The sequence below is a fragment of the Orcinus orca genome, chromosome 15, assembly GCF_937001465.1.
Source record: "Orcinus orca chromosome 15, mOrcOrc1.1, whole genome shotgun sequence".
Lineage (NCBI taxonomy): Eukaryota > Metazoa > Chordata > Mammalia > Artiodactyla > Delphinidae > Orcinus > Orcinus orca.
The window spans coordinates 80,955,794-81,082,927 of NC_064573.1; the positions used below are offsets into that span (position 1 = coordinate 80,955,794).

Genomic DNA, 127,134 nt, shown 5'->3' on the forward strand with positions numbered 1-127,134 from the left:
CCTGTCTCCTCTCCTTTCCGAAAAGGTGCAAAGGATCTTTGAGAAAGGATTCTGTTCACATTGTGCTCTGAAGAGCAACTCATTTGCAGAAAACTCATTTGCAGGAAACTCAAGGCACTCGTATCATTTAACTGTAAAAACAGTCACCCCAACAGAGCAGAGGTTACCAGCGTCAGAGTCACATCTTATGTTGCTGCTCATCTCATCCAACCGGTTCTTGTGAGTGACATGGAAATCAGGTAATATATGCCCTGAAAATGAAAGGTAGGAGCAGTCTAATTGAGGCAAGGAACAGGGGTTGACGTGCTATTTTAAAAAGTTTGTCCTTGGGGTAGAATTACCTGACATCCTGGCTGGGATTTGGTAGTGGTGTGTGCTTAAAAGAACAACCTTTAGCACAGCTGGCACAGACATAAATGCCAAGCAGAGGATCCACAAAGCTCCACCCCCTCATTCTGGGCGCTCTCCAATTCTTGTGGGCCATAAAAAATAGCAAGGTGTAACTGCATTCCTAGGATCGCTATATCTTTTAACCAGTAAATGAACTTTTTTTTGTCTACACCTTTGACAAAATGCCACTCATTATGTGAAGTGGTTTGTTCAGTCCAATTTTGGTGAAAACCCTTAAGGACAGAAACATATAGAGTACTTAGCACACTGTGAATCACAAAAGTGTTTAATGATGACAGTAATTGGGATAACGGAATGTGCTTTGAGTGGATGGTTTACAGGTCTTTAGATGAATTTAAAAAGGTATAAAAGAGATTCATTTATAGAATGAGATGGGAATCCCCAGAGGAACTACAGTTCTATCAAAAGTGAACTAGAAAAGGACCAGTGCTTCTCGGTGATATACATTTATGTTTCAATAAAACCAAAAAGTATTCCAAATTAGATCACTTGCCTCAAATCTCAGTTTTCTTTTATTCCTGAATCCATTCATTCAGTCATTCCTTTATTCAACAAATACTATTTTTATATTATTTATGCTTCCTATTCAATTATCCCTTCTTTTATTCAACATTTACACATTGCCCGTTAGTTGTAATAATACAATGGCAAATGATCCTTGCCTTTGGGGTGCTTAGGATATAGTGAAATATTCATTCATTCTTTCATTTATTTATTTATTTATTTATTTTTGCGGTACGCGGGCCTCTCACTGCTGTGCCCTCTCCCGTTGCGGAGCACAGGCTCCGGACGCGCAGGCTCAGCGGCCATGGCTCACGGGCCCAGCCGCTCCGCGGCATGTGGGATCTTCCCGGACCGGGGCACGAACCCGCGTCCCCTGCATCGGCAGGCGGACTCTCAACCACTGCGCCACCAGGGAAGCCCCATTCTTTCATTTATTTACTAAAGTATTTACTGTGTGCCCATATGTTCTGGGGATACAGTAAGAAAGAGGATAGGACCCTCAGGTAATGGAATTACATTCTAGTGGGTGGAAGGAAGAGCAAAAGCAAAGGCCCTGAGGCAGCTGTGAGCATGACTAGAGCCCAGTTAGTGAAGGGGGCACAGGACCAAATGCGGTGGAGAGGTATGCAGGGGCTAGATTATGTACAGTCCCACCAGCATGGTATGTAATTTGAATGTACATTCATACACACATACAAACATATTACACACGTTTGGTGAGCTAATCTTCACATTACATTACAAACTCCCCATTAAATTTAGTTATTTTTCAACCTAAATATTTTCAGAAGAAGGTTGCTTAGTCAAAATCTGGAGAAGGCTACTGTGATGTCTTTGTTAAGGGTGGGCTAAGAGCTTAAAAAAAAAAGTAGGGGAGCTGACTTTTTTTTTTTTTTTTTTGCCTTTCTTGCTAAGAGTTGTCCTTCTGATGAGAAGAGGTGGCAGCTGTGGGAGTAGAGAGGCAGGGCCCTCATCTTTACAAGTCTTTGGCACTGCATGACCTCTCTGAGCACCCAAGTTAGAGGTGGGAAGAAGACCTGTTTAGCTAGGTGGACCTTCAAGAAAATTAAGATTTGAGACAAAGAAATTTGGGGCCTAGAATTTTTTATTCCCCACTTGGCAGAACCGTCTGAAAGTCTGAAACACTTCTGTATGACATGGCTGCAGTGGCCGTGCCTGAATCTCCATCACTAACCCTACATCCTCACCCAACCGTCTAATAGGAACATATAGTATTTTCTCGAATTTTCCTAAACATTATGCAAAACGGCTCTTCTTTCCAAACAGATTGCCTCCCCTAAACCCTTCCAATATATAAGTTCTGGAGGTGTCACTAGATTAGTGTACTTCAGTTTCTTAATATATATACTACAGAATAATGATATGTGACCCGATACTTTCTTCCAGGTTTTTCTTTAAAGGAATAGTGGCGTTATTTAAAACAGTAGCTTTTAAAAGATATGGTTAAAGCAGGGGAGAAAACAGCCCACCTGTAATTCTCGGTATTTTAACTTAGGTCCCGCGTCTGGGGAATCCTCCTAGGTCCTTGAAGCTAGGCAGTGAAGTAAAAAAGCGACTACAACTCTTGGACTACAACTCCCAAGAGACATTGTGTCCACATCCTCTGCGCACGCTCGACCTCTGTGGCTGCGTAGGGCACCGAGCCGAGGAGGCGGGGCTTGGGCCTAAGCAGCGGCCGTGGGCGGGGCTAGAGGCGTGGCCACAAAGGGGGCGGTGCTGCCGGCGAGGCCCGGAACACGCTAGCGGAGTGGAAGATGGCGGCGGCAGCGGTGGCTGCAGCCGGGACCCCAGTCGGGCTGAGGCGGAGGAGCCGCCGGTTCTGACCTCGCTCTGGCTCCAGTGCGCGCGGCGGAGCGTGTGCGAGGCCCCGCGCGTCGGGAAGGGACGGCGGCGACTGCGCGCCGCCTTGAGGAGCGTCTCGGCGGCGGCGCGGCTGCGGCTGAGGAGAGAGCCGGCTCCGGGCCTCCGCGTCCTTCTGCTCCCCGGGCCCCCCGCCTCCCCGGGGGGGCGGCGGCGGCGATGTTCTCGGTCCTCTCGTACGGGCGACTGGTGGCCCGCGCCGTGCTCGGCGGCCTCTCGCAGACCGACCCCAGGGCCGGCGGCAGCGGCGGCGGCGACTACGGGCTCGTGACGGCCGGCTGCGGCTTCGGCAAGGACTTCCGTAAGGGCCTCCTTAAGAAGGGCGCGTGCTACGGAGACGATGCGTGCTTCGTAGCCCGGCACCGCTCGGCAGACGTGCTCGGTGAGTGCCCGGCCAGGTCCCCCCTTCCCAGCCCGGGATCCGCCTCCTGGGGACTCCCCTGCTCGGGGCTTTCCTCGCTCCTCCGGGCGGTAAGAGGAGCCCGAGAGCCAGTAGTAGCTCATTTGTACGGAGCGCTTACTATGTGCCAGGCGCCTTGCCAAGCGATCCAAGGTGCGTTTTCCGCTTGAACAACCCCCATTTTAGAGATGAGGAAATTGAGGCGCAAAGCGGGCGAGCCACACGCTCAAGGTCACACAGCCTGAGAATGTGACCAGTTTGCCCGAGTCCGGAACCGCACTGTTAGTCACTTGGTAGTGCCAGCCCCGGACGATCTCGTCCCCTCCCCCGGCGACACCTGCAGTCTCCGAACCTCGCTCTGGCTCCCGCCCTCTCTCCTCTCTCCTCCCTCTGCGTGCCCCGGGGATCCCTGCTTCTTCACGCTCCTGACGCCACAGTCCGGCCGCGGGCAGCGGGATCCCGAGCCGACTGGCTGTCGTGAGCCCCACACAGCCCAGCCGCATTCTTTCGTCGTCTCGATCGAGACCAGATCTACATCCTTTTGGAAGTCTCGCAGCGGAGGCCGCTGGCCTGGTGAAAAATCACTCGCAGTGCATTCTTCCAAACTGATCTTGCCACTTGAGGTCACTTGGGGTGTAAGAGAGTCTCCTTGACCCAAAATAGAATGGTCAAACCCTCTTCTAGACTGCGGCCAAGAAAGCCTTGAGAATTGGTTAAAGCCTTTAAAGGCCACAGGTGCTTCCAATGGCCCATTCCAGTTACACCTTAGGGTTTGGGAGTCTAGAGTTAGAGCTTGCAGAAATGGCTAAATATAATTCACAAGCGATCAGAAACTTTACCATATTGTATGTCTTTGGAGGCAGTGCGTATGCCATAGAATCCTACGCCGTTAAGTCTCTTTTAATAAATAAAGCACTTCCTTTGTAATTGAAGGACATGTTGTCATTGAACTTAGGTTCAAATGTCGCTTTGGTTTCACTTCTCAGGTGAGATTATTTTGATTACTTTAAATTTCATATTCTGAGGCAAAGTTAGGCATTGGAACAAATGGACCTGTAACTTTATGACCATAATTATTTTTTAATTTGGTCTTAGAATAACTGCTTATTATCTTTGCTTCTACTCATGTACTCTTTGTGAACATAGAACTAGAAAAGTGGTTATCAGTTTAATTCATGAAAGTCTCCATTACCTGTGTTGAAAAAAATCAGTTGGTATTTAGGCAACACTTAAGACTCCTCAGAAGGGAACTTGCAAATTTTTTTTTTAATTTTTATTGGAGTATAGTTGATTGACAGTGTTGCGTTAGTGTCTGCTCTACAGCAAAGTGAATCAGTTATACATATACCCATTCTTTTTTAGATTCTTTTCCCATATAGGTCATTACAGAGTATTGAGTAAAGTTCCCTGTGGGAACTTGCAAACTGAAGTCCTACAAATCCACTCTAAAGTCAGCTTGACCCTGACTCGGTATCTTTTTTAAAGGTCTGTCAGTGGCTGTCGCTTTTCATTACAGTTGAGGCACTTCACAATTAGAAGCTTGTGACCTGTGCTGCTTTTTCAAGTCGCACTTATAGTGCAGCAGGATAGGGGATATTGAGCCACTAAGGTTCTGCCTTATAAATCTGTTATGTGCTGGCTTATTTGAAAGATTTGTGATTTGATTTATGATTTGGATATTTTAATGTGTCAAATTTCTAGGCTGAAGCTTGATTTAAAATTTTTTGAAGGCTACCTTCTTAATGGAGTGGGGTATTCATAAGGAAAATTTTGGTCAAAACCATTCTGAAAAAAGTATAAACATACCATCCTGGCAGAAACCTGGCCTGGTTTGGTGCTCAGCTTTGCCACTCTGTGATCTGTGGTTTTGGATAAGAGCCTCTCAGCTCATTTTCCTCATCTAGACTAGAGGATGAAGGGAGTGGAATACCTGACCCTCAAGAACTTCCGACCATCATATCATATTTTCTTTTTGTTTTGAAAAGACAGCACCCTTTGTTATTTTGCATCTCAAATAATGGGCATTACTTCCTGTCTTATTTACATGGGCACCGTCAGGAGATTTGTTCTGTTTTACATCTGTCTCTAAACCACCAGTAGTTCTTAACTTTCCTTGGTTCACAGCCTCTTGGTTTACTGCCCAAGGGCTCTTTTGCCCCCAAAATGTGCAGAGAGACAAAAGTTTGCATAGGTCCTTGGGGACTTCACTGACCCCGTGAAGTCCATCCATGTGCCACCTAGAGGTCCATGAAGGGGTACTAGATTAAGAACTACAGCTCTGTACCCCTCTTGAAAGGAATGTTGCTAGGCATAACCAGACAGATGATTGCTTATGTGGTCTGTGGCCATATTTGACAAAGAGCCGTTTTAAGAGAGAGAGTTGCATGCAAATCAGGGAACACAGGTTCTCTAGCTAGGACTGTTTTGGAGGAGTTATTCCAGAAAGCCTTCTTGGGAGCCACCTGATACAACTTCTGAGTTGGCCTCATTTGATCTTTGGTTTCCACAATCCAGTCCGTATGATGGTGACTTCTGTTTTATTGACACCATCCCATCCCAGGCAGGTCTGATTATCTCTTGCCGTGAAAGAGGTGATGAGTCTCAGTGAGTTTTTTTTTTTTTTTTTTTTTTGCGGTATGAGGGCCTCTCACTGTTGTGGCCTCTCCCGTTGCGGAGCACAGGCTCTGGACGCGCAGGCTCAGCGGCCATGGCTCACGGGTCCAGCCGCTCCGCGGCATGTGGGATCTTCCCGGACCGGGACACGAACCCGTGTCCCCTGTATCGGCAGGCGGACTCTCAACCACTGTGCCACCAGGGAAGCCCTCAGTGAGTTTTTAATACTGCTTTTTACTCTGGAAGTTGGAGTGGTAAACTGAATTTCATTAAAGGGCTATGTGGAGGGAGTTCCCTGGTGGCCTAGTGGTTAGGATTTGGTGCTGTCACTGCCGTGACCTGTGTTCCATCACTGGTCGGGGAACTGCGATCACACAAGCTGTGCGGAGGAGCCAAAAAAAAAAAAAGGCTATGTCGAATAATAATGTTATGTTGAACCTCAGTGCTTTGAACCTTCTAGTTCTGTAGATAATTCATTTTCTTTGGGTTGACACTGTGTTTATTGCTAAGTTATCTGTGCAACTCACTGTGGTCATCTAGGACTCTTTGTTTGGAATGAAAGCTGTTTATTTCTTTTGTATTAGAAAGAGAAAGCTGATTTATTTCTTTAATTTAGAATTGGTCTGTTGTATTAGTCATGCAGTGACTAAAAGTACTTGGTGCTTTACAACATTTTTGTAGAGTCCCACTGGATTTCTTTTAGGAAAAACCAACTATGGTGGGTGTGGTGAGACATAAGAACTACTCCTATCCCCTGGAAAATTGGCAAAGGTGCTTTCTCTTTATTAGGTCCAACAGGAGTAAACCAGTGCCAGCAGGAGCTATGCACACTTTTTCCTTCTTCCCTGTGACTAATACTGAGTTCTCTTATTACTCTATATGGCATGGTTGCCTAAGTACGTAAAAATATGAGAACTGCCTAGCGTGTAACTGCTGGGCCTCCCACAGCCCTATGCCAATTAACAATAGAATCAAAGACTGTTGAGAGTTGTAAGACTTAGGAACCTTGCAATCCAATTCTTTCATTTTACTGAAGACACAACAGAGGGTCAAATCACTCTGCTAAGGTTACTCCACTAGTTAAGGGCAGAATTAGGACTAGCACCAAGATTCCCCATTCCAGTCCTCTTTCCGTTACACCACCGGTTACGTTTTCTTGACAAGATAGGTGAATTCAAAACCCATCTGTCTTCTGGTACTGTTAAAGCGTTCTGGTAATGCTTTTCTTGCTCAAGGGTATGGGGATGTGTGTGTGTGCACAACTTCTTTATTCACTCTATGACTCACTACAGTGCAAAAAAACTCCTCTGCATACTAAACAACAGTTTATTGGAAAAAAGACAGCATGGTGTATGCCATGTAAGTTCTGACTTCTGAATACTGACTTGTAAAGTAATTCTTTTAAAACTGCACAGTGTTTATTTAAGCTTGATTAAATTGAAACCTTAAAAAGAAATGAAAAATTCTAGCCTTTAGATATAATTTTGATTGTGGCCAGGAATTTGAAGTGTATTTGTGAGTAATACAGTCTTAAAAGTAGTTGTCTTGGGAATTCCCTGGCGGTCTAGTGTTTAAGACTCCGTGCTTCCACTGCTAGGGGTACAGGTTCAATCCCTGGTCAGGGAACTAAGATCCTGCAAGCCATGAGGCATGGCCAAAAGAAAAGAAAAAAGTAGTTGTCTTAAGGTATGAGGATTACACAAACAATATAAAGATAAAAATTTTATTTAGGAAGTGAATTGATTAGGCAGAATTTGATGTTTTCCAACAGTCATGGTAATTTTAATGTATTTGGTAGAACCTCTATATCTGAAAGTGAGTTGTCCTTTTAACAAAGTACTAGTCACCTTGGGAGAGTGTGTGTGCGTGCTAATTTCAACCTTTCAAGAAGCCCTCTTTCGAATTTTCCTCATCTAGATTTCAAGCTGTGTCAGGAAACTAGTCTCATTATATAGTCATAATTTTCTGAAGGTCAAAATTCAGTCTGATCCACCTGTTGACAGCAGACATAACCCTGACTGAATTTTTTTCACCTGCCATAACATTTACCTTTTAAAGTGAAAAATTCAGTAGCACAACATTCACAAGGTTGTGCAGCCACCACCACTAACTAGTTCCAGAACGTATTCATCACCCCAAAAGAAAACTCCTACCTGTTAGCAGTCACTTCCCAACTCCCCTCCCTCAATCCCTGGCAACAGAAAGTAGATTCTGACTCTACAGATTGCCTATTCTGGACATTTCATATAAATGGAAACATATAATATGCTGTCTTTTGTGTCTGGCTTTTTTCACTTAGCATAAGATTTTCAAGATTTACCCACATTGTAGCATGTATCAGTACTTCATTCCTTTTTATGGCTGAATAATATTCCATTGTATGGGTATACCACGTTAAAAAAAATTGATCTAGGGGCTTCCCTGGTGGCGCAGTGGTTGAGAGTCTGCCTGCCAATGCAGGGGACACGGGTTCGGGCCCTGGTCTGGGAGGATCCCACGTGCCGCGGAGCGGCTAGCCCCGTGAGCCACAATTACTGAGCCTGCGCGTCTGGAGCCTGTGCTCCGCGACAAGAGAGGCCGCGATAGTGAGAGGCCTGCGCACCGCGATGAAGAGTGGCCCCCACTTGCCACAGCTAGAGAAAGCCCTCACACAGAAACGAAGAGCCAACACAGCCATAAATAAATAAATAAATAAATAAATAAAATTAAAAAATTTAAAAAAAAAATTGATCTATTAATGGACATTGGGTTGTTTCCACTTTTTTGGCTGTTGTGAATAGTGCTGCTGTGACACATTTATGTGTAGGCTTTTTTGTGAACATATGTATTCTCTTGGGTATATACCTAGAAATGGAATCATTGGGTCATATTGTAACTTTGCAACTTTATGAGCAATATAGTTGTTTTTTATATATTTTATATCATTAATATATAATGTTTATATATCATTAATATAATTAATAGAGGGGGAAATCTTTTTTAAATGTCAGCAATCAGATATGTAAGTTCTGAGATCAATCAGTACTTTAAATATGCTGGATTTCATAATTGTGTGCTTTCAAGAGAAAATTGTGGAATGTTAAGGAAGTGTGAGAGTTGTGGGTTCAGTAGAAGAGCCTTCTAGGACTCAGAAACATCAGGGTTTAAGAAGCTACTGACAAAAAAATAGCCACTGACTAGTCCTCTGACTCTTCTGAGTATTCTGTCATTCTGTAATAAATAGATTATAGGGTTGATGGATAGAGGAATTTTGCTGTTTGTTTCTTAAACTCCTGCTCCCCGATATTTTTCTCATTTTGCTATATATTGTACTTTTCATAAGGTTCTTATAAGGCACATTATTTTTAAAGTCATTTCCTCATTTGTTATACTGTCAGAACTACTTTTCCTTTGTTCAGTCTTTAATCTAGAAATTCTTGAGCTTAGTTTTAAATTTTCCTAACTTCCAGCTTCTCTCTCAATTTGTTAATAATCTCCTAAAGGAATCTGGATAAATCTTTTTTTTATAGAGCAAGTAATTGCATTTTAAAAGCATGACTGTTTATACTTTTTTAGAAAATATACTTTTGTTAAAAGATTTTAAATTGTAGCAGAAGATAAGATGTAGATGTTAACTGGTTGTGCTGTGGGGTTTTTTTTGGGGGGGCAGGGTGTTGAGGGAGTTGGGGGAACCTGGATTGGAGGAGGCTGTTCCTGAACTTTAGCACTGCTTTCTGGAACTGGGCAATACATAACCTGAATGGTTGCAACAGTATCCAAATGGAGTTTGTACTTGTGTGTGACTCAAGAAGTACTACACCAGGTCAGAGTATTTGACCTACAACCATGTCCTTTGAATAAATGCCTATGTCAGGTTTGAATAAACGTTTATGTCAACTTCAAACTAAATGGCAAATTCATTTTATATAGGTCCCCGTGCCTTTTAGAGAGGCCTTACCTGGGGCTTTAGGTTCAGAATTTTTAGGGAAATGCTTTGGAAAGGTAAGTTGACAGTTTCTTTCTAAAGAAATTTTACTTTTCTAGTCAGTTGAAAAATGGTGTGCCTTGTGGGTTTGCCTTTCAAAATTAGTGATAACTTTTGGTCTCATTTTAAGAACTGGTTACCTAGATCCTAATTTTTATCATTAGTAATAAAATTCAGTGATCTATCTTGTTTGAGAGTTGTCAAATATTTTAAAAATCTGATAGTTTTCTATCTCTCTGAGGTCTAAAATCATTTGTTTCCTGTTACTAAACAATTCACAGTTTACAGAATTACATCATAAATCAAAACTTTTTTGCAAAAGCTGACCAACTGCAGGAGGCATTGGGCTGATAACACACTTACTCATTTAAACTTAAGTTGACAAGTGGCACGGATCTTTCAGTTTAAAATTTTAAAGAAGAAAAGATGCTAAATACTTTTGAATGGGATCCCAAACAGGATTTCGGTGGATGGGGTGGGGATGAGGGAGCAGAACCTTTTCTTTAAAGAGTGGGAAATACTTCACTCTGTTTTCTCCTAAACATTTATTCAATATCTGACACAAAAATGGTTCAACTTACCAGTGTTTTATACATATACAGTGCTTTAGATTTTACTTATTTTTTTTGGCTGCGTTGGGTCTTCGTTGCTGCGCGAGGGCTCTTCTCTAGTTGCAGACAGCGGGGGCTACTCTTCGTTGCTGTGGGCGGGCTTCTCATTGCGGTGGCTTCTCTTGTTGCGGAGCATGGGCTCTAGGCTTGCGGGCTTTAGTAGTTGTGGCTCTTGGGCTTAGTTGCTCCGTGGCATGTGGAATCTTCCGGGATCAGGGCTCGAACCTGTGTCCCCTGCGTTGGCAGGTGGATTCTTAACCACTGCACCACCAGGGAAGTCCCTAGATTTTACAGTGTATTTTTATATTTTACCTTATTTAATCTTTTAACTATGAAATAGTTGCTCTTATTTCTGCTTAATCTGCATCTATTTCCTCATCTATGAGGCTGACTCATCAGTAAGGTTAGTATCAAAGCTGGAACTTGAACCTAAGTTTTCTCTTGCGCATCTAGTGCTTTTAAATAAATGGTTTTGTTTTGCGCTTATAAAAGTAATATATGGGGCTTCCCTGGTGGCGCAGTGGTTAAGAATCCGCCTGCCAATGCAGGGGACACGGGTTCGAGCCCTGGTCCGGGAAGATCCCACATGCCACGGAGCAACTAAGCCCGTGCGCCACTACTAATGAGCCTGTGCTCTAGAGCCCACGAGCCACAACTACTGAGCCCGTGTGCCGCAACTACTGAAGCCTGCGTGCCTAGAGCCCGTGCTCTGCAACAAGAGAAGCCACTGCAATGAGAAGCCCACGCACCAGAACAAAGAGCAACCCCCGCTCAACACAACTAGAGAAAGCCCACGCGCAGCAACGAAGCCCCAACGGAGCCAAAAATAAATAAATAAATAATAATTAAAAAAAAAAGTAATACATGTTCACAAAAGCACAGTGTAAAATACCTGTAACTCATAACTCAATTATAGTCAGTATGGTTTCTTCTAGCCTTTGTGTATATACAATTGTATGTATACATATTAGTAAATAAGATTGGGTTAGTGTGTATTCTGCTCTGTAATGTTATTGTTATGTAATGTAGCTTGAGCATACTTCCGTAATAAGCATAGCTATCATATTTTACTGTGTATATAGTACATGAAGCCCTCTATTTTTATTTATTTAGATTATTTCCAATTTTCTGTTACAAGTAACACTAGAGTGAATACCTCTACATGTAAGTATTTCCTTAGGATAAATTCCTTGAAGAGGAGATCCTGAGTCAAAGGCTGTGAACTTTTGAAAGGTTTCTGATTTAAATATTAGTGTAGCTCCCTCCAGAAAGGTTATACTAATTTATACGTTTCCATTTGCTATGAAATTACTCTCATCAGTAAGCTTATTGTTGATCTTGAGTCTGTCACATTTAACAATTTATAAGTTTACTAGGTTCTTAAACAGTTGTTTTTGAGGTAAGTTTGTAGCTGGTGAATAGTTCTAGGACGGATTGAATTGTTGGTATGAATCCCAAGGGTTACAAAATGACTGCAAAAACTTTGCCAGAGACTGCAAAAGTGACTTACTACAAAGAGTGCTTTCTGTTGAGGGACCGAGTACTATTTTGACTCAAGCCAGTTCCAACACATTTTTGCACTGATTTTTCTTTTACTCATTTCTTTTTACTCATTCCCTCATGAAGAGGAAACTTCTTTCTTTTTGTACTACTGTGACTGTACATTTCGATCTTTCAAGGATGCCATCTCCAGTAGGTTTTTTGACTTATCAAAATTTGTCTGTGCTGTCATTTGAGGTAGATGCAAAAGGTTAGCTGTGCTGAATGAAGCCAACAAAAAATGCTTCTGTTTTCACATCAATGTTTGGATAGCAGTTTTGAATAAGAAAATAGATTTGAGCTATTTACATTAGAGCTGGAAAACTGTTCCTGGCCTCTAGTTTGAATACTAATTGGTAATATGGTCATCAGTGTTTCTATGAAATGAGAAAGTCTAAACAGAGGTGTCATTTATGCATGTATTGTTTTTAAAAATTCACTTCTCTTGGTTCTTGAGCTGCAACGCTGATCTTATTTTCTTGTTCATGTACCCTGAATTCACTGAACAATCAGTGGTCTTTGGTGTGTTTTGTGAATACATTCTATACATACATATTAAATAATTTACAGATCGTCTGAATTCAGTGAAGCCAATTAATCTATAACTATCTTTTATTCTTTCATCAGAATTTCAAATTGAGAAATGGTTGGCCTGCCTTTTTGTCAGTGGCCTGAAGGAGAAAAAAACTTTTCCAACATTCTAGTCTGGTGGTTAAAACTGAAGTAAAAGGGCATGGGGCAGTGTTTTTACCCTCTGGATCATTATCAAAACTTCTCTGAAAACATACATAAGGTGGTGTACTAAGGGGAAAGGATAAATTGAGAAGCCTGAAATGGAGCCTTTGTTTCAAAACTAGTTCATGCAGTAAATGCACTGTTGTATATGAAAAGTAAAATATAGCTGTATCTGTTAGCTTTTATTTTATAAAGAGTTTCTAAAACAGGCTCCCTTTTCTTGCAATGTGACTTAGAATCCCAGAATCTTATATCTTAGAAAAAGGAACTCTCGAGAGAATTTGTCCTCCTGCCCTTTCTTTCACAGATGAGAAAACTAAAGTTTAGAGAAGTTATTTGGCCAGTGTCCTACAGCCAGTTAGTGGCAAAGAAAGCTGGGAGCTGTGTCATCTCCAAGACTCCTTTTCAAGGCTCTTTCCATCCAGCCTTATTTTAACAGTCTGTGAGAAGAGGGCACAACACCTTGTGCAACTCTAGGATGAGATAATGGTTCATTCTCTCTCTCTCTCTCTTTTTTTTTTTTTAATTTTTATTGGGGTATAGTTGATTTACAATGTTATGTTAGTTTCAGGTATACAGCAAAGTGAATGTTATACATGTATCCACTCTTGGTTTAGATTCCTTTCCCGTATAGGCCATTACAGAGTGTTGAGTAGAGTTCCCTGTGCTACGCAGTAGGTTCTTAATAGTTAATCTGTTTTATATATAGTAATGTATATATGTCAATCCCAATCTCCCAGTTTATCCCTGCCCCCCCCCACCTTTATCCCCAGTGGGTTCATTCTCTTTTTGTAGTTCTCAGATGAAAGTTGCTTTATCAGAATGTTGGTATTCTAACTTATCAGTACAGTCAACTGAATTCATTGTTTACTGGTTGTTTCCTGTTAGTCCTTGACAGGTGCTGGGGAAAAGACCACGAACAAAATAGACTTTAGCCTTGCAGTTTCACGGTCTGGGGGAGAAGGTACACATATGCACAGGAACAGAAACGTTAGATATTGTGGAAGCATGGAGTCAGGCCCCGAGAGATGGGTTTTTCAATAAACTGAGGCAAGTGAGGAGAAGATTGGCAAGGCTCTCCAGATTGAGGGATCAGCAAATGCACAGTAGAAGACTTCCCAAACTACAGCTGTTTTGTAGCTAGAGCGTAGTTTGGGCTGGCGGGGTGGCATTGGGAGGATGGTTGAGAATTGATGTTAGAAAACAGGTTATGACCAGATTGTCAAAGGTCACAGTTGCCATATTGGGTGTTGTTCCGTTTTTTGGTTTTGGTAGAAGCTATAGGAGGTGTTTTTGCTTTTGTTGTTTTGGGTTTAGTTTGTTTTTTTGTGAAGAAGCAGCACATTTAGATGGTACAAAATTGAAAAGGTATTCAAAATTCAAAAGGGTGCATAAAGTCTCCCTCTCACCCATGTCTCCTAGCTGCAAAAGTTCCTCTCCCAAAAGAAACCAGTGTTACCAGTTTCTTGTATATTCTTCTAGAGAATGTTCTTAGAAATACAAGTAAATAAGTGTATATACATGGAAGGTATTTGACTAGAAGTGTAATATGGACATAGCAATCTTGTTTAAAAAAAAGATAAAGAGGGTGTAATGGGAGAACAGGAGGCAAAAGATCAATTAGGAAGCTACTGAAATAGTCTGAGCTAGAATGGGCTTTAACTTAGGGTACTGGAAAGTAATTGGGCTTAAGGCACATTGCAGACAAAGAATCAACAGGACTTAGTGATAACTGGACGAAGAGGGTGAAGGAGAAAGAGAAATTGGAGTTGATTTTGAGGTTTTGCTTCTGGAAGCTTCTTTAAGGTTTCTAGCCTGGAAATGTGGGGTGGTTTGGGCTGCCATTAATCAGGTTAGGAAATGCAAGAGAAGAATCAAAAGTTTGGGAATTGAAAACAGGGTAGCAGAGACATTTCAGAGGTAGAATTATCTGGTTCGTGGCATGCTTGGATCCAGCTGGTCTTTATTGAGTCCTTAGTGCTCTGACAGTGAGTCTCATTAGAATCACCTGTATAGTTTGGATTTGTATGCTTTGTTACAAGGCCCAGGCCTACCCTGGGCACACTGGCTCAGGAGGTAGGGCTTGGGTTCCACAGGTAATCTCAATGTGCAGCAAGAATTGAGAACTGTTGTGCCAGGAACCAGACTAACACTCCAGAATGAAAGACGTTACCAGCATGAAAAAGATTCAGCCCTGAAGGGGATCACATTACGGAGTGGGAGAAAGGAGACAGGAAAGTCATGATACAGGCGCTGCTGTTATTGTAGTGACCTAGGGAGAGGGTTAGGCCCACTAGCATTTCTGTGTTGGTTGTCATTATAAGATTTCCCATTTAAAATGAGAAATTTCTAAGTCTGAACCCTGGCACACAGTAGGCAGCAGGCACTTAAGAGGTATTTGTTAAATAAGGTTACTTCAGTCAGTTCTGGAAAATAATTTATTTTTTCAAGGTGTAGATGAATCTTTTTTTCTTCGTTTATTTTTTTGGAGACAAATATAGATTTGTCCCTTAGTGCTTGAAAATGTTGCTGTTTAAATGTTTAATGGAATATTGAATGGTGGTGGATGTGTGACCAGAAAAGCTGAGTGGACCACTCATCTTTTTTTTTTTTTTTGTACGTGGGCCTCTCACTGTTGCGGCCTCTCCCGTTGCGGAGCGCAGACTCTGGACGCGCAGGCTCAGCGGCCATGGCTCACGTGCCCAGCCGCTCCGCGGCATGTGGGATCTTCCCGGACCGGGGCACGAACCCGTGACCCCTGCATTGGCAGGCAGACTCTCAACCACTGCGCCACCAGGGAAGCCCTCATCTTTTAAACATTATATATGAGTGGGAATTGTCTTTTGATTGTGACCGTAGACCAGTGTTTGTAGAGCTTGCAGCCAACACTGATCAAAGACTTTTTTTCTGATTGCTACAGGGCAGACCGGTCTATATACTGTTATTTGGCCTTTTTTTTTTTTAATTTATCTTTGGCTGCATTGGGTCTTCGTTGCTGCGTGCAGGCTTTCTCTAGTTGCGGCAGGCGGGGTCTACTCTTCATTGCAGTGCAGGGGCTTATTGTGGTGGCTTCTCTCGTTGCAGCGCATGGGCTCTAGGCACACAGGCTTCAGTAATTGTGGCACGTGGGCTCAGTAGTTGTGGCACACAAGCTTAGTTGCTCCATGGCATGTGGGATCTTCCCAGACCACGGCTCGAACCAGTGTCCCTTGCATTGGCAGGTAGATTCTTAACCACTGTGCCACCAGGGAAGCCCTGGCCTTAAGAGAGACATAACTCTCATTTATTGCATGTTGGCCGTGAGCTGAGCACTGTGACGAGGCACTCTTTAACACCATTATCCGTGTTCCTCACACCAGCACTGTGATGTTCATGATTTTATTCCCATTTACAGGTGAACATAATGAGGCTCAGAGAGCTACCCAAGACACCTTTAGTACACCTCATCCTAATCCTGGAGCTGGAATTTGAACCCAGATCTGACTCCAAAGCCTTGCCCAGTGTGTGTACACTGCCTTTTAAGTCAGAAATGATCATTTAAAACTTCGTTTTACTGGGTCTTTGCTGGGTCTGAGTACTATTTAGTTATAACTATTCCTAGGCTAATAATTGAGCAAAGCCCCTTAATTAAAGCAGTATTAGCGAGCCTGTTGAACTAGTCAGTAGGCCACAGGAACTTTGGTGGCCTCAGGCCAGCCCTTTGCTTCTGGGGGACCTCCTAAATACCTTAACTCCTGCAGTGCATTGTTTTGGCTAATTGCTGGTGAGTGGTTTGTGGCAGGGGTGTGATAGGCATTTACCTAGAGGTGAGGTTTCTCTGCTCTTAGAGCTGTAACCTCCGCCTTTATTACTTGTACTTTATCCATATTAGTCGAAATCGCAGGGAACTGCCCCAAATGCCTCTCTCCTCAGCCTCCTCCTCCCCCACAACTCGGTATTTTCATCCTTCCAGGCTCAAATCAGACACTTCTCCATGAATGCTTTTCTAATTCCTTTAGCTAGATGTAATCTGATCTTCCTTGCTTTTGGCTTTAGTGGTACATGTTTATTTTGTTTTATTATAGCCATTTATCTTAAGCTGCTCCAATTCCCTGCACTACCACTTGATTTTAAGTTCCTCTGGGCTGGAAATCTTTTATTGTATGTAAATCCCTTTGGCTCCCTTTCACCACATGTCTTGCATATAGGAGATGTTCAATAAAATGTGTTGACTAACTTTAATATTGAATGTAAGTGTAAAATGCAATTCTTAACTGAATTCATATAGTTTATCATCTCTCCCATAAAGGCAACATGTACTCATTACTGGAAAAATGGGGAAGTATGGAAAATAAAAAGAAGAAAAGGACTTCCCTGGTGGCGCAGTGGTTAAGAATACGCCTGCCAACGCAGGCGACCCGGGTTTGAGACCTGGTCCGGGAAGATCCCACATGCCGCGAAGAAACTAAGCCTGTGGGCCACAACTACTGAGCCTGTGCTCTAGGGCCCGCAAGCCACAACTACTGAGCCTGCATGCCACAACTGCTGAAGCCGGCGCGCCTAGAACCCGTGCTCCGCAACAAGAGAAGCCACCGCAATGAGAAGCCCACGCACCACAACGAAGAGTAGCCCCCATTGCCGCATCTAGAGAAAGCCGGCACACAGCAACAAAGACCCAACTCAGCCAAATAAATAAATAAATCTTAAAAAAAAAAAAAGATGATTACTCGTTCTACCCCCTCAAAGGTCATTACTTAGTTGAACAATATATAGGGGAAATATAATTAATTTTCAGAAATTAAGGGTCAGTTCTTGGCAAGCTTTTTTATTTTTAAAATTTATTTATTTTTGGCTGTGTTGGGTCTTCATTGCTGCACGCGGGCTTTCTCTAGTTGCAGTGAGTGGGGGCTACTCTTCGTTGCGGCGCGCGGGCTTCTCATTGCGGTGGCTTCTCGTTGCGGAGCACAGGCTCTAGGCGCGTGGGCTCAGTAGTGTGGCTCACAGGCTCTAGAGCACAGGATCAGTAGTTGTGGCGCACGGGCTTAGTTGCTCCGTGGCATGTGGGATCTTCCCGGACCAGGGATAGAACCCATGTCCCCTGCATTGGCAGGCGGATTCTCAACCACTGTGCCACCAGGGAAGACCTTAACTTGGCAGGCTTATTGAAAAGAATTATGTTCTCACTTTTTTTAAAAAAGCGTTTGTGCCAGGGTTGCATGTGACTCGACCTCTCCCAGAGGGTGGTGTTTTAGTAAAAAGCAGCTCTTATTTTTATAGAGGGCTGGAGAAAGCAGGGGGTAAAATAGTATCCTCTTTAGGGTTAGGTCAGGGTATATGGCTTAATTGTTGTAAATATTAGATTAACCTTTAAGACCGAAATTCTAGATCTAATCTTATAAATAGAAGGAAAAATTTTCTCTTAGCCTACAGGGCCAGTACAAGTAGACACACATCAGATAGCTGGACTTTAATTGCTGTTACTTTCTTATTTAAACGTTAAATTATTAGGCATTGTGTAACATTTTCTAATATCTAAAAACTAACAGAAGCCTCAGATTTAATAGAAGGCCTTAATTCTGTAACACACTAAGGTCCCTGTCTCTACTGTTCATATCTTAAAATAAGTGTGAGCCCCCCAGATGATTTGTCTGTTGCTTCCTCCTGTCTAGAAAGCATTGCTGACAGCATTTAGCATTTGAGGAAGATACTGTTGCAGCTCAGAAAGGAGTGAAGTGACCTTTATCTGTGACTTAACCTTCAACTTTATAAGATACCCAAGGTCCTCAGCCACAGTTAAGTCAAAACATATCATTCCACATTAAATATTTGGTATTTAAACAGAAGAGCTAGAGGAAGTTAGAGGAAGACCATTTTTCTTTTAAAAAGGTTGACTTTGAGTTTCTTTGCCTTCACACTATCATTTCCTAATCGTCTTCTACCACCCAGAGTAGTCTGGAGATTACCGTCTCTAATTAATGAAATATTCTGGACAATGGGTTTAAATGTGTATATGTATGTGTGTGCATTTTAATTTGATTAATTATTAAGTAGTTTCAGGTTTACTAAGCTAGAAAGGAATAGTTATTTTGTTTAGAATTCTAAAACATAAAATAGAACATTTATTCCTGCTTTGAGTCCGTATTTGAGTTTTATTAACTGTCCTGGACAGTACTATTTCTTTTATTTATTTATTTTTGGATGCGTTGAGTCTTCGTTGCTGCACGCCGGCTTTCTGTAGTTGCGGTGAGCGGGGGCTGCTCTTCGTTTTGGCTCATGGGCTTCTCATTGCAGTGGCTTCTCTTGTTGCGGAGCACGGGCTCTAGGCGCATGGGCTTTGGTAGTTGCAGCACGTGGGCTCAGTAGTTGTGGCGTGTGGGCTCTAGAGCGCAGGCTCAGTAGTTGTGGCTCACGGGCTTAGTTGCTCTGCGGCATGTGGGATCTTCCCGGGCCAGGGCTTGAACCCATGTCCCCTGTATTGGCAGGCGGATTCTTAACCACTGCACCACCAGGGAAGCCCTGGACAGTACTATTTCTTGAGCAGGATTTGAGTTTTGCTTATAAGTGTCCCTTTTTATACATTTTGTCATAGGGTTGAACCTTTCTTCCTTCCATCCTTTCAGCTTTATTGCCTCAGCTTTGAGTTAGCTGTTCTGCTTAGAGATCTTGAGTTCTTTTTTTAATGTTTATTTTATTTATTTATTTTTGGCTGCATTGTGTCTTTGTTGCTGTGCACGGGCTTTCCCTAGTTGCGGTGAGTGGGGACTACTCTTCATTGCGGTGGGTGGGCTTCTCATTGCGGTGGCTTCTCTTGTTGCAGAGCACGGGCTCTAGGCACGCAGGCTTCAGTAGTTGTGGCTCACAGGCTCTAGAGCGCAGGCTCAGCAGTTGTGGCGCATGGGCTTTGTTGCTCTGTGGCATGTGGGATCTTCCTGGACCAGGGCTCGAACCCATGTCCCCCGCATCGGCAGGCGGATTCCGAACCACTGCACCACCAGGGAAGCCCAAGATCTTGAGTTCTTGACGTAGACTTGGTATCTGGAGAATTAGAAGATGCAGGTTTCATTGGGACTAATGCGTAGTGGTTATTTTGGGGAAACTTCTTGCAAAGGGAATATATCACTTGTTAAAGCAGGAAGAACGTGATAATCTATATAATTTCACCTCTAGAGAACTGAAAGGAGTGTTAATCAAAGCAAATTGTACTTTTCTGAATAAATCAACTTTTGAATACATTTTTCCAGTAATCCTTCTTTTTGTTCCCTTTGGGATAATTGTTTGCAGAAGGATTTCACAGTCCTGAATCACAGGGGAGTGTTTTTAATGCCCAAATAGTTGAGGCTTCAGAATTGTTGATACAAGTGTGATCTGTTCCATTTGATAGAAATTGAGTTTATACTCTGATCTCATTTTTCTCTAGTTATAATGCTTCATGTTGTGATGCCCCTAGACAAATAAGGTTGGCTTTGAGACCACTAGGCTATAGTATTTGAAGAAGAGCCTTGGCATCTGAAAAGAAGCCGGCTGTAGCACTGCAATAGATACTGCCTAACCAGTTCCCTGTCAGATGAGTGCTCGCTGCAGAAAGTGTAAAACCAGATATCCTTATCCCTTGAGTACAGAGGGTCTCCTGCTGCTTTTATTATTCAACTCTTGTGATCCAGCCAGATTCTTACTCAATTTCTCCTCTGGAGTTTCAGTTCACTATCAGGTACCCATCCTAGTAGATAGGAGATGTGTTTCACTGATGGAAAAACAATCCCTGTAGAACCATCTTACTTCATTAGGGAGAGTACGAGGCTCAATGTAAAATGCCTCGAGATCATCAAAGATGCAAGGAATAAAGCTCTATATTACCTTTGGGTACTACTTAGTATTTGAAATTCTGCCAGAGCTATTGGATAAAATCAAATTACCTATTTTTCTTCACTGATGCTTATATTAAAATTGAAATTTAGTATTTATTTTTTGGGTATCACTTTCTTCTGGAAAATGTCTTGTAACTAATTGCATGTCAATCTGAAGATGAGTGTAGTAAGAAGAGTTTAAGAAGAACGGCAGCCTCATGCTGATGGCTGATAATGGATAATGATGGAGAGACTCAGGCTGATGATCGCTTAGTTCAAAATCTTTTTCAAGGTGAGCCTTTTGCCAGCTACACAGTTAGGTGGCCAAATGCAGTTGGAAGGAGGATTTTTAAGCTTCCACAATTTCAGCTTACTTACCAAATCTTTTTTCCTTGAATTTTCTGGTTAGAATAAAGCTGTTAAGTAAAATTCTGCATTAATAACAAGCTAAGTGATTTTTTTCAAGTACATCAAAGTTTTGTTTTTATATGATTATAACTAAGGCAAAGACAAAAAAGTATTAATCAGAAAAATGAAAATTGTTACTTTAAGAATTTTCTTCCTATAAAAAAATATATTTAAATGATGGGAGATAACACCAGAATTACTCTTTCTCCTTCTCTCTTTACTTTAGAAAAGCAATCTACAGAAAACCTAGCAAAATATTTTATAAAAATCATAAATATAAATATTTTCTAGTTGGCTATTTCCCACTTCATAAAACTTGACATTTTCAGTTGTAAATGGTACAACTAAAGGAATTTTCTGTGCCCTATAGTCTCTTCTCAGCTTTTTGCTCAGCTATTTCAGATATGTAACCATTATCTTAATCTAATAATGGTTTTAATTGGATTTTAGGTCAAAGGGAACACTTAAGCTAGACGTGCGCTGACAGAATGTTATTAATGGAGACATAAGGTGATTACAGTGAGTTAAATGAAATAGCTTCTATATTGGTGCAAACTCTTTATCTTGGCATTCAAAGCCTTTCCAGTTCAGTCCACCTTTTCAACTTCACCTGTCTTTACCGCTAAAGAAATTATATCATTCTGACAAATTGGATTACTTGGCTGTTTCCTAAACTTAATCAGTTATATCTGTGTTTGTAATTTGATGCCTGAAGTAAGATGCAAATCGCAAGTGAGCTGTTTGGCCAGGAATTCTCGTTCCTAAGATAAGATCCCCCTTAAGTCCTTAAACCTTTTACTCTATACTCCCTGAGCATCCGGTCCATTCTGTGGTGTCAGTACTGGACCTTTGTCAAAGAACTGGCCCTGATTGCCTTCCCCAGTGCAGACTCTTAGTTCCTGACTTCATACAGAACATTTCCACAAAAATGCCCTACCGGTGCCTGAAACTCAGCATACCTGAGACAGAAGTCAGTATCTTCTAAAGGCATTTTCACCCCCTCCTAACTGGGGAATCATCTAATCAATATTCATTCCTGAAATCCAGAAACCTATTGATATAAAATGTATTGATGGAGAGCTGTCTTGTCTTTATGTCCTTTGTATTTCCAGTGGTTGTCTATTCTACTTTTCTCATTACCTCTAACCTAAAATCTTGCAGCTGATGCCTGACCTCTTACCTCTCTGAACCCGTTCTGTCCACTGCTGTCAGGATTTTTTCTAAAATATAGATTGGATTATATCACTTGTACCCAGAAACCTTGTGACTTTTTATTGTCTAGAGCAGTGCTCTTCAGTAGAAATATACTGTAAACTATATATGTAATCTTAAATTTTCTAGTAGCCACATTTAAAAAAGTAAAATGAAACAGATGGTGTTAATTTCAATTAACATATTTATTTAACCCAGTATATCTAAAATGTATGTTCAACATGAAACTAAGACATTTTACAATCTCGGGGGTACTACGTTTTTGGAATCCAGAGTGTATTTTACATTTAACAGCACATCTCAATCCATGCTAGCCACATTTCAAACTGAATAGCCACATGTGGGTAGTGGCTCCTGTATTGGACAACACAGGTCTATAGCATAAAGCTTAAAGTTCTTGGACTGCAATTTTGGGCACCCCACAGCTTCAGCCCCTGCCCTGCGTATTTCAACTTCTCCCCACTCACCCAAGCCCCACCCACACCTAATTTGCCATTCTTTTCCTTTAATTACTCTTCCCTGCCTGAGGAAATCTGACTTACCTTCCAGGGCCAGATCTGAATGCCACTTCCTAGTGAAAGCTTGCTCCATTCTCGCAGTGCCCCATAAGCATTAACCACTTGCTCTTGACTCTTCTGTAGCAGCATTTGTGAGAGCCGTTTGTCTAGATCCCATGAGTGAGTAGTCTCGCTGCCCACTAGAAGGTGAGCTTCCCGGAGGCAGGATATGTCTTCCTCAGCTTCTGTTTCCTAGTATTCACTGTAGCCTCCATTTGTTCTTAGGGATATTCTTATCCATTGTTGTTTGATATCTTCAAGATCTGAAGCAATCTCTCCTTTAACAGTTGTTTTCTTTACCTCTGAATGAAATTTCCCTTTATATCTGGATCAGTTCCACGGTTCCACTGTGGATTGAAGCTTTTGCTTATGCAAGAGAGGAAATATTCATTTTCTTATAGAAATAACTGCCTAATATGAATTAAACTAGGTTTCAAATGTAGGTTATTCTGGTTTTAGCCTGGTTCTAATCCCAAATATAACTCTTCCTGTTATATAACTTGTTCTTTGTAAGTAAATTATGTATGTATACTAAGACTTTTTTCACACAGCTTTATTGAAAAGTTTATATGCTTTTTGAATCTCTTTTTCCCCCTAAAGAGTCTTGGCCAATGGAGTTTTGCCTGTGTTCTTTTTCCCATATAAGAGCAAACAGGTGCCTGAAAGGTTACCTCTATTCTGGGAGAAATCTGATTAATGTTGAAGGGCTGTGCCAGGTCAGACTCTATAACCTGCTGACAGATTATTTAGTGAGTGCCGGGATCAACTCTCAACATTATCTCAGGTTTTAATGGTTTTCTTATGAAGGGCATTTGTAGATGAAACCAGTTTGTATTTAAAGTTAATTGTGGCTCTTAGATCAGAAACTGGTTAAGAAATTCTTCCCTCAAGCAAACAGTAGTTTGAGAAGAATGAATGATTCATCAGATGGAGTTGCAAGGACTATAATTGCATTCTGTGTTTTTAACACAAATTGTTGCATTTAAATCATGGTAAAATCTTATCCCTGGTGATGTAAGAATTCCTCAAAAGAAGTTCCTATTGAACTACCTTAAATTTTTGTAAGAATTTCTAGATATCCTTACAGCTGCTTGAAAAGCACCAAAAAATGATACTCTTCCTGGGAGGGTAGACCTCAGTCATCCCTGATGCTTCTCTTTCCCCCACCCTCACTGTACCCCATTCAGTGTACCTGTGAGTCTTTGTGTTTCACTGGATCCCAAATCCCTGTACTCTAACTGCACTGCCACCATTTCACAACTGGGCTACTGAGACAGTCTCCTGATTTATTCCCTTTTCTGCTTTTGCTCTCCACACAGCAGGCAGAAGGATCTTTCTTCTTATCATTATTACTATTTAAATTTTATATAATGGAAAATTTCAAATATACATCAAGGTAGAGGGATGAATGTACCTCTCATTATTCAACTTCAGTTATCCATTCATGGCCAGTCTTGTTTCATCTACTCTTTTGTCACCCCCCCCCCAATATTTTGAAACAAATCGCAGACATCATATCATCTAACCAACTAATTTGGAATTGCCCTAAAGTGAAATTTTGCCTTGGGACTTCCCTGGCGGTCCAGTGGTTAAGACTCTGAGCTTCCACTGCAGGGGGCATGGGTTCAGTCCCTGGTCCGGGAACTAAGATCCCACATGCCGCATGCACGCAGCATGGCCAAAAAAAAAAGGGAAATTTTGCCCATTGGTTGGTCACAAAAGGTGAGGAAAGTTGCTTCTCCAATAGTGATAAGTTATTTGTCAACCTCTTTACTGTCTTCCAATTCTGTTTCTTATTATTTTTTCAGGATGTTTTCCATTTCTGCTTGATAAGTGCCATCACCAGAAAAATAGTTTAATGTGTTAATTTCATGTTAAGCCAGTTTTTCAGGGATACATGTAAGCACTTTCCTACTTTTGCACCAAATATGCTCTTTGAAGTGTGTGTGAAAGTTGAATGTACAAAAAATGTAAATATAGGTCAATTATACTTAAAAACAAACTCATAGAAAAAGAAATCAGGTTTGTGGTTACCAGAGGCAGGAATATGGGAAGGGAATTAGATGAAGGCAGTCAAAAGAAACAAACTTCCAGTTATAAGATAAATAAGTACTAGGAATGTAATGTATAACATGATAAATGTAATTAACACTGCTGTGTGTTATATATGAAAGTTGTTGAGAGCAAATCCTAAGAGTTCTCATCACAAGGAAAAAAATATTTTTCTATTTAATTTTGTGTCTACATGAGATGATAGATGTTCACTAAACTTACTGTGGTATCACTTCATGATGTATGTAAGTCAAATCATTATGCTGTACACCTTAAACTTTTACAGTGCTGTAGGTCAATTATATCTCAATAAAACTGGAAGAAAAAATGTAAATGTGTATGTGGGGAGGATGTTTCATGCTCAGATAGCCTTAAAAATTATAAATTCCCTAATTAATATTTTTATCATAAAATCAATACATGCTCATTATAAAAATAAAATTTTAATAATACAGAACAGTATGAAGTAAAAAGCTTAACTCTCCCATTTGTTCACGGATCTTTTATTTTGAAAACAACTATAGTTGTCATTCCAGAAAGCTTCATTTGTGGTCACTTAAAATTTTAATAATGTATATATCTGACATTTTAGTTTGAATTTCAAATAAACAACCTCACAGTTTTTGAATTTAGTAGACTGTTGAATTTAGAAATTGATTTTAATGTTGAACAACTAGCTTGGTGTTGCAAGGGATTGAATAGGAGATGGTATGGTGTTGACTTTGATGTCTAATTTTTCTTGAGCACTGGTTTCCTCTCGATAAAGGAGTCTTAGGCAGACTGTGAACTCATCAGCAGCTCTATGGACCCGTGAAAAATCTCTATACCAGTGCTGTTTAATAGAAATATAATGTGAGCCACACATGTCATTTTAAATTTCCTAATATTCACATTAATTAAAAATAAAAAGAAACAGGTCACATTAATTTTAATAATGTATTCTCTTTAGCACATTATATCCAAAATATTAGTTCAACATGTAATTAGTATAAAAATTAATGAGCTATTTTACCCTTTTTTTCATGTTAACAAGTTTTCAAAAATCCAGTGTGTGTTTTATACTTAGAGCACTTCTCAGTTTGCATCAGCCCCATTTCTAGTGCCTGCTAGCCACGTGTGGTAGTGGCTGTTATACTGGGCAGTGCGGCCCTGTACAGGATAGAGGTTGTCTCAGAGGGAGGAGGAAAGGGGGTGGGATGTATTCTTAATCTTGTTCTCTCTTTCACAGTTATTGACCAATATTTGAAGTTAAAAGTTTGCTGCTTTTGGTATTCTTAATGATGGACAGCTCTGGCTCAGTTGTATTCTCACTAGCATCAGCACTTTTTAAAAAAAATCCATTTTCATTCCTATAAAATACAACAGAGATTAATGACACAAATACTTCTGTACAAAGATGAAAATCCTGCTGAAATCGAACTCTTGGCTGAGAGGCAATGCCACCCTGTGGTAGCTCACGTGTTTATTCATCAGTATATGAAAGATCAGATTCTAAGTAGAGAATGTGGCTTAGGAGTATTAGTGTTTAATACATTAAACCTGAGCACTTTTTATTCTGAATTTCAGGGTAAATAGATGTACTAGTATGTAGTAAAATTAGTATTAGGAAAACGGGGGTAAGAGTTCCTGAGACGTTGGTAAGAATATCCTTTGAATGTAAATTTCTTTTTTTAGGGGTCGCAGATGGTGTAGGAGGATGGAGAGACTATGGAGTTGATCCGTCTCAGTTCTCAGGGACTTTAATGCGGACATGTGAACGGTTAGTAAAAGAAGGACGGTTCGTCCCAAGTAATCCCATTGGAATCCTCACCACAAGCTACTGTGAGTTGCTGCAAAATAAAGTACCTTTGCTTGGTAAGTAGATATCCTATGCGTTTTCCTCTCTAAAGAAGCCCAGGAGATGGTTAACAAAAAAACCAAGAAAATCACTTACCAGCCCAGCTCTTTTTCTGAGGCTCTTCCTATTAAGCAATTTGATGGAGAAGCTGTGGGCAACACCAGAATACATAATACTGCTTGAAATAGATACAACCACTTTGGAAAACAATTTAGAATTACAGAATAAAGTTCCACTTCTGGGTCTCTACCCTAGACTAGAGAAACTCTTGCACATCTGTGTATCAAAACATAGGTACAAGAATGTTCATAGTAACATTATTTATAATAGCAGAAAACTGGGAACAACCTAAAAGCCCATTTATAGTAGAAAAACGCATTTTGAAAAGGAACGAGTTAAGGTTGCATGCAGTACTCAGGAACATGTTGTTGAGGGAAAAGAGGACATTGCAGAATATCACCTAACAGTCTGATTCCATATATTTCAAATTCAGAAACATAAACAAGTAAAACTGTATTGTTTAGGGATTCTAAAATATGATAAAAGAAGAAAGAAAAGCAAGTGGTTGTATAATTGGGATAGTGATTCTCTCCCAGGGAGGAAAAGAGGGGATAGGTCCAGCATGTAAAACTCAGTTGATTACCTGTGAGGAGTTCAGGTTGCAAATTGGCTCCCCAGCTACTAGCAGTTAACATTTAGTCTGTGTAGATCCCTGTTAATCTTGTATTAGAAAATTTACAAATACCCAGTGTTTGTTTTCTGGTATGCTAATGGAGCATCCTTTGGCTAAGCTTCTACATTTGTTTGTTAAGTGGTTTCTTGGGAACTTACCCAAGCCTTCTAAGCAGGCTCTCAGAAAGGGTGTTATTAAGTTTCTGCTAACTGCCAGCATCTTTCTGGTTACTAGAAGGCCTCCCTCCCAATCACCATGCACATTTAAAATCAGCCCTCAATGTTCAATGTTAACAGAGATCTCCATGTTGTAGAATTTTGCCTTCAATTTAAAACCTTTGCAAGAAGGGGTACTTTTCATCATGCTACCATCTTCTGTCTTCTCTGTGCTGTGATTAACTAGCTTGTTCTCCTTCTAACTGAAGAGAAAGCTTGTCTAGAAGTTTCAATATACTGGTTTGTCTTAATTTGCTGTTTTGGGCATGCAATCTTGAGCTTGCCTGATACCGTGAAACATCCTAGATTCTATTTCATCTCTGTAAACTTGCCGTATGACTTTGGGCAAACCACTTAACCTCTGACCCCTTATTTCATATGTTAACTGGATAAATCTTTTTTATGAAAAGCAATGACTTAAAGCTTCTTGCAATACTCAGAAACATGTTGAGGGAAAAGAGAACATTGCAGGGTGCCATCTAACAAAAGAACCTGTAGACAGGGATACCAAGGGCCTGAGTCTTCTGCCAACACCACCCCACCCTGCACCCCACAGTGCATTTACTAAATTACTGTGACTTGGAATAACCTGTTAAAACCTGTAACACCTATCCTGATTTTGTACTTTGAAAGCTTTGTTTTTTGCTGTATTTCTTCCTTGTTCCTACTTTTTCCCCTATTCACCTTCATGTAACTGGGAGAGCTTAATAAAATAAATTTAAGGACATATAAGAGTTTTTCTTGCACTGAATATTATGACTACCTCTTTCTCCTAAAAAACACGTTGAAATAATCCTTCGTTACCATGTTTGACACATATACACTTCTCTCTTACCTTATCTATACATCTCTAAGGTATTTGTAACAAAAACTCAAGCATATTTTGGCAAAGACAGGCTGCTGAGTTTTACTGAACCTCAGCTATAATTGCAAGTAATAATTTTATAAGATTAGGTGATCCTTTTTTTAAAAATTCTGCCATTGCTAAAAAGCCTATAACATAATTCCAATATAAAGGGCAAGCTGATAGCTGTAACCACTTATTTCTTGAGAATTTCTAGCTGCTTTTAGATCTGGGTTGGCATCACAGGCTAATTGTTGACATATTATTTCCTCAGAAACCCTTAAGTGGATTTAGGTCTTATGAAGCCAACATATCTTAAGAATTTGAGGGGTTAATCCCAGTAAGGCTATCCCTTTCTTTCTTTGCTGCACAAAAGGCTTAGTGGTAGTTTACAGAATAAGGGCCAGGTGATAAAAATACTTCCATGTTAGCATGAGGGATTTGCTCAGGGACCTGTCTGGATTGCTCAGTCGTCAGAACATTCAACACTGTTGTTCTTAGCACTCTTTTCTTCTTTGCCAGTTTGTTCCTCTCCAAACACGTAAGAATGGTGAGCTCTTCTCCCAGTATTAGGCTACCAGGGCCTGAGCCGCTGTACGCATCAGTAATTTGAAGAGGCAGAGGAGTTTACACAGTATGAGCCCAGATGATTCTGTAAGGCTGAGCTTCCCTTCGTTGGTGCTGCTTTGCATATTAAAGCTCTGTCTGTCACTCACGAGGACCATTTTGATTCTAACGCAGTGGGTTACTGCCACAAGGGTAGCAAAATGATAGCCTGGATTTGTCAGTGAGTAATAATGAGTCAATGTGAGTCCTTCCTGCAGCACAGTTTTCAAGGCTGTGCTACTCATCTGTCATTTTATTGTTCTCAGTTAAATTAATTCCATCAGCTTTCAGAAGATCTTTTGTGTGGTGATTCTATTAATGACGTAAATGATTGGAGTTTCTGTGCGTTGAGTTAGGAAGGAAGGGTAATTGGTGATTTTAGCTCTAATATAAGCTATGGAGTAGGTTCTCTGACAGCATGGCCAGTTAGTTACAATACCCATGTTTTTCTTTTCTTTGACAATTAATAGGTAGGGACTAGATAGCTTAGCATTAAAGTGTCAAGTTTATACACATGCATATACTGTAGATAACAAGGAAACAGAATTTCTGAACATTACAGTGACACAAATGATTATATTTAAGTGTTTTTAAATTAAGTTACACATTTTCACTAAGGAAAAATTAATAACAAAAATTAAATTACCTATAATCCACTAAGAAAACTGTTAATTTTTTAGTGATTATACTCCCTGACTTTTTTTCTTTGCCCATAGAATAATAACAACAGGAATTGAATCTACTGTGTGCTCACAATAGCTTCAGTGAGGTAGATTTGTAGGCATTTTTGTTCCTCATTTTGTTAGGAAGAAACTGAGGCCTAGAGAGAATAAGTGGTTTGCCCACGGTCATGTCATGTGGCTAGAAAATCATAGAGCACTGGGATTTAACACAGCTGGTTCCACAACCTGTTTATTTTGTTTCTTTTTGCCTTTTTTTTTTTTTTTTTAATGCGGTACACGGGCCTCTCACTGTTGTGGCCTCTCCCGTTGCGGAGCACAGGCTCCGGACGTGCAGGCTCAGCGGCCATGGCTCATGGGCCCATGGCCGCTGAGCTGAGATTCCCACGGCATGTGGGAATCTTCCCGGACCGGGGCACGAATCCGTGTCCCCTGCATCGGCAGGTGGACTCTCAACCACTGCGCCACCAGGGAAGCCCAATTTTATTATTTTAAATTTATTTATTTAATTTATTTATTTTTGGCTGCATTGGGTCTTCGTTGCTGCACACGGGCTTTCTCTAGTTGCGGCGAGCGGGGGCTACTCTTCGTTGTGGTGTGCGGGCTTCTCTTGTTGTGGAGCGTGGGCTCTAGGCACGCGGGTTTCAGTAGTTGTGGCAGGCAGTCTCAGTAATTGTGGCTCACAGGCTGTAGAGCGCAGGCTCAGTAGTTGTGGTGCACGGGCTTAGTTACTCCGCGGCATGTGGGATCTTCCCGGACCAGGGCTTTAACCCGTGTCCCCTGCATTGGCAGGCGGATTCTTAACCACCGTGCCACGAGGGAGGTCCCCAGTCCCTTAATTTTAGATGTTGAGGTTGTTACCAGTTCTTTGTGATCTTATGCAGTGTTTTTGTACTTAAGTCTTGTTTGCATCTCTAATTATTTTCTTATGATAAATCCTCACAGTAGAATTGCTAGATCAAAGGATATGCACATATTTCAGGGCAATATTGTCCTTTAGAAAGGTTATTTAGTTCTACTCTCTTACCACTGTGAAATGAGAGTGACCATGTTTCCTACACTAGTGCAGTGATCATTTTTTAGAAATATATTTACAGACCATTTACATTTATTTCTTGGTAAACTGCTCATTTTTCTATTTTGCCATTTTTCTGGCAAAATAGTCACTTGTTTCACTTAAATTATCTTTCATTTTCAGATATATTTCTCTCACACAATTTTAGTGGCTATCAAATAGCTAACACATTATTTTCTTATGATAAATCCTCACAGTGGAATTGCTAGATCAAAGGATATGCACATATTTCAGGGCATAGGTTGAAATTTTAGCACTTGAAAGCACTTTCACTAATGGTACTATCAGCCTCAGTGTGGGGAAGGTCATGTGAGCTGTGTGCTGCAAAGGTACATAGAAGCTTCTGCTTGGAATGTGGTCTCTTCTCTCTGAACAGGTAGTCTCTGTAAAGTGAACAGGTTGATTCCACAAGCTACCTGGGAAAATTGGTCTTGTTACTTCATAGTGAGTCAGTCTTCAGTAAAAGTTCTTCATGACCTCAGCAGATGGAAATTCTGTTTAAAATTGTAGTTATGTGCCTTGTCTTAAATGTTAGTGAATTTCACAGAGAAGGCTTTCTGCCTATGACTAATGAGAAATGTCATGGAAACGTAACATGCTCCTTCTGGCATTTTAAGTATTAAAACTTAATATCTCAACAACATCCTTTTGAGCATTTGAGATAGATTATAGCACTATTGAAATAATGTGGTTAAATACCAGCCATTTTTATTGTTTCCTATCTCTGCAAGTGGAAGAATCCAAGTCATCACTGGCCCACTTAACTATGCATAGTATAAATCCCGTTTTCTTTCCCCGTCATGTTGGTCCTCATCAGGTTACTACGGACATTGATATGGAGCCATAACTAAGAAAGGTCCTGTTTAGGCAAAGGAGATTCAAATTATGGCATGTTGCTCTTTGGGGCGATATGATAAAAATGTGTATGCAGAGACAGCCTAGAAAGAGAAAATAAATGGAGATCATTTTTGTTTCTAGGTAGCAGTACTGCCTGCATCGTGGTGCTGGACAGAACTAGCCACCGCTTGCACACAGCAAACCTGGGCGACTCAGGCTTTCTGGTTGTCAGAGGTGGTGAAGTTGTGCACCGATCAGATGAACAGCAGCATTACTTCAACACTCCGTTCCAGCTCTCAATCGCACCCCCTGAAGCCGAGGGAGTCGTCTTGAGTGACAGGTAATCTCCCCATTCTCACCAACAGGTTCCTTCCCATTCCCATTAACTACAGTGTTGGAGATAGGCATTTTCCATTCTCATGTGAGAAAAGAAGGCACACTGAGGACCTTTTAGTCTGACATCGAAAGATACTGTGCTTGAACTTGATATTTCAGCCAAGTTGAATTCTGATAAACACCTGATAATTTGACAAGACTATGAAAATACTATTTCAGGCTTACAGAATATCAGTTTTTCATACCAAGACCACATGGTACATACAGTTGTATTTGTTAAATTGTGCTGGAGAAATGAGTCATTGTTTGTCTGTGCCATTGCCTATACAAGATTTTGCATACGTTATTGGGGAAAAATGCAAACAGACATCTGCTTTATTTATCAGAATAACTTCCTGATTCTCGGGGCCTCCTATAATATGCATCAAATAGAACTTGCAGTCCCTGCAAAACTTGTCAGGCAAAGTTAACTTTCAGGAAATGGACTCAGAGGTGGTCTGATGGTGCTCTTGATGTGTTCTGTTCTTTTTTTCTTCTGATACCTTCTCTCAGTTCATTTTTAAATTGTCAAGAACTTTCCAGGAAAATCAGGACTTTTTTGAATCAACTTTTACAGTTTATCTTTTCTAAGATCAGAGTACAGAGTAACACTAAAACAGTCTCAGATTTCACTGCCTTTAACAGCCTTACAGGGCTTGACACAAACATTGTTGGCAATTCATAAATGTGGTTAAATGGGTAATGAACCTTTTGTAAAAGTAGAAGCATTCTAGCAAGTGCCTATTGTCTCTACTTAATAGTTCTTATTGGGCCAAATCTTAAGTCCAAACTAAGATAAAATGATGATTACTGCCATCTTTTAAACTGGAATGAGCATACTGTATAATTAAGTACAGTATTACCCATCTGAAGTCTATTGCTGACTCCTAGAGAGAGGGAAGCAGTTTTTTACTTTCAGATTAAGGCAGATTACCATAATCGGAAGAAAATTTGATTATAGACCCTTCTTCAGTTGGCTGTAATGCACATCAATATTAGCCCTGTTGGAGTGGGGAGAACTCAGAACCCCAAGGCGTTCGTAGATGTCAAGTTCAGCTAACAGTTTTTGGAGAACAGTGCTTTGATTTTCCTTTACTTGATCCTTGTTGTTTTGGCTTCTGAGTGCTAGAGCGGCCCTGCTGTACCTCATACGCTATCTTTGGGACAGTCTGGTCAGGACAGCACTTGGCCTGGCCTGCCAGTGAGGTGGAGGTTGCTTCCCCTGGAGCCCAGAGGCAGCATGCTAGCATGTGATTTCAGCTCGTGTTTCAGTGCAGTAAAAAGTTTCCAGCAGCACAGTATGTTCAATCAAAATGGGCAAAACTGCAGCTGGCGGAACACCAAGCTCATGGGTGGGAGTGTTGGGAGAAGAGGACGATCTGTCCAATGGCAGCGAGTCTCTCACAGACAGAATAGCAAAGGACACTCCTGGGGAAAGAAAAACCTCAGCATAAAATAGAACTTCCGTGCCAACCTGGTCATTAATCTAAACTTCTAAAATCTGATTAGTTTCCAAAGACTGAGCAAATGTGAAATGTCTTGTATTGTTTCTCTTTATTCCACGGAAGAAATCGACCTGGTTTCTACCAGTTTTACAGTCTTTTTAAAATTTTCTTATTTTTTGGTCTTTTTTGTTTCCCAGCTGCATGTTATCTCCTTAGTTATTAGTCCCTCTTATCTATAAAATATTGTTTTAAGCTTAACTTACAGATTTCCTTTAGTAGCTGTTCTTACAAAATGTTTACTGTATAACTGTGTAAGCGAAAGCTAATTTGTTCCTTGCCAAAAGCCCGTCACAGAACTTCTAGATGTGCTGCTGCTTTCCTCAGTCAAGAGAAGACAAACTAGAAATTTCCTCAATGGGCTTTGCGTAAATCCCCAGCAGGCATGGGTGGGCTGTTTGTTTTTATGTTTTCTTTTTGCAAATTTTATAACATGTCACTTACACAAGTTTTTTCTTTGTTTTTTTTTGTTTTTAATCAAGCTTAGGGTGCTTTGGTTCTGCCTCCATATTCTGGGTCAGTGTATGAATTTTTTTCCTGGCTCTTGTTCCCTAATTACAGGTGAAGGTAGATTATCAGATATCTCACCTTTTCCTCACCTTGGAGGCTTGGAAGCAGTGGAGCTGGCCTTTGGAAATGGCTGAGAACCAGCCTCTGAGGGGACCATTAACTCTTTGAATATATTTTCTCTTCTTCCCACCTGTGGTTCCCCCCACCCCCCATTCTTATATCTGTTTTCTTATATCTTTTTAAAAGTTTTACACAAAAACATGTAGTGAAAAATCAAGCTTCTGTCCCTACCCCATCCACACATTCTGTCCTCAGAGGCAGCCACTGCCAGATGTATTCTCTGCATATAGAAGCGTCTCTCTCTCTCTCTCTCTCTCTCTCTCTCTCTCTCTCTCTCTCTCTCTCTCTCTCTCTCTCTCTCTCTCTCACACACACACACACACACACACACACACACACACACACACACACACAAAGTACCTTCTTCTCTTCATTAACAATATAGTAATGAGTTTTTCCCCAGTTTGGAGGGTCAGTTACTTTGTTTCTTCCATTCATTAGATATTACTTGAAGACCTACTGTGTGCCAGGCACACTAATAAATAAGTAACCTATACATGATGAGCACTTTGTAAACCCTGGGAGACACACAGTCCTTACTCTACCAGAGTAAGTATGACTTAGTAATACTAATTTGGTATTACTAGTAATATACTAGTAATTACTAGTATTATAGTAAGAAATACCATTGCAGGTATTTCATATGAATTAATTCTTATAGGATTTGCATGCTCTCCTCCATAGTGCTCAGTTATTCCACTATAACACAGCCTCCTGAGAGCCAAATTCAAGCCTGCAGGGAAACTGATGAGTGGAAAGTGAATAAGAGAGGATGGAATTTGGCTCTAAAGAATTAGGAAACAAAGACTCATTTCCACCAGGATTTTAGAGGCATTTTAGTGTCTGACTCAGAAAAGAACCCTTCCGCCTTTTAAACCACATGAGACTAATCATCAAACTCAGTTTTACTTGATAGTTTTAGTTAAGCTTTTGAAATATTTGTATCAGTTTTCAGTTAATTTTTTTCAAGGTTAGAAATTTCAGAATGGTGGTTTTTATTATTGACTGCTACTATATATTAGTTTTCCTTAAAGCCTCATTACATTGTAGCATCATTCCCATTGCAAACTTTTAACAGTTATCTCTAAAAGGCTCTGTTAACTTTGTCCCTACGCTGTCCTTGTCACAGCCCAGATGCCGCTGATAGCACATCTTTTGATGTCCAGTTAGGAGACATTATCCTGACGGCGACAGATGGACTCTTTGACAACATGCCTGATTATATGATCCTTCAGGAGCTAAAAAAGTTAAAGGTAATTAATTCAAAGGTTGGCCTTTGGAAACAGTGACCCTCTCTGGGCAGCTGATTTTTATTAATTCAATTGCATTATCTCTTTTTGTAGTTTTGGAAAGGACTATTTTGTGAATTTAGGAAAATAAAAATGGTTCTAATCTTTGAAACAGTTGTAGATAGAAATACTCACAGTTGGAGAACTTGAAGGGAAAAGAGGCTTCTCATCCAAGCCTTTATTTAGCAGGGTGGTAAAGGTAGGAAAGGTCCAGATGGGCCAGTTCTTGTTTGTGTTTTTAATGGTATTTTAATGGTGTTAGTTGCTGGTTGTCTTTTTCACTTTTTATTCTCCTAGCAAACTCAGCAGGTGTTCAGGCTGGGAAAGATAGGAAATCATCATACCAGAGCCAGCCAAGGCAGCAGCCAAGGGCAGCAGGCAGCTGGGGGCCTAGATGTGATCTGAGCTGTCATCAGTAAAGAAACTGTTCAGATTTGGCCCATACAGAGAGTGGAAGGAAGTGAAAACCAGTCTGCATATTCTCCTGGCTTTGTAAAGTACTGACTCTGGGGAAAATTAGTCTTTTCTCATGTTTTTACCACTAACCAGTATGACTTTGAGTAAGTTTCTAAACTTTTTAAGCAGTATTTTCCTCACCTGTAAAATGGTGGAGTGGTACAAAAGGCCTGTTTTGTAGGGTTTTGGTAAGGATAAACCAAGACCATGCATTAGAAACCCTTAGCACTACGCCTTGTCTGTGGGGCCTAGTAAAGGTCAGGCGCTTACACGTGCTGGCACTGTGCTCTGTGTGGTAACAGAATGACAAGCAGAAATGACACATTCCCTGCCCTTATGGAGCTTACATTCTAGTGGAGGAAGACAGATAATACAGAGAAAGAAAGAATAGCTATAATGGTGGTGGTAAATAAGAAGAAGAAAAATAAAGCAAGGTGAAGGAATACAGAATAGAGAGGGATTTTCAGTAGGGCAACTGGCAGCCCTTACTTGGAGAGCACACTGTGCTTGGCCAGGGGGGCATTCCCAAGCAAGGAAGCTTTTGAGGTCATCCCGAAGTGCTATCAAAATCCGCCCTTTCAACCCCATCCCATTTTAGCAAGAATGCCTTAAGAATTTCAAGTGGGAAAAAAAAAACAAATATGAAAATTCAAGGGACTTCCCTGGTGGTCCAGTGGTTAAGACTCCACGCTTCCACCGCACGGGGTGTGGGTTTGATCCCTGGTCAGGGAACCAAGATCCCACATGCCGCATGGCGCGGCCAAAAAAAAAAGAAAGAAAATTCAAACTTCAGGACCCAAGTCCATGCAAAGGACTTTCTAATTGACATCTTTATGCAGGCAGCACTGGTGATCTCATTCATTTTAGTTGAGGTATAATGTTTCATTGTCTTCTCTAACTGGAATAAAACTTAAGTGGTGGAAACTATGATTCGATAAATGTTACTGTCTTAAAAAGCGATGCTTGCAAGTGATGTTTACTGTGTGCAGAAATCATGTGAGGCATTATGGTAAAAATAACTCCCTCATGTTTTCATATTAGAATTCAAATTATGAGAGTATACAACAGACGGCAAGAAGCATTGCTGAGCAAGCTCATGAGCTGGCCTATGACCCAAATTATATGTCACCTTTTGCACAGTTTGCATGTGACAATGGATTGAATGTGAGAGGTAAGCATTCCTTAGGAAGGTCATAGGGACTAACTGGGGACATAGAGGATGGGAGCATTCTGGGCTGTGGGTGAGGCAAACTACAGCACTGGGGTGAGACTGCTGAGGTGCCCTCTCCCAGCTGTGAGCCCGTGGGAGCAAGGTCAGCAGGCTGTAACACTGAAGGACAGAGCAAGTGCATGTCATCATGTGTTCCCCACAGAGGTGCCCTTCAGAACTGAATTTAACTGGCTGCAGAGGCAGGTGGAACCTGAAGCCCTTTATTGCTGCCACTGCACTGCTTGGACCTGAGCCCCAAAAGCCTCCGAGCTCTGCCTGGACATTCCTAACAGTTTAAACATTCTGCCCTTCATGAGTCTGACATTTCACTTCTCCCTTCCTCTGGCTTTGTGGGACTCATTGACAGTATTTGCCTGCCAAATTGCCATGGCAGGTTTTGAAGATGGAAGTAATGTTAGACTGTCCTTGCCTAAAGAGTCTTCCTATCTACTGAGCGATATGTAACTTTGGGAGCAGGCCAAGTAGCTCAGTCTTGGAGCTCAGATGACATGTTGGTACTAGCATATCAGAACTAGCAGAGTTGGTCAGTTTCTTGCTGGTAGAATCTTATGATATGTAAAGCATTTCTTAGTTGTCCAGGAAATATTCAAATAGAAAAAAGCACATGCCATAGCTGATTGCCAGATTAGAATACAAGACTATTACTAGTTTCAAAACATTGGATATGTTTGTCCAAATTAGGATTGTGGGTATAACATGTAACTTTCTTGTCAGGCAGAATTAATCTTAGCCACATTTTGTCTTTATTATGATTGCTATAAACAGAGGATGTGGTGGTGGCCATTTTAACAGAGCTGTTGTAAAGGAGCAGGGAAGGTTTTTTTTTAAAAGCTTCAATTAAATTACATGTAATTTCTTGGTGCGTTTTAACTATTTATCAAATGGTTTTTTTCCTTTTTTCTGCCAGAGTATATTGACAAACCAAACCTGCCTGAAATACCAGTATTTGTTTCCTAGTACTTATTTATTTAGGCTTACATTTTTTATTGACTTTTCCTTTTAAAATATATAAATACGTTTTCATTTTCATTTTAGGTGGAAAGCCAGATGACATCACTGTCCTTCTCTCAATAGTGGCTGAGTATACAGACTGACTCACCTAGGTGTCAACTCCTGCCTCTCCTTTCATCATCCCAAATTCTCCCCTACCGTGTGTGCTGATCCTGCTGGCAGGACCATGTTTCTTTGCTACTGATCTCAGTGGCCAGTGATGTAAGCCTTTTGCCTGTCTTTTTGAGACCCCATTGAGATCTTTGTTGAGAACCACTACTGTCATTCACTAGCTCATATCTGCCAGCAACATTTGAAGAGAATCAAGATTTGAAGATTGGCCTTCACTTCACATTGTCCCTTCCATGATGGGATGGAGGTTTTCAAAGCCAAAATGTCTATTACTTTTCAAAAACAGTTGAAGTATTGAAAATGAGTAATATTGGTAAAGTGAATTCAAAATTAGAATGTGTTAAAGGGATTTTAAAAGTCTAACACAAATTGTATGTTATGGTACATCTACTAGAAACATACATTATATATTATCAAAAGATATGTTACACGTGTACTATACAGTCTGTGTTATGATTGGGTGTGGCTTTATGTTTTCATTATAAACTCCTATTTTTCAGGGGCTTATAATCTTGCTCTAAAACATTGTTCTGGATTACAAAATCTTGATCCGGGGAGCTTTTTTTTGGTTACAAGTTGGAAGAAAAATTCAGTTTAGTTCTATGTATGCAAATGTTTCATGGTTTTTAAAAGATGATTAATTGTGCTCCTGTGATGAAAGTTTCAGCAGTTTATTGGTTACTGCATATCACAGGCTGGTGGCCTGATCTGCAGGGGGGTTTGGGGAAACTCCTTACCAAAAATTTTTAATGGAAATATTATTCAAGGTTATAAATTCCTCAAAGCCTACAAATTTAATGTTACAGCTGAAATTCCTCCCAGCTGTCTGATATGATGCCCCTGTGTGGGAGCTTTAGGCCCATAGGCCTGATGGGTTGAGAATGGAACAGCTCTAACTTTGAATTTTGTTGGCCTTTGATGGTCACGCTATGCCCCTTTTCTCACTCTCAGACCTGTTGTTAGTAGCCTTGCTTTCTATAGAGCATGTACCAAATTCAGGGAGTCCATGTGGAAAGAACACTGTGGGCAGTGGCACAAGAGTCCATGAGGAAAACTCCTAGTGATGATATGACATTTGCATTTGCCCTACACAGAAATTTAGGGGTTTCTGAATCAAGCTTAATGTTTACAGTTTCCGAATAGCCATCTTGCAGTGTATAGTTTCCTTATAAAATTACCCCACATTCAGTTTTTCCATTGTCTGCAAATTCAAACTTATTTTTAAGGTTTGTGTACAAGTCGACTGCTGTAAAGATATATATTTTTGGGTCAGTTTTTTTCCTTCATTAACTTCGTGGTAGAAAAATATATATACTTAGAAATCCTTAAATTAAAGCCATGTTTTATATATGTCAGGTAACATTGGTGTATAGATGAGAATGCAATTAAACCTAATGAGAATCTACTTGAGAATATAGAAAGTCTCTTTCTCTAAAGGAGATACTTACTCCCTGGTTTATTGCATTAAAACTTATGTTTGAGGTTACCTCAACTTGTTTTAAAAGATTTTGTTTTGTGAATTTGTACTGTATATTTGAGTAACTGTCAAGCTTTTGTTTTATTTAAAAATGTTTAACATGTACCATGTACATGTCATTACTATATTTCAATGCATCATGCTTGTAACAGGCATTTCATTTATAAGAAGAATGAGTTATTCATTTGTAAGCCGTTCAGTAATTTATCTACTATTCCTAAATTGGCATAATGTTAGATATCTATTTTGAATCACCTTTAATTACATGTCAGAATGCCTTAACTACCCTAACTTGACAAAACAGAATTCTTTGGTAGAGGAGATGGGGGGTGGGGTGGGGGGTGGAGAGAGACTCTGTTTAAATAATGAGAATCCATCGTGCTGTGATAAAACACAGAAGCGTGAGTGGCAAGTGGCGGGGTATTTATTTTGCACAAACTATTTGCAGTCTCTGTGTATTTAAAAAGTAAAGAAAGTTGCATCCAGAAGGGTTTTGTTGGAAGGAATACATTTACACTTGGGCTGACAACTTCAGTTCTTTTGTTGGGTTTTTAATTATTTCTGGTCAGAGGTATGGAGCCTTATGATCTGGATATATTTTGTATTAATTTTCCAATGCATACATTTAATTCCAGGTAAGAGCAGTGCTGGTCACGTCACTGGCTTTCTCTGCACTCATCTAAACCCATCAAACACAGTCTTCATAAAGGTAGATTGATGGTGGTGTTTTACACAACTCATTTAATCAACTTAGTCTTTTTTGAGAAATGAGCGTTAGAAATTGACAATGTGTTTGTTCCAGGGATGTTGAAAATAGTGGGACAAGAATTGAGTTTCACAGGGGAACTGACTTTGGACCTGGCCTGTAGATTTGGGATACAAAATATTTTCTCTTTTTTTCCCCTGCCCTTTTTGTGTTATGCACTTAATTTTATGACTGTGGGGGTCTGTTGGAGTGCTGCTTAACAAGTAACTTTCCTTCCACTGTCAGTGGTCAGAGGCTGTGTAGTACCCATACTGGAATTTTCCATGTCACAGGACCCAAGTCTTTGTGGGGTATGCCTGAGATATACCACTTGGTGGGTCTAATTCTGAACTTGATGTGTTAATTGTATTTTAAATCAAGCAGTATAAACACACATATTGATACATTTGCCTCACGTAGTGGACTTTTATAACAAAAGAGAATTTGGATTTCTAATTTACAAATGGCAAATTATTTATCCCTCTCTGGATGCACCAAAGACCAGTAAAGTTTATAGCTTTTCCATCTATATTTATAAAGCAATACTGTATTATAAAAATCAATATTTTTATCACATGCTTGAAATTTTTATTTTGTTCTGTTTTAAAGTGTGCACTCTAAACATATCAGAACCTTATTTCTTCCTGTGAACTTAAGCTGCCTGCGCACAAAAAAGAATTCACCGAATGGATACACAGTAGAGTCCATAGGCTCCTAAAAACTGAAAGAAGAAATGAGGTGGGGAAAACAAGTTACTTGTCCTGAATTACTGTACTGGCTTGACATGGTTGATGGGTACTAAATCACAAAAGAATCCATTCCAGGTGTGCATGTCTGGGAGTTGGGCTGTAACTAGATTAGAAACTAGATTTCGAGCTTTGCATGATGGGCGAGTGTCTTATCACATCGGTTGCATTCGTTCTGGATAGAATAGTAGCCTTCAGTACCGCCTTCAGTACCACCAACATACCACATCATGTAACAAGGCAGTAATTGTGGGAATTCACTGAGTCAGTTTTGAGCGTTTTGGAGATTGTAAACAAGATAGGCTAGAACTGTAAATGTTTGTACTTCTGATTAAGTTCATGGTTCCTTGTCACCTTATACCAGCTATCTTTGGTAGAAGCTACAGCATCCAATTTTCCTGGAAACCATCACATTTTTGCATTTAACAAATTTTACAACATCAAAAAACCAAAATCTGCTTATAAAACAAAATGTGAAGCAGAAAACATTTGGATTCTATTGTTTAAAAAAATTAAATTCTTTGCAAAATTGAAGTTCAACTAAAAATCGACAGTGTCCATGTCAAAATTTTAACTGTAAGCAGGTAGTTTGTGGCAAAGATGGCTAAATAATGAAGCAAGTCTGAATTTGTGTATACTAATGAGCTGCTTTTTTCTGTTGAGACTATCATTATTTGTCTTACCCAAGAGGCAGTGACCTGAATTGGATGTCTGAAGTATAACTTATGCAGGAATAGTTCTGTAAATACATTTAAATAAACTGTAAAGATATTTAATAAATATAGTATTTATACTAATCTGTGTACTCCTTTTAATTTGAGTAGTAACAAAATAAGACACTGGCCCTTGACATTGATTTTGTTGGTCCCTATCAGGTCCTCATTTCCAAGCCTCTTAGTCTAGCAGTGACTCCATACTTTGTAGCTATCATTTCTGCCTTTTACTAGTTTATTCACTAAGGCTCTTTTTCACCAGCTCATTTACTACATCAGTTTAGCTTCCTCAAAAATTCGTCAAACTGGATTAATAATTGAATGTAACATATAGATGATTTCCCAGCTGAGAAGCCTTTTGCATCTTCTAAATGGTATGTGAAGTCAAACAAAAATCTGGTGTCATTTAAATTTAGCATTCTGTATCCAAATTCTAAAATCCAAACTATATACAATTTGACAGTGTAAGTGTCTTTTACAGACCAGTGCTGCATCTAGGTGATTACTGATGATGATGATGCCTTCACAGCCAAAACTGCCCTGGCCCATTTCAATGAGCGAACCAGAAACTTCATCCTCAGCAGGGAGACCTACAGTTACTCTCGGGTATAAATGTTCTCCGTGTAGTCATCTGCATTTATTAGGAATATGTGAAATTCAGTGTTAGTCATCAGTGTAAGCAAAAGATACATAAATCTTTAGCCTGCAACGTGAAATTATGTGGGCATTGCCAGTTTCCAAAAAAAGCTTGATGAAAGCCCAGTTTCATTCACTGAGGAACATTTTGGGATGAACTTGAGTTTTTATTAGGTTATTGTGGGTAGCTATGGCTCATTACCAAGCTACAAGAGCCAAACTCATTCTGGTTTTAGTTTGAACTCTGTTCACAGTTCTAAAGTTTACTAATCCACTCAGCCACCTTTGTCTTATTAATTCCTCACAAAATCTAAAGCACAATTGCTTGCCAATTAACATTTCCTTGTGATTTGATGGTTTCACAGGCTTAACAATTAAGGTGTTACAAAAGTCTAGTTTGTCAGGTTATAATTGACTCTAAACAGGTTTGGGAGAGGGAGAGGCACACATCATAAGATGTTATATAACAATATTTCTGTGCCAGATTTTTTATTCTGTGCAGGTAAGAAGCTAATTCTTAAAGAGGCAAAGAACAGAGACATTCATCTTCCATCTCATTCCCCTCCAAACCCAGGCTTTCTTGGCAGTGGAGGCTGCTGTTCTATATCAGATAATACAGAAATAATTTTTTGGCATCACTTCTTTTCTGCATCACACTGCAAAATTTTAAAGTCATATATTTTTACTTAAAATCTTAACAAAATATAGCAAGCAATAGACCAAAAATGTTATGGTATTACATGCATAACTTTTTACTATGTCTGAAAGCACCAAAACTCAAATGTTTGCAATCAAACACAGAAGATACCTGAACTCTACAAGCCATATTGATGCACTCAAAATGGCTGCTAAAGAAAGTTTAAATACCTTTATAAAACTGGTAAAGAAAATGCTAAAAACTCTAGTGTGAATGTGCGCTGAATTGAAGAATTCTTTTTTATTTTTTAAAATTTTATTTATTTGGCTGTGTTGGGTTTTCATTGCTCCACGCATGCTTTCTCTAGTTGCGGTGAGCAGGGGCTACTCTTCGTTGTGGTGCACGGGCTTCTCATTGCGGTGGCTTCTCTTGTTGCGGAGCATGGCACGCAGGCTTCAGTAGTTGTGACTCATGGGCTCTAGAGTGCAGGCTCAGTAGTTGCGGCACACGGGCTTAGTTGCTCCACAGCATGTGGGATCTTCCCAGACCAGGGCTTGAACCCATGTCCCCTGCATTGACAGGCGGACTCTCAACCACTGCACCACCAGGGAAGTCCCTGAATTGAAGAATTCTAATGAGCTTTTTCCCTGCACAGAAAACTCTTCTCCCTCCCAAGAAGTATAATGGATTTAAAGCAAATTACATTTACTTGACAAGCAGCTATTTCTAGATATGGTTGTTGTATAAGAAGATGTTTAGAAAACTAGCAGCCCATTATCCATTTCAAGGAAGTCCAAGACAATATCTTCATAGGCTTAAGTGTGAAAATGTGTTTGAGGTGCAAGTGAGCCAGTAAATGGGTAGGGGGCCAGCTCAGCCATCATTGTTAGAATGTGGAAAAACTGCCATTATTCACGTCCTCTTCACTGTCACTTGCTGTTGCCAGACTGTGGAAAGGGTGGTTGAAGTGTTCTTGTTGGTCAGAAGAAACTGCTCCAAAGAACATGCGAGAAAACTGGAGGGGAAAAAAGTAACTGTACTGTTTATTCAAAGCAAGTTAGCGCTCATCAAATACCCCTTTTCAGAAGCTCAGCCAAGGTGGTCTCCCTAACTTTAATAGTGATGGTTCATGAAATACCCAAAACCTTCTTGAGTGGCCCAAAACATCCTAAAATAAAACCCTTCCCTGGACTCCAAATGCACACAGTGTGGAATCAGTGGTCTGCTTCTGACTACCCTGCCCGAACCATTGAAACTAACACCAGGGACTTCCCTGGTGGTCCAGTGGCTAGGACTCCACGCTCCCAGTGTAGGAGGCCCAGGTTCAATCCCTGGTCGGGGAACTGGGTCCCACATGCAGCAAATGCAACTAAAGATCTCGCATCCCGCAACTAAGACCCGGCACAGCCAAATTAGTTAATTAATTAATTTTAAAAAGAAAGAAAGAAACTAACACTAAGGCTGTGGGAGACAGAGATAGAGGGAGACACTGTAGGCCATCCTGCTCGACTCCATCCATCTTCTCCCCTTTCCCTCCTACTGCGACAGAAGCAGCTACTCCTGACTAGAGCCAGTCCTTCTCTCCCTGTCTCTGACTCCCAGCCCCTCCCATGCCTCTCCTCTACTGGATAAGAATGTCAGCATTTTAAAATAATCAAATGTCTCTCATTAAAATATATAAATAGCCTCATTCCCTTCCTCCCTCCATCCTTACCTCTGCTGTAGAGTTGTCTACACTTGCTTTCTCCATTTTCTCATTCTCCTATTCTTCCGTCCTATCTAAAAAAGCTCCTGACCCTCACACAGAAGCACTTCTCAAGATGGTCACCAAAAATTGCCAGATCCTTAAGCCAATGACCATTTTCAGTCTCCATCCCACTTGATAGTCACTCTGACACTTTCTTCTCAAACCTTCCTCATGCTGCATTCTCCTGGTTGCTCTCAGACTTTTCAGCTGGCTTGCCCTCTTCTACCCAGCCTTTGAATCAGGGTTTCTCAGCCGTAACACTACTGACATTTGAGGCCTGGTGCTTCTTTGTTGTGAGGGCTGTCCTGCTCATGGGAGGGTGTTGAGCAGCATCCCTTGCCTCTGCCCACTAGATGCCAGTAGCACCCTCCTTCCTGAATTGTGACATCCAGAATTGTCTCCAGACATTGCCCAACGTCCCCTGGCCCTGGTTAAGAACCACTGCTTTAAATGATGGCAGTATTCTCCCCTGCACCCTCTCCCTAGGAACTTTCTTTCACACTGCTGGCAGAAATTACTACATATGTATATGCCAGGGAGTCTCACAGAATTTGAACTTCGTATATCCTACTACCTATTTGATTTCTGCCACTTAACATGTCCAAAATAGAATTCATGATCTTAGTGAGCATTGAACCTGTTGCTCCAGACCTTGATACCTCCTTTTCCCTTAAGCCCCATAACCAATCCATCACAGAGTCCTGCTACTTCTACCTCCTCAATTAGCTGTCTACTTTGGCCACTTCTCTCCATTGCTACTGAATCACCATCTCTCAGATGCCACAACTGAACTTCCATTCTTGCCTCACTGCATCCCATTCTGCACATAGTAGCTGCAACTAAAGTTATCTTTCCAAAATTCAACTCTGGCAGCCCTCCCTGTTAAAATCCTTCAAATACTTTAAATGCCACAGTACTTTATATGGCCGTTTACATGGCTGTTTACATCTGGCATGAATCGGCACTCAGCAATTACTCTAGTTTCATTCACCCTGTGCCATTGTTTCACCCTGGCTATCTGCCTGCTAACCACACTGATCATCCTCCAGTTCCTTAAAACCAGCACACTCCCTCTATCACAGGGGCTTGTGCACATGCCACACATCCACTTAACTCCCCCCTACTACCTTATCCTTTCCAGTTCAGCTCAAACAGCAATTTCAAAGAAGACGTTCTGACCTCCTAGATTAGGTCGGTTCATACCTTAAATCCTCTCAAAGCACCTTAAACTTTTCCTTGATTGAACTTACCACAGGTTTTTAAAAATTATCAAATATTTAGTCATGTGACTATTTGTTTAATGTCTGTCTCCCTCCTAGTCTATAATCAAGTTTAGGAATGTTTCTTGTTTATTTTGCATACCATTGTATACCCCACATCTACAACACAAGGCCTTCAACAAATACCTGTGGGAGTTGCATGGTAGGTAACAAGAATGAATAAGTGAATGATCCCTGTTCTTGGCTCATCCTCACACATCAGAAGGTGAAGATGGCCTCTGCATGGGGCAGTTCTGACAGCAGCTGTTGAACCCTTGCTCCAGATGAAACACCCCAAATTAGCTGTGATATAGCCTGTGGTAGGCAGAATGATGGCCTGCCCGCACCCCCAAAGATGTCCACGTCTTAATCCCAGGAGCCTGTGAATATGTTATATCACATGGCAAAGGGGAATTAAGGTAGCAAATGGAATAAAGTTGCTAATCAGTGACCTGGACTATCCAGGTGGGCCCAGTGGACTCACAAGGATGCTTAAATGTGAAAAGCAGGGCTCCCCTGGTTGGCACAGTGGTTGAGAGTCTGCCTGCCGATGCAGGGGACACGGGTTCGTGCCCCGGTCCGGGAAGAACCCACATGCCGCAGAGCGGCTGGGCCTGTGAGCCATGGCCGTTGAGCCTGCGCGTCCGGAGCCTGTGCTCCGCAATGGGAGAGGCCACAACAGTGAGAGGCCCACATACCGAAAAAAAAAAAAATGTGAAAAGCAGAGAAGAGTCAGCATCAGAGTGAAGCAATGTGAAAAGGACTTGACTGGCCGTTGCTGGTTTTAAAGCTGGAAGGAAACCACAGTCAAAGAATGCAGGTGATCTCAAGAAGATAGGAAAGGCAAGAAAGCAGATTCTTCCCTAGAGTCTCCGCAAAGGAACGCAGCCTTGCCAACACCTTGATTTTAGCTCAGTGAGACCCATTTTGGACTTCTGAACTGTAAGATAATTTGTGTTGTCTTAAGCCACTGAATTTGTGGTAATTTTTTATAGCAGCAATAGGAAACTAATACACTGGCTTTGATTTTAATTGGAGGCATAGTCTCAGTTGCTTCTGAAGAGTCTAGTGTTAACCAAAGTCAAGATCCAAAGGCTGGAATTGACCTAATGATAGCATCTGTGTCTCTTCAATGTATAATATCATGTGCAAATAGCTCTTCATAATGCTTACTGTGCTATATTAAACTAAAAACCTACTAGTTTACTTTGGACTTTGAGAGCTGCCCTGAATTTGCCACTGACTTAAGGTAAATGTCATTTGCTACCCCCTCTTTTCCCTACCTACTCTTTGGCCTTTAAATCTTTCATGGCTGGATGATCAAGCCTTTCCCTGGTATATAACAGTCTTCTAATGGAGAAAGTTTATGAATGGCCATACAACTTGGAATTAGTCCAAATCCTATACGAATTGGGTAAGAAGATAAATTATTATAAAAATTTTAAAATAATATTCATATTCTCTTAAAAATAGAACTACCATACAATCCAGCAATTCCTCTCCTGGCTATTTTTCAGAAAAAAAACAAAAATGCTAATTCAAAAAGATATCTGCACCCCTATGTTCATTGCAGCCTTATTTATAATAGCCAAGATACAGAAGCAACCTAAGTGTCCACCGATAGAGGAATGGATAAAGAAGATGTGGTGTGTGTACACAGTGGAATATCACTCAGCCACAAAAAAGAATAAAATCTTGCCATTTGCAACAACGTCAATGGACCTAGAAGGTATTATGTTCAGTGAAATAAGTCAGAGAAAGACAAATACAGTGTGATTTCACTTATATATGGAATCTAAAAAGCAAAACAAATGAACAAACGTAACAAAACAGAAACAGACTCATAGATACAAAAAACAAACAGGTGGTTGCCAGAGGGGAGGGGTGTGGGGGGATGAGTGAAATAGGTGAGGGAGATTAAGAGGTACAAGCTTCCAGTTACAAAATGAGTGATGGGGATGAAATGTACAGCATGGGGAATACAGTCAACAATATTATAATAACTTTGTATGGTGACTTTGGTCTTTGAAAACGGCCCTAAATTTGCTGTTGACTTATTGTGATCATTTTGTAATGTATAGAAATATCAAATCATTATGTTCTGTACCTAGAACTAACATAGTGTTGTAGGTCAATAATACTTCAATTAAAAATATAATAATATAGATATTTCCCCCATTTTGGTGCCCCTGAGAGCTGTGTATAACTTATTGAAAATCAACAATGGAAAAATATATTGGTCATTTGAATATTAGAATATAGTAATACTCCTCTACAACAGTTTAATTTTGAAAATCCCCTTTCCCAAAGTAGAATACTACCATATTATTTATCTTTTTAAATAAGGTGAATTAAAATTGATTTCATTTTGGAATTTTGTGATACTACTTGAGGGATTTTAAAAACTTTCTTAGGCTATCCCAAACCGGGGCTGAAGGTTTGCCAACCACTGGCTATGCACTAGGAATACAGAGATGAGTAAGACTCAGGCCTGCCCTTGATGAGCTCACAATCTACCTAGTGGAGTAACAAGCATATTTATTAAATTATTACATGACATTAAAAATGAATAAAGCAAACAAAATGATTTGATTAGAATGAGAAGACTTCAAAAAGAGACATATCACTTGAGCTGGGCTTTGAAGGGTGGGTAGGGGTTTGAACGGTGAAAAAAGGAATACTATCACCCCAGACTGTAGGAGCAATAGTATGAACAAAAATAGGACACAAAAGCATTTGCTGAATGTTTCCACTAAGATCAGGAACTAAGCAAGCATGCCCACTCTCTCCACTGTTAATGTTGTACTAGAGATTATGTGCTAATACAACTGAACAAAAGAGTCAGTTGGAGAGATTAAAGAAGAAATGAAACTATCTCTATATAAAAATGACGTATAGCATGTCTGGAAACCCTGAGAGAATCAATGATAAAACTAATGGAAACAATAAAATAATTCATCAGGGTAGTAGGATATAAAATTAACACAAAAAAAAACAGTAGCCTTCATATACGCAAACAATAGGCAGTCAGAAAACATAATGGTAGAGAAAACTATTTACAATAGCAATATAAAAGGTTAAATTACTTAGGAATAAACTTAAATGTGTAAATGTATATGAGAAACATTTTAAGACACTCCTGAGAGACACAAAAGTAGACCTAACAAGTGGAAATATATTGCCTGTGTTTGGATAGAATGACTCAGCATCATAAAGGTGTCTCTTAACATCCCCAAGTTAACAGAAATTTAAGGAAATCCCAATTAAAAAAATACCAACAGACTTTTTCTGGAGCTAGATAAGTTGATATTAAAGTTCAAGTAAAAAATACACATTCAGGAATAGCCAGGAAAAACTGACTAAATCTACAAAGGGATACTAACTCTACCAGACATTAAAACATACTCTGAAGGGCTGGAACTGGACCTCAGGGGAGGAAATGAGAAGATTTTATTAAATACCCTAGGGAAAGTCCCTGAATGCCATTCCAAGGGGTTTAGGTGAAATCCTATGGGCGAAGCAGAATGATCCAAGAGACAATAAAAGCAGGAGAGTGATGTATAACAATAACTAACATTTAATGAGCACTGACCATGTGCCAGCTCCATGTATTAGCCCAATTAATTTTCACAACAATTCAATTGGGTAGCATTATTATTATTCCCATTTTACTAACAGAAAGAAAACTGAAGCAAAGATAAGTAACTTATCCAAGTTACACAGCTAATAAGTGGCAAGACAGAGATTCCAACCCAGAAACTCTAGAGCCAGTGCTCTGGAGTCCTATACCTCATTGTAAATATAAGGTCTCAAAAGAATCTTCTGGTACACTGTGGAGGAAACCAGAGTGGAGGAGAATGGAGGCATGGAGGTCAATCAGAAGGCCCACCGTAGTTCATATAGAAGATGATAATGGTCTAAATTATTTACCCATAATGTAATTTCATTTTTGCAGGAGTTAAGGCAAATAATTCCCTTTAAAAATAGAACTTTCTTTTTAGAATTTAAGTGACATGATAGGAAATTTGAAGAAAAGAGTGCTGTAATGGTACTCATGGAGCTTACAGCTCTAAATGTCACTTTCCCTAGTGAGGAAATTGGCAATCTTAGAGGATTTCAGGGAAGTGAAGCAGCAGGAAAATGTATTCCTGTTGCTGCCTGCGAAAAAGTAAGCACAATATGTGTGACCAAAAAACAGGACGAGGAAAATGTTTCTGTATAATGAAAAGACAGATTTCAGTTTTCACTTTATGGCCAAGCTAGTAATTCATGAGAAGAGAAAATTGCCGTAAGTGCCAGGCATATAACAGGTATTCAGTAAACACTGTGGCATCAAACTGAATAATAAGTGGAGTTTACTATCCAATTTTACTACCCTAAAAGTCTTCATACAGTGTAAGTAGTGACTTTTAGTAACATTATTTCTCCTTAGAGTTATTTCTAACTCTAAGAAACTCATATTTCCAAACCAATAATAATAACAACAGCAAAACAAGCTTGAATAAAACATCAATATAAACATGTAAAACAGGGACTATCATTATTTGATACTTCTAATAAATTATGTTTATCTTCAGTGGATTTCTTAAGGTTTAACACTATAGCATTTTGTGAAGTTTATCATCCATCTAGTAAAATGTTGGTAACATAATAATGTTCTTAACTGGGACACCACTATGAAGGAATTTGTGATGTTTGTTGTGATGAAGTTTACATTTGTACTACCATGAATAAAGGATTTCCCAACCAAACCTGAAAAATAAAATTAGAAGGACATGTATTTTAGAAAGCAAAGTATATGACTTTAGCATATTATTTGTATTCAAAGATAAGTATGCTGTAAGAAATCATAATTTATTCTTTAAAACAAGTGACTCAAATTTCTATTTGAATATACTTTGTTAGAATTACTCAATGATCAATTTAACTATTTTGTATTGACATTCTGTAAATCAGCCTTTTCTCCATGTCAGACTGGTTTCACCTCTCCCCTAGCAAAAAATAATAAAATTAATTTCCTGGATATTGGGGGTGGGCTGAGGCAGGGAGATTGCAAAGGGAGACGGATGACGAGAGTTCTTGACTGAGATGCAGTTGTGTCTCAGTGTTTTTCTTTTACCTTCCTGAGATGTGAAGATCCTGGCACTTCCTCCGTGTCACTGACACTGCTTTCTGGTACTTCACTAATGTCTCTGTTCGCTCTTTCCGTTAATGGGCTGCCACGGTTTTCCGATGAAGAGACTTTCGTGCGAGTCTCAGAATAAAGCCTTTTGGGTACTGCTTTTCTCGAGATATACTCTGCGTCCTTGCTGGTTACATTTTTACCAGCCTCTGAATTTGAATGTATCAGCTCTGACCTGAGGTATTAATAGAGATTAAATGAATGAACTGTTTACTTTGAAAGATATATTTTTATATAACTAATGGATCAATGTGGGATGACAATAACACTGGTTTAGGGAATATACTGAAATAACATTGAACTAATTGTTGAAAGTTAAGATTTACATACATGATTATTTAGAAATTCTCTTGACAGATTCAGATTTTTCAGTAAAACAACCCAATGTATATGAGACAATCTTGTGACACGGTAATAGGGCGAAGTTAGAAAAAAAGTCAAATAAATTACAGTATATCTGTATGATAAAATTGTATAGAGTCATTAAAAATCATGTTTCCAGGTTATTATCAACAATACTGGAAAATGTTCACAATATAATATTTTGTGGGAAAAAACAGAATAGAAAACTACATATGCTATATGACCCAATCTTGTTTTAAAATGCAACTGTATGCAAAATTAAAAGTCTGAAAGAAAACACCGTGTGCCAAATATTAACAGTGGCTATCACTAGATGGTAAAATTGTCGGTGTTTTTTAATTTATTCTTTGTACTTTCCTGCATTTTCCAAATTTCCCATAGTAAGTTTATGTTACTTTTACAATGAAGCACCTTCCACCAAAAAAAAAGTTATTAAGAGACAAAAGGGGGAACTCCCTGGTGGTCCAGCAGTTAGGATCCGGTGCTTTCACTGCCGTGGCCCAGGTTCAATCCCTGGTTGGGGAACTGAGATCCCTCAAGCCGCGCAGCGCAGCCGAAATTAAAAAAAAAAAAAAAAGAGAGAGAGACAAAAGGAACAAAAGAAAAGCAATGGCTGTTTCTCTCTCTAAGAAAGAGAGTTCTGGGTAGTGAATACAAACTTTCCTGTGAACCTTAACACTATATCACTCCTAAAAAACAACTACTGAAAATGGAAATGAGTTTTAGGTAACGACAAAGATAAACCAGGCAGTCCTGTTAAATTGTGATCATAAGAGAAAAAGCAAATATCTAGTGAAAGATGGGTGATATTTCTCTGTTACAGTTAGGTCTTCCTGGAGCTTTCCTGATTCAATTAAAATTTCTGATCTTCTAATGTTTTCATCCTCAATTGTTTCCTAAATGAATGCCATTGAATTATTTCAGAATAAGACTGCAATGGCTTTATCCCAACCAATAAAGACATTAAAACATGGCCTTACCTTTTTCGTTTTTGTGAAAGACACAGTGATTGTGGAGAAGATGCTCTACTTGGCTCATCAGCTAATGTAGCCAAAATAAAGTTGGCTTCCAATAACATATCGTCAATACTTAAAGCCATGGGTCTAAAAAAGGCAAAGTAAGAGCAAACATCACACTCACACTCATTTTCTGATGGACATTGGGAAAACATTAAAAAATGATAATTTTGGAGTAAAAAGAAACAGTAAAAGTCTTGTCTTTTCACAAATCGAGACAGTCCTAAGAACTAAAAGTGTCCTTAGAAATCATCACATCCAATTTCATAAAACACATTCATCCTAGCCCAATCTCTCTGAAATTTTAGTTCTGAAATATCATATAAAGTACCATAGTTTCATAGAGATTTAACTTGTTTAAGCCATGTATAATTTTCTAATTTGGCAATTTATTCAGTATGTCAAGTTTATAAATGTTTTTACTCTTCAGAATAATATATCTTTCTAAATCAAGTTACCAATAAAAAGAACTCTAGGTTATGACATCTTTCAAAATTTTAGTTTGATAAGTGTTGCTAGTAAAGTTAAGGAATTCCTGAGGTGTGAATTAATTTCAAAGTGAACCAAAGGGTTTTATTATTAATGTATGACAAAAGAAAAAGAAACAAACTCAGAAATTTCCCAAGGACCTACTTCCCAGGAAAATCAAAATGAATGGCTATAGGAGCATGTGTAGCTTCTGAAAATGTCAGCATTCCCTGAAAGGAAAAAAAGGGGGAAAATGTGAAATCTTTATTTTAAATTGCCATTGATAATTCTAATTGGACACAAATTTTGGTTTACCTTCAGTTCTTTGAAGCAAAATGTTATTTCAGTGTTGACTCCAATTTGATAGAAGTCAAACTCATCTGGCCCAACAAACATCTCACTGTATACAGAATTGGTCAAATCTGCTCAATGTTATAGGAAAGTAAAGAATAAAATTAGTTCCAGTGGTATTTGTTAAATTTTGATAAGAAAATAAAGCATAAATGATAAGTTAAAAATAGCCACAAATTCTCTGACATTCCTTCATTGAGAGGTGGGGTCTATGTCTATGTCCCCTCCCCTTGAATCTGGGGTGAGTGGGCTCTTCATCTGCTCTCACCAATAGGATATGGTGGAGTGACCTGGTGCTAGTTTCTGGTCTGGGCCCAGGCCTTAAGAGACTGGCAGCCTCCACTTCTTCAATCCCACAAGCCACACAGGGCAGCCAAAAAAAAAAAGTAAAAATCAACTTAGAATGGGAGAAAATATTTGAAATCATATATATGAAAAGGGGAGAAAAATAAAAAGACAAATAACTCAAGTGAAAAATAAGGGATGTGAACAGACATTTCTCCAAAGAAGATATACAAATAAGCAATAAGAACACAAAAAAAGATACTCAACATCATTAGTTGCTAGAGAAATGAAAATCAAAACCACAATAAGACAACACTTCACACCCACTAGGATGGCTATCGTCCAAAAGACAGACAATAACAGAGGTGTTGAATTTTTTCCCCCAGAGGTGTTGAATTTTGTTCGCTAATATTTTATTAAACTTTTATGTGCATTTTTTAAAATGAAAATATGATGATACTATGCATACCATTTTATAATCTATTCAATAATGTATCCTGACTATTTTTCCATGTCAATAAGTACATTTTCCTAATTATTTATGTGTGTTGGTGTTTTGTGTTTTCCACTACAAAATTAACTTCAATAAACATCTTTGACATACACACCCAGAGAGAAAGAAATGTATATATACACACACACAAGACTTCTTTTTTTTTTTTTTGGCCACGCCACATGGCTTGCAGGATCTCAGTTTCCCGACCAGGGCTTGGACCCAGGCCACAGCAGCGAAAGCACCGGACCCTAACCATTAGGCCACCAGGGAACTCCCAAGACTACTTTTAATAGCTTCACAGTATTTCACTAGACCAATCTCCTGTTGTCAGATCTAAGGTATATAGAAAAAGATGAACCAAACTATTGAGTACTTGTCTCTAGACAGTGGGATTTCAGGTGACTTTATTAGTGCTTTTTATGTGTTTTTAATTTTCTTCAATGAACATGAATTATGTAAGTGTAAGAACAAAGGAGAAATGGTATATATATTTTAAAAGGACCAAACAATACCTTACAAATACCTTCATCTCAATCAAGAAGGCTCATGTCATGACTTGTGTTTGCTGGGGGCAGCGGGGTGGGGGGGTGTCACTGGATTGGGAGATTGGGACTAGAAGATGGAAACTATTATATAGAGAATGGATAAACAACAAGGTCCTACTGTATAGCACAGGGAACTATGTTCAGTATCCTGTAATAAACCATAATGGAAAAGAATATGAAACAGAATATTAAAAAAATTAATTTAAAAAAAAGAAGGCTCATGTCACTCCCAGTGTGCTGGCGTAGAGTAAGTTCAATAATAAAGTTAAACAATTGGGTCCCCAGTCAACCATAACTACTCATTAGAAAGCTTCTTACAAGGGACAGTGTCTGAATAAATGGCCATTTATTCAGAGATGGCATTATGAATATAAAACAGACCCTTTCACTAGCCAAGCATATATTTTCCAGATCATGCACCCCTGAGTGCCAAAACAGAATGCTAGATGGGACTTTGAGAGAAGCAATAAGAGCACAGTGGTAATGAGACTAAGCCCTGGAGCCTGACAGTCTATATTCAGATTATAATCCACCACTTATTAACTATGTGACAGCAGGCAAGCCACTTAGTTTCTCTGTGCTTCATATTCTTCATATAGAAAATGTATACTAATAGTACTTACATCACAGACTTGTTACAAAGATCAAATGGATTCAGAAATGTAAACCATTTAGAACAGAACCTGGCACAAACTAGACCCTGCAAAGTCGTCTGACCCAACTTAAGCCCTGGTTATACTGGTTTTTCACTTCAAAATAATGTTTCTTCCTTTGTATTCTTTCTTTACTGCTATCACCAAAAAAAAAAAAAAAAATCCAAGGTCAAAGAGTCTCAGACAAGTGGTGCCCATAATACCCTAGTAAATTTCCTTAATAGCAAAACTCCTGACTTAATCATGCTTTAGTTTCCCCATTCCATCTGTATAACTCTTAGAAGAGCTGACTTAATATTCACGTTGGGGCTTCCCTGGTGGTGCAGTGGTTAAGAATCCCCCTGCCAATGCAGAGGACACGGGTTTGAGCCCTGGTCCAGGAAGGTCCCACATGCTGCGGATCAACTAAGCCTGTGCACCACAACTACTGAGCCCACGTGCCACAACTACTGAAGCCCACGCACCTAGAGCCCGCGCTCCACAACAACAGAAGCCACAGCAATGAGAAGCCCATGCATTGCGAGGAAGAGTAGCCCCCGCTCACCACAACTAGAGAAAGCCTGCGCACAGCAACAAAGACCCAACGCAGCCAAAAATAAAATAAATAAATGTATAAAAAATAATATTTCATTCATTAAGAAATATTCATATTTTCTGTCCTATATATTTGCCATCTGGAATATCTTACATTTCTAACTTAAAGTTACTTTTCCTTTTTTTTTTTTTTTTTTTTTTTGCGGTACGCAGGCCTCTCACTGTTGTGGCCTCTCACGTTGCGGAGCACAGGCTCCGGACGCGCAGGCTCAGCGGCCATGGCTCATGGGCCCAGCCGCTCCGCGGCATGTGGGATCTTCCCGAACCGGGGCTCGAACCCGTGTCCCCTGCATCGGCAGGCGGACTCTCAACCACTGCACCACCAGGGAAGCCCTACTTTTCCTTTTTATGTGGTCAAAGATCATCTCAACTGGATTGCTGGCCTCTTAATTTTTCTTTATGCTAAATACAAAGGATGAGAAATAGACCTTAAAACTTTAACTGAAAAAATATTTTTCTCGGTAACCATTCTAATTTTATTTTTTTAATACATTTATTTATTTATTTATTTTTGGCTGTGTTGGGTCTTCATTGCTGCGTGCAGGCTTTCTCTAGTTGCGGAGAGCAGGGGCTACTGTTCCTCACGGTGCACAGGTTTCTCATTGCGGTGGCTTCTCTTTGTTGCGGAGCACAGGCTCTAGGCATGCGGGCTTCAGTAGTTGTGGCACTCGGGCTCAGTAGTTGTGGCTCATGAGTTAGTTGCTCTGCGGCATGTGGGATCTTCCCGGACCAGGGCTTGAACCTGTGTCCCCTGCATTGGCCCAGTGGTTCTTAACCACTGTGCAACCAGAGAAGTCCCATTCTCCTAATTATAAAACAATCTGAATTTCAAAGCCAAGTATTTTAATTACTGATTGTGACAAATTTCTCAGGTTTCTTAAAAATTTTAATGATCTTTCTACATTTTACTGCCTTTTAGACGAGAAAAAGTATTATGTCACTAATATTTACTGTATAACCGTACAGTTATCAGGAAAGCCAGGAAGTAATATTCCATCAAAGCACAGTGACAGATATAATCCTTACCCATTGATTCCTCATTAGAACTCTTAATGCAAACGTTCAGTGGAGTAACAGCAAGAGTAACTTCCTCTTGACTCGATGTAAAAAGAACAGTTGCCTCAGCAAGCACTCTATAAAATGTAAGGAACAGTAGTACATTATTTGAAGAACAAACAAAGAAATTATCATATTAAATGGGACTCATCTTTAACCTGGAAATAAATAGGTTAATTGTCCTGGATTTAGAAAAATCTACCCAAAAGACCTATCTTCATTCTTCTATATGAGCTGGTATATTTTTAGTATATCTTAAAATTACAACATTAGGAATCCCCTGGCGGTCCAGTGGTTAGGACCCGGCACTTTCACTGATGGGGGCTGGGATCAATCCTTGGTCAGGGAACTAAGATTCTGAAAGCCGCTCGGCTGCAGCCAAAAAAAAAGAAAGAATTACAACATCATTTGAAGGCCAAGAGAATAGCAAAATATAGTCTAAGTAAAACATGTGAAAACTGCAGAATAAACCAAACACTAGAATAAAATATCTTTAATGCTATGCTTTCACATCCCCAATACATTTTTTAACAAAAATGACCTGGGATCATACTCCTAAGGGAGATAGTAGAAAATGGAGATGTTCAAACAGAACTGGGGTGAACTATGCTGGAGACGCAGTCGAGGGGTAGAGGTTTACAAGCAGTCTGCTGCCTGTATTCTCTTTCCCTTTGTCACTTGTCCTAGATTATTAACTATTTCTTTCAAGGTTGTCCTGACATCCCAAATGTCCTTTCATCCTGGGCTCCCTTTTTTTTTTTTTTTTTTTGCAGTACGCGGGCCTCTCACTGTTGTGGCCTCTCCCGTTGTGGAGCACAGGCTGCGGACGCGCTGGCTCAGCGGCCATGGCTCACGGGCCAGCCGCTCCGCGGCATGTGGGATCTTCCCGCACCGGGGCACAAACCCATCTCCCCTGCATCGGCAGACGGACTCTCAACCACTGCACCACCAGGGAAGCCCTGGGCTCGCTTTTTAAAAACACCTTTATTGAGATATAACTCACGTTCTACACAATTCACAGATTTAAAATTGTTTGATTTGCATTTCCCTAACAACAAATGGTGTTGATCATCCTTTTCATGTGCTTGTTGGCCATTTGCATACATTCTTTGGAAAAATGTCCATTCAAATCCTTTGCCCATTTTTTAGTTAGGTTACTTATTATCTTTTTATTATTGCATTAAAAGTTCTGGCCTATTTTTTGTTTATTTTGTTTTGTTCTTCATTGCTGCGCACAGGCTTTCTCTAGTTGCGCCGAGCCAGGGCTACTCTTCGTTGTGGTGCGCGGGCTTCTCATTGTGGTGGCTTATCTTGTTGCGAAAGCACGGGCTCTAGGCACGTGGGCTTCAGTAGTTGTGGCACGTGGGCTCGGTGGTTGTGGCTCACGGTCTCTAGAACGCAGGCTCAGTAGCTGTGTTACAGGGGCTTAGCTGCTCCACAGCATGTGGGATCTTCCCGGACCAGGGCTCAAACCCATGTCCCCTGCACTGGCAGGCGGATTCTTAACCATTGTGCCACCAGGGAAGCCCTGGCCTATTTTTTAAATTGAGGTGAGGTCAGATAAAAATGAGATTCTTACAATTTCTGTAATGTTAGTGTTAACCTGCTAATAGACATTAGATTAGCAGAGTTTCTCAATGCCAAAATGTCGGGAACACCTACCAAATTAATCTGGAAACTTTTCCAGTGTTAAGGGAGAGGTGTTGTACAAGATACTAAACAACCTGATACCAGAAATGACAATATGAATGTGCAATTCAAAAAGGAAGAAAAATACAAATTGCTAATAAATATATGAAAAGATGCTCAAACTCCCTAGTAATAAACACCAAAAAATGACTTTTTTTATATTAAAAAAAAAGACTATGTCTTCCATAATAGGAGTTTCCTTCTCTCTTTCCCTCTCTCTCTCTCTCTCTCTCTCTCTCTGGTTACCAGGTGCCATGTTGTGAGGACAGTCGGCCAGCCTACAAAGAGGCCTGCATGGTGAGGAACTGAGGTCTACCAGCAACCACATGGGTGAGCTTAGAAGTTGACTTTCTGAGGCCTCCCACAGTCATGTCAGTGAGCTTGGGAGTGAAATTCTCCAAGTTCAGCCTTCAGATGAGACCACAGCCCTGGCTGATGGCTTGACTTCAACCTCATGAGAAACCTTGAGCCAAAAGCACCCAGCTAAGTCACACTTATTATTTTGAAGTAATAAATGTCTGGGTTTTTTTAAAGCTTTAAGTTATGGGGAAATTTGCTTCACAGAAATAGGTAACTAATACACTATCTTATGCACTACTAGCAGCATTGTTTGTGATGGCAAAAAGTCGGAAACAACCAACTTTTTCACAAATAGGGTAATGTGTAACTAAATTATGGTTCACTCATACAAGTAAAAATTATGCAATCATTAAAAAGAATAAAATTGATTTAACTAGGGCTTCCCTGGTGGCGCAGTGGTTGAGAGTCCGCCTGCCGATGCAGGGGACACGGGTTCGTGCCCCGGTCCGGGAGGATCCCACATGCCGCGGAGCGGCTGGGCCTGTGAGCCATGGCCGCTGAGCCTGCGCATCCGGAGCCTGTGCTCCGCAACGGGAGGGGCCACAGCAGCGAGAGGCCCGCGTACCGCAAAAAAAAAAAAAAAAAATTGATTTAAACTGACATAGACACTAAAAAAGGAAGTTGCCAAACAATAAGGATAGTAGGACATTTTCTTTTAAAAAACTATGTATGTGTCTAGTAGGTGATATAAATTTGAGAGAGAAGGAGAAAAAGAGAGAAAGAAAGATATCCATAGCTATAGGGAAAAAGAAAGTTATAGAAAGACTGGCTATAAATAGAAGATGATATAGAAGGATTACACCAAATTGTTAATAGATGTTAAACCCCTGCCAAGTGGGATATATGTGGCAAGTAGAGGAGAAAGACTTCCATTTTTCATCTCTGCACTCTTCTATAAATTTTAGATGTATTGCAAGGAGCATGTATTTCTTTTGTAATTTAAAAAACAATAAGGATAAAATATCTTTTGGCTTACAAAGTAATTAATGTTTAAGCTACAGCTCAACTGAAAAATTGAGTACCTTTCACTGACAAATATGTCCCACTCATTCTCTAGAAAAAACAAACAAACAAACAAACACTTAGGGATAAAATCAGTTCATGTAAAAAGTGTTAAAATTTCCTCATGCTGTGTATGTTAAGACTCAGATAGAAGGAACCATATAAATGCAAAGTATTATTAGATAATATATTTTTCTCTTAATACCACTTGACGTAGAAAGCCACTGATGGGATACTTCTAGAACATTTTGGCCACTAAATTATTATTTCTACCATTAGGCAGTTATTATTATCTACTTTTACCTTTCTCAAGGTTTCCTCTTGATCCTTTAAGGTGATTTCTACAAGTCCAGTGTTAGCTTAAAAAAATGTAACTGATTTAAAAGCTCTAGGCTATTAATTCTTTACTCTGTGACCATAATATATTCAGAAAAATAAAAATAAACAACAGAGAACTCATTACCTTGGTTGAATCACTAGTGTATTAGAACACATATTCTTTTCAAAAATAACTTGCAAAGGCTGACTTTCTTGAAAACACAAATTATGAATCCTTTTAATACCTTAAAAATAATAAAGCAACCCGTTAATAATTTTAAGTGCAAAATTAACAGATTTTTTAAAGTCTTTAAGTTTCAGAGCCAGATTAAAATAATAAAATTAAAGTAATATTTAATATCTGACAGGTGCACAAAGCTTACAAGAAGCACTATCCCTTAATGCATGTGTTTATCGCTCCCTAGTGGACACCATGTAACATGTCACACCCTCCAACCAATTAGGCAGTAGAGTTCCCACATTCTTTTGAAATACAGGTAATTTCTTAAATTGTGTGTAAAATAGTAATTGCCCACTACAGATCATATGTCTATGATTCTTTTTCAGTATTTTTCATCCAAACTGATATTTTTGGATGGGAACTTTAAAAGTAAAACCTGAGCATCCGGTCTGTGAATTCCTTCCCTCTGAGAGGAGGAGAGGAGTGTGAAGCAATAATGGCTACGGCCCAGTGTACCGGCAACTGCAGGATATGTTGTACGTACATTACCTCTGATCCTCACAATATGCCTATGGGATAGGTACTTGATCTCAGAAGAGGAAAGTATAGCTCTAGCTCTGTTAAATGACTTCAAGGCTATGCTGTTTTAACAAGTATAGCTAGAATTTGAATCTAAGTTTGTTTTATCTCTCTTTTTTTTTTCTGAATCTGAGTTTGAATATGGAGCCCATGTAATAAAATCCAGGTGGGCTATAACTTTCTACAGCATAATAATGTTATAATAAGAATCAAAAGGATTCACTATAAACATTTCTCAACTTATTTTTTAACTGAATTAATAACAACAGCAATGTTTATTATTTTCATAAATATTTACTGAGCTCTTACTATGTACAAGGCTGATCAGTTTTTCTTTTCTTTTGTTTTGATGGGTTTTTTTTTTGACCGCACAGTGAGGCATGTGTGACCTTCGTGACCAGGGATCGAAACTGTGCCCCCTGCATTGGGAGTGCAGAGTCTTAACCACTGGACCGCCAGGGAAGTCCCTGACCACTTAGTTTTTTTTTTTTTTTAATTAATTAATTATTTTTTTGGCTGTGTTGGGTCTTTGTTGCTGCGTGCGGTCTTTCTCTAGTTGCGGCGAGTGGGGGCTACTCTTCATTGTGGTGCGCGGGCTTCTCCTTGCAGTGGCTTCTCTTGTTGCAGAGCATGGGCTCTAGGTGTGCAGGCTTCAGTAGTTGTGGCACACGGGCTCAGTAGTTGTGGCTCACGGGCTTAGTTGCTCCGCGGCATGTGGGATCTTCCCAGACCAGGGCTCTAATCTGTGTCCCCTGCATTGGCAGGCGGATTCTTAACCACTGCGCCATCAAGGAATTCCTGATCAGTTGGTTTTTAATGGATAACAAACCACAAAATTTAATCAGAAATTTAGTGGCTCAAAATAACAAACATTTGTTATTTCTAACAATTCAGCTGAGTGGCTCCTCTGGTTTGGGTTGGCTTAGCTGTGGCTGGATCATTTTGAATGGCCTCATATTCATATCTGGGGCCTCACAGTTGGGACAACAGGGACAGCCGGGATGGCTGGGGCCTCTCACCACATGGTCTCCTATCTTCCAGGAGTCTTCGCTGGGCTGTGCTTATTCTCATGCTGATGAAAATGTTCTTAGTTTAACAGTGGAAGCTGACAGGCCTCTTGAGGCCTAGGCTCGGAACTCACACGACATCACTTCTAGTGCGTTCTATTGATATAAAAGCAACTCCAAGGCCAGCTGAGATTCAAAGTAGGGAAACACACAGGGATGAATTTGGGAGCTGTGGACTAGCAAAGAACAACTCAGACAAAAATTTCTGACCTCACAGAGCTTACATTCTAGCGAAGGGAGGCAAACAATAAGAAAATCAAAAGCAGTACTTCCCTGGTGGTCCAATTGTTAAGACTGCGCTTTCACTGCAGGGGGCACAGGTTTGCTCCCTGGTCGGGGAACTAAGATCCTGCATGCCGTGCGGTGCAGCCAAAAAAAGAAAAAGTAAAATAATTGGTCTGTCACATAGTGATAAGTAGCACAGGAAAAAAGGAAAGCTGAAAGGGGGCTGGGGAGTGCCGGTGGTGGTGGGCAGCAATTTCAAATAAGGAGGTCAAGAAAGACCTCATGGAAAAAATGCCATTTGAGCAAGACTGAAGGAGGTCTTTGAAAGAGCCAGCCATGTGCTATCTGGAGGAGCTTGCTAGGCAGAGGGAACAGGGACCCAGCCTGGGACTCCCAGATCATGTGGTATCTTACTGGCCATTGTAAGATCTTCGGCTTTTACCTTGGGTAAAATGGTGAGCTTTTTGAGAGTTTTAAGCACTGGAGTAACATAATCTGACCTATTTTAAAGGGATTACTGTGGCTGCTGTTTTGGGAAGACACAAAGCTCAAAAGTTGGCATATCTTACCTATTTTAAAAAATATTTTCAAGTTACTTTTAGATGGATAGGTAATAGAAGGTAATAGATGTACATGGTATAAAATTCAAAAGATACCAAAGAATAGACAGTGAAAATAAGTCACCCTCCACCTCTGACTCCTGCCACCCCAGTACCCTACTCAGAGGTAACTACGGTTACCAGTTTCTTAGGTATTCTTCAGAAATAGCCCATGCATATACAAGCACAATCATATCTCTATAACAAATACCTGACTTGGGTGAATGTTCTATTGGCATTGCCGAGGATGTCCAAGCTGAGAAATGCCTTATTTCTTTGTCATCCCTGATGCTTTTTTTCTTGCTACTTGCTTCCTTCCCCTTTTTCCTTAACACACGCTAAACACTTGCAGTCTATACCTTTGGCCACACTGCTCCCTCATCATAGAATGCCTTCCCATTTCTGACTATTAGAAATTTAGCCCAGGACCAGATGCCTTCACAGGCAAATTCTGTCAAACATTTAGAGAAGAGCTAACACCTATCCTTCTCAAAGTCTTCCAAAATATAGCAGAGGGAGGAACACTCCCAAACTCATTCTACGAGGCCACCATCACCCTGATACCAAAACCAGACAAAGGTGTCACTAGGAAAGAAAACTACAGGCCAATATCACTGATGAACATAGATGCAAAAATCCTCAACAAAATACTAGCAAACAGAATCCAACAGCACATTAAACGGATCATACACCATGATTGAGTGGGGTTTATCCCAGGAATGCAAGGATTCTTTAATATATGCAAATAAATCAATGTGATACACCATATTAGCAAATTGAAGGAGAAAAACCATATGGTCATCTCAATAGATGCAGAGAAAGCTTTTGACAAAATTCAACACATTTATGATAAAAACCCTCCAGAAAGTACGCATAGAAGGAACTCACCTCAACATAATAAAGGCCATACATGACAAACCCACAGCCAACATTGTTCTCAATGGTGAAAAACTGAAACCATTTCCACTAAGATCAGGAACAAGACAAGGTTGCCCACTCTCACCACTATTATTCAACATAGTTTTGTAAGTTTTAGCCACAGCAATCAGAGAAGAAAAAGAAATAAAAGGAATCCAAATCAGAAAAGAAGAAGTAAAGCTGTCACTGTTTGCAGATAACATGATATTATATAGAGAGAATCCTAAAGATGCTACCAGAAAACTACTAGAGCTAATCAATGAATCTGGTAAAGCAGCAGGATACAAAATTAATGCACAGAAATCTCTTGCATTCCTATACACTAATGATGAAAAACCTGAAAGAGAAATTAAGGAAACACTCCCATTTACCATTGCAACAAAAAGAATAAAATACCTAGGAATAAACCTACCTAAGGAGACAAAAGACCTGTATGCAGAAAACTATAAGACACTGATGAAAGAAATTAAAGATGATACCAACAGATGGAGAGATATATCATGTTCTTGGATTGGAAGAATCAACACTGTGAAAATGACTATACTACCCAAAGCAATCTACAGATTCAATGCGATCCCTATCAAACTACCAATGGCATTTTTCACAGAACTAGAACAAAAAATTTCACAATTTGTATGGAAACGCAAAAGACCCCGAATAGCCAAGCAATCTTTTTTTTTTTTTTTTTTTTGGCAGTACGTGGGCCTCTCAGTGTTGTGGCCTCTCCCGTTGCGGAGCACAGACTCTGGACGCGCAGGCTCAGCAGCCATAGCTCACGGGCCCAGCCACTCCGTGGCATGTGGGATCTTCCCGGACCAGGGCACAAACCTGTGTCCCCTGCATCGGCAGGCGGACTCTCAACCACTGCGCCACCAGGGAAGCCCTAGCCAAGCAATCTTAAGAAAGAAAAGTCAAGTCAAGGAATCAGGCTCCTTGACTTCAGACTATACTACAAAGCTGCAGTAATCAAGACAGTATGGTACTGGCACAAAAACAGAAATATAGATCAATGGAACAGGATAGAAAGCCCAGAGATAAACCCACACACATATGGTCACCTTATTTTTGATTTGAAGGCAAAAACATACAATGAAGAAAAGACAGCCTCTTCAATAAGTGGTGCTGGGAAAACTGGACAGCTACATGTAAAAGAATGAAATTAGAATGCTCCCTAACACCATATACAAAAATAAACTCAAAATGGATTAAAGACCTAAATGTAAGGCCAGACACTATAAAACTCTTAGAGGAAAACATAGGCAGAACACTCTATGACATAAATCACAGCAAGATCCTTTTTGACCCACCTCCTAGAGAAATGGAAATAAAAACAAAAATAAACAAATGGGACCTAATGAAACTTAAAAGCTTTTGCACAGCAAAGGAAACCATAAACAAGACGAAAAGACAATTCTCAGAATGGGAGAAAATATTTGCAAATGAAGAAAATATTTGCAAACGACAAAGGATTAATCTCCAAAATTTACAAGCAGCTCATGCAGCTCAATATCAAAAAAACAAACAACCCAATCCAAAAATAGACAGAAGACCTAAATAGACATTTCTCCAAAGAAGATATACAGATAGCCAACAAACATGTGAAAGAATGCTCAACATCACTAATCATTAGAGAAATGCAAATCAAAACTACAATGAGGTATCACCTCACACCAGTCAGAATGGCCATCATCAAAAAATCTACAAACAATAAATGCTGGAGAGGGTGTGGAGAAAAGGAAACCCTCTTGCACTGTCAGTGGGAATGTAAATAGATACACCCACTGTGGAGAACAGTATGGAGGTTCCTTAAAAAACTAAAAACAGAACAACCATACGACCCAGCAATCCCACTACTGGGCATACACCCTGAGAAAACCATAATTCAAAAAGAGTCATGTACCACAGTGTTCACTGCAGCATTATTTACAATAGCCAGGACATGGGACCAACCTAAATGTCCATCGACAAATGAATGGATAAAGAAGATGTGGCACATATATACAATGGCATATTACTCAGTCATAAAAAGAAACGAAATTGAGTTATTTGTAGTGAGGTGGATGGACCTAGAGTCTGTCATACAGAGTGAAGTAAGTTAGAAAGAGAAAAACAAATACTGTATGCTAACACATATATATGGAATCTAAAAAAAAAATGGTTATGAAGAACCTAGGGGCAGGGCAGGAATAAAGACGCAGATGTAGAGAATGGACTTGAGGACACGGGCAGGGGAAGGGTAAGCTGGGACGAAGTGAGAGAATGGCATGGACTTATATATACTACTAATTATAAAATAGATAGCTAGTTGGAAGCAGCCGCATAGCACAGGGAGATCAACTGGGTGCTTTGTAACCACCTAGAGGGGTGGGATATGGAGGGGGGAGGGAGACGCAAGAGGGAGGAGATATGGGGATATATGTATATGTATAGCTGATTCACTTTGTTATAAAAGCAGAAACTAACACACCATTGTAAAGCAGTTATACTCCAATAAAGACGTTTAAAAAAAAAAGAAATTTACCCACATGTGATGCTACCACCTAGATAGCCCTTCCTCTTCACCTTTCTCTCCTATGAATCTGTTGCCCCAAGTACATCCATTGTGCTCTTTTTTGTTTGTTTTTTGTTTTTGTTTTCTGCAGCACGCGGGCCTCTCACTGCTGTGGCCCCTCCCGCCGCGGAGCACAGGCTCCGGACGCGCAGGCCCAGCGGCCATGGCTCACGGGCCCAGCCGCTCCGAGGCACGCGGTGTCCTCCCGGACCGGGGCACGAGCCCACTGTGCTCTTTTTAAAGCAACTTGGCTTGGTGTACCTCTTCATTGTGGTTTTTCTAGTCTTCCAGCTTAATAATAATTTTCCTTGATAGAATGCAAACAGGATAAAAATTTAGAAGTCCTGTTTCCTCTGTATCATTATTGATTTTATCTAATGCTGCACAAAGTACTGGACTATAAGAGACAAGGAATTTTCACCAGAATCTCTTCCTTCATTGAGAAATCTCACTATTGAAACAAAAACAAAACAGCTGAACTAAAGAGAATGCCTAGTAATGTGGTTGACTTAAATTCTGACATAAGCTCCTTATCTTCTCACAGACCAGTAACAGACAATTTGAGGTCCAGCAGCCAGTCCATGGACGGCTTGAGGAGCACTGCCTTATGCCATCAGCTGCCAGCCATGGCATATCTGATGCTATGATAGAATTCTGCTTGCCGTTTCATAGCTCAATTTGCAACTTCCCTCAGTGGCTCCAGAGAACTCTTTCAAACTTAAAGAGGTACAGCTAAGGAACAAGCATTATTTTGGAGATGTTCCATTTGTGGGGTTTGGAATTTCAGAGGTTAGTGATACTTATAAGTTGGCAAATGTTTCCCAATCCCTTTAAGTTCACTGTTATGCAAGTTTAAAGTCATTAGCATATCTGTAGAATGCCCTTTTACAAAACCTTAAAACCGAGAAGTGGAAATTCTGCCCTCTTGACACCATGTCATTAATATACATGTATGAATCAGGGTTTTATTTTCACTCAATAGCCAGTGCACCGCTCGTATGGAAGCCCCTCTCTGTCGGAGATCTGTCTTCTTGAGCAGGACAGAACTTATTTTTTTTTTATTTTTATTTTTTTAAATAACTTTATTTATTTATTTATTTTTAACTTTGGCTGCGTTGGGTCTTCGTTGCTGCGTGCAGGCTTTCTCTAGTTGCAGAGAGTGGGGGCTCCTCTTGTTGCAGAGCACAGGCTCTAGGCGCACGCGGGCTTTAGTTGTGGCATGTGGGCTCAGTAGCTGTGAGCTTGTGGGCTGCAGAGCACAGGCTCCATAGCTGTGGCGCCTGGGCTTAGCTGCTCCACAGCATGTGGGATCTTCCCAGACCAGGGCTTGAACCCGTGTCCCCTGCATTGGCAGGCGGATTCTTAACCACTGTGCCACCAGGGAAGTCCCAGGACAGAACTTATTAGCAGGTGCTTTAGATCAGAGCATGTTCTTCAGGGACAATTCACTGACTCATTTTTAGCCACTCTGGGGCCAGTGCCAATGACAATACAGAGAATTGATAGAATTATTATTAGGCAGGTAAATATTTCATATGAACCTTGGTTCTTGATGACATAAATCACTTTTTTTTTTTTTCCTATTAGCAGATGCTAAATAACCTAAGAAATCACCGTTCTGGAAACCATTTATGGTTAGATTCAGAGAAGTTAGTCTTTTTTAGTGGCTCATGCCTTTGCAATTGTTTTCTATCAATAAGAGAGCCAAATTTACTTCACTGTCTTTAATTTCTTCCCAGTTCCAAATATGTATTTCTAGCAGTTTATTGGATATCTCTGCCCAGGTGATTTTTCTCAACTAAATTTGAACGATGTTTCTCCACCAGATTATAAAAATAAAATTGCAAACATAATTTCCTGGGTACATACAGTTTTGGAAAGTATAACTATTTACCCCAATTACTGGGTATCAGCATCTATCCCCTACTTCCCCCTTCCTTCCTGAGCCATCCTTCCCTGTTATGTAGCAGCCATGAGGTTTGGGTGGGACTGACTTCACTTCCAGTATCACTTGTGGGCCCTCATTTGTATAAATCAATTGATGTAATCTTATCCCCCTTGCAATTGAATTTGGTCCACATATGGCAATAAGCCAAGGCAATTAGAGAATGGAATTCCCCTGGCTCCCCAGGATTAGTTTAGGTTGGTCCAATCAGAGCAAAGTCAAGCACTTTTGTTCAGTGCATGTATGAAGTATGGCTCTCACTCCCCCAGATGTGAAAGAGCAAGCATGTAGCCCCAGCTGCTGCTGCTGCTAGAAGTCACCTCATTATTAAAAATTTATAAGAGGAGGGAGACGTCAAGAGGGAGGAGATATGGGGATATATGTATATGCATAGCTGATTCACTTTGTCATACAGCAGAAACTAACACACCACTGTAAGGCAATTATACTCCAATAAAGATGTTAAAAAAAAAAGTTTATAAGAGAAGCTGGCCTTACTATAAATCACATAGAGGAATGCAGACCTGAGAGAATTTTAAAAAGAAGAAGCAGCAGCTGCTGCAGCCTGGATCAAAACACACCTATGACCTAATTTTGAACTTTTAGTTTACATGAGCCAAAATTCCTCCTTATTGTTTAAGTCAGTTTGAGTTGGATTTTCTGGGTGGTTTTTTCTTTTCCCTGTTATTTGTAACTTAAAGCAGGGGTCCCCATCCCCCCCACCCCCACCTCCTGGGCCGCACAGCAGGAGGTGAGTGGCAGCTGAGCCCCATTGCTACCCATCGCTGGCTTTACTGCCTGAACCATCCCAATCCCCCCAGCCCCGTCTGTGGAAAAATTGTCTTCCACGAAACCGGTCCCTGGTGCCAAAAATGTTGGGGACCACTGACATAGCATCCTAACTCATACAACTTCCCTACAAAAGCTATTAAAAATCAACCAGTCACAAATATGTATTGGACATTAATCAAGCCACTTGAGACATACTTAAGAAGCTGAAAAGTTGGTTGTTTAAAATCTAGCTGGGGAATTCCCTGGTGGTCCAGTGGTTAGGACTCCATGCTTTCACTGCCGAGGACCCAGGTTCAATCCCCAGTCAGGGAACTAAGATCCTGAAAGCTGCGCGGTGCAGCCAAAAAAAAAATTTTTTTAATAAAAAATTAAAAAATAAAATCTAGCTGGAAATAAGGGATGAGTATAATTGTAATAACATCAGTCACTGACTATTCAGTACTGCCTCTGTGTCAGGCACCACACTAAGTGCTTTACACATGTGATCTCACTTCATCCTCACAACAACCCCAGAATCTGAGGGTAGGTAAGATTATCCCCATTCTAGAGAAAAGAAAATGAAGGTTCAGAGAGCTTATGTACTGTCACAAAGGTAATAAGAATTATAGAAGAATCCACATCCAAATCTGTGAGATGTCAGAGCTTGCGGTGCTTTTTGTGTGTGTGTGTGTGTGTGCTTTTTTTTTTTTAATTTTTACTGAAATATAGTTGATTTACAATGTGTTAGTTTCAGGTGTACAGCAAAGTGATTCAGTTATACAAATATATATATTATTCTTTTTTAGATTCTTTTCTATTATAGCTTATTACAAGATATTGCGTATAGTTCCCTGTGCTATACAGTAGGTCCTTGTTGTTTATCTATTTTATATATAGTAGTGTGTATATTTTAATCCCAAACTCCTAATTTATCCCTCCCCCTACCTTTGCTGGGCTTTTAATCATGCTCTTTACATGATTCTGCTATAACATGAACTGAAGCTCAAAGAAGGAAAACATAATGTTAAAAATTGATATTTTGCAGGGGAAAAATTAAGGAATATAATATAAATAAGATCTGAAATAAAAATATTAAGATAAATGTAAGATAAAATTAAGAAATATAAGATAAATCGTAACACTAATATAACCTTCCAGAAGACCATTCCACTATAAAAAGATTTGGACCAATACCACAAGTACAAGATTTTTTAAAACATACACTCCTAACTGGTAACTTCAAATAAAATAGCAGCCATCATTATAAATATTACTAGCGCTAACTCTTAGAAAATATGCCAGGTATTTCTTTAAACACTTTAGAACTATAACTTCCTGTAACTCATTGAATCTTCACAAAAACCCTAGAAGGCTGGTACTACCATTGTCCCCATTTTACATATAGGGAAACTGAGGCACAAAGATGTAAAATAATTCGCCCAATGTCTCAGCAAGGAAGAGGCAGAGCAGGATTCCACCCCAGACCTTGTTGACCTCCAGAGTCCATGCACTTTACCACCATGCTATACATATTTAACCATGTAAAATCCTATATGACTACAACATTTGAATATCTACCATGCAAGGCTGGGAGGCAGGAAATCTCTTGGTGTAGCAGCGAGAATGAATGAAGGTTTTGGCTCCTACTATTGTGGGGCTGGACTCAAATCCAGGCTCTGTGACTTACTAGTTCTGTGACCTTGGGCCAGTTACCATGCTTCTTTCAGCCCCAGATAAAATACTATTTACCTCCTGGAGCATTTTTAATACAGGTAGGCGTTATTCTTTTCTGTTCATTCCAAGGAACACTGTTACAAAGGCAGTCTTACAGAATATCATCAAGCAGCTAGTTAATTTTAGAATAATCAATTGTTAGAATTCAGATGGATATTTAAAAAACTGGTCTGTGTGCAGGCAAAGCTTGTGCCACTGACAAGCCAAAAAAGGAAATAATTAATACCAATCAACTCACAGTACTTCTACAGAGACAAGTAAGATAATATTTATAACCGCCCTACCACAAAACTATACAAATTCTAAGCAATAGTGCAATGGGAAGTCTTGATATGCAGTTTGAATATTCTAAACATGAAAAATATTAACAAAACACACACATACTTTAAACTGGATTTAATTATACCTACCATGTCTGCAGAAGAATTGAATAACTACTTTGCACTTATCAGATCTGGTAAATATTTTGCATTTCTCTACATTTCTTTCGAGGGAATTCAGACATCTAAAGATAGGCAGAATTGACTGTAACACAAACACATTATAGAAGAGCACATACTTAATATGGTTGCTTCATTAGTTTAAAAACAACCTAACAAAAGAAGAGTAAGTATATTCGTAAATGAACAGACTGTCCTGCATGCCATTTAAACCAAGTATTAAGTACAGAATAGGTGTTATGCCCTATATAATGAATATTTCTACAATACAAGAGAAAACCATGCCCACTTACTCTTACCTTCATTCCCAATTTGCAATTTAAATTAGATATTGTGTCACCATCATTCATTTTCACCGAGGTTGACCATTGATAATGTTGAAAAAACACAGGCGAGAAGAGGACACATCCATATGCTGACCGACAAGAATTCATAGATCTTAAAGCAAGCTAGAAAAATAAAATAATAGCTATACAGGAAAAAAATCAACTTTAATGATTAATTTAAAAATTTTTAAATTTTAATTTTAATTTAATTTAATTTAATTTAATTTTAATTTTAAAAATTCTATTATGCTTAACATCGCATTGAAGTATGTCCGAGTAAGGCTATGGGATGTGAACTGCATGATATGGACTACATTATACACATAAGTTATAGTACTGATGTAATATGGACTGCATTATACAGTGTGCATTTAATTTTCATATGTACACACATCTAAACGGAATATATTATATATAGGTATTAAGTCTAAAATCCTGCATGCTGAAATTGTATTTTTCTTTGTTTGTTTTTGGTAACAAGAACATATTTATAATTGTAAAAATGTAAATGCCCACAGGGGCCTTAACTTTAAAGCACAAAGTGGCAGAAGGCAATATAAAAGGGAGTAAAAAGATTGCAGCAAAATTTTCCCTCGCCTAAGGGGAGAAACTGTTAGTCAGCCAACTACTTCCACTTGGGAATGCAGGCCCCAAACTATCAGATCTTCTGAGTTTTCAACAGAATCAGGAAATTCAGATTTTTATGTGGACTCTCCCAATTACTGTTAGAATATTATTTCATTTTTTAAAAAAAACATAGTGCAGGCCCCACAAAACATTTCTGCAAGCCATATCTAGCCTCTTGACCACCAGTTTGTTTCTTCTGGCTTAAATCAACTGTGTATGATTTTTAAGTTTACCACGCTCTAAATGTATTTAGATATGTAAAATAAAGATGAACAGTGAAAGGGCTGATTAGAATTTCTGGATTTCCTAGTTAACATTCAATCTGGACTGGGATTTATAAACATCTTCTTTTTTCCTTAATCTATTAGTTAAATTTCTTACTTACACCTTTTTCAGAAGGGTCTAGCCACAGCTCATCACTAATTCGTGAGAGTGCTTGGATCGCTTTCCCAAATACTATGGAGAAAAAGAAAGGTGCCTTTTACATTCTTTTTCTCAAACAATAAAATCATAGGACTACTTCAGCATTCACAGGACTCAAGCTAAATTCATAAAGAACAGTGTTTTATAGACTAATGCTACAAATTGTTTTAAGAAATATGGTATAATACCCTTGGCAAAATGCCAGACACATAGTAAGTGCTCAATAAATTAACAGAATGAGGGATTTCCCTGGTGGTCTAGTGCCTAAGACTCTGCCCTCCCAATGCAGGGGGCCTGGGTTAGATCCCCAGTCAGGGAACTAGATCCCAGGAACTAGATCTAGATCCTGCATGCTGCAACTAAGACCCAGCGCAGCCAAATATATAAATAAATATTTTAAAAAAATAATAAATTCACAGAGTGAGTGTGTGAAATAATAAAATGCAACAAAATTCTTCCTTTCTATATGTTCACAGTGTTGCATGGAACTATTGTGGCAAGCCAGTTTCCATACTAATGCATTTTTAAACTTGGTTTAAATAAATGTATACCCCCACTCCCCAAAAGTGTGAAAACAGAGCATATAGGAGATGGTTTGAAGGGTTTTAATAACTTCACAGGCAGCAAAGTCAAAACAAGTCATGAGAGAGAAATTAGAGGAATTCAAGATGTATCTCTGATGTTCGAGCACAGAACATGCCAGATCTTCCCAGAAAACACAGTTAGATGCCCTGTCAGAAAGAGAGGCCAGGGCTGGATGAAATATTGGTCTTATCTGGTATGACACCATTTGTGTTCTTATAAATTATAAGTAAAAAATATGGCAAACAGATATGGGATACTATGATGCAATAAAAATGGATGGCCATATCAATCCATGGAAAAGTAGAAAAAAGGAAAAATAATTTCAGAACATAAAATCAGATTATTATGCTTAAGAATCAGAGTTGGCTGGCTTCCCTGGTGGCGCAGTGATTAAGAATCCGCCTGCCAATGCAGGCGACACAGGTTCGAGCCCTGGTCCGGGAAGATGCCACATGCCGTGGAGCAACTAAGCCCGTGCGCCACAACTACTGAGCCTGCACTCTACAGCCCGTGAGCCACAACTACTGAGCCCACGTGCCACAACTACTGAATCCCACGCACCTAAAACCCATGCTCCACAACAAGAGAAGCCACCGCAATGAGAAGCCTGCGCACCGCAACAAAGAATAGCCCCCGCTCGCTGCAACTAGAGAAAGCCCGCGCGCAGCAACGAAGACCCAACGCAGCCAAAAATAAATAGATAAATAAATTAAAAAAAGAATCAGAGTTGGGGAAATTCCCTGGTGGTCTGGTGGTTAGGACGCCGCAATTCCACTGCCAAGGGCCCAGGTTCAATCCCTGGTGGGGGAACTAAGATCCCGCAAGCTGCACGGCACAGCCGGAAGTGGGGGTGCAGGCCTCAAACTGAGAAAGAGAGGATGACTAGGGGGAGAAAAAGAGGCGTTTGTCCCTTTTTACCACTTCACATTCACCACTTCTTCCTGGAGCTAGCTAATGAAGACCTTTCATTCATTCAATGAATATTTATTGAGCACCTAGTATGTTCCAAGGATGGTACAAGCCAAGGCAATGCGGGTATAGCAATGAACAAGACGGGTTTACAGCTCCTGCCCTCACAGGGCTTAGAGTTACGGAGGAAAAACAAATTTAAACAATCATACAAATTATCACTTATTGAGAACTAAGGTACACACTGCAAGAAAGAACTTTCTAGAACTCTGAGAACATGCAACAATGGGGGGTCTTGTGCTTCCCTTTCCTGTTCATTAATACTGTTCCATAGAGGTTGTCAACACAGGGGAAGCCGGCCGCAACACAAGATGCCTTTCAATAATCACTTTCAGGTTATGATCTGTATGACCATTACTTTTCTAAATAGAGACTTTCTGGAGTAACTTACATGTTTAAAGTACCATTTACAATAAACAGTAGTTCTTATACATTCCCATTCATTACTGAGCTCCTTACCTGCATTTTATTCCTACAATAAACCCTATAATGAAGATGCTGTTAATATTCTCATTTTACAAATAAGAAAACTGAGCCCGGAAGTGATTCCGTGGCTTGTCCCAGGTCATACATTAAAAATGCTAGAATTTGGGGAAAAAAACAGGTTTATGCTTTTTTCTCATGGCACTAAAATACTTCTACTGTCCAAGCATTGTTTTTCCCAACTTCCCACACAGTCCTATCGTCCCGAGTTTGAAGCTGCCCTTCCAATATTTGTCCAGATAGTGCAACTTCATTTTATGGACACCTATGAATATAAATATTATGCATAAATAAAAGCAGATGGGCCGTCATTCGCCCCTCAGAAGCTAACAGGACCCTGGGTGGGTGGGTGCCGGCTGTGGCCAGGCCTTGTGTCCTCAGCCCCTAGGCAGAAAGGCAAAGATCAAGAAACTAGACGATGGTGGAAACTTCCCCATGAACCCTAGGCTTTCCCTTTTCTACACAGAAAGGCAAAAAGGCCTCTGCACCTTTCGCCTGACTGCCGCTCATCCCGCACTTCAGCATGACTGCAATCCCTAAAAATGTCAGCCACTCTGCGCGCCTCAGCTCGAGGGCCCCAGGCGCCCGGATGTTGCCCGCGCTTTTGGAAACTTCGCGATCTTGGCCACAGCCCCACCACAATTTCCCAAAGAACAACTTCGCTTTACGGCGGCGAAGAGCCTAAGCGGGCCTCCGTAGAGCTGTCTCTCGCCGACTTCTCTTCTCATTGGTTGTGAGTGAGGTGGGCGGGTTGTCGAGGCGTCTGAGGAAGAGAGGGCGGCGGCGGTTGTGGTGACTGAGCGGAGCCCAGTGACAGGATGGTGAGGGCGGCAGCTGCGGCGACAGAGGCCTGCCTCTCGGTTGGGGTGCTGCGTCGTTGGGAGACGCTGGGAGTCTCTGGGCGAGGGCTTAAACGATCGCGGAGGCCGTGGCGGGCGCGGCCGGGGCCCGGGCCTGGGGAAAGACAAGGGAGGAAAGAGCGGCCACCTCTGGGTGCGGCCAGCTCTGGCCTCGCAGCCCAGCCCCAGGAGCCACAGGACGTCCGAGGGGGGAAAGGGTCCCTTTCAGCTGCTGCTTCTGTCACGAGCCCCTCACGCCCGAGCCGGGGAAGGCCTTTGGGCCTGTGCCTCGAGCGTCCCAGAGAAAGGAGCACGGGAACTCCGCCGTTTCCAGACGTTTCCTTGCTCCTTTCGCGCAAAAAGCCCCTCCCGCTAGTAGGTAACCCACCGGTTACCACCCCCATGTGGCGAAAGCTGGCTTCTCGGAGGCAAAACGGGAAGAAGCAAGCTACCATTTAGTTTGCTGTCTAGAGAAAGTGGATAAGAGCTGTCCCCTTCGCCCCTGAAATACCGTGCAGCTGCCATTGAAATGTGGCAGTGGGCCCTGAAAAGGACTGGATTTAGCTTTTAGGGTTGCTGGAACTACTTCCTCAGGCTGCTGCGACCCTTTAGAGCAGGATTCCTTAATGGTTTTCGAACTCCTTGAAATGGTTTGGAATACGTTTTGGAACGTTTTTCTGGTGAAAGGGTCATTGTTGGCAGCAAGGAGTAGTTTGGGAAGCTTTACCTCATTCGTCCATCAGATTGCCCCAGATCATCCCCTCACCCCCAGGAGGTCGGTACCCCAAGGCCTGCCTACGTGAAAACTCGGGAACTGCTGCCAGAGAGGGCTAATAGCGGTAATCAGATTTTCAAAGTGCCCTTGACCCCCTACAAAGTGAAGAACGGTTTTAAAAGGATTTCTCATGATCTTGGTATTTGTGTTGCTGAAAAGAGACTTCTCTGTCTGATGAACATCTATTGCATTTTTAAGATGATCGTGATTCTATGACCAGCAGCCTTTAAGGTGCCTTATAGACGTGACAGCCAAAGATTCATGGTCTCTGGTTCTTTAGCTTCTTTATGTATGTTAGAGACTTTAATCCCACTTTTGATTTTTGCTTCTAAACAGACTCCAGATTAGAGTAGTCCAGTTTACAGTAATTTTGAGAAGATGAAATTACCTGACATGATTTCTATATTAATGTTTCTGAAGTTTTTTTGAGAGGTGAACACTTTTTCATGGTAGTTGTACTGAAATATCACTTTTCATGTGAGATAGAACTGGACAAAATTTAGAGTTAGTCGATTCTTTTACAATTAAAAGCATTTTATTTGGCAAAAGAGACCAGAAATGTTCAATATACAGTAGTATCCAGAGTCTATGGGCAGCAAATTCAAGTGTGGGGAAAGTCCAGATTTAGCTGGAGGAAGGTGTCTGCTTTTATCATCCAGTACATCCAATACTTGATAATGTATTCACAGTGCTGTGTTAGATCTTCTGTACAAAATGACCTAGCTGCAGCATAATTTTCCAACTACTAGAATTTTAAACATAGGAGGATTAAAATCAATATACTTGAAGAATAATTAGTCCTAAAGGATCCAGAAAATGTTAGCTTTCATTTAAGCTATTGCTGATGAATTTTCCAAATAAAATTCTAAACAGAACAGGAAACAAAACGGATGGGAGTCAAAGTGGCGAATGAGATTAGAAAAAGTCGAAAAAATTTTAAGTGTGTGTGTGTGAGAGAGAGAGATATCTAATAGTACAGCAAATGGTTCTTTTGGTAATGTTTTGAGCAAAGCTGATTTTTAACATTTTCTTTCATAACACTCAGAAATCATTAACAGTTGTTTGCATATTCATTCGATGAGTTTTTTGTTCTTTTTTTGGTTTGTTTCTTTCGTTGCTTTCTTTTAACATTGGTCATGTTTCACCCTTTTTTTTTCATTCCCCTGTCTGCAATCAACTTCTTCATTCCACTAAGGCTGGGCACAGAGTAAGTTTCTTCTCTTAGCTCCTACTAACAATGGTGGTTGGGTGCTGTTACTGGGATTTCACCCTTTTATGTCTATCAAATAGGAAGTAACCAAATTCCTATGCTTTGATTAGGTTGGTTCTTTATTTGAATTTAACAAGACTGCCATTTCCAGGATCTTTTGCTGTCTTAAAAGACTCTGTAATCTATGTCTAACCTGAACTGTCCAAAGTGTGGAATTTGGGCAAAGACACTGCTCAAAGTATGGTATTCTTTATGTGACACTATTCCCCCTATAACTTAAAAAGCTGCAGGAAATCAAAGTCCTAGTAAGGATCCTTACTAATTTGAAATAGTTTCTGTGTGGCCATTCATAGTTATATCTTTAGACTGCTAATAGTCTAGGTACACTTGGGCATAATCCTCAGTACATTATAGAATTTAGCTCATAGATCATTATAAAGTATCATGTCTTACTAATGTTCGTTCTACCACATTCAGATTGAACAGCTCATTCATTATTAGGCCCAAACATTTTCAACCTGTTATAGACATATACCCTTAATTTATGAGTTTGAGGTTCTTTTTTTTTTAATATAGAAATCTATTTTTTTACCTTTTTCTCAAATGCCAGCTTCCCACATTAACTATGTACTTCAATTCATATCTGAAGGGATCCCCCTCTAAAGATGAAGATTGTTCTATCTCCAGGTACTTTTGTATTGATTATCACTGAGGGTGGAAACTATGTGGTGGTTTTTAGTTTTTAGTTTTAGATGTTTTGTCCACTAAGATTTGGATTGAAACAATATGTCATTGAGCAAATACCAGCTGAAACTACTCTTTGTAAAGAAGCTTATTTAATAATTTCTTTTAAAGTGAGCTAGTTTTGTAACCTTGTGTTACCTCAGTTACTTTATATCCTGATAACATTTCCTTTCCTTTGTAATCATTTTGATATTTGTTGCAAGATGAATCAAGCTTATTGTGGTAATAATTTTAATTTTACACATTTTGGTTTTGATTAATTTCAACTTACAAAGTCTGTAGTGGCCAAACTTTGCTGTTTATCCTGTTTTAGATATTTAATGTTTGGTAATATTAAAGAATAGTAATGCGTTCTTTAGAACCAGTTAAAGGGCATGTACATTTATGGATGGGATATCTGTGTGGGAAAGCATCCTGTCATAGAATGAAGGTGCTTATACTGTCTGCAGCCATACCACCCTGAACGCGCCAGATCTCGTCTGAAGGTGCTTATACCAATGGACATGGAGAAATTGATTCTCTTGTCCTTTGGAGGGCGAATACTATTTTTAAATGATCTTTTTGACATTATTGTGTTAAGTGGTGTATATATGTCAAATCTTGAAATTTTAAAATTAAAAATCTGCAGGATTGAGGTTTTTTAATTCTTTTATATTTATATGCAGAATTTGGTTTTGTCGTCTGAGATTGTTCCAACTCTAAACCACCTCCTGCTGAATTCATCACTTATTTAGCTGATCTCTCTCTTTTTTTAATGCTCTAATGCACATGAAAGATTGATATGTTATTTTAAGTTTGGGAACTAAACTGAGGATACATAGACAATTTGATCTAAACAAAAATATGACAGTCAGGATTTCTAATGATGAAGGAAAGAGAAGATAACAAAATTATAGTTCAGAAGCACATGTTTGCCCTATTGAAACTCTTTGCAACATAGGCTGTTTTTATTCCTCTGCAATGTATAGTTAATATTTTAAGTAACAAAGATTGTAAATTTTGGCTACTGTTCCTCCAAATAGTTGTCAGTCTAGTAAATTATAGAATTAACTTTTTTTCCTCTATAATTTTAACTATTCTTTTTATTAACATCCCTGGAATCAATATATGATGTTTTACATTAAAACTGCAGAAATATGAATTACCATATCAAATTCCATAGGGCCTGGTAGTATATTTTTCATTTTTCAATTTTTTTGAGTGTAATTTATAGGTCTCTGAATGAATCGCTTTAGAAAGCTTGATTTTATTCTTGATAAATAGAATGATTACCTGTATTGTGTGCACGCCTATTTATGACCCAAATAAACGAAGATTGATTTAGAATCATATGTGTGTTTAAGTGGTCATGATAGGAACTATGTGAGTAACTTCTGCTCTTTTGGGTTTTGGAATCTCTGATTAGTTTAATTTAAAAGAGGACTTATGGGAGGAGAATATCTTGTTTTGAAATCATGTTTAACATTACACCTTTTCTCACCTTGACACTTTAAAGTTGGTGTTGGTATTAGGAGACCTGCACATCCCACACCGGTGCAACAGTTTGCCAGCTAAATTCAAAAAACTGCTGGTGCCAGGAAAGATTCAGCACATTCTCTGCACTGGAAACCTTTGTACCAAAGAGAGTTATGACTATCTCAAGACTCTGGCTGGTGATGTTCATATTGTGAGAGGAGACTTCGATGAGGTGATGTACTTCCCTTTCCCTTCCCAAATATTCCCTTTCCTTTTTTTTTCCTGTTGTGTTGATTATATATTAATTAAATATTTCCTTTTCTTGATTTTTATATATATAAGGTTTATTTTTGAGACCAGAGTTTCTCAACTGTTAAGGTTTGTTTTGCTTTTTCTTTTTTTTTTTAGTTTTCCAATGTAAAATTATTACACATACCCCTCCCTTACAGTTTGAAAATCACTGATTTTAGACTACTTAATAAACATATTACATACTTGTTCTAATTAAATTGATATGGTTTTGTCAATATTTTTTGTAGTACTATCATTTAGTTTAAAAAGTTTTTGTCAGGAACTTACCCCGCCACCACCTCTGCTACCCTGTTCCAAGCTACTTATCACTTTACTGTGTTCCAGCTTCCTGACTCTATCCTTGCTCCCTGCACAGTTTATTCTCCACGTAGCAACCAGAGTGATCCTTTCTAGGTGAAGTAAGATTACATCACTTCTCTGCTGAAAACCCTGCCATGGCTCCCTATCTCAAAGGTTAACTATAAACAGGCATGAGGGAGTTTTGAGGAGGGGATAGACTTTTCTATATCTTACTGTGGCAGTGCTTACACAACTGTATGCATTTGTCAAAACTCCTTGAATTGTATACCAAAAAGGGTAATTTTCCTGTACATAAATTTTACCTCAATAAACCTAACTTTAAAGGAAAAATAAGGAGTTCTGGAGTTCCAACTTTGCCCATTAATTAATAATGAGATTTTAGGCAAGTTACATCCTCTTTCTTAGTTCCCTACTATGTAAATATGATTGAAATAGATGATTTTTAAGACCCATGACAGTGCTAACATTGTATGACATAGCTTAATAAACCTGATTCTAGTATGAAAATTTTATTTTTTATTCCTAGGAATATAAGCTTTTTCATAAACTATTTAAATTCACTGGTGCTTTTTTTTTTTGGTTTTAAGTTTGAATAAACTAGAGGTGGCATGAAAGTGAAAAGTGGGGTGGGGGGATGAGAAGGGAAGGGGCAGACATCTTGTCAATAATTCGAGTATATGTTTGCCATTTGTTAAAAATATATTAGGGGTTCTGTTTATGATATGCTAAAGATAGTTTCAGTAGCAAGAATTAAATTTTTTGCTTGACCCTGGAGCCATACTACCAGGGTTTGGATCTTGGCTCACACACTTAATAACGTGTGCTCCTAGGCAAGTTATTTTCACCTCTCTGTGCCTCAGTTTCCTCATCCATAAAATGGGAGTCATAATAGAATCTACCTCTTAGGATTGTTTGTAATTATTACATAGGTTGATATTTATAAACTTCTTAGAATAGTGCCTGGTTCATACTAAGTGCTACATAAGTTTAACTATCATTATTATTTTAAGCCATCTATGTAACTATTAAAACCTGGGATATAATTTGAACATATCCTAGCTTACAGGTCATATTCCTTGGATTCTTAAATAAAGGAAACATAAATTTGGGGGAATTATCCTTTACAGAAAGCCGAAAAGAACTCATTCTATAAAAAAAAAACTCAACAAAGGGATTGCATGATAAGTTCCAGTTTACCTAAAGTAAATTATGTTTTGAGCACCGTTGCAGCCTTAGAGATTGAGAAGAAATCAAATATTTAACAAATATGTTGGTTGTGGAGCACTGTAGTAAAACACCCATATGAGATTGAATATTTAAGAAGGTTATTTTTTAAACCTCTATGTCTCTAAAATATTTGTTTTTCTTATGTCTATTTCATATTTTAGAATCTGAATTATCCAGAACAGAAAGTTGTAACTGTTGGGCAGTTCAAAATTGGTTTGATCCATGGACATCAAGTTATTCCATGGGGAGATATGGCCAGCTTAGCCCTGTTGCAGAGGCAGTTTGATGTGGATATTCTTATTTCAGGACACACACATAAATTTGAAGCATTTGAGCATGAAAATAAATTCTACATTAATCCAGGTTCTGCCACTGGAGCATATAATGCCTTGGAAACGTAAGTAGTATGCAATTTGGGAATTTGGGGGTTTCATAAAGTTAATAATTGTACAAGTGACATTTCATAAAAGAGAAATGTGATTATTTAAATAATTATAGCCTTTTTGGCAATCTTCTATTGGTGATTATTCTTTTTAATATGTCTAACAACCAGATTTCTCCTTGAATCCAAATTGTCATCCTAAATTGAAATTTATAGTGCTACTGCTTTTTAGTACAAAACACTGACGTTATTTATATTTTCTTCCAGAAACATTATTCCTTCATTTGTGTTGATGGATATCCAGGCTTCTACAGTTGTCACTTATGTGTATCAGCTAATTGGAGACGACGTGAAAGTAGAACGAATTGAATACAAAAAATCTTAAAGCGAGGCGTGTCCTGATGATATTTCTGTTGGGCTTTTTTTTTTTTTTTCCATTCCCCTGTTCAACTCAAGTAATTAAATGTTTAAGAGCCACAAAATTGTATCACTTTTATAATATTTTGCAGTAAAATGTAATCTCGTCTTCTGTTAATACAATGTTCTAAGCTTCTTGTAAACTATAAGATTATATTTAGTTTAAGTATATGATTTCTATGAAAAAACATCCACCACACAGTAAATGGTCACATGTTAAGAAAAATTTATCCTTGTAAATATCTTCATAGTTGATATTTGGAACTTTACTACCAAAGTAGTGCATGAGGAGAAAGAATCTAGATTTTCTTGTATACATTCTTCTCTTCTCCAGTAATAAACAGTTACCTTTCATTTATACTTTCTTGATAAACTGTGTTTTAATTTTTAAAACTTATGAAAATAAGAGGCCAAATGAAACTGCAGACAAGTGTTACAGTGATAAGGTAGATGAGATGACCTTTCAGAGCTCTTTCTTAAAACGTTCTAGGTCATAATGTTGGACTCAGATTTTATTAACTAAATAGAATACCATATTGACATAGTAAATCATCAGTGATTCTTCAGACTGTTGCTTTTAAGTGCCCTATTCTTTACGTTTTAACAAAAAAATTTTTTTAAACACTACTGTGTAATTTGAAAAGATACGTGCACTCCAGTGTTCATAGCAACATTATTTACAGTTGCCAAGATATGAAAACAACCTAAGGGTCCATCAACAGAAGAGTGGATAAAGACGATGTGGTGTGTATGTGTGTGTGTGTGTGTACACACGTACATACGTACATACACAGTGTAATATTAGTCATAAAAAAGTGAAATTTTGCCATTTGCAACAATATGGATGGACTTGGAGGGTATTATGCTAAGTGAAATAAGTCAGATAGAGCAAGACAAATTACTGTATGATATCACTTATATGTGGAATCTAAAAACTAAACTAGTGAATATAACGAAAAGGAAACACAGATGTAGAGAACAAACTAGTGGTTACCAGTGGGGAGAGGGAACTGGGGAGAGGCAAGATAGGGTAGAGGATCAAGAGGTACAAACTATTATGTATAAATAAATAAGCTACAAGGATATATTATACATCACAAAGAATATAGCCAATATTTTACAATAACTAAAAATGGAGTATAACCTTTAAAAATTGTGAATCACTATGTTGTACACCTGCAACTTACATAATATTGTATATCAACTATACCTCAAAAAGTTAAAATTTAAAAAAATAAAAATTTAAAACACTAATGTTCTAAAACATTTAGAAGGCAAGCACACTAGAGCAAAAATGTAATGTGAACAATCCTTTCATTAATACAACTATTCCCAACTTAAATCTAGTTTAAGAGTCCAAGTGTTTGGCAATTTTCATAAAATAGGGCAAATTGATATTTCCATTTTTAATTTGTGTTCAAGCAGATAATATTTATTGAGCAAGCCAGGATGTTACCTCTATCAAATGCTATTCTATATCAGGATATTCAGAGTTTTCCTCAGCCTGATTTGGAAAATATTTCCAGGATATTCTAATGTTGCTATTTTAGGACTTACTGTAAACAGAATTATACAATGTATTTTTCAGATTTAAAGAAGAATAATTCAGTTTTAGGTGACAAGAAGAATTTTAATTGTACCTAGCTAGGACTACACGCATATATTTCACACAAATTTTATTACACAAAATATTCGTACATGGAACTACATCAAACCATTTACATGGTAGTAAAAGTTTCTGAACAAACTAAAATTACTTAATGACTTAGTGGTGAATAACAATACTGAATGTAGAGAGGACACGATTCACAATCCCTTCCCCCCACCTTTGGCACATCACCAATACTCAAGATTGTCAAGTTAGCATCAGATGTTCTCCGTGTTCTTCAATTGACATTGATTGCATACACTTATTTAGCAAATCATCTTCCTTTTTTTCTTCATTCATGTATGATTCAGAATCATTTATGGAAACTGAAGGAAAAAATAAGAGTTTATAATGTCTGTTTTGGAAATAAAGTATTTCATCCTGAAAATTGAGATTTGTATACAAGAACAACCTTCAAAATGACCTACTTTTTTAATAAGCCTTTGGCAAAAACAAATTGCAATTTTCAAAATTTGATTATCTCCCCCTCCCCCTAAATCTCTTATTTTTTAAAATAAGATGCCCAGTACTATATTCTAGCCAAGTTATTGTATAGCAAATTCTCTGTTACTAAGTCCTATTTTCCCATTGCTTTTCAAAATCTTTTGACTGGGGGAAGTTATAGCTTCAGTATTCTCTGTTTTCCTTAAGTTCCTTCTCATTTCTTTTCTCTTGGGGGACCATGGGGACTTTTCCTCTATCTGTGGTTTCCTCCAGCTGTTCTTTTTGGAACCAGACTTACCTTCTCCCCTGCCATTTCCCTCATTTCTTGGATAGGCATGGTATGGTACTTACAGCAGAGCTGAGTGGTGCTGTCATACAGCAGTGGGATATGGGTTCAGAAGGCCTAAGTTCCCTGTTTCCTACCAACTTCCCTACTCACTGTGGTAGTAACTAGGAAATTATTTAACTTCCACTTAATCCTTTCCACTTTATCAATTCTGAGGAATATTTCTGAGCATTCAGTCTTTCTCTTGCCTTTTTCATTTTGTGATATTCTGTACTTGTGGTAGAAGGATCCTTTATGCTGATCCTTCCCAAATGTGGATTTGTCTGAGTTGCTCTGTAAAATTTTGATAATAATAATTGGTTTGTTTCCACTGGTTTGAATATTAAACAAAATGGTATAGGTGATATAGCCCTTTGTTAACTATTTGATTCTATACAAAATATTGCTGTCTGGGGACTTCCCTGGTGGTCCATAGGTTACGATTCTGTGCTTCCACTGCAGGGGGAATGAGTTCGATCCCTGATCGGGGAAATAAGATCCTGCATGCAGGAGTCCCTGAGCAGTGTGTTCTTTTAAATGAAAGCAGAAATCGATTTCATGTTTAGTTTTTGTTTGTTTTTTTTTGCGGTACGCGGGCCTCTCACTGTTGTGGCCTCTCTCGTTGCGGAGCACAGGCTCCGGACGCGCATGGCTCACGGGCCTAGCCGCTCCGCGGCATGTGGGATCTTCCCGGACCGGGGCATGAACCCATGTCCCCTGCATCGGCAGGCGGACTCTCAACCACTGCGCCACCAGGGAAGCCCTCATGTTTAGTTTTGTTTGGAGCAATATAAGCAAGTCACGTTCTAAATTTTTTTAATGTCTTCTCTAATAGAAATGGAACTATATTGGGTTTAATATTTTTTAGCATGACATCTTTAAAAATGCATATATTAAGAATTCCACATTTACCTGATTGCATGAACAGTCTGCCTGGTTTTCTAAAAATCTTCAGCGACTTACATCTTGTTTTAGATGCATATCCAGTTTTTAAACTGTAAGAAAGAGAAGCATCTTAATTGGAACCAGCACAGTGAACAGCTGCCAAATGCATGTGGAAGACCATATATGTTCTTTTTATTAAGCTGCCGGCATCACCAAAGAGACCCTTTCAGACCCTGAATTCTCCCGTGACATACTAACCCTGAGATGCAAAGCTAACGATTGTAGCGCAGGTTGAATAATCAGGCATCTTAATCTCTTTTTTCCTTTTTCCTTTTTTGTTTATAGTATTCCTCTGTGCATAAGCCACCATATGCTTCTCCTTTTGAAAGTGTTTGTATTATTTTAAATTTGAGTGGGAATCATTTAAAAGGGCAGTCTTCCATATCTTTAGCTGATCGAAATTTTTACAGTTCCACAAAGTTCTGAAAACAGTAACATATCCCAGTCAGCTCAGTAAAGAGACTATAAGATAGCATTCTTTTGTGCTTTTTGTCCAACCTATTCTGAATTTAATAAAGTGAACATATTAGGGAACACAAGATTTAATGTCATTTAGCTCAAATAAAATTGAGGGGTACATTTTTCTCTTAAAGAGTAGGAAACAAACCTTTCTTTGTTTCTCACTGGTCGCCAAAGGGAATGCTGTATGATCATCTCAGGTGCAGATGCAGCTGCAATGTTAGAAGGCCCCGAGTCCTCTCTCTCCAGCTGGTGTCGCCATGTAGTGCAGGGGTAATGCTGCTTCTGTGAGTAACGAGAACTGAGGTGGCTCCTGTGATGAGTGAGGACACCTGTCACACAAATCACCTCTGTTAGAACACCCTCTTGTTTCTTGTGAGAACTAGTGAGAAACTACCTGGAGGTGCACCTGCCTGGTTTTTGTGAGCTGTGCTGGGTCACATGCATGTACTGCCTCTTCATTAACGTCCTCAGATAGTTTGCATTATAGATCTTAGCAATGCTGCACAGGTAACGCTTCTGGCCTAAGGTGAGGTCTGGATGCTAGAAGACAAAACAAGATTTATAGGCTGCATTGTAGAACAGAGGTTGGCAATATTCCATATCTGAAAGGATAGAATGTTCATTTGGCCAAAAAATTAAGAGAGAAAGAAATGGCCATTTAAATAGTACAAGTGACTCTGTTTGCCATTTCCACTCGAGTGATTCAGATGCCCACTGGGTTTGAGAAACACTGCCCTAGAAGAATAAGGAAAGTGTGAATCTGCTGTCTGTCAATGAGTCTTAGTTCCCATGTGCCTCTCAGTGAGTGTAGGCATCTTGCCTTCTGAATATGATGTTTGAGGTGGTACCTCAAAAGTGGTACCTAAAAGAAACACAATTACTCTAGTCTTAGAAACAGTCTTTTCTAGCACCAGAAGAATAACTCTCGGTGTTGGACAGACTGAGGGTAGTCTGTTGGTCTCTTATATAGGTAATTTTTTTTTTTTGGCCGTGCCTAGCGGCATGTGGGATCTTAGTTCCTGACCTGGGATCAAACCTGTGCCCCCTGCAGTGGAAGTATGGCGTCTTAATCACTGGACCACCAGGGAAGTCCCAGTCATATAAGTAATTTTGACTAAGATTTTCACTGTACTTGCTGATTTTAGAAGTTAACGCTCACCTAAAATGCAAGACTCCACTATATATGCATGTGTATATACATACAAACACAAGATTTACTGAACTGAATAGATAATAAATGCAGAGAAAATATTAAATGTTGGTCAGAAATAACTTATCAGTTTGCACAGATCTTTAGTAACCCTAATTTATATTGCTCTAGAGAGGGTACTTCTGCCAGCTATGATCTTTAATGGGTAATACGGGTCAACAGTTATGAAGTGTTTATTGCCATTTTCTTTACTTACTTGCTTTTAATTTTGTGGTCCTTGAGCAAAATCTTTATGAGGTTGGGTTTCTGTCTCTAGAGTGGAACTTTCCTCAAGCATCTTTGTGCTTGGCACTGAGCTTCCTGAGTAAAGGTACATTAGATCCAAAGTATCATAAAACCCTGAAAGAACTCTTATGATAGGGAATCTATAATGATAAAATCCTTGCATTCACTCATGAGTTTACCCAGCAGATATTTATGGACTCCTAGACAATGTGCTGGGTGTACTTGTCTTCTACAGTGCCTTACCCTCTAACTAGCTTATCTTCAATAAAAAGTTCAGCTCTGAATACAAAGACTATCGGTATTTAAATAAAGTATTGGTATTTGGTTAGCATACCTTTAGAAAGGATGTCTCTGTCATTGACTTAGGGATGTGAATTGTTTGAACTTGAGGCGTTTTCCATAACTCTTGCAGCATGGCTATGTGTGAGTTCATTTTGTGTCCATCTTTGAATCTATCTGTAGGCAAGGACATTATTATGTGAATTTCATAAGCAAAGATAAGTTTAACAAATTAATTATTAAGATCCATCTATTTACATGTGTCATTGATTATCCTGGAATACCAGTATGAGTCAGACTGTTAAATCTGAAGAGACATTATGATATGCCATTTGGTTTTAGAGCACACAAAAATCTAAGATATTTATAAATATTTACTATATATAATGATATATAATCATTACATATGGACAAAATTATTTTGAACTCAGCTGAGATGCAAAATGTTGACAGTAACTTATTTCTTTAGTTTATTGTATGTCAGACCATACTAAACAGGAATATACATGCAGGATTTGTGCTTTAAAGATTTTCAAAAATATTTTATCATTCATTTGCCTTCAGTATATAGTTTCGAAATTCTATTCTGCATTAGACTCAAGATAGAATAACACACATTTTATCCCTTTAATGAGGCAGTGTTAAAATGAAGAGCTTTAGGGACTTCCCTGTTGGCGCAGTGGTTAAGAATCCACCTGCCAATGCAGGGGACACGGGTTCAATCCTTGGTCCGGCATGATTCCACATGCCGTGGAGCAGCTAAGCCCATGCGCCACAACTACTGAGCCTGCGCGCCTAGAGCCTGTGCTCCGCAACAAGAGAAGCCATAGCAGTGAGAAGCCCACGCATGGCAGGAAAGAGTAACCCCCACTCGCTGCAACTAGAGAAAGCCCGCGCGCAGCAACAAAGACCCAACACAGCCATTAATTAATTAATTAATAATAATTTAGGGCTTCCCTGGTGGCGCAGTGGTTGAGAGGCCGCCTGCCAATGCAGGGGACGCGGGTTCGTGCCCTGGTCCGGGAAAATCCCACATGCCGCGGAGCGGCTGGGCCCGTGAGCCATGGCCGTTGAGCCTGCGCGTCCGGAGCCTGTGCTCCGCAACGGGAGAGGCCACAACAGTGAGAGGCCCGCGTACCGCAAAAAAAAAAAAAAAATAATAATAATAATTTTTTTAAAAAGAGAAACTGCCATCAAGGGGGTTTCATCTTCTAAAAAAAATAAAAAATAAAACAATAATAATAATAGTTAAACGCAACAAAGAATCCAATTGAAAATTGGCAAAGGGCTTGAATAGACTTTGGATGTCTCCAAAGAAGATATACAAATGGCTAATAAACACATGAAAAGATGCTCACTACCACTAATTATTAGGGAAATGCAAATAAAAATCACAGTGAGATATCACTTAATACCCATAAGGATGACTATCATCAAAAAAACAGAAAACAAGTGTTAGCTGGGATATGGAGAAATTGGAGCCCTGCGCACTGCTGGTGGGAATATATTGAATAAAATGATGCAGCTGCTGTGGAAACAGTATGGCGGTTCCTCAAAAAAAGCAAACAGAATTGCCATGATTCAGCAATTCCATTTTAAAACAACCACATGTATATAAAATAAATAGTGATATATATGTATATACACGCAGATATGTGTGTGTTTTTCCTAGGTAACTGTTAGGACTATAAATTTTCCAAGGAAAAGCAAAGTGAATTCAGGTTTATATATCACTGAATTGAAATTGCTCCCCTCAAAAAATTAGTGAGAGGTCTTGGGGGCCTGTCTTAACCTCTTACCTCCAGCAGCTCTATCCTTTACTTCAAGTGAGAGGAAAATAGCAGCATTGAGAAATATTTTATGTTCTTTGAAGTTGAACAATTTAGAATTTTTTCCTTCAACCTGTGTATAAACCCCAGGTTGTGTTCTGTCCTTTTCAACCAACATCGGTTATAAACACAGTTCTTTTCAGATTCATTGCAATTTTGAAGTACTCTTTTGATGTGAGATATCTTAACAGGAGACAAAGAACCTGCTGGATTGTTGTTTGAAAATCTTAAAGAGTTTACCAAGGATGCTAATGAAGACTTTTTAAAATTCCATTGTGTGAGTAGTTATAGCAAAACTGGCTTCTCTGAGCCATATTACTGATACATATTATCTGCTTTATATGCTCTACTCACCAATACCTTTGGAATTCTGGTAATAAGAATATCCAGCTGATCTGTTTAAAAAAAAAAAGGGATGTAAATAATATGTAATAATTGACAGCTTTATAAGCATTAAAGAAAGTATTTTAAATGAAAAAAGGACAGTATTGCAGATGCTTTTTACTTTTCATGTTTCCATCAGATAATAATGTCTTGCAAATCTTCTCCTGTAATTCTGGTTATATTCTAATGACTCCAGGCTTCTTCAAAGTGGGTTATCTGAGATTTTTACCATTCTGTAAAGGATTTACTGTAAGCCAGATTTGGCTTTACTTTTATAGCCACCTAATCTAATTCCTACACCGAGCTCAATAAAGTTGTTTGGGCTTCTGTGCTATTCATGATATTTTCTTCCTTTATTTTTAATAAAGTAATTTATTGTATGTAATTTAAGGTGAACTGGAACTGATAAGTTGGTCTGGAATGTTGCTAATTTTGTACAAGTTCATTTTTTCTTTTCTCAAATTGACAAACACTCCCCTTTTTCTCTTCCTGCAATTTATTCAATGACCAAGAATTCATTGATCCCCTGAGATACTGGGATCCAGAACTCTGCCAAGCACTGTGACAAACAGAAAAGAAACACACAACCCCATCCTATCTTTAGAAATCCTAAATCCACAAATACATTTATTTTTTTAAAAAAACATGGCCATGGGTGCAGCAGGAGCCATGACGGTGGGCTTCAGAGGAACACCGGGCAATTCTCACTTTTAGGGAATAACTCATGCAAGGGATAAGGAGGTACTGCCCACAGCAGTAACTTCAGCAACTAATTGTCTTCAGCATCCAGGAAATAATAGTAAAAACCTGCTCAAAATGAAATGGATTTATGAAAAAGGAACTACTGAGTGAAGAAAATGTTAAAATCAAGGTGTCTCTAAGATTCAGAGTCATCTGTCTCATTACAGATTATGAATCCCAATTTGACATAAAGGTGGCTAATGTCACACACAGGGAAATGATTTGACTTGGAAGCGCTTCTTTGAACCTCTGTTCCCTTGGTGCCCCCCAACCCCCCAACCCCACCCCGCCAACCCCTTTTTTGTAGAAGTACGTTGACCAGACCGCAAAATTGCCAGCAGATTTCGTAGCGCCCCCTGGGGCAGAAGAGGCACCCAGGCGACTGTCGCAGTCACCGCGTTTAGTCAGTCATTGCACCAACCCTCTTCCTAAGCTTCCGTCTGAAGCCCTTCCCCTAAACTGAGTCGGCTTCCATATTTCCCATCGCGGCCACAACAAAGGTTCTCTCTTCCTCTCACTTCAGTACATTGGGGACCAGTCTACTGGAGCAGCCTGCTCCTACCCACTCCTCTACCCGGGGATCACGACCCGGGGCTGATCGCCATCTTCCCAAACCCCTCAGGGCCCCGCAGCCTCACCCGCCGCCGCCACCCTCGGCCCTGGCCCCTGTGGGCGGCTCTGTGGAAGAACTGCACTCCGTCCACTCGGACACTGGACCCTGGCCGGGCATCTCCTCCCGTGTGCCCTGACCGCGAGCTATGTGCGGGAGAAGCTTTCCCCTTTCCCCTCCCCTGTCAGCACGCGTGCGTCAAGCAGGGCAATACTGGGGGTGAAGAGGCAGACGCCGGATTCCAGCCCCCTCCGATGAAGTCCGGACACTGCCCGAACAGCTTCGGGAGAGCGGGGAGGGCAGATCCACGATCCTGGAGTTAAGTTGGGGGAGGGGCGGGAGTCCTTTAGTTGATTGAGCGTTTGTACGTTTGCATCTTTTTGTGGAAGGGATGCATCACGGAAAGGAAGTATACCTTCCCTCTAAAACGGAAGGTGCCTTCCACCTCAGTATCCAGATCCTCTGCAAATTTGTAAATCTCGAGGGTCACCATATAGGTCAAACATCAGTACGCAAATAAAGGACCAAGGCACGCGGCTGAGGGATGCAGAGTGTTACGGTTGTCCGTTATCACCAGGGCAACCAGACCTCGCCAGAATCCCAACCTTCTTTTTCAGCCAACTACTTCTGCGCACGCGCAAACCCTCCTCGGGCTTTTCGCAAAACGCGTTTCACATGGGATTTGGCCTTCCGGACACCCCGTAGTCAGAGGCGCGGCAGAACTGAAGACGCAAAAGGAATTTGGACTGCGATTGGTTTGTAGTCGTGTTCCGGGAACTCAGTGGGCGTCGCGCGAAGGCTGAAGGGAGCGTCGTGGTGGCGCTCTGGGTCTCGGCGGCGGGAGGTGTCAGGAACCGCGGGAGCAAGCATGCCTCGGTATGCGCAGCTGGTCATGGGCCCCGCAGGCAGCGGGAAGGTGAGGCTTTGGCGGAAGAAGGAGAGAAATGTCGAAGTTTGTGGGAGGCTGGGAGGTTCAGGTCCTGAGGGAGGAGCTGGCGGTTGTGTGTATTGGGGACCTTGAGACCCTGGGCAGCTCGCTTCTGCAGTCTGGGCTTCAGTGTTCCTTTTGTTGTTGTTTTGAAAGGAGATTGATGATAGTTGCTAATATTTATTGCGTACTTAAGCCCCAGATACTGCCCCAAGTTATAGCGTACTTAAGCCCCAGATCCTTTCCTGTTAAGGAAAAACAACTTACTTCCTTAAAAATCCTGTGAGTTAAGTCCTGTTACTCCCATTTTGCCGGTAAGGAAAATGAGACACAGAAAGGTTAAGTTTTTGCTCAGGGTGACACACCTAGTAAATGATGGCTGGAATTTGAATCCAGTTTTGTCTAACTCCAGAATTTGTCCCCAGTCTTTAACCCAGGAGGTTAAAGTGGGGTCTCGTTAATCACTGCTTCTCAGAGATTGAGACGTGGACTTAGGGAATTTGAGGAGACTTTAGGAGGTACATGGGCCTGACATTAATGAGCATTGAATCGTGTATTGAGAAAGTTGCTCCCTTTTCAGTTTTCTTTCAGTTTGCATTGAGGTGAAATCATCAGTTTGGTGCTAGCGTATCTTCAACACTTCTTTAATTCTCAAGTCTTTTTGGAGAGCAGATTTTAGACTCAGAGGTTTTGACAGGCAACTATATTCAGCTAGAACTGAAAGAATTTTGTTAAAGTTGCATATAATTTTATGATTACCTTCACGTTATGGAAATTATAACTGGTTTTCTGGTTAGAGATACAGTTTTTTCTTGTAAACAACTATTAAGGGAATCCTATTAGGGGCACTCAAATATGGTAGAAATTGTGACGATATTGATCAAGTAACAGGAGTGTGGGAAACACTGGAGTCTGTGGAGGTGTTGTGTGGCTTCAGTTTTTTGTTTTTTGTTTTTTTTTTATAAATTTATTTTATTTATTTTTGTCTGTGTTGGGTCTTCGCTGCTGTGCGCAGGCTTTCTCTAGTTGTGGCAAGCAGGGGCTACTCTTTGTTGTGGTGTGCGGGCTTCTCATTGCGGTGGCTTCTCTTGTTGCGGAGCACGGGCTCTAGGCACACGGGCTTCAGTAGCTGTGGCTCGCGGGCTCTAGAGCGCAGGCTTAGTAGTTGTGGCACACGGGGTTAGTTGCTCTGCGGCATGTGGGATCTTCCCGGACCAGGGCTCGAACCTGTGTCCCCTCCACTGGCAGGCAGATTCTTAACCACTGCGCCACCGGGGAAGCCCTGGCTTCAGTTTTTAAATTGACAAACACGTTGCTCTGATGCTTGGCCTATTCTGGGTGCAGGAGATACACATGCGACTATGATATGGCCCTTGCTTACCCGAAGCCAGTAGTCTATTTGGGAATACTTAGATTAGTTACTTAAAATACAGTGTGATGTATAGAGAGGACCTCCTAGGCAGAGAGAACAGTGTGTGTAAAGTCACTGAGGAGAAAGATAAAAGCATGATAGAGATTATTTCTATATTCTAGATTAATTTTCAGACAGATTGTGTTAGATAGGTATCTTTCTATAAACTTTTGATGCCTGCTACCAGAAATACTCACTGGGCATGTTCTTTGTGCCAAGCATTGTTCTGGGCCCTGGGGATTGTGTAGTGACTAAAACACACTCACAAAGTCCTGTGCACTTGTGGAGTTTATTCAAACATATGAGTCAATTAGAAATAATTATCAAGCATTTATTATGTACCAGGTATTGTTATAGTCCCTGGGCGTATACAACTGAATAAGACACATCCCTGCCTTTATTTATTTACTTACTTTATGGCCTTGCTGTGTGATTTGCTGGATCTTAGTTCCCTGACCAGGGATCAAACCTGGGCCTTGGCAGTGAAGGTGCCAAATTCTAACCACTGGACAGCCAGGGAATTCCCAACACATTCCCACCTTTATTTTTTTATCTTTTATTTTTTAAAAAAGTATTTATTTGTTTATTTGGCTGTGCCGGGTCTTAGTTGCAGCACGTGGGATCTTTGTTGAGGCGAGTGGGATCTTTAGTTGCAGCATGCAGGCTCTTAGTTGCTACATGTGGGATCTAGTTCCCTCAAAAGGGATTGAACCCAGACCCCCTGCATTGGGAGTATGGAGTCTTAGCCACTGGACCACCAGGAAAGTTCCCACATCCCTGCCTTTAAATAGAGGGTGGGAGAGACAGACAAGTAGCCTAGAGATTTTAACATAGTACATGAGGGATAAAAAATTTTCTAAACCCAAAGTTGTAAACTGATAGTGCACTTCCAGGCTATTTACTGGCCTGATATTCTCTCATCTTGGAATGTTACTCCCCTGGCTTGGCAAGCACACTGCTGTCTCTCAGCTCAGATATTCCCTTCTCAGAGACATCGTCCCTGAGCACCCCACCTAAAGCTTTGTTTGGACTGTACCAATCCTAGTGGAGACACCTTGTGTCAGGTGCTGCAATGTGTAATCAGAAATCTTCCCTTTAAATTCCACTTGTTGCATGTTAGAGCAGTAAGGAGCCTTGGTGATCATGGAGGCCATTCCAGTTAGAGACAAGAAAATTGAGGGACAGATTGGAAAAGCACCCTCCCCAGAGTTACCCATGAGTCCGAGCCAGGTCTGGATCTGCAGCCCAGTCAGGTGTCCTGACTCCCAGCCCAGTGCCTTTTCCCTCTTTTCAGTCAGCTTCTTGGTCAATGAAGGAATAGTTTTGGCCTTAGTAGACACGGCTCAAGGGGTGTGGAGAGTCCTTCTGGAGGTGTAGAGGGTAAGCACTGCACTGCTTGTTGCTCTAACCCCTCATGCTTTGTGACATTACAGAGCACCTATTGTGCCACCATTGTCCAGCACTGTGAAGCCCTCAATCGGTCTGTCCAAGTTGTGAACCTAGATCCTGCAGCAGAACATTTCAACTACTCCGTGATGGCTGGTAAGTCCTGAGCAGAGCCTTGCCCCTCCTTCAGGAAAAATAGGGGAGTAGGGAGGCAGTGAGCACTGGCTGCTCAACACAGAAGCTGAAAATTAATACAGTCTGGTCCCCTGGTTTTGTGGTGAACAACATGAGGCTGAATGTCATTTGGTGACATCAGCTCATGTTGATGTATGTGACAGTATCCTTTCTTAGTCTCTGAAGTAAGAATTAAAAATGAGTAGACTCCTCCCTCACCACCCTTCCCTTTTGTTTCTTTCATGTTTGATCATGTTTGGTAAACCTGTTTTACTGCTGATCATACTATAAGTGAACAACCTAAATGTTTTGTTTTGTCTTTTAAGTCTTTTAATTTATTCATTCAATTGTCTGTTGAACACCTACTTTATGCCAGGCACCAGGGTTATAGCAGAGGACAAGACAGATACTATCCCTACCTTTGTGGACCTTTTAGCAAGGGAGATAAGCAAAATGATAAACATGTTACAGATTGTGGTAAGGACTGCTTTAGGCTGATGAGAAGGAATAACTGGGAGAGGTTGCTTTAGGGATGACGTCTCTGAGAAGGAGCTCTTTGGGCCTAGACCTGAAGATGGTAGTGTGCTCACCGAGTTGGAAGAATATCAAGGTCACTATATAAGGGAGAGATGGGAAAGGGCTTGGTGTGTTCCAGAAAAAGCGAAGATGCTGATAAGCTGGGGCATAAGGAGTGAAGGAAAGAGATGGGTAGGAGCTAGTAGGACATGAGAAGTATGGATTTTTTCCTGTTTTTTACCCTGTTTAGTCTGTTTGGGCCGCTGTAACAAAATACCAGACTGGGTGGCTTATAAACAACAGAAATGGATTTCTCACAGTTCAGGAGGCCGGAAGTCCAATATTAGGGTGCTGCCAGCATGGTCAGATTCTGGCGAAGGCCCTCTTCCCAGTTGTAGACTGCTGACTTCTCACTGTGTCCTCACATGATGGAAGGGGGAGAGGGACCTCTTTTATAAAAGCACTAATCCCATTCACCTCCCCAAAGCCCCACCTACTAGTATCATCATCCTGGGCGTTAGGTTTTCAACATATGAGTTTTAGAGGGACACAAATACTCAATTTATAAGGGACTTCGCTGGCAGTCCAGTAGGTAGGACTCCACGCTTCCATTGCAGGGGGCATGGGTTCAATCCCTGGTCGGGGAACTAAGATCCCGCAAGCTGTGTGCGGCACAGCCACCCCCCTCAAAAAAAAAAAATCCTCAATTTACAGCACCTTTCAACAGTGGAATGTCATTAGAGGGTTTCCAGCAGGGGGAGAGGATTGACATCTGATTTACGGTTTTCTTTTGTTATTTTTTTGGTGAGGGGTTATTTGTTTTTTTAATATTTATTTATTTATTTGGTTGTGGCGAGTCTTAGTTGCGGCTTGTGAGCTCCTTAGTTGCGGCTCGCTGGCTTCTTGGTTGTGGCACATGGGTTCCTTAGTTGCGGCTTGAGGGCTCCTTAGTTGTGGCATGCTAACTCTCACTTACAGCGTGCATGTGGGATCTAGTTCCCAGACCAGGGATCAAATCCGGGCCCCCTGCATTGGGAGCATGAAGTCTTAACCACTGTGCCACCAGGGAAGTCCCTGATTTATGTTTTTAATCTTTTTTTTTTTTTTTTTTTTTTTTTTGCGGTACGCGGGTCTCTCACTGTTGTGACCTCTCCCGCCGCGGACCACAGGCTCCGGACGTGCAGGCCCAGTGGCCATGGCTTACGGGCCCAGCCGCTCTGCGGCACGTGGGATCCCCCCGGACCGGGGCACGAACCCGCGTCCCCTGCATCGGCAGGCGGACTCCCAACAACTGCGCCACCAGGGAAGCCCCCTGATTTATGTTTTTAAAAATAACTGGCTCTCAGATGAAAAATGGACTCTAGAGGGTCAAGAGTCGAAGCAGGGACCAGCAGTGAGGCTATTACAGTTGTCTAGGTGGCTTGGACTAGGGTGATCATGGTGGAGATACAAAGGAGCAGGCAGATATGGTATATATTTTGCAAGTAGAATTAGCAGCATTTTGTGGGAGATTGAACTAGAAGGGTGTAGGAAAGGGAGAGATCAGGGGTCACTCTTAGGTTTCTGACTTGAGCTGTTGAGTGCATGATATTGTTTACTGAGGAGGAAGACAAATCGGTTTAAGTTTGAGGCAGTTCTCTTTGCACTTGCTAAGTTTGAGATGTCTGATAGCTATCTAAGAGGTTATACCAAGAAGGCATTCGGGGACTTCCCTGGTGGCACAGTGGTTGGGAATCCGCCTGCCAACGCAGGGGACACGGGTTCAAGCCGTGGTCTGGGAAGATCCCACATACCGTGGAACAACTAAGCCCCTGCGCCACAACTACTGAGCCTGCGCTCTAGAGCCCGTGAGCCACAACTACTGAGCCCGCGTGCTGCAACTACTGAAGCCCACAAGCCTTGAAGGTGTCTCATCTTCAGGGGTCTGGTAGAGGAGGTGGGGTCAGTGAGGTAGGAAAAAAGTCAGGAAAATGTAGCATCAAAGAAGCCAGGAGGGGACTTCCCTGGTGGCGCAGTGGTTAAGAATCCACCTGCCAGTGCAGGGGACACGGGTTCAAACCCTGGTCCAGGAAGATCCCACATGCTGTGGAGCAACTGAGCTTGTGCACCACAACTACTGAGCCTGCACTCTAGAGCCCGTGCTCCGCAACAAGAGAAGCCACTGCAATGAGAAGCCTGCGCACCGCAATGAAGAGTAGCCTCCGCTCACCACAAGTAGAGAAAGCCTGCACGCAAGCAACGAAGACCCAACACAGCCAAAAATAAATAAGTAAATCTATTTAAAAAAAGCGAGGAGAAGAGACTGTTTCACTAAAGAGCTGGTGCCTGGTTATGTCAGATGCAGCTGGGAAGTTGTACAAGAAGACAGAGGAGTGACTGTGAGATTTGGGAATGTGGAAGTGTTGGCGACTTTGGTGATTTCAGTGGGATGGTAGGGATGGAGGCCAGGTTGCAGTGGTTTGAAGAGTGAACTGAGGTGATGCCGTGTAGATGCTGAGCAGAGATGACTTGCTGAGGAAGTTTTGCTGTGAAAGAAGCAGAGAAGTGGGACTATAACTGGTGGGGTATGTGAGGGTCAAGGGAGGTTTTAAGGTTGAAGATGGTAACTGGAACAGAGTTGTATGCTGAAGAGAATGATCCAATAAAAAGAAAGAAACTGAAGATACCAGAGAGGGGCAATGACTGTAAGGTTGACTGCGAGAGTGAGAAAGGGGAGGGGCTCCCAAACAGGTGGAGGGTTTTGCCTTTGCCAAGAGTTGGGGAGTTCTTCCATTGTAGCCGGAAGGAAGCCAAGGTGGAAGGCACCATGTAATATTGGTGGTGGGAATGTGGGAAATTCTCTTTTGTTGACTTCTGGTTTCTGTGAATGTCATGTGTGGTCATCAGCTGAGGGTGGCTAGAAGTGGGTGTGGGTAGGGTGAGGGAGGCAGGTTGAAAAGAGAGGAAGAGGTATGAAACAGTCATCTTCCTTGAGAAAAAGCATTTCATTGCTTTGGGATCATTTGGTTGCTTCCAACAGAGAGCACTCAAGCTAGCCTATATAAAAGGAGGATTTTTAGAAGGAATTGGGGGACTTCTCACAAAACCCAAGAGCAAGCAAGGCTTTATGAGAGACTAGAACCCAAAACATAAAAACTAACAGGAATCTAGGCTGGCTTTCTGTCTCTTTTTGTCTGTCTTACAGACCAGCTTCTCTGCTTCGGGATGCACATGGCAGCCAACAAAAATCCCCCCACCTCTAGTTCACATCACTTTCTGGTACAAGTGCCTTACTGACTAATGTCCTTGAGTCATCCTTTTAGAAGGCCCTAACTTTGAGCAGATGTTTATCCCGGGGAAAGTGCATAGGAAGACATTATCCATATAAATGTGGCTGTGAGTGAACTGAGATTGTAGGTTTGAACACAAGAGTACTGATTTCCAATACTTTGTAATAGAAGAGAACCATGTGTATACCAGAATGTTTAAGCTCCTGCTATAGGTGATTTAGCTACATTATCTCATGTAGTCCTCATCCTTCTACCCCAGGATATATGATTTGTCCCCACTCTTATACATAAGGAAAGTGAGGCACAGGGAGGTTAAGTAGCTTCCCTAGGGTGATGATATTAAGAAACGGTAATTGGTTTTCTTGGTATGGTTTTGTTTTACTTGCTTAAGAATAGGTGGTGTATATTCACATTGTTCAAATTGCAAAAGGTACAGAAGAGTAAGTATGCAGGAAACCGTCTTCCTCCCAGCTCTGTGTCCTGGCAGGTGGCTACCCTCCCTTGAGGCAGCCAGTGTTGCTAGTTTCTGGGATATCTTTCCAAAGTCTATGCATGTAAAATAAAATATGTATATTTGTATATATAGTAAATTTTTGTCTTTTTTTTTTTTTTTAACACAAATGACGGCATTCTAACACAGAGTTCTGCACCTTGCAATTTTCAGTGAATAGTATACCTGGAAGATTATATCACCTCAGTTCTTAAAGAGCTTCTCCTTTATTTTATTTTTTTTGCGGTACGCGGGCCTCTCACCGCTGTGGCCTCTCCCGTTGCAGAGCACAGGCTCCCGACGCACAGGCTCAGCGGCCATGGCTCACGGGCCTAGCCGCTCCGCGGCATGTGGGATCCTCCCGCACCGGGGCACGAACCCGTGTCCCCTGCATCGGCAGGCGGACTCTCAACCACTGTGCTACCAGGGAAGCCCAAGAGCTTCTCCTTTTTATGGTTGGATAGGATTTCATTGTCTGGCTGTACAAAAATGTATTTAATTTGTTACTATGGACACTGCTACAGTGAATAACCATGTACAGAAGTAATTTCATGCATGTGAGTTTTTATATAATTGTTAATTATCACCAGTGAGGATAATGCTCTTGTATTGTGGTCCCTCTCTGTGGTTTCAGACATCCGGGAATTGATTGAGGTGGATGACGTGATGGAGGACAATACTCTGCAGTTCGGTCCCAATGGAGGATTGGTATTTTGCATGGAATATTTTGCCAATAATTTCGATTGGCTAGAGGACTGTCTCGGCCATGTAGAGGATGACTACATCCTTTTTGACTGTCCAGGTAAGTCAGCTATCTGAATGTATCATTTTCCCTGAAGTCGTGCTCATTCTGTCCTCAGTGGAGAAAGTGGAGTGAGCATTCGTAGCTCTAAACCCTGCTGCGGTAAGGTACAACTCGCTTACTTATTGGCTTATATTAATTCATTGAGTTTACTGAGTGCTTATTTTGTACCCTGGAAATACCTAGAAAGCAAGGTACCCATGGTCTCTGCCCTCATGGAGTCCACAGGCAAGTGGTAGTGCTAGGCAGTATAAACAAAAATCACCCAAATGGACTTCCCTGGTGGCACAGTGGTTAAGAATCTGCCTGCCAATGCAGGGTACATGGGTTCAATCCCTGGTCCGGGAAGATCCCTCCCACATGCCACAGAGCAGCTAAGCCCATGTGCCACAACTACTAAGCCTGTGCTCTAGAACTTGCGAGCCACAACTACTGAGCCCACGTGCCACAACTACTGAGCCCGCGTGCCTATAGCCCGTGCTCTGCAACAAGAGAAGCCACTGCAATGAGAAGTCCACACACCACAACAAAGAGTAGCCCCCGCTCGCCGCAACTAGAGAAAGCCCGTGCACAGCAGCGACGACCCAGTGCAGCCATAAATAAATAAATAAACAAATAAATAAATAATCACCCAAATGATTATTTAATATATTTCTGACAGGCACTCCACAGGAGTAGCACAGACCATCACACAGCAGGGAGGTTGGGGAGGCTTCTCATCAAGTAGCATGTAAGCCAGACCTTAGGGTGAGGTGAGGGAGACTGTGCTGCAGGCAAAGGGCACAGCATGTTGAAGGCCTTGAGGCAGGAAGGAATGAGCTGTGTTTGAGGCACCAAAAAGGCCCTTGTGGCTGGAGCACAGTAAACAAAGGGAAGTGTCCTGAGGTGAGACTGGTAGGGGACAGATGATCACACGACTTCTCAAGCCAAATTATGAATTTAAGACTTAAGCCTAACCTAGTTTTGATCGTTTGTGGCTCTCACATTTTTTCCCCTTTTTTAAAAAATAAATTTACTTATTTATTTATTTATTTTTAGCTGCGTTGGGTCTTCATTGCTGCGCGCGGGCTTTCTCTAGTTGCGGCGAGCGGAGGCTACTCTTCCTTGTCATGTGCAGGCTTCTCATTGTGGTGGCTTCTCGTTGCGGAGCACAGGCTCTAGGCGTGCGGGCTTCAGTAGTTGTGGCACGTGGGCTCTAGAGCGCAGGCTCAGTTGTTGTGGTGCACGGGCTTAGTTGCTCCGCGGCATGTGGGATCTTCCCGGACCAGGGCTCGAACCTGTGTCCCCTCCACTGGCAGGCAGATTCTTAACCACTGCACCACCAGGGAAGTCCCTCCCCTTTGTTTTTAACTGAACATACACACACCCACAGAAAACTGCAGAGGTCATAAGTGTACAGCTTGATGAAGATTCCCAAACCTAACACACCTTTGTAACATTCACTTTTGATCAGCAAAAACGGAAGTGTGAAGAACCTCACTTTCTACATAAAACTGCATAGTTTCCTTGGGATTCTCGTGGTATTGTGATTGCTTCAAGAGCCTGTAAGACCCCTTGAAAATTGAATATGTTACCACCAGAGGTTGACTTCGTTTTTTTTTTTTCCTCAGCTGTCTTATAGGAAATTGTTTTCCTGTAATTTGGTAATTTAACATATATCCTGATTGTAATAGTCTCATAATGTTCTTCATGTAGGTCAGATTGAATTGTACACTCACCTGCCCGTGATGAAACAGCTGGTCCAGCAACTAGAACAGTGGGAGTTTCGAGTCTGTGGAGTTTTTCTTGTTGATTCTCAGTTCATGGTGGAGTCGTTCAAGGTTCGAGGATAAATCTGTTGTCGATTTTTCAGTCATGGGTACAAGCAGATGGCAGTCTCCTTTAATTGTTGCATGATTTCTGGATGTTTCACAAACTATACTCCAGAATTATTTAATATCCCGTAATATTAAATTATTATAATAATGTATTCTTAACTCAAATGATAAATTGTGATACTGTATATAGATTTGGGGGAACTACTTACCAAGAAAAATTAGGCAGATGTGTATCTTCATATAAGTCTGTTTTTCTGATGATGTTTTATCTAGTTTATGAACTATCTAAAACAAACATTATTTCCCATTAGTAGCCCCTAAGGAATATTTGATGGAAAAGATTAAAGGTGTCATCTAAATTGAGATTTGTGATCACCATGGATTAAATCTACATTTTCCCTCCTTATCCTCACCCTTGGAAACCAGGGGTCAAGAATCTGATTAGTGGACTGTCTTCTTTTACTTTACTTTAGCCTTTCTTTTACTTAGGCCAGTTTTGTTCAGAGAGAAGCAGGAGCCTCTCTTTTATGTGGAGACCAGGGAACTTTTTTGGCACCAGTTGATTCATCTTCCCTTTTCTGTTTCCTCCTTCAGTTTATTTCTGGCATCTTATCAGCCCTGAGTGCTATGATCTCTCTAGAAATTCCTCAAGTTAACGTCATGACGAAAATGGATCTGCTGAGTAAGAAAGCTAAAAAGGAAATTGAGAAGTGAGTTTGCTTCTTCCATATCATCATATGTCAGCTGCAGAGATGAACCTTCTAAGCTTTATTTCGATGTGAGGTTCTGTCAGTCTATAAATCTAGTTTCCTGATTTATTCTTCCTTTTATTCATCAGTCTTCTTTCTCACTTTTAAAGGTTTCTAGATCCAGACATGTATTCTTTATTAGATGACCCTACAAGCGACTTAAGAAGCAAAAAATTCAAAAAATTGACTAACGCTATATGTGGACTGGTAAGCTTTCAAAATTGTTGGATTTTATTTTTAATGACCTGGTCAGGTGTGTATTGGCATCCATTCAGTGGCCACCATTTTGGAAAACATGGCCCAACCCTATTGCCTTGCCAAAGGAGGAGGGTGGGAGTCTGTGGGCTGGCTGGTCAGCAGTTTAATTTAGAAGCAATTATTGGCAGTAGCCAGTAAGTTAACTGATGTGTCTATTATTCCAAGCTGTTTTGGGAGCTCAGACTGTCTTTGCCTTTTGGAATTTCCAGTGGTGGTTGAGTTCAGGTAAAGGCCTATGAAACAGTGTCTGGTTCAGTAACAAGTTAGCAAGTATTCTAGTTGGTCATAAACCAGAAAAATCAGTATTGATTTGCTGTTGTTCTGTCTCTGTCTGTCCTTCCTCCCCACAACACACACACATACACACACACACACAAATGGTTTTAACCAGAAGTGTAAATGGTTATAAAACTCAAATATAATTTGAAAATTAAGTATTTTGTACTTCAGAATGACCCTTTCTGAAATCCCCAACTTGTAGATTGACGACTACAGCATGGTTCGATTTTTGCCTTACGATCAGTCAGATGAAGAAAGCATGAACATCGTATTACAGCATATTGATTTTGCCATTCAGTATGGAGAAGACTTGGAATTTAAAGAACCGAAGGTACTTTCTGGTTTGGGGTGTTTATTGCCTTTTGGTAAAAACGTTTACCAGCACTCACTGGCCTCCTGCATAATCCCATGGAGTTAAGCTCTTTGTCCTCAGAGCTTGGGCATACATGGAAAGAGGAGGTGAAATGCAACTGGGCTCGGGCTGCCCTCACGTATGTCAGTGAGGCCCTGTCACAGCACATTAGCTGAGAATTGGCATGAATATAAACTCGAGGAAGAGTTTACTTCTAAATGAGATATAAGCCCTTTAATTTACCACATGTCTGGAAACATTCTGTCAGTCATTCCTTTTGTCATTAACGATCACTGTGAGCAACACCTGGAGCTGATGCTGGGCGTTAGCTCCTTATAGAGCATTACCTGAAAAACATGTAAGCATATACTAGGTCTAACTGAGGGGAAGTGGATGTATTTTCTGTCTTGTGTTTCCTTTGTGTCAGGAACATGAAGATGAGTCATCTTCCGTGTTTGACGAATATTTTCAAGAACACCAGAATGAATGAAGAGTTTGTTAAAAAGTAACCAAATGTGTGAGGAGCTTGTGGCTGAACTGGCAGAACCTTCTTCTCTTCGAAAGATGGAATACTAGAAAGCTACTTACTTTAATGAAAAAAAATAATACTTGACTCTTTATCAGCAATCAGGAACATGCCTGAATCAAGTTCTTAGTTATTCTGAAACTGCTGCTGTTTAAAGTGGCATCTTTTAGTATTATTGGAACAGCATAATTTAGATTTTAAAAGTCGAAATTGAAATGAATGTAGATAGATTTGTGTATATAATATAAATTAGCACCTGTGATACAGTTAAGACCAGTCTACTTTTAGTTTTACTGTTTGATTTTTGTTATTTTTGAAGTTTTTTTGGAGGGACAGGAATTATTGTAACAAAATATGCATATATGTGTCCAAAGAAAAAAAAATCTGGAAGAATATAGATAAGACCATTGCTTACCTGTATCTCCCAGTTTTCCTACATTGAAAATGTATTATTTGTGTAATTTAAAAATGAAAAGTAACTGTGTTTTAAGATATATATGTATATAAATAAAAGAAACAGGAAAATAGTACTAACTTTTTATTACACTCTTGTTTTCCAGTCAGAATTTGAAATATTCAGCCAGGGCAATTTGTTTTTCGGTTTTTTTCCAAAGTTTTGAATGAGTAAATTTCCCCAAGTGTCCAAATGTAGGCAGTGCCTTTTTTTTTTTAAGTGTGATTTGTAGTCTCTGAGCACTTAAAAATGTGTACTTTACTTGAATAACAAATGCACACAAAAATGCAAAAGATAATTTTTTCTTTTTAACTTCTTGACACATTGAATTATTTTCAGTATTTATAAGTTCATTTGTGATAGGCCCTGGGGAATGGCTAGTCAGTCAACAGATACTTCTCTAGCACCCACTAAAGGAAAGCAGAATCTCTTTTATTGAGTTCTGCCAGGCATTGTGCTAAGAAGAAGCATTTTGCATAATCTCTTTCATTTAATCCTCACAGCAGGTCTGGTCTCCATTGGTGCTGGATCTTCCTGCAGTTGCAGATTAAGTCCTTGTAGAAAACCTGTAACTTGGGTTAAATCTTTAATCATTCTTGGGCCTAGATAGCAGAAGTACACCTGCAGTGTCAAATTTGATCCATTTTCATTAAAGATGCAAAGTGTGAGGGGCCATAGCTATCAGTGGTAACTTGTGCCTAGCGGCCCAGGCTGGGGGCAGGAGTTGGGTATTTGCACCATGGTCCACTGGTGTGAGCTATTCTCACAGGGCACTCAGGAGAGCATGATGAGTGGACAACATGAGGACGTGCTGGGCTGCTCGGGGACTTTTTCTGTGGCCCTTGAGGATGCAAAGGTCAAAAACACCCTGATCTCCCAGTGTTGCTAAATTTTAGAAATGTTATTGTCATGTGAGAGGGGAAGAAAGAAAAGACAGCTTTTCATTCGCCCTCTTCATTACTCCTTGAGCTATACCTCCCTACTTTAGCTTCTGGAGAGTCTGGTGTGTGCCTGTGGGGAAGAGGTGAAGGGTCAGATTCCATTTCCTTCCCCTCTCGACACTGGAGTTTAAAAGATGAATATGACAGTTCCAGTCCTGAAGGATTTCACTGTCTTGTAGGAGAGCCTGACGTGATTCTTCAGACAAATTTACTAGTGGGTGCCAGGCACTGGGGCTAAAATGGGACTGCCTAGGGCAAACACGACCTTACTGTCATGCGATGATATGCTGGGCCCTTAAGACTAACCATAAACAAGGAAACCTCTGATAAGGAATGTGAAGAAAAGAAAACAGTAATGAAATGGAGAGTGACTGTGGGGCTACTTTGCATGCCCGTCAAATAAGTCTCCCCCTAAAAGGTGCAATTTGGCCAGAGATGTAAATAACAAATCAGTTGTGGGAACATGGGACAAAGTAATCTAGTTTGAGGCACTGGCAGAAGAAATGGCCAGAAGCAGCAATGACCTTGGCTTTTAACCAGAGGCATAATAGGTTAAGAATTCCTGAGCTTTTAGTATGTTCTGGGCGTGTAATTTCAAAGCACTTTACATGCAATTCGTTTCATCCTCAGAAAACTGAGGTAAGTACTGTTATCTCCATTTTCAGACAAAGAACTGAGGCACAGAGAAGTTAACTTGCCCGGAGTTACACAGCCAATAAATCTTGGAGCTGCATTCAAACCCAGGGTCCATTTTCTCAACTATTACACAAAGAATTGCAGCACATAATCACACGAGTAATACACAAATCCCTTCTCACTGTGATCCTTTCTCCGTTTTTAAAATCAGTGGATTGAGTTCATTCTTTCACTCAACAAGTAGTATTGATGCTTACCATGTACCATCACTGTTATCGGTGTAGTGACATAGCAGTGAACAAAACAATCCTTGTCGACGTTCACATGGAGAGAGGGAGACAAAACACAGAAGTAAACTAAAAAGAATCAGAACTAAGGAAGAAAAGAGAGGGGAGTGAAGTGGGACTGAATTTAAAATAGTGTGCCCCAAGGAGTGCTTCACTGAAAAGGTGATCTTTAAGGAAAAACAAAGGAAGTGGTGATTTATCACTGGGATTCAGTACCCCCAGATCCATCTCCACTTTTGCCCACACCTCACGCATGCCCGACACTCAGAGCCCATGCCTAAGGCTCGGGCGCCCCCTGATGCCCCTGCGTATCCGCGCAGCCGCAACAGCTAGCCGCGAACAGCAAGGCCGGAAGCGCGGCGTCCTGCCCTCGCCCTCCCCTTCCGGCTCACTTCCGCCTACCCCGCCCGGGCTGCCAGACCGGAAGCGCCGAGCTCTAACCCGATCCTCCTCATCGGGGTTGAAACCCGGGCGCCTCCAAGATGCCGGTAAAGGGGCCGAGCTGGGGGTGTTGGGAGAAGGCGGGGATTTGGGAAAGTGGCGAGAAGTCGTGGGTGCGCTGAGAAAAGCGGGCCGAGGGGGGCAGAGAGAAAGCAGGGGCCTGAGAAGGGGAGAGGCGAGAGGAGCGGGCCGGCCCCTGTAGGATTCGGGCGGCCCGGGGCTGTAGACCGGGCTTGGAGGACCGGGGCGCGGCAGAGTGGGCCGGAGATCCCGGGCGTGCTGAGGAGACTGCCTCAGTTCTTCTGCCCTCTCCTCAACAATCCCGACCCCTTTTCTCGCCCTTTCTGCCTTCCCCCGACTCCAGCAGGGTTCCCAAAGCCTCATTAGAGTCGCGAAGGCCAGGGCTGCCCTTTTAATTTTTCATATCTCAAGTCTAGAGTCAGCTTCTCCTTTTTTTCCTGCAGGCCCACTTCCTCCTCCGCCTCTGGGGGCGGGTCTCTTAAGCTGCTTGTCATTTGTGAGACCCCACTTCCCGGACTCCTCCCCTGTCACCCGGGTAGTGGCGGCCACCCCTGCGCCGCTGGGTTTAGGGCTCTCAGAGCAGACGCAAGGTCCGCGCCCGGTTTCCAGATGTTTCTGTTTTCGCGTGCATCAGAGTGGGAGTAAAAATTGATGGTGGTTTGGTTGCTCTTAAGTTCTGACAGCCAGTCTCTGGGGTAGATTTATCACCATCATGGTCTCCATTTTGCAGATGAGGAAAAAAGAGGTTCAATAACATGTGATTATTCATAGGACAAACATTACTGAGCACCTGCTGCATGCCAAGCACTGTGACAGCAGTGAATAAGGCCAAGAAATCACTGTTCTTAGGGAGTTTACATTCTAATGGGGAGACCGACAATAAACATGTAAATACAAATAAAGAAGATTGTTTCAGATAATGACAAATGCCATGAAGGAAATAGATGGGTAACAAGACAGTATAGCTGGTGAAGGGGGGGTAGAGGCTTGTTTAGATGAAGCATATCTGTAATAAAAGAGCAAACCATAGTTATCGGTACGTATTTTTACGGATCTCATAGCTACCATTTGACTCCTGATGTATGCCAGGCAGGCCCTGAGCTACACACTTTATATAAATTATCCCATTTAATCCTCACAGTGACTCTATCAAGTAGATATGTTATTGTTTTCTCATTTTGTAGAGGAGGAAACAGAGGCTCAGAGAAGTTAAGTAACTTGCCCAAGGCTGCACACTATTAAATCTTGATAAAGCCTGATTTTACCAGAACACTAAAGCCTTGTACTCATCATTCCAGTTGCACCTAGAGCACCTGGGCTTCCCCTGTGCGGGTGCTCTTAAGAAGACAGACTTAATGTCTGTCTTCTCCATTCACCTGAAAATTCTTCAAGGACAGAGCCCATACTAGCCTTGCATGCCATTGGATCCGCATGCCTTGCACACAGAAGGTGCTTAGGAATCTTTTGATGAATGAATGAATGAATAAATGAATGGGGCCCATGTCTTACAAAAAGCCAGACATCTTGTAAAAAGCAGAACTAGAAATCAGCCTATAAATTGCTCTCATAAATATGATTTTCCCCCCTCCTCCTTTAACTCCCACCCACCCACTGAAAGCAAGTATGTATCTCTTCATTTTACAAATTTGGAAATAGGCTAAGAGAAGAAAAGTGATGTCTTGGTCAAAAGGCATAAAGCCAGGAAGTGGCAGAGCTGAAGAGCCAGTGCTTGGGTTGTGGTTTAACAACAGCTGGGGGCTGGGTACCCCTGATTTATATGGTGTTTGCCTATTTCTATAGTGTAAATACTCCACCAGTTACCATTGTGGTGTCACTGAATGTGGAACTGGAAGAGATGCACATTAGCACCTCATTATATAGTATTTACACCATAAAGATACAAAAGACATAAATAAGCTTAAGATCATATTAAAAATAAATTTTTTAAATAGGAAGTAATAAATTTCAAGTATTTATTACCTTTGTTTTTAATATAATTTACATAATTGTAAATTTATGTAATTTCATTTTTAATAATGGCTGTGTTCAGCAACCAGCTTGCCTCAAATTTTCTCAAAATTTAATAGTCAGTTTTCATGAGCCAGTTAATCTTGGATGAGTTAGTCTTTTTTTCCTTTAGGGAAATGTACTTGTTTGCCCTGCTGACATTTGCTCTCTTTCTGCTTTTGTGTTCTTACCTGGCTTGCCACTACAGGCTTACCACTCTTCCCTCATGGACCCTGACACGAAACTCATTGGAAACATGGCACTGTTGCCTATCAGAAGTCAGTTCAAAGGACCCGCCCCTAGAGAGAGTAAGTCGAAACTCCATTATTTTCAGATTTTGGTATGAAACCCTCTGACGTCAAATCAAGGAAATTCTGTCTCAGGTTGCTCTTGTATTTTCTATTTGCTTGGGGGATATTGTGCTCTAGACCTTTTCAGATCATGGGTATATGTTGCATTTAACAAGAAACTGTATTATTGCTGCCAATTTCTCCAGGATATTTTGTTGAGAGGGAAGAGGAAATGTGCTTAATTCTCAACACTCTTCCTATCATCACTATCATTTCTTAAAAACTAATGCTGCTACTTCTGTAGAACGCCATGTCTCCCTCCTTTCTCTGTCATCAAGCTGGAAAAAACAAAATGTATTTTAACCTCTTCTTTATTTAAATCTACTTTCTTTGTCCATTCTTCAGGATCTCAGTTTTCAGCAATACCTCAATCTTAAGTATCCTGTATAATATTACTAATTTCTTCTCTTGCTTCTTGAACGTTATATCTTTACTTTCTTTCTTGGTACTCATTTTTTTGTTTGTTTGTTTTTTGCGAGGGTGAGCCATTTTCTTTACTGTTCAGAAAGCTTCATTCATTTCAGATGCTATCTGAGACTCTTCTGACACATTCTGAGATGTTCTGCCAACAGTGTAATTTGTATTATATTAGACACCTTTTCCGCCTGCACTGAGTTCCATTCATGGTTTCCAAGACCATAGTTTGGATTACCAATTTTGTACTGACCCTGTCTCCATTCTTCTGCCAGATTATTTGACTTGACTTCCTCTTAATTTTGTTTTCAACACCATTTGAAAGCTCAGTAAACTTAATAAATTTGGTGAGTCACCACACTGTTTACTTGTTCTGAGATGAAAAAAAAGGAACAGTGGGAAAAAGCAGACCAAAAAGAGAAAAAATAATGTAAAAGAATTACAGTGCAAAAGAAGAATAAGAGTCAGTGTTGGCCCAGAGCTCTTCTCAGATCGTTACAAAATACCATATTATATATCAGAAGATGCAGTTGACCAAGGATGGAGTAAATCTAATTACCACCTTTGCAATTCTTGGGCCCTTGAGGGAGAATGGGACCCCAAGAAACCGGAACTCTGATTTCTGTAGATAAGGAGTGACTTCTTAACTCTTCCCTGGGGGCTGGATTAGGACTGAATTGGAATTATGGAGAAGTATAAGCCTGTGCTGTAGACTAAGTAACTGTTAACATTAATCTAATTACTTACATCCAACAAATATCTTTTTTGTGTGTGTGTGTGCTCGCTCGCGGTACGCGGGCCTCTCACCGCTGCGGCCTCTCCCGTTGCGGAGCACAGGCTCCGGACGCGTAGGCCCAGCGGCCATGGCTCACAGGCCCAGCCATTCCGCGGCACGTGGGATCCTCCCGGACCAGGGCATGAACCCGTGTCCCCTGCATTGGCAGGCGGACTCTCAATCACTGCACCACCAGGGAAGCCCTCAACAAATATCTTTTGAACACCTTTTATATGCCAAACACTCTTCTAGGTTCTAAATCCTATTGTCTAGCCTCCTCCCCCTCCCTGCAATGTGACATTTAGAACTAGCTGGCTCTTGTAAGCACTGTTTGGATCATCTGAGGAAGTTTCCTTTTTGCAGATAAGAAAATAGATTGCAGGGAACACAAGTCTAGAGTTAGAATTCTGTTGCAGACTTCCCTGGTGGTCCAGTGGTTAAGATTCTGTGCTTCCACTAGAGGGGGAATGGGTTTGATCCCTGGTTGGGGAACTAAGATCCCATGGGCTGTGCAGTGAAGCCAAAAAATTTTTTTAAAAAAGGAAGGAAAAAAAAAAAGAATTCTGTTGAAATTCTTCAGAGTACCAAAACTTCAGAATTGTTTTGCATTTCTGCTGTGTGAGAGGGATAGAAGTCAGGGACGAGAAATATAAGTAACCATTTCTGCATTGCAGAAACCAGCTGTTGGATATCAAGATCCTGGGATTTTGACCTTTTTAAAATGAAAAAAAAAAAAGGAAAACCCAAAAAAAGGCAAAGAAATTTTGTAATGAGATCTGTCTTTGTTACAACAGTACTTCTGGCTTTTCTCAGTCTTTAGCCATCTGAACAGCTTGTACAAATATATTTGAAGTCAGTTTTCGTAAAAAGAAAGATGTACGTGTGAATCCCAGTGTGTTCCTAAATGACAGTTAAAGAGTTTTTTACCTAAAGCTATAGTATGTAAGGTCAAATAAAATTATATTGAGTACTTTGTATTTTTTAAAAAGCATTTTATTAAAGTTAGTCTATGTTTCAGTCTTTTTTTTTAAATTTATTTATTTGGCTGCTCCAGGTCTTAGTTGCGGCACGCAGGATCTTTAGTTGTGGCATGCATGTGAGATCTAGTTCCCTGACCAGGGATCAAATCCAGGCCCCCTGCATTGGGAGCATGGAGTGTTAGCCACTGGACCACCAGGGAAGTCCCTGTCTCAGTCTTTTTTTTTTTTTTTAATGTATTTATTTATTTATTTATACAGCAGGTTCTTATTACTTATCTATTTTATACATATTAGTGTATATATGTCAATCCCAATCGCCTGTCTCAGTCTATTTTTATAAATGTATTGAGAAATGTCTGGAGTGATGTTCACCAAACGTTGAGAGCAGTTATTTCTGGGTAGTGAGATTAGGGTGACAGTTAAGTTTTTTTTCTGTGTTGATTAATTTGTTTCTCTAATGGGCATGTATAATTTTTGTAAAACAATAAAGCTATAAGAATAAATCATGTGCTTATTTTTCTAGAAATTGTTTCTAAAGACTTTATATTTCAGTACCCTCATCTTATTTTATAAAACTCCAAAACCCTTGACCGTTGAGCTTGGATATTTTTTTCTTGATAGCTTTTTAATTTTTATTTATTTATTTATACATTTATTTTATTATTTTTTGGCTGTGTTGGGTCTTCGTTGCTGTGCGCAGGCTTTCTCTAGTTGCGGCGAGCGGGGGCTACTCTTCGTTGAGGTGCGAGGGCTTCTCATTGTGATGGCTTCTCTTGTTGCGGAGCTCAGGCTCTAGGTGTGCAGGCTTCAGTAGTTGTGACACGCGGGCTTCAGTAGTTGTGGCTCGCGGGCCCTAGAGTGCAGGCTCAGTAGTTGTGGCACACGTGCTTAGTAGCTCCGCAGGATGTGGGGTCTTCCTGGACCAGGGCTCGAACCCATGTCCCCTGTGTTGGCAGGTGGATTCTTAACCACTGCGCCACCAGGGAAGCCCCTCTTTTTACCTTTTTTAGATGTTATGTTTTACATTTGGCTAATGTTTTCTGCCTTACTCCCCTTGTGTCCTGCTTAGCAAAAGATACAGATATTGTGGATGAAGCTATCTATTACTTCAAGGCCAATGTCTTCTTCAAAAACTATGAAATTAAGGTAAAGTACAGAGCTTTTACTCTTTTTTTTTTAATTTTTCTTGTAGTATAGGTGATGTACAATGTTGTATAGAGCTTTTACTCTTTAATTTAGTTTTCTTATGGGGATAGTATCAACCTGGCAGTCAGGGTTGATGTAAGGAATAAATTAAATGAAATGAGATTGTGTGATTTTAAAAATCCAGAACAGTGCCTAATTCTGTAACAATGTTAGTTCCTCATTTTTCCTCCAAGGTCTACACCATGGGTTGGCAAACTACAGCCTGAGGGCCAAATCTGGCCCACCACTTCTTTTTGTAAACAAACTTTTATTGGAACATAGCCACGTGCATTTGTTTATATATCATCTGTGACTGCTTACATGCCACAATAGCTGAGTTGAGTAGTTGTGACAGAGACTATGGCCCACAAAGCTTACAATACTTGCTATCTGGTCCTGTACAGAGGAAATTTACCAGCCCATGGTCTAGACACTTATTTATATTTATTCAACAGTATTAAGCGCCTACTGTATGACAGTCCCAAACCAAAAAATTCTGCATGCTATGTTACTTTTTTAGTATACTTCTATGTCCTGGACCTAAGATGGAGAGAGAAAGAAAATTCAATGACCTGGACCCTTCCCTCAACCTCCATTTCTTCCCTTCTGCTCTTAGTTCTTGTGAGCTCAGGAGGAAGGCAGAAGTGGGGTGGGGGCAGAAAAGGAGGGGGGGAAATGGAAAAGGAAATTCTCTGAGATGCTGCTATGAGCAAGTTACAAGGAATGTCAATAAATCTTCTTGATAATGTTCTAGAATATGGAACTTCAACTCCTTGCCAAACTTTAATTCTCTCGGAATCAAGCAGGGTGTGAAATCTTTATTTGTAGACTCTTGGTCTATAAACTGTGCTCTAAACATTCTATGATGTTATAGATGTTTCTATATCTAATGCATAGTCTTAAGTGTGGTGTTTGTAATTAAAGTTCTGCCACGTTTCATTCTCTCTCGAATATCATATAATCTTAAAAATAGGGAAAAGTGTAGTTTGTTTCTTTAAAATTATAAATCTGTGTAAAATTTGACATGAAGTATGTGCCACATTTGATTAGCATCCATTTGTCTTCTCCACATTTTTCCTTTGGGTTAGGTCAAGAGTTGGGCTAATGAAGCTCTTCAAGAAAAAGTCACTTGTGAAATAATTGCTTCCTCATTTAGAGTCATAAATGTTTCTGTTCTTGGCAGAGATCCTGAAGTGAAAGAGTTTTTAAAGGTTAGCCAGCCGTATGGTTCATCTCAGGTTTTCCAGGAGGCTTTGTTAACTCTCCTTCGTACGCAGAATGAGGAGCTATTGGCACAACTCTTCAGGAACCCAAGGGCGAAGGGAGCTGAGGAAAACAGGGGCAGCCACACAAGCTCAGGGGGAAAACAGGGGCAGCCACACAAGCTCAGGGTGGAAGCTGGTGGCTCCCTCCCCAGGGGCAGACAGAAAGGGGGCTTGAGAAGATTGCATGCAGAGAATGGGAATTTTTTAAAAAATATTTTATGTATTTTTAATTAATTTATTTTATTTTTATTTATTATTTTTGGCTGTGTTGGGTCTTCAGTGCTGTGCACGGGCTTTCTCTAGTTGCGGCGAGCGGGGGCTACTCTTCGTTGCAGTGCGTGGGCCTCACTGCGGTGGCTTCTCTTGTTGTGGAGCATGGGCTCCAGGTACGCGGGCTTCAGTAGTTGTGGCTCACGGGCTCTAGAACACAGGCTCAGTAGTTGTGGCACACAGGCTTAGCTGCTCCGCAGGATGTGGGATCTTCCCGGATCAGGGCTTGAACCCGTGTCCCGTGCATTGGCAGGCGGATTCTTAACCACTGCGTCACCAGAGAAGCCCGAGAATGGGAATTTTTGATGCTGTAGTAACTGCTTTCACAGTTTTCAGTTGATAAATCAAAAGACAAAGATTGAATTCATTTATTGCACATAATTATTAGGTTTTGATCAGAATTGTTTTTAAGTTTTGTTTTCTTCCCATAGAATGAAGCCGATAGGACCTTGATATATATAACTCTCTACATTTCTGAGTGTCTAAAGAAACTCCAAAAGGTAATTAAACTTGGATGATCATTTGTCAGGAACACAAATTAATAGGTATTTAGACTTGTTGAGACTTTAAGGACAAGTAAATATTGACTCTGGAGCGCAGGCTCAGTAGTTGTGGCACACGGGCTTAGTTGCTCCACAGCATGTGGGATCTTCCTGGACCAGGGATCAAACCTGTGTCCCCTGCATTGGCAGGCAGATTCTTAACCACTGTGCCACCAGGGAAGTCCCCAGCGTTTTCATATTACATTTAGAGTTGAAGATATTTTGAAATTTTGTTTACATTCATTATTACTTCAAAATTTAGTTATTAGGCCCACTGCTGGGTCTTATTATTTAGCACATTAATAAAGAAGCACATGTATGACTGTGTGATAAATTTGATGTTTTAATATGGTAATTATTGTATATCACTATAATTGGTTTCTTTTGTAGTTCTGTTTTATCTTATTCATTTAAAACATTAGTCTGAGAAGGGGCCTACAGGCTTCACCAGATTGCAAAAGGGCACCAAAAACATAACCCCAGACATGGCTACTTAGATAAAAAACTGAAAATTGGATATTACTATCCTTTTTCCCTATGTTTGTGTATATAATTTTTTTTTTTTTTTAAGTGCAATTCTAAAAGCCAAGGCGAGAAAGAAATGTATACACTGGGAATCACTAATTTTCCCATTCCTGGAGAGCCTGGTTTTCCACTTAATGCAATTTACGCCAAACCTGCAAACAAACAGGAAGATGGTAAGAACAACATCTCTACCTTCCTATATGGCACAAGATTTTCTCCACTGGACTTCTTAACACCCCTCCTTTTCTTGCCTTGACTGGTGTACAGATTGAGAGTGGAATCTTTAGCCCGTACATTATCTTACTACTCACTCTCACAAAAGATCCTTGGCAACAAGCATGACATGTGGAGAATCTTTTGGACCAAAATGAGTATAGTTATAAAACCATTTGAACTGTCGTTTCTATTTCTTATCCTGTTCGAAGGTATTGAAATGTATTGCCAAGGTCAATGTCGAGATCAGTAGCCAGCCCATTTGGGATGCTTTCTCAAATACATTTTTTTATTGTTCTACCTGCTCTTGATTTTAGAAGTGATGAGGGCCTACTTACAACAGCTGAGGCAAGAGACTGGACTGAGACTTTGTGAGAAAGTTTTTGACCCTCAGAATGATAAACCCAGCAAGGTAAAACTCTTTTCTTATTTAGTTGATAAATCACCTTTTACCCTGTAGCCACCGTTAAACACATTGAGGTCTTTAGTTTTTGCATTGCAGTGTTGCTTAACTTTGGTGCCTTATACATAGTAGGAGTTCACTGAATCACACTGAGTAATGAATTGCATGTAATAAAAAATTTTGGTTGTATATTCTTATGTTGGGGCATTGTAAACCCATATAACAGCTTTTTTGTGTGAGATAGCTTTAATGTATTACATTTATTTTGTTGTTGTTATTTTGAGTAACCTGTGAGTCACTCCAAAAGAAAGGGAGGGAGGGAGGAAAATTTTTTATGTATCTTCAAAGAGTTTATATAATATAAGGGCTGCCAGACCAATATTAAGTTTTGTTATTAAGTAAATTCATATTCTGACCTTACCTTGAACTTGCATTGTGATTTGACCACCACTGTTCATTCTGTTTTGTCCCCTCTTGTTAGTGGTGGACTTGCTTTGTGAAGAGACAATTCATGAACAAGAGTCTTTCAGGACCTGGACAGTAAACGGAGTCTTGGGCAGACACTGTCTCCACAGCTGTGGGCAGCATTTACAGCAAGATGTACACAGTTCTTTGCCTTTATTTCATAAAGTTTTATACAGAGGAGAGAAGAGAGTGTGTCTTTACTTGAAGATCTCTTTATCAAGAATTTGGGGCTGTGGGGTGGGGAAGAATGAGTTGTTGATGGGTGATTTGAAATTTCTGCAGTATTAAGCTGGTGCTTAATGAGTAATAATAAAGAAATTTTCTAACATTTCATGTCAGAAAAACTTCATTGCTTATCTTTGACATTCACTTAAAAATTTTTTGAGATAATATTCACCCTTTTAAAGTGTATAATTCAGGGGACTTCCCTGGTGGCGCAGTGGTTAAGAATCCGCCTGCCAGTGCAGGGGACACAGGTTTGAGCCCTGGTCCGGGGAAGAGCCCATATGCCGCAGAGCAACCAAGCCCATGTGCCACAACTACTGAGCCTGTGCTCTAGAGTTTGTGAACCACAACTACTGAGCCCGTGTGCCTAGAACCCGCACTCCGCAACAAGAGAAGCCACTGCAATGAGAAGCCCGCACACTGCAATGAAGAGTAGCCCCCGCTTGCCGCAACTAGAGAATAGCCCGCGTGCAGCAACGAAGACCCAATGCAGCCAAAAATAAATAATAAATAAATAAATAAATGTTTAAAAAAATAAAAAATAAAGTGTACAATTCAGTGGTGGTTAATATAGACACAAAGTTTTGCGGTCGTCACCACTAATTCCAGAATATTTTTGCCACCCAAAAAAGATGTACCTGTACTCTTCAGCAGTCATTCCCCCGCAATTCCTATCCAGCCCTTTCCTCCCACTGATCTACTTTCTGTCTCTATGGATTTGCCTATTCTGGACATTTCACATAAATGGGATCATAAAACAAGGGGTCTTTCCTGTCTTGTTTCTTTCACTCAGCATAATGTTTTCAAGGTTCATCCATGTTAGGGACTTCCCTGGTGGTCCAGTGGCTAAGACTCCATACTCCCAATACAGGGGGGGCCTGGGTTCCATCGCTGGTCAGGGAACATCCCACATGCCGCGACTAAGAGTTTGCATGCTGCAACTGGGAACTGGTGCAGCCAAATAAATAAATAATTTTTTTTTTTAAAAAAGGATCATCTGGGCTTCCCTGGTGACGCAGTGGTTGAGAGCCCGCCTGCCGATGCAGGGGACACGGGTTCGTGCCCCAGTCTGGGAAGATCCCACATGCCGTGGAGTGGCTGGGCCCGTGAGCCATGGCCTCTGAGCCTGCGTGTCCGGAGCCTGTGCTCCGCAACGGGAGAGGCCACAACAGTGAGAGGCCCGCGTACCGCAAAAAAAAAAAAAAAAAAAAAAAGGTTCATCAATGTTGTATCAGTACCTCATTCCTTTTTCTTTTTTCTTTTTTTTTTATTGTGGTAAAATATAACATTTACTATGTTTTAACCACTTTTAAGTATATAATTCACTGGTATTAATTACATACCCAATGTTGCACCACCATCACCACTATCTACTTCCAAAACTTCTTTGTTACCCCAAGCAGAAACACTAACCATTAAACCCCTGGTACCTGTAACCCCCAATTCCTGGTGACCTCTAATCTGCTTTCAGTGTCTGAATTTACCTTTTCCAAGCACCTCATATAACTGCAATCAAACAATATTTGTCTTATTGTGTCTGGCTTCTTTTACTCAGCATAATCTTCAAGGTTCATCTATATTGTAGCCTGTATCAGTACTTCATTCCCTTTTATGGCTCAGTAATATTCTATTGTGTGAATAGACCCCATTTTGTTTATCCATTCATCAGTGTATGAACATCAGAGTGGCTTCCATTTTTTTGGCTGTTATGAACAGTGCTGCCAAGAACATTCATGTACAAGTTTTTGTGTGGACATACGTTTCCATTTCTTTTGGTTATATACCTAGAAATGGAATTGCTGAGTCACGTGATAGCTATATTTAACTTTCTAAAGAACTGCCAGACTCTTTTTTCCACAGAGGCTGCACCAGCTGCACCATTTAACGTTCCCACCAGCAGTGTATGAAGCTTCTGATTTCCCCCACATCCTCACCAGCACTTGTTATTGGTGTGTAGCCATCCTAGTGGGTGTGAAGTATCTCATTGTGGTTTTCATTTGTATTTCTCCAATGCTAGTGGTGGTCAACATCTTTTCATGTGGATATTGACTGTATAACTTTTTTTTGTATAACTTTTTAAAAGAAATGTTTATTCAAATCCTATGCTCATTTTTTATTTGATTTGTCTTTTTGTTGTTGTGTTGTAGGTTTTTTATATATATTCTGAATACTAGACCCATAGCAGATATATGAGTTGCAGAAATTTTCTCCCATTCCATAGGTTTTTTTTTTTTGCCATGAATGAAATGTTTATTTCCCATGAAGATCTTTTTTTTTTAATTGAAGTGTAGTTAATTTACAATGTTTTGTTAGTTTCACGTGTACAGGAAAGTACACTTTTTCAGATTCTTTTCCATTATAGGTTATTACAAGACATTGAGTATAGTTCCCTGTGCTATACAGTAGGTCCCTGTTTTTTTTTTTTTTTAACTTTCTTGATTGTGTCTTTTGAAGCACAGAGATATATTTAATTTTCGTTAAATGTCATTTGTCTATTTTTTCTTTGGTTGCTTATGCTTTTGGTGTCATATCTAAAAGACCATTACCTATACCAAAGTGTCAATTTACAGCTAAGTTTCCTAAGCATTTTATACTTTTAGCTCTTGCATTTAGGTTTTTTTTTTTTCACGTAACAAGAAATTTAATGTAACAAGAAATTTTAGGTCTTTGATCCATTTTTTTTAACATCTTTATTGGAGTATAATTGCTTTACAATGGTGTGTTAGTTCCTGCCGTATAACAAAATGAATCAGCTATACATATACATGTATACCCATATGCCCTCCCCCTTGTGTCTGCCTCCCACCCTCCCTATCCCACCCCTCTAGGTGGACACAAAGCACGGAGCTGATCTCCCTGTGCTATGCAGCTGCTTCCCACTAGCTATCTATTTTACATTTGGTAGTGTATATATGTCCATGCCACTCTCTCACTTCGTCCCAGCTTACCCTTCTCCCTCCCCATGTCCTCAGGTCCATTCTATATGATCCCTGAAAGTATAGTCTTCTTTGATCCATTTTCAATTAACTTTTGTATGTGAAGTGAGATAGGGGTCTAGCTTTATTTCTTTTGCATGTGACTATCCATTGGTACCAATACCTTCTGTTGAAAAGACTATTCTTTACTCTTTGAATTGTATTGGCTCCCTTGTCAAAACTCAGCTGACCATAAATGTATGGGTTTATTTTTATTTATTTACTTACTTATTTTTTAAACTAAACTTTTTTTAATTTATTTTTTTAAATTTATTTTTGGCTGCATTGGTCTTCGTTGCTGTGCATGGGCTTTCTCTAGTTGCAGTTGAGTGGGGGCTACTCTTCGTTGCGGTGCACAGGCTTCTCATTGTGATGGCTTCTCTTGTTGTGGAGCACGGGCTCTAGGTGCATGGGCTCAGTAGTTGTAGCATGCGGGCTCAGTAGTTGTGGCTCGCGAGCTCTAGAGCGCAGGCTCAGTAGTTGTGGCTCATGGGCTTAGTTGCTCCGAGGCATGTGGGATCTTCCCGGACCGGGGCTCAAACCCGTGTCCCCTGCATTGGCAGGCAGATTCTTAACCACTGCGCCACCAGGGAAGCCCTGGGTTTATTTTTAGATGCTACTTTCTATCCTTATGTGGCATTCATTTTTATATTTGGCCAGTTTTTAGCATTTAAGAGGTTTTTATTGTTAGGCTGACAGAAAGTGTGAGTTCTTCCAAAAACTTATGGGACCATGTATTTCCATGTATGTTAAGGTTATAGATTAGATATTTCAGGAGGTGCCTCGATTCCTTTGGACATAGTTACTGCACTGCCACCGTTATCATACCTTTACGTGGTTGACTTTTACTTTAAGAAGCAGTTGTTTTGGGGCTTCCCTGGTGGCACACTGGTTAAGAATCCGTCTGCCGGGCTTCCCTGGTGGCGCAGTGGTTGAGAGTCCGCCTGACGATGCAGGGTACACGGGTTCGTGCCCCGGTCTGGGAGGATCCCGCGGAGCGGCTGGGCCCGTGAGCCATGGCCGCTGAGCCTGCGCGTCCGGAGCCTGTGCTCCGCAACGGGAGAGGCCACAACAGTGAGAGGCCCGCGTACAACAACAACAACAACAACAACAACAACAACAACAACAACAAAAGAATCCGTCTGCCAATGCAGGGGACACGGATTGAAGCCCTGGTCGGGGAAGATCCCACGTGCCGCGGAGCAACTAAACCTGTGCACCACAACTACTGAGCCTGTGGTCTAGAGCCCTCGAGCCTAGAGCCCGTGCTCCGCAACAAGAGAAGCTCCCACTCACTGCAACTAGATAAAGCCCACGCACAGCAACGAAGACCCAACACAGACAAAAAGAAAGAAAGAAAGATGCAGTTGTTTTGGTATGTATGCTGGGATAGTATTTGGCCACAAGTACAGAAAACCCAATTTACAGTGTCTTGGGGGTTTTTTTGCTTGTTTTTAATTAATTAATTAATTAATTAATTAATGTCTTTATGCCTGTGTTGGGTCTTCGTTGCTGTGTGCGGGCTTTCTCTAGTTGCAGTTGAGTGGGGGCTACTCTTCGTTGCCGTGTGTGGGCTTCTCATTGCAGTGGCTTCTCTTGTTGCGGAGCACGGGCTCTAGGTGCATGGGCTTCAGTAGTTGTGGCATGTGGGCTCAGGAGTTGTGGCTCACAGGTTCTAGAGCACAGGCTCAGTAGTTGTGGCGCACGGGCTTAGTTGCTCCGCAGCATGTGGAATCTTCTCAGACCAGGGCTCGAACCTGTCTCCCCTGCGTTGGCAGGAGGATTCTTAACCACTGTGCCACCAGGGAAGTCCTTGTTTGTTTTTTTAATCTGGAAGTACTCCCACATGGGGCAGCCATTTAAGGATGTCATGGGGGGCCCAGTCTCCTCCTGTCTTCCTGATCCACTCTCCTTTGCATGTGGCTCTCATCCTCATAGTCTCTAGATGCTCCTGCATCTCTGGGCTTGGCGGAAGGAAGAGGGGAGAGCATGAGGGCCAAAGGAGTATACCAACTGAGTGCCACCTTACCTACCCTTCCCAGAAATCCTGCCCAGACCTACACTTTTGTCTTCTTGGCCTCTAGCTACAAGGGAGCCTGGAAAGAGGAAAGTTTTGAGTGTGTTGTTAGTCAGATTGTTTGTAATGTGCTACTAAGGACAAAGGGAACGCTATATAGGAACAGAACTAAGTTTCAAATTGTATTAAAACTGGAGCTTTGCAGTGATACTTGATTGACTAGAGAATTTCCATTTTGGCTTTATGGGTTAATATGTAATTTAAATGTATGAGTTAAATACTGTTGAGCATCTGTTCACTGAAGATCTGAATTATGGACTAAGTAAGTACCACATTTCACATACCCAAGAATGTGGGTATGTTAAAACATACTCCATAGATAGGTAAAAGGATAGTCTTGAAGCCAAAAGAGTGCTATTGTTGGGTTGTTTGTGTTTTTGTTTTATAATTAAAATTCTTATCTAAAATCAGATTCTGGGTGTTTGGGTTGGAACTTCTGTTACAGACTCAGAGACATGTCAAAAAGAAAGAAAGCTACAGTGATTCATATCAAGATTAAAGGTTTGTTTCTAACAGATGTGTTGTGTTTTTTTTAATTGTGGAATCTTTGTGATAAAAACCAACTCCTGTGGTGCCTGTTCCATTAGTACCAGCAGGGAGAGCACAGACAATAAGCGCTAAAAACCTGGCTTCTAAATCATTTCCCATTAGTGCTATATGATGATAAGTGTTTTGTTTTTTAATGTACCAGAGAGAACGGTTTCCAAAGGATTTAGAATAAATTATACATGAAGTATAGCATAATGGGTTCAAAAATACATCTTTAAGCAAAATGTAATATCAACATTAAAAGAATATTATTACAAGGTACAACCTTTTTTTTTTTTTTTTTTTTTTTTCGGTACGCGGGCCTCTCACTGTGTGGCCTCTCCTGTTGCGGAGCACAGGCTCCGGACGCACAGGCTCAGCGGCCATGGCTCACGGGCCCAGCCGCTCCGCGGCATGTGGGATCTTCCCGGACTGGGGCACAAACCCGTGTCCCCTGCATCGGCAGGCGGACTCTCAATCACTGCGCCACCAGGGAGGCCCACAAGATACAACTTTTTAGGGAAGGCAGTTTAGTAATAATTATCAGATTTTGTTTGTTTGTCTTTTAAAAATTGTATCAGATTTTTGTTTTTTTGGTTTTTTGGCTGTACACGGGCCTCTCACTGTTGTGGCCTCTCCCGTTGCGGAGCACAGGCTTGGGACGCGCAGGCTCAGCGGCCATGGCTCACGGGCCCAGCTGCTCCACGGCATATGGGATCTTCCCGGACCGGGGCACGAACCTGTGTCCCCTGCATTGGCAGGTGGACTCTCAACCACTGTGCCACCAGGGAAGCCCTGTATCAGATTTTTGAATGTTCATTCTTTTTGGTTCAGCAACTCATCTTATCCTATTTTTTTTTGTTTTTTTATTTGGCTGTGTTAGGTCTTCGTTTCTGTGCGTGGGCTTTCTCTAGTTGCGGCGAGCGGGGGCCACTCTTCATCGGTGTGCGCGGGCCTCTCACTGTCGCGGCCTCTCTGGTTGTGGAGCACAAGCTCCAGACGCGCAGGCTCAGTAGTTGTGGCTCACAGGCCTAGTTGCTCTGCGGCATGTGGGATCTTCCCAGACCAACCAGGGCTCGAACCCGTGTCCCCTGCATTGGCAGGCAGACTCTCAACCACAGCACCACCAGGGAAGCCCCCAGCAACTCATCTTGAAGTATTGCTGAATGCTGAAACACACACACACACACACACACACACACACACACACACACACGCACACCTGGAAATAATTCAGACATCTTTTAATAGAGAATTGGATAAGTGAATAATCATGGTGCATCCATAAAATGAAATATGCAGCCCTTAAAAATAATAAGGGGCTCTATCTGTTCTCTTATGGAAAGATGCCTTAGGGTATACATCATTGAGTTTAAAAAAAAAGGTTGAGGGTAGTATTATAGTATGATTCCATCCTTGTTTATTTAATTGTATGTACTCCAAAAAAAAGTAGGGGTTAAGAGTGATTACGGTTAAGAGTGATTACTGTTAAGAGTGATTACTGTTAAGAGTGATTACTGTTAAGAGTGATTACTTTGCACCAGGGGCAATTACAAAGACTTGTACATCCTAAGTCATATATACTACAATTCAGTAAGAAATGTGTTACCTTAATAACCAGGAGGGAAAATCTAGTTTTTAAAAAGAACATTGAGGGCTTCCCTGGTGGCGCAGTGGTTGAGAGTCCGCCTGCCGATGCAGGGGACACGGGTTCGTGTCCCGGTCCTGGAAGATCCTACATGCCGTTGAGCGGCTGGGCACATGAGCCATGGCTGCTGAGCCTGCGTGTCCGGAGCCTGTGCTCCTCAACGGGAGAGGCCACAACAGTGAGAGGCCCGCGTACCAAAAAAAAAAAGAACATTGATAGGAAGTCAAATATTAGAAAAAATATATTAGGCAAAAACCAGGCTGAGGACAACAGTCACCTGGTTCTTTTCTTAAGCATCCTGTTTACATTTATTAATTTTTAAAATATGCCACCAGTTATTGTCATATGCATAGAAAAATTACAGTACATGGAAATGCTTGAACAAGATTTATGAGAATTGTTTTATTCTACATTTTCCTTTCCTCCAAAATTATTAGTACTGAAGAACTTAATAAAAAGTTTGGAATTGTGTCCAGAAAGGGATGTAATACCAAAAGCCATTTGGTTTGTTTTTCCCTTCATTTTGTTTATAGAAGTTTGGAAGACCATTCCATTAGGAGAGTGTAATTTTAGGGCCACATCTGTTCTGTGTTGAGATAAATCACCAATCACAATTTTCCACTTCAACACTGCAGCTCCAGTTTACAGGTGATCTGACAGCTTGCTAAATGCTTTGCCTTTTTAAATCCTGTTTAACCCTTTCAAGAATCTTTGTGGCAGATACAGGTACTATCCCCCTTTTTAGATGAAGACGCTGATGCCTACAGGAATTAAATAACTTGCCCAAACTCAAGCACCTGGAAGTTGGCAGAAATGGCAATGAAACCTAAGTCTTTCCAAACCCAGGGCTGGCCCTCTCAGCCATTATAAATGGTCACTTGGCTACATTGCAACTTTTAGTAGAACATTCAGGCAACAAAAGCAGGAGATTGAGGATATACAAGAAATGTAAAGGGCAACTATGCTCTCCAGGACCTTAGCCATCTGATGAGAAATTTGTATATCAAGATAGGAGAGACGAAACACTGAAAGATTGACATGACTGCTCAGTTCTGCCCAGAGAAAGAGCAGGCTGTTATTGCTGAGGTCGCTTGGGGAAGACTTAATGAAGATGGCACTCAAATTAACTGAGCTCAGAACAGGTGAACCAAGTTGGGTAGGCTAAATGAGAAAGAAGTATATTGGGCAGCTTTGTGACATGATCAGGCCTGGCATGAAGGAAACGTTAGGGCAAAGAACATGATGGGGACAAAGCTGCCCTAGCAGGTAATAATGAAGGACCCACGTTTTTGAGAGCCAGGGTCAGGGTTAGACCTTTTTTTTTTTTTTTGTGGCTGCGTTGGGTCTTGGTTGCTGTGCACAGGCTTTCTCTAGTTGCAGCAAGCGGGGGCTACTCTTCATTGTGGCACGCAGGCATCTCATCATGGTGGCTTCTCTTATTGCGGAGCACAGGCTCTAGGCACGTGGGCTTCAATAGTTGTGGCACGTGGGCTCAGTAGTTGTGGCTCACGGGCTCTAGAGCGCAGGCTCAGTAGTTGTGGCGCATGAGCTTTGTTGTGCCGTGGCATGTGGGATCTTCCCGGACCAGGGCTCAAACCCGTGTCCCCTGCATTGGCAGGCGGATTCTTAACCACTGTGCCATCAGGGAAGCCCCCAGGGTTAGAACTTTAAACTGTATTCTATTAGTGGGACAAAGGACATGACAGATTCTCCACACAAGGGCACCATTCTGCTTTTACCTACCATTATGAGAACGATTTGCCTGAACATCACTTTTCCTGCCCCAGTTTTCCCCAAGCCATTCCAGAGTTTCTGTGCTTAACTCTCAAGAACTTTTTTTTTAAACAGTCTTCTTGAGATGTAATTCATGTATCATATAATTCACACATTTATAGTATACAGTTCAATGGTTTGTAGCATATTACATTGTCATTTTTCCATTTTAACCATTTTAAGTGTACAATTCAGTGGCATTAAATTCATAATGTTATGCAACCACCACCACTATTTCCAAACCTTTTTTATAATCCCAAATAGAAACTCTGTACCCATTAAACAGTAACTCCTCATTCCTCTTCCCCCAGCCCCTGGTAACCTCTAATCTACTCTCTGTCTCTGGATTTGCTTATTTATGTGTCTCATATAAGGGGAAATCATACAATATTTGTCCTTTTATAACTGGCATCTTTTACTTAGCATCATGTTTTGGGGGTTCATCCATGTTGTAACATTCCTTTTTGTGGCTGAATAATATTCCATTGTATAGATATACTCTATTTTGTTTATCCTTTCATCTGCTGATGGGTTGTTTCTACGTTTTGGCCCTTGTGAATAATGCTTTAATGAACATCAGTGTACAAGTATCTGTTTGAGTTCTTGTTTCTTACAGTGCTTTAAAAAAAAATCAGTCATCTGCCATTTCATCACAAGTCCTCTGAAGACTTCCCCCTGAACCAGTCATTATCTTGTCTGTTCTTATATTACTATTTAACTTTTTCTTAACATGGTCATGGGCCACGCCTATCATTATTGTAGCCCCAATGCCTGAAACGAGGTGAGGAGGCATTCAAATATATACTGAATGAAGATTACATTTACATTTTCAAGCGGATGGTGAAAGGATAAAGTCAGGACTTTTATGAAATTTAGTTAATTACAGTGCACCAGATGGATTGGAGGGTAGAGAGATGGGAGGGAGAGACACCAGGAAGTAAGAAGCTTTATTAGTGGTTCCCATGTAAGGGCTTACTGGGTGTTACTGGGAATGTAAAAATAAGGGGAGATTTGTGGGAGATTCTACTGCATTCGAATTAGCAGCTGAAGGTTAGGTTGAGGTTTTTTGTTGTTGTTGTTTTGTTTTGTTTTTATTAAATTCACCTGTTTCTTCTACTGCCAGGGAATTCCCCAAGGCTGAGTTGTGTTTTTTGTTTGTTTGTTTGTTTGT

At 40.5% G+C, this 127,134-nt stretch overlaps 6 protein-coding genes across 11 annotated transcripts; 4 read left to right on the top strand and 2 right to left on the bottom strand.

The window, feature by feature from the left end:
* Positions 1–2,645: 2,645 nt before the first annotated feature.
* Positions 2,646–41,847, top strand: PPTC7 (protein phosphatase targeting COQ7). 2 transcript variants are annotated; one of them, XM_004276734.3, is made up of 6 exons: positions 2,648–3,178; positions 26,385–26,564; positions 31,619–31,817; positions 35,114–35,237; positions 36,771–36,900; positions 37,996–41,847. In XM_004276734.3, exons 1-6 carry the CDS (start codon positions 2,956–2,958, stop codon positions 38,052–38,054), a joined length of 915 nt encoding a protein of 304 aa, XP_004276782.1. In that variant the 5' UTR covers positions 2,648–2,955; the 3' UTR covers positions 38,055–41,847. The 2 variants fall into 2 exon arrangements, with proteins under 2 accessions (XP_033296851.1, XP_004276782.1); XM_033440960.2 differs by lacking the exon at positions 36,771–36,900 and having other exon boundaries at positions 2,646–3,178.
* On the bottom strand, positions 40,890–75,500 carry RAD9B (RAD9 checkpoint clamp component B). 4 transcript variants are annotated; one of them, XM_033440956.2, is made up of 11 exons: positions 75,332–75,500; positions 72,769–72,839; positions 71,730–71,879; positions 71,401–71,515; positions 60,566–60,665; positions 57,022–57,128; positions 53,387–53,493; positions 53,237–53,301; positions 52,568–52,690; positions 51,162–51,399; positions 40,890–44,051 (listed from the first exon to the last, which is right to left on the bottom strand). In XM_033440956.2, exons 1-11 carry the CDS (start codon positions 75,366–75,368, stop codon positions 43,923–43,925), a joined length of 1,242 nt encoding a protein of 413 aa, XP_033296847.2. In that variant the 5' UTR covers positions 75,369–75,500; the 3' UTR covers positions 40,890–43,922. The 4 variants fall into 4 exon arrangements, with proteins under 4 accessions (XP_033296847.2, XP_033296848.1, XP_049554414.1 ...); XM_033440957.2 differs by lacking the exon at positions 72,769–72,839; XM_049698457.1 differs by lacking the exon at positions 75,332–75,500 and having other exon boundaries at positions 71,730–71,899.
* Positions 75,501–75,574: 74 nt separating this feature from the next.
* On the top strand, positions 75,575–82,864 carry VPS29 (VPS29 retromer complex component). Its single transcript, XM_004276732.4, has 4 exons — positions 75,575–75,664; positions 79,907–80,098; positions 81,867–82,102; positions 82,355–82,864. Exons 1-4 carry the CDS (start codon positions 75,662–75,664, stop codon positions 82,470–82,472), a joined length of 549 nt encoding a protein of 182 aa, XP_004276780.1. The 5' UTR covers positions 75,575–75,661; the 3' UTR covers positions 82,473–82,864.
* Positions 82,865–84,113: 1,249 nt separating this feature from the next.
* FAM216A (family with sequence similarity 216 member A) lies at positions 84,114–91,843 on the bottom strand. 2 transcript variants are annotated; one of them, XM_012535540.3, is made up of 7 exons: positions 91,635–91,843; positions 90,232–90,266; positions 88,098–88,219; positions 86,739–86,868; positions 86,474–86,657; positions 85,834–85,916; positions 84,114–84,478 (listed from the first exon to the last, which is right to left on the bottom strand). In XM_012535540.3, the coding sequence occupies exons 1-7, from the start codon at positions 91,724–91,726 to the stop codon at positions 84,360–84,362; spliced, it is 765 nt and encodes a 254-aa protein (XP_012390994.2). In that variant the 5' UTR covers positions 91,727–91,843; the 3' UTR covers positions 84,114–84,359. The 2 variants fall into 2 exon arrangements, with proteins under 2 accessions (XP_012390994.2, XP_004276778.2); XM_004276730.3 differs by having other exon boundaries at positions 90,226–90,266.
* A 139-nt stretch (positions 91,844–91,982) lies between these two features.
* GPN3 (GPN-loop GTPase 3) lies at positions 91,983–105,093 on the top strand. The gene is given in 10 exon segments (XM_004276728.3): positions 91,983–92,055; positions 92,058–92,308; positions 92,370–92,522; positions 95,379–95,487; positions 100,415–100,582; positions 102,278–102,402; positions 102,994–103,109; positions 103,259–103,355; positions 103,888–104,016; positions 104,465–105,093. Coding segments are annotated over 10 exon segments (1,269 nt in total). The 5' UTR covers positions 91,983–91,997; the 3' UTR covers positions 104,528–105,093.
* A 2,127-nt stretch (positions 105,094–107,220) lies between these two features.
* Positions 107,221–117,081, top strand: ARPC3 (actin related protein 2/3 complex subunit 3). Its single transcript, XM_004276727.4, has 7 exons — positions 107,221–107,369; positions 109,559–109,658; positions 112,939–113,015; positions 115,021–115,089; positions 115,703–115,829; positions 116,187–116,281; positions 116,754–117,081. Exons 1-7 carry the CDS (start codon positions 107,364–107,366, stop codon positions 116,814–116,816), a joined length of 537 nt encoding a protein of 178 aa, XP_004276775.2. The 5' UTR covers positions 107,221–107,363; the 3' UTR covers positions 116,817–117,081.
* Positions 117,082–127,134: the final 10,053 nt, after the last annotated feature.

Coding starts and splice junctions, on each gene's coding strand:
- VPS29 (XM_004276732.4), top strand. Junction 80,099..81,866: donor TGAGAGGAGACTTCGATGAG/GTGATGTACTTC, acceptor TTCATATTTTAG/AATCTGAATTATCCAGAACA. Junction 82,103..82,354: donor GCATATAATGCCTTGGAAAC/GTAAGTAGTATG, acceptor ATTTTCTTCCAG/AAACATTATTCCTTCATTTG.
- FAM216A (XM_004276730.3), bottom strand. CDS start 91,726: ATGCCCGGCCAGGGTCCAGTGTCCGAGTGGACGGAGTGCAGTTCTTCC. Junction 86,658..86,738: donor GCACAGCTCACAAAAACCAG/GCAGGTGCACCT, acceptor TTTGTGTGACAG/GTGTCCTCACTCATCACAGG. Junction 84,479..85,833: donor CAGACTGTTCATGCAATCAG/GTAAATGTGGAA, acceptor TTTTTCCTTCAG/TTTCCATAAATGATTCTGAA.
- PPTC7 (XM_004276734.3), top strand. CDS start 2,956: ATGTTCTCGGTCCTCTCGTACGGGCGACTGGTGGCCCGCGCCGTGCTC. Junction 35,238..36,770: donor AGGAGCTAAAAAAGTTAAAG/GTAATTAATTCA, acceptor TTTTCATATTAG/AATTCAAATTATGAGAGTAT. Junction 36,901..37,995: donor CAATGGATTGAATGTGAGAG/GTAAGCATTCCT, acceptor TTTTCATTTTAG/GTGGAAAGCCAGATGACATC.
- ARPC3 (XM_004276727.4), top strand. Junction 113,016..115,020: donor TCAAAAACTATGAAATTAAG/GTAAAGTACAGA, acceptor TTCTTCCCATAG/AATGAAGCCGATAGGACCTT. Junction 115,830..116,186: donor TGCAAACAAACAGGAAGATG/GTAAGAACAACA, acceptor TCTTGATTTTAG/AAGTGATGAGGGCCTACTTA.
- RAD9B (XM_033440956.2), bottom strand. CDS start 75,368: ATGCTGAAGTGCGGGATGAGCGGCAGTCAGGCGAAAG. Junction 71,880..72,768: donor TAGACCCTTCTGAAAAAGGT/GTAAGTAAGAAA, acceptor TTATTTTTCTAG/CTTGCTTTAAGATCTATGAA. Junction 71,516..71,729: donor ATTGCAAATTGGGAATGAAG/GTAAGAGTAAGT, acceptor TTTGTGTTACAG/TCAATTCTGCCTATCTTTAG.